The sequence below is a fragment of the Ammodytes marinus genome, assembly GCF_949987685.1.
Source record: "Ammodytes marinus genome assembly, chromosome: 11".
Classification (NCBI taxonomy): Eukaryota; Metazoa; Chordata; class Actinopteri; order Uranoscopiformes; family Ammodytidae; genus Ammodytes; species Ammodytes marinus.
In genome coordinates, this window is record NC_137215.1 from 16,861,362 (window position 1) to 16,982,961 (window position 121,600).

Here is a 121,600-nt window from a genome sequence, read left to right on the forward strand (position 1 = left end):
GTAGTTAAATACATCCAGCATAAGTACGTTATAATAAAGTGCTTATGAAATCTTGTTTATATTTCTATCTTACATTCAGTATTCTGTAGTCTGGTCTGGCTGTGCAAGACTATGGTATTCTTATCTTCCACACAAGACGATTTCCCATTATGTAAATACTTACATTATGGAAAACACTAAACATCCCTCACACAGCCTACTGGTCAGACAGCAGAGTGTGTTTTAGTGAGAGGCTCTTTTTTTTTAAAGATATTTTTTGGGCATTCTTATGCTTTATTGACAGTGCAGGGAGACAGAGGTGAAATGGGGCAGAGAGGGGAGTGACATGCAGAGAACGACCGCGAGCGGGAATCGAACCCGGTTCTGCTTTGGCTTCATTGTTTCAAGTACTGGTACAGAAAGTCATTCCTGCCAAAGGCATGAATCATCTACAATGACTGTTTTATTAATACGAATATCTATCTATCTATCTATCTATCTATCTATCTATCTATCTATCTATCTATCTATCTATCTATCTATCTATCTATCTATCTATCTATCTATCTATCTATCTATCTATCTATCTATCTATCTATGTTATTATTTAATTGTGACAGTTACAGCAATTAGCATCTGTACATTTTTACCCTGATATGAGGGTAAGTTGGCTGTGCTACATTTCTGTCTACAAAGAAAAATCTTGTTTTCATTCTGAGTAGAAGGCCTGCAGGAACACCTGACAGGTGTCACTCAGGGATTCAAAATCCCACAACTTCACATTCAGAGGCTGGTCTTAGCTGCCCGCTGATGTGGCCTGATGAAAAAGTCTGAAACTTTGCTCTGAAAGTGTCAACTCGGTTGACATTAGAGTTTATTGGTATTAAAACCTTCCAAAACATATTCTAATACTCTACAAATAGTATTTTGGTGGTATTCTTTGGTTGTGTCGGTATGTTCTCGTGACCACGTTGCGTGTACGTGTACGTAGATCTGCAGGCGTCTTCTTCGCGGACAACTCTGCCATATTGGCACCGAGTGAGATTGTTGGCACAATCAACTCGAGACCGCAGGTAAAACTTCTGAGAAACTTTGCAAACGCTATCCTCTGTTTAGAGCTGTAATGTCGCTGTTATGATGTTTTTTTTCACTGTCATTATAAAATTGCAGACTGCAAACAGTAGGGTAGATGAAGTTGCCATTGACAGATTTGAAGCCAACCGGTCAGTTTACCTGGCTGTAAAGATTACCATTTTGACAGTAGGTAAATATTGACAACAAAGTGAAATGGATTCACTTTTACTTTGCATTGCTCTGATTTGGTCACAATCACATGATGATTGATAAGGAAGACTGCTGGTCTCATGATCTGCTCTTTCTCTCCCTCTGTCTTGTCTTATTTCCACTCACAATAAAACACAGAGCACCACTAACAACAACAAACAACCTCCTCATTGTTGCAGCTGAGATGATCCACAGTCTGTTCCTCATTAATAACTCGGGAGACATCTTCCTGGAGAAACACTGGAAGAGTGTCATCGGCCGGAGTGTGTGCGATTACTTTTTTGAGGCCAAAGAGAAGGCGGTGGACCCGGAGAATGTGCCACCAGTCCTTCAGACCCCACACCACTACCTCATCACCATATACAGGGGCAAGCTCTTCTTCCTCTCCGTCGTCCAGACTGAAGTGCCTCCTCTCTTTGTCATTGAGTTCCTGCACAGAGTGGCCGACACCATTCAGGTGTGATTCACCCCCTCCGCACTCAACATAGAAATGCCAGACATGCTTGGTTCTGTTCAAACTCAGTGTCGGGAATGTAGATTGAGGCGATCGTGGTTCACATCTGACATATTGTTTCCCAAAGTGATCAGGTAAAACTGTAGATTATGTTGAGACATATATATACCTGCTTGGGATACAGCTATTTCTCATGCTCATTTGGTAGTTTTAAAAACGTTATTAGTATCTCACTATGGGCAAGTGTTGTTATGTTATAGGCTACACACTGGAGAATTTAACGAAACACGCCAAATGTGTGAACAGATCATTGTGCAGTGGTCTAATTGGACACTACATACCCACTTGTTTTGTTTTGAGTTTGTAGTGTGAGTTCATGCAAAAATGCTTAATAAAGAAATGCTTGTTTTCATTTAGTGTGCCTTTGTTGCACAGCCATAGTGCACTTAAATAACGAGGCATATTTTGATGACAAAGTGATTTTGACAACAAGCTTTCTTCTGAATCGCTGACTCCACCTTTGAAAGTGGCTGTCATTTGATTGAGGTCTGTGGGTGGGTGCAGGTATTGCATAATATATTTTAGTACAATAGTAAAGCATGTTGATTTGATTTCATTGCAGAAACAATACACTGAAACATGAAGTGAATTCATTGTACATATTGCATAAGAAGAGTGTGTAGTATGGGATGGCTGACAAATGTTTTGTTGCATGCTTTTTATTTATTTTCGCGTGTAAAGTGTTTTCTTCACTGTGACGGTAGTTTTTTGTTGTTGTGTGTGGACAGGACTATTTCGGAGATTGCTCCGAAGGCGTAATCAAGGACAACATGGTGACAGTGTACGAGCTGCTGGAGGAGATGCTGGACAATGGCTTCCCTTTAGCAACAGAGTCCAACGTCCTCAAAGAGATGATCCGGCCTCCCACCATCCTGCGAACGGTTGTCAATACGCTCACAGGTAAACAGAGGTCCAATATGGCTGTGGTGTGAACTGTACCACTCTGAACTAAAGAAAATCTGCAATATCCTCTGAGTACATTTATGTTCTTTGCTTCTTTTTTTTTTTTACTTTGTCTTTACCAGGAGGTAGTAATGTTGGAGATACGTTGCCCACGGGTCAGTTGTCCAATGTCCCGTGGAGGCGTGCCGGTGTGAAATACACCAATAACGAGGCATATTTTGATGTGATAGAGGAAATAGATGCCATTCTGGACAAATCGGGTACAAAGATGCTACATGTATTTTCCTGGAGGATCATATCATTGCACCTAATAGCTTTTGATCATGCTTACATCGCATTGAATGTTTCTTTATTCAGGTACCACGGTATGTGCAGAAATCCAGGGTGTAATAGAAGCTTCCGTGAGGCTCACTGGGATGCCTGACCTGACTCTGTCCTTTATGGTGGGTTCATTTACCGCACACATCTTGTCTTTTTCTAACATACGCATTCGTTTCACTTTTGTGCATATTTTGGTTTGAAACTAACATTGCCGTCGTTGGTTCTCGTTTTATTTTATTTTTAATAACAGAACCCTCGCCTTCTGGACGACGTTAGTTTCCACCCGTGTGTGCGGTTCAAGCGCTGGGAGTCGGAGCGTGTCCTCTCTTTCATCCCTCCAGATGGAAACTTTACACTCATGAACTATCACGTCAGTTCTCAAAAGTAAGCACAGACCCTGCTATACATCTTATAATAACTTGTAATACAAAAAGAATATGGAAAACATTTAATCTGTTTGCTTATACAATATAATAAGCAGGGATGACCTTTACATGTTGTGCAATGTTGTGAGGTGTAAATATGTGATTGATTTTCAGCTACATCCTAAAGCAACAATAACTCCAAAGATTCACAGTCTTGTTGCCTTGTTTACTTTTAATCAAAAGCTGCCTGCTTACCTGTCAAACTTTTATTTTGTATGGCGTATTCTACCGCAGTCTCGTGGCTATCCCAGTGTATGTGAAACAGAATATCAGCTTCTTTGAGACCGGACCCAGTGGACGCCTGGACATCACCATTGGACCCAAGCAGAACATGGGGAAGACGGTGGAGAGCTTGATGGTCACCATCCACATGCCCAAAGCCGTGCTCAGTGCCAACCTCACAGCCACGCAGGGAAACTACACATACGACCTCGCTACCAAGGTAACCAACCATTTGCCCTAAGGGCGATACAGCAAGGTCTGTGATACATTTTAGATATTTTTCTGAAAAAAATAAAAATAAAAATCAGAAGACAATCTTGTTTTATTGTCCTTACTCTGTGTAATTGTCTATGCCCTGGTAGGTGTTGGTTTGGGACATTGGGAAACTGAACCCCCAGAAACTTCCTAACTTGCGAGGGAGTCTGAGTACGCAGGCAGGAGCCCCAAAACCTGAAGAAAACCCCTCACTCAACATTGACCTGAAAATACAACAGCTGGCCTTATCAGGTAATCCTAGCCTTTCAAATTAGCCTTAGTTCTGGTAGCGGGAACGCAGTGCCAATTTGAAAAAAAAAAAAAAGGTTGATGTTGACATAGTTGATCGCTCACTTTGCTGCTCTTCCCACCATCTGTGCAGGTCTCAAGGTGAATCGTCTGGACATGTACGGGGAGAAGTACAAGCCGTTTAAAGGGGTCAAATATTTGACTAAGGCGGGAAAATTCCAAGTGCGGACCTGAGTGATGTTCGTGATGACACCCAAAGGCCAACGATTCCAATGTGCCAAATAGGAGATAGCCCTCCATGAGTCTTACATATCCTCCATCTCAATGGTATTAATGAACGACTTTGCATTCTAACGTTATTTATTATGTGTTTGGCATTACATACATATATATATATATATATATATATATATATAGGACCGAATGGTATTTGTCACCTGTAAAGGGAAGCCTTAATAATCAATGTTACATTGCTGAAGTGATATTAGTTTATGTCCAATTTAATTGTGCTGCCTTGTATGGACATTCTTTTTTTTTTTTTTTTTACCATTTCTAAATATGTTTTTATTAATTTTTTGATTCTGTCTAACACTTTCTGAGTGTTGCCTTATGGGAATGTTTTGGTTTGAAAAGGGACACTTGCAGCTCTCACCCCGTTGCTCCTCACTGCTTTAACACACATTTTCAATCCTTTAAAAAAAATATATAAGCTATCAAGTTTGATATATATACATTATATATATCTCTCTCAGTGATTCTTGAGAAGTGGGACAAAACAGGGTGCAATGTTGAAAAAACACAAACCCTATGTTTCGGCAAATTAAATTACATGTATGTATCCAAGTTCCAACATATACTAAGCTACTGAGCTTAGCTTTGACACAACCTCCCAGCTTTTGTTTTTTTTACCGTCATTGGCCTATCACCACCATCAGATGTCAACTCCGTCAGATTTCCTGTCTGACGGTGTTGACATATTTAACGTTTCTTAAACATAACAAATGGAATTTATCTAGTAGCCATTTGGTTTTTCTGTTGATGTTAGGTGCTAGTATGAACTTCTTCAGGAAAATAAAATGATCAAAACATGTCAAATAACTTCTTCAGAAATTGTTAGTCGGTGTTGACATATCATGGTTTTGACACAGGACTTTCAAGATTCGGAATGTAAAATATTCTAAAACTACAACACTTATCAAAGCCTGTCTGACTCTAATGTACTCTGCAGAGGTAGAATTTGACAGCTGCCCCTTATTTCGCCTGATTTTATTAAATTTTAATGAAATGTCTGACGGTGGTGACAAAGTGTCCCACCAATTAGAATCCATATAAAACATGAATGTTCGGAAGAAAAACTGTTTTTATTGATATGAGAGAATATTTAGTGTTGCTTTTGATGAGAAAAGCTATTTTTAATCATTTTTAATAGGTTTTATTGCATATAAAAGATTCAAACCTTCTCTGAGGACACACTGTTTTGGACGTTGTGAGAAGATAACAAGTGTCATATATTTGACATAATAATGATAAAATAAAATTTAAGGGGATAGTTGTGCTCCAGACATTCTATTCTTAATCCCTAATAACATCTACAATTTTAAATATTTTTAGTTTTAAACATAACAGCAGTTACATACGCAAGACGGCCTTTTGTCCCGGTTCCCAATAATCACTGATATACACATATATATATATGTATATGTGATTATTTTTGAAAAATCTTATGTTGTGTATCTACTTTCTAAGTACAGTGTGTCTTGCGACGCTGTTTTAATGAGGCCTTGTAAGTAGGTAAAGGGGATTTGCATAGCACACAACAGCACAAACTAAAGGCCCAAGGGAAGATAACTCTAGAAATATATCTTACGGTATATCTTAGTTACATAGTTTGACACGAGGGGAGGGTGTACAACTCTGTAGGGGCTGGATACGAGCTAGTTGGGAGCACTCTCGGAAATCTCCAAGATCCTCAAATATCCTCAAATGCAACTTCTTTACACTGCACAAGATTTGCACAATCAGTTGTCCGCATGGAAATACAACTCAAAGCTCTTGTATGAAGTTCAATCTGTATTCATTTAAAAAAGTCTTATAAAGCCTTTTTTTAAGAATGTGTTTGTTGTGTGTGTTCTTAAGCCATGTTGGCCTGTCGCTTCGTGGGTCCACCACTTCGGTCCAGACTGAATTGTCTCAACAACAGTTGGAAGGCTTGCCATGAACTTTGGTACAGTTATTCACTGCGCTCAGAGGGTCTCGCAGATCAACTTTGATTATCCCCCAACTCTTCCTCAAGCGCCACCATGAGGCGGACTTTTGTGGTTTTGAGGGATGCGTCCTGACCATGGTCCCGACAACTATGGACAAAAATTCACGTCCCCCCCTCAGAATACATTTTAATAACTGGTCATCTACCCCAACGTTTCATTTGGTGCTAAAATGTATGAACATTTTTGTCCAATAATTGTTTTTACAAACTAATCCCACCAGCATCAGCCTTACTGTTTATTTAGGTCTTATTAGCAAGTGTAAGCAAGCTAACACACACAAGTGAGATGGAGGTAAATAGTATGCATGTTAAACATTAGAATGTGAGCTTGTTTGTATGCTGACTTTCAGTATAGCTCTTCCTTAGTACACGCTCGTCTAGATCTGATAGCCCGACCATAAACTTATTTTATCTTGTGGGCCCAGTGATGATATGAAAAAAAAAAAAACTCCAGTCTGCATAAATATTTTTGTCTTTTATTCTTCCAAGGCACAGCAGATGTGTTGGCAGGGCTAGAAGCTATCAGAATACATTCAGGGTGAGTGAACACATCAAGAACACACAGAAACACACCCTGTTGCTCTCAGTGAGGGGTCAGTGACTGCTACATGCTCAGTAGGCCTAAAGAAAAAAATGTGTGCTGCTGTTCAGAGCTCTGTCCCTGACTATCATGGGGGACTGCTCACTCTATAATACTATTTAAGTGAAGAGGCTTCACACAGACACATACATACATATTCTCCATTTAACAGTTCAACTTGCCCAGCCATTGTTTAAAGCAAAAAGTAATTAAACTAAAATGATGTTAAAGAAATGAAAATATCCATTTACTGATGTGATTATATAATATTTAAGTTCCCATATCATGAATTATTCGACTGCCATCTAAGACACAAACACAAATTTTAAACCTAAAGGAAAGTAAACTGCTAGACTGAACTTGCATTAAAAAAAACTTTTTGTTTACAAACCGCCGGGGTTGTTTAGAAAATTTTAAATAATTTTTTGGAGCATTCAGATTTGGACAACTAAGCTCACACAGGGAGAATTGTTAAATGGCTGTCTTAAATCATTGGTTTTGATCAATTTTGAGAAATAAATCCAAACAGTTCAACTGTTACAGAGAAACAAACACAGTGATTAGTTAAGAAAGTGCAACAGAAAAAAATTGATAATGAAAAGAAAAAATAGAATAAAACAGACCCAAAGAAGTACTTCATGGTCTCCAAAATGGAAAATGGTCTGTATTCTTGTTGGTAATAACCTGAAGAGATATCTATGAATCTAACTGTATTGTTAAATAAATCCTTTGGCATTGATCACTGTGAAAGTTAAACAAAGAGCTCAAAACTCACATAAAAAAAACTAATCTCAACCCTCCTTAACTTTTACCAAACTCTGCTGACAACCGCTTGTCTGTAAAGTAACAACCTTTCTGCAATCAGCAAAAAACTTGATTGACCAACTAAAATTCCTTTTTCACATTAAACAATCAATCACGTTTGAGACTATATCAATACCTGCAAGTCTAATAACACTTTGAATCCAGCAGACTAAACATCACCACACAGTAAGCGACGATGCATCACCCTTTGAATTCTTAAGAACAGTGTTATTACTTAAAGTAAACATGAGGAGAGCTCATCGGCCCACACTTTAGTGTCAAAGCTCATAGCTGAGTGTTGTCCACAAAAGAAATAATTACCGTATGTACAATAGACAATACAAAACTATCACTGAAAGAGAAAAAATTCTAAGTAAATGTCCTGTAAGAGATATGTATCTCAATATCATAATTTGCCTTTTAAAAAATAGAAAATATTTCCATGCAAAAAAATATATATACCTGGGATTTGGATAAACTCTCGTAACACGACATACCAAAAATATATAGTAAAAGCTGTCTCCCCGGTTGGCCCTGCGTGAGTCCACAGTTACAGACAAAGAGAACTGGAGAGCAAAGCTGAACTCACTCCAATAAATGAAACCTGCTTGCTTGGCACAAAATCGAATGGTTTCCTGATGGACGTCTAATGGAGGAGGACGGATTAAAGTCACCCGCAAGTGTCCTCTTTGTAGAAAGTGCACGTGTTTACTCGGGATGAGCGCACACGGTGCCACTTTCACCTGAGGCGTTTTTGCGAAGTTGATAGTGTTACTAGTTTCAAGGATCAAGTTTGTTTTATTGGTACCAGGGCGTCTTGCGCACCCAGCGAAGGGTGCATCCTGAATCTGTGCGGATCTTGATGGAGGCTGCTTCTGCTTCTCTCACCGTCTCCTTCACCGACTGCATCAAGTTCTGGGCGTTGTGGACCAACATATCCGTGGCCTGGTTGGGGAAACAAGAAAGAGGCATAAGGGGTGGAAGAATCATGGGTTGGAGAGAGTAACTAAGTACATTTACAAGTGCTATTTGTGTTACTCCTATACTTCCTATTCTACAACAATTCAGATGGAAATACTACTGTAGCCTTTCTTTAGTTACTAGTGATTCTTTACTAGTTAATTTGCTAAATCAGGTTATTAATACACTATGTATATAACAAACAGATAAGACCTAATTGATCCTGGGGGGGAATCCACAAGCTAACCAACAGCATATACAGTAGTTCAAAGTTGCTCCACCTTCTGCGGATGCAACAATAAAATGATTGACACATTAATGTGTCAAGAATTTAATTTACTAATATAAAATGAATGATTCCCGAATAGGAAATCCTACATCATGAGCCCTTTAAGTTTAGGTAATCAAATTCAATTGATATCGATACCTTTTACTTAAGTAAAATTTGAATGCAAGACTTCCACTTGTAGTATAGAACTTTTACACCGCACTATTGCTACTTTTACACATCACTCGCATATAGTTTTACTTTACAAAGTAAAACAATATGCGAGTGCTTCTTCTACCACAGGTATTCTAATCTTTTACATAAGTGCCAATACATTGATGTAAAAATACTCCTAATGGTTTGAATGGTTTGTTAATACTGATGCAGTTTGTATGACTTTACCTGCTCCGACTCGTCTTCACTAATGTTTGTTCGTCCCAGCATGGTGGCTTTGACTGTGGAGAGGATCTTCAGCTGAGTGCTGATGGTGGGGATTCGCTCACACACCTTCGGAAGGAGGGAAAAATATGTAAATGATATCAAATTGAAAACTTTTCGGTGTTCTGGTGTCTGCCATGAGTTGTACCTGTAGCAGGTTAGTTCTAATGCGTCTGTCCGTGCACTGCTTGGCCACTTCTTTGGCCAGCCTCGTCACTTCATCGGAGGCCTTGGCGATGTCCTTGGCGCACTGGATCAGCGCACGCTTGTTGCCGCTTCCGCCGCGCACCAGCCGAGACATTTCCGCCATTAGCAGAGCCATCCTCTTGGCTGCTGCTATGATGTCATTGCCCTGAGGAGAAGGGGTGGAGGAGGGGGAGGAGGAGGAAGCAGTAAGGAGCTATGAGCAGGATACTGGTGTGGAGCATGTATTTGTATTAAAGATGAGAATGCATCAGAGATTTATTGTATATGTAAGTCATGTCCACACATTTTTTTCTGATGAGACTGATGATAATCAACATGTAGGATGCTGAAAAGAGTGTTATCAAACCACTAAGCTAGTGCTTTTGCGTGAATGAATTGTGAATTACAAAAGCAAAGCAGGCACTGAAGTTACGAGCAGAAAGCTGCATGCAGTGTCAGTGCAAGTGCAAAAACTTGTTCTTCAACCCTCATGGAAGAATTATATCATTTCGAAATTCATAGCAGTAGTTTTTTATGGAACAGTGTTGAGGTTCTCAGCATCTCCCTCACATCACAGTCAACCTGAAGTTAGTGGCTCTGAGCTGATGTTCACAGTGTATGAGCGGTCACTCAGTACACACCAGGAGACTAGGAAGCAGTAGCAGGTGGTCAAACCAGGCAAGCAGGCAGTCTAACGTCAAAACTACATCACCCAGATGTCTTTGGGAAACTGTCATCCTTGGCTTCACAGGTTGGCCGGGCAACGAGTGATTGACAACAGCGATAACAGCAAGGCAGCAAAGTGCCACTTTACCTAATCATCAACATAAGGGAGGGACGTGTGAAGCCAGTACCAGTTTATAAAACAAACAAACTTGCCATTCCAACAATCCCCAACCTTTAGTGCAACCATAGCATGGCATCAGCATAAACCGTGTGTCTTAAACATGTGATGCAACAACAGTAGTAAAACAGCAGCCACAGCTGGTTGGAAGTGTTCATGGTAGTGGCAGATGCAGAGCTCATCATTTGCACGGCCCCAGTGACTGTCAGGGGTGTTTCTTTTCTCCTTGTGTGGTGCACTTATCAATTTAAATAAAAATTAATTACTAATTTATCTGTTTGGATGGAGAGCGTGTGTGTGTGTGTGTGTGTGTGTGTGTGCCCGCCCGTGCCTGTGTGTTGGAATGTCTGTCTGTGGGTGCATTGGGTCAAACAGCTGACTGATCGTCCCAACCATACACTGGGAGCTACGTATTTACAAATACTGTGTGACCCGCGCGTCTGGTTTGTGTGTGCACTCATCATGAGCATGTACGTGCGCAGACCTTGCTGGACCACTTGCGCGCCTCCTGGTGGAGAGCCTGGGCAGCTGCCAGCATGGATTGATTGACAGGCTGGTTGGAGGGCATCATCAGCAGCTCTGGCTCATAGTCATCCTCACCATCAGTAAACTCATCTTCATCATCTACCTCCCTCTCCTCTACTGCCTCCTCATCCTCAGGCTGGGCAGGAGTGGGGCAATTGTGGGGGGGGGGGGGTGTCCAGGGATGATGAAAGGAGGAGGGTCATTTGGAATGGGTAGGAAAAAGGGAGGGAGGGAGGCAAAGGAGGAAAAAAGGAGGAATGTAGAGAGGAAATGGGGAAGCCAGCGAATGGCAGAAGGGAAGTAAGCATGGGGAAAAGGAAGCATTTAGTACAGTATGAGAGGCACTGGATGGAAGAACAGACGACAGGAGATTTACAGAAGGGAGCAGGGGGCAAATACAAGCACTGTGAAGGAGCGGGGAAAGGGGAGGTGAAACTGCACGGGGCAAGCAAAAAGATGTGGAGAGGAGAAAAAAAGAGGAAAGAGGAGCTGGTTTGGGCAGGTAGCAGGTGCAGGACATGCCTTACTCTGAGGCAATGGGCTGAGTTGTTTGTGAAGCATTTGCACAAGCAAACTAACTAATTGAAACCAACACCAGTGGTTGGCATCCTCAATAGTGTGATTCTAGCAGTGTGCCGGGAAACTGAGTGTGACCCGAGTGTTTCCTTTCTAAGAGATATTCTGTGCCTGGGTGCCAAAAGACACCTCTGACAGATCCAACAGCTGTGGAAAAACACTTATGCGCAAAAACACGTGGACGCACAAATACAGAACATTGACACTAAAAGGTATGTTAAAGCAAAGAATACAAAGCTCTCGCGCTCTACTTCTACCAATAGATGGGAGGCTGGATTGTTTCTCCACAGATGACTCTTTTTCTTGTATGTTTGTTGTGTGTACTGCATGTGTAAACTGTTAACAACCTTACATGCAGACAACTCAAACAGATGACAGTTTCCAGTTTCCCTCTGAAATTGGAATCGGCCCACTGATCTCCACATTTCAGCAAAAAAGATGATTTCAGGATATTCACAGAACATGATAAGTTTATCATCAGCCATGTGTATTATGACCACGTTGACATTTTGTCATGCCTGACATAAAAGATGTCACTAACCAGCTAGCTTATTTTAGCCAGAACTTCAGGTCTGCTACGCATTTTATGGGTTGAATAATGCAAAGTGTGTATTTCTGTCAGTGTGAACTTACCTTGCTGGACCACTTGCGTGCCTCGTCGTGCAGTTGCCTGGCAGCGACCATCATGGGCTCACTGAGCACCTCTCCGACCTTGGGCTCTGGGAACTCCTCATCCTTCTCCTCTGGAGGAGGGGGCCGAGGCGGGGGCACCTCACCCTCTGGCAGAGGGGGCTTGGGTGGCGCCTGCTCGTCACTAACCTGGAGAATAAACACATATAGATACAGTGTGTTATGTGACCTATGGATCAGGGGCAACAGGTGGATGCAAGGGGTAGATATGCAACACTTGAAAGCCGCTATGTCTAGGTCTTTTGAATCAACATCACAAAATAAGTCATATTTGGGCTTTGTGGTGGGTGTTTGTGTTCAGATTTGATTCATATACTATATATATATTTAAAACAATCAGATTCTGATTCAAATTGAGCTAAATCCTGATTGGCGCAGGGGAGGATGTTGACATAATCTTTTCCCAACCAAGTACGCTCCGCTTCAAATCAGCAAGATAAACACAGTAAAAAAAAAATTATAATAATTATTGTGAATTGACCAAAACTGTCCTACATTTGGCAGAGAACTGTTAATGTAAGAACCAGTTCCTCATATTAAGAAGACGATTGAGAAAATGCCTCAACCAGTTGGGAAGCGGTGGGTCATTTAAAGTTTTACCGTGGATATGAGGAATTGTGAGTGTTTGAATGAGCCTACATGGAGCTGGTCCAGGTCAGGAGGTGGAGGAGGGAAGTCAGGCTCCTGAGGTTGGAAGGCTTCTCTAACTTTACCGACTGCAGCCAGGATCCTCAGACACGAGTCCAAATAGGCCTTTTGCAGAGCTGCGGAGGAGAGGGTACAGCATAAAGTAAATATAACCACACGTGTCATACAGTATCTTGAAAACAAGTTTGCATAGTGTACTCCAGCACCTTTATCTTGTATGTTCCCAGCCACTGCCTTAGCATCCATCACCATGGGCGAGATGGTGTGTGAGAGGACGTCCGACGCATGTTTGACTGTGTCTCTGAAGCGTGGATCTTCAGAGTTCTCCACCTCTCTCTTGGCCACCAGCAGAACCCGATTAGCTCGTCTTGCTATGCTGGTTGCCCCGGCAACAAGCATTTGGGGCTGAACATTCGCCATGGCAACTCTGCACTTGTCGATGTCTTTCTTTATGGCCTCCTCTGAGGCATCTAACAGCGATTTGGTGTCAATGGCCTCATCCACCAGACCTGAGGCCACAAAGAGAGAGAGAGAGAGACACACACACACACACATCATACACAACCACACTTTTGTAGCATTTCAAAAGTGTTGTTCGTGTGCTGCTGTCACAATACAGTTATCTCAAAAATTGTCAATAATTTAAGTAGCAAAACAGATGTTGAGCAAATCCTCACCAGTGAGTCTCTCCACATTGTCAATCCACTGGTTCTTCATGGTGTCAAAGTGTTCGTATGCGGCGTTGCTTCCAGGATTCTTCAACAAGATCCGAGCCGCAGAGGTCACCTGGTCATTGACAAACGCGTCACACTTACACTCTGACAGCTACATGTGTCGTACGTAATAATGCAAATCAGGGACACTAAAACAAACAGAGGCACCTGTGGTGTGAGCTCCCTGGCGTGTTTCACAGCAGTATTGATGCCCTCTACTGTGCCCTTATTGGCCGATCCCACGGCAGCAGCCTTCTCTGCGGTCGCCCCCAGTCGACCTGCATGGGCCTCGAAGTTCCCTGCACGGTCGTCAAAAACCTACAACAAACATTACTATTGGTATAGTCAGGCTTTAGCATTCTCTTTTATTGGGTTCCAATCCTATGCACACACACACAACACCTATAATGCGCACAATCAGTGGCTATGAGGTTTTTCTTGCTGTCACCATATCTGTCACCAGCACGTTACTGACCTCCTCTCTGTTGGGGGCATCAGGGGGAGCAGTTGCAGCCACAGCCAGCAGCTTGACAGGGGTGGTGGTGTCACTGAACACGTCTGACACTTCCTGGGTCATCACCTCCTGCATGTGCTTCCTCAGGTCCTGGTAGAAGCAGAAGGCATCGTAATCAATCCACTAGGTGGAGCTCTGCACCAACACTCAATAATAACGAGCAAGTATGCATCAAATACACAAACAGGAGAGTCCACGATGTACTAACTGATACAATGGAAATATTCTGGATGTTATGTGCATCATTTAGCTTGAAATATTTGGTATATTTGGACACTGTTATCTCGGCTGCACGGCATACTTTTGCGTTGACAGTGACGTTTTGAACCTGAGCCTTAATTTTGTCCTATAAATTAATAATATGTGTGTTTATGAGACCGCTGGAGCTACCTTGAGGCTGTCCTGCAGCTGTGCGGCTGTAGCTCGTGCATGGGGAGTCTCAGTCTCGCCCCTGTTGGCCATGTCTGCCAAAGAGGCCGTCAGACCCTCGGTGCGGTCACAGCGTCCAGCCATATCCTGTCGATACGGTCCCAACAGGCCTCCAGCCAGCCTCCGCCCTTCACCAACCATTCCTCTGATCGCTGCCTGACCTGACGAGAGAGGGGCACGGGACATGTGTCATTCTCACATCACATGTGCTCTGTCTTGAATAAAAACCCAACGCAACAATTACAGGTCCTTATTTTAGACATGCATAGCATACACACAAAATGTATTTGTGTTGTACTCCCAGGAACTCATTATGTGATTAACGTCTATACTGTTTAGATACATCGTTTAAGAGAGCATATAGCGGAAAAGGTACCTGTATTCCACTGTAGTATCTCCCACTCTGCTCCCATAGGGAAGCATGCGAGGAAATAGGAAAGAACGAAAGGATAAAGAAAACTGGGATACAGCAACAGGGATCAGACAAAGCGTTACAAACACTGAAATGCTTCCTGATTGACTATATGTGAGTCAAGTTAGTCATTGGCTGATTCATGCATGAACCGACGCATCACTCCTTTCTTGACCATTTTCACAAATGCTAAAAATTAATTCTGGAAAGGAGACACTGACTGCGAGGCCTCCTCATGGACCACAAACATCATTATCATAACTGGCCGGCTAATTGCAAAGAGTCCCAGCTGCTGCCATGACCACTTTCACACCCTTTCCATCATCCACACAGGGCTGGAAAAAGGGGCCTTTATTTTTGAATCCCAAAAATCCTCCTACCCCCCCATCCCCCCCTTGCTCACCTACTCCTCTGTCGTCCACTGCGGGGTTGTTCACCCAGCGGAGGGCCTGCTCCATCTTGCCTTCCAGAGTGATGGCAGGTTTGGCCGGTCTCATGTTTGCCACGGCTCGGTTGGTTTTGGACTGCAGGTTCAGCAGCGCCGCCCCGATCTGCTTTGCCAGTGCACGGGCCTCCGGGGTGTCACCCTTACCCCTGAGACAGTTAGAGACCATTTTAAATTGGGGGGGGGTGGGGGGAGGGGAACAAAAAAGGCGCTAAAGCCCTGCAGTGTCCATATCAGCCATAAACATACAGACCCATCATGTTCATGTTTGGAGTCTCACCACCATACACCTGTTGTTACACCACCTCACCACCTGAGGGAAATACCACTACCAAAGGTTGATGCCACCTTTTCATCTGTTTTGGTTGACATTTGTTTTTGTTCTTGTTTGGCCAGAAATAAAGATTACTGGTTGGTTTGTTCTCGGAGCATGTGTATTTTTTCGCTTATACATGAAGGTATACTTTCTGGTGAAGTCCAATAATTCTTCTACAACAGTTCAAAGAAATCTACGAGACAAATATTGAAAAATAATTTTAAAAATAATATTACGTATACAGTTTATTAGATGGAAATGTGAAATACTTTCTACAGGTTCCATTTCTTAAGTCTGAATGAGACCATATATTGTTAGTAAATTTAAATAGTCAAATATAATAAAAATATCTTTCCTAGACAGGAAAATTGTGTGACGGTATCTAAAATCTTCCTGTTAACTAGAGCTATCACATTCTTCTCCTTCTCCTCCTTAAGTTCACATCCACAGTTGTTTTATGGATGTGGATAACAGCTGGATCATCTGTCGTGTTTGTCCCTCGTTTCCTTTTATGGTCACTACATGCAGTGGGAGCGCCGTTCAGTAAATATATTGCTTACGATGACTCATCTCGCCGTAATTCACTGAACCACAGAACCATTTAGTTCATTTATTGCTTCAGACCTAACAAACTAGCCCATCAGGCTGCATCAGAATTTAATAAAAATAAAACATTCAGTGACACGAACATTTAGTTGTGTGGTATTTCCTTTCAGGTTGCTGACCTTCACCTTAACTTCCATGACACCACCCATCACACCATATTCAAAACGGTTAGAAACCTTATAGTAGGACTGATGCCAAGGGTCGAAAGGCAACAACATAATTTCCAGGCAGGTAAAATATGCCACTTACTGGTGGCATGAGGTTGCAGTTTAAGCCTACAAAAAAAAGGTTCTCTGAATTACACAGTATTTATAAAACTTCATTCGGTTGTGCATGTGTCAAAAGGATGGGAAAGCATACTGTCTGCGCAGCTCCACGAGTCTGCCGGTGAGGCCTGCGATCTCACTTATGGAGCGCAGGATGTCATCCCTGTCTTTGGGGTCTTCACATACGTCGGCTATACGTTTGGCCTCTGCTAACAGCGCTCGGATTAGCTCCTCCCCCTCAGGGCCACCATTAGGATCAGCCAGCCAGGCCTAAGAAAAAAAAAAAGCACGTACAGTATATGGCTCAGCTCTCATCTGATGAAATGGGCAAACTTAAACATCAGTACAAAAACACCACAATATAGCTTTTTCAGCACTTAAAGCTTAAAGTTATTCAGGGAAAAATTTGAAACCACCTGCTTTGAAATCGAATTAAACAGAAGAGACATATTACGAGAAAAAATAATACAGAAGGGAGGTATCATTCACTGGGGAGGAAGAGGGTCCACTTGGGTCACGATGTTGCTGTTTTGTTTTATCTAACCTGTGCAGCATCCATCCTCCTGGCAATGGCCTGCTTGGCATTGATAAGAGCCTCCAGTCTGCGGGCAGCACCGTCCACTTTGCCGAACAGCAGGTCCAAGCCCTGAGAGCACTGGCCTGCACGCTGCACACACCCCGGGCTCGGGCCCTGGCCTCTGTCATTAAAGAAAATAAAACCCACACAGCTGACACATAAAGAAATATTGGTACAGATGACAAAAAACATTACATGAACACAGGACGACAGATTAACTCACATTATCTCATTCAAACACGTTACCTGGCTCGTAGATCTGCGACCAGGTCAGTCATTTGACCCAGAGCCTTGGCGGTAGCCAGTATATCTTTCCTCTCCCTCCCGGCACACAGCTCTCCCACCTTACCAGCTTCATCCAGTATCACGCGGAGGGCAATCTCACCGAGGTCTCCTGGGGACGACAACACAACATGCAATAACATCATAAAAGCTGACTGAGAGTTTTTAGCTAAAGGCTTAAACGATCCAGTTACCTGGCTGTCCATGGGGGTCTTTGAGCCAGCCTTTAGCTTGGGCCATCTTTGACTCAATCAGAGCCAGAGATCTCTTCAAAGCCTCCATATCCTGAGGTAAAGAGAAACAACAGCAATGTGTATAGCTTTTTTGGAAACAGCAGTCGGTAAAATATTTTAGATTGATTCATGTAAATAAAGAGGTGTCTGTAATGACATTTGTAGTTTCTGGTAAATAATTAAATATTGTTCTAACAACAATGTGCTGGGTTGTGAGCAAGTGATTCCACATTAAAGGAAGTGGGCGAGGTTCCTTTATGTTTTTTCTTACTGTCAACAAAGACAGTAAAAGTACCGAAAACAACACGTCAGTCTATCCATATTTTCAATCCCCAGTATTGCCTGTGGCACTAAGCTCTGAACTGATCCTTTCCTTCTGGATATCTTGGGTGAAAGAATGGGTCAAAAATACAGATGAAATGCTACATACATTTAATGTTTCAAAAAGAACAGCTGGACACTTTACTTGTTAGCAAAATCTACTTAAACAGGAATTAATAGTTCTTCTGTGGGGGACTATTTTCAGTCGCGGATTAATACACATTTGCTGTGCAAGTTGGTATTTGCATTAGCAGGATGGTGTATATGGGAGCGATTCATAAATGACAGTTTTGGTGTCAGCCCAAGTATTACCTGTTTTGGGCTCAATTAGGTATTGATTGTGTTGTTGGATTTCTTGATGATATATAATCAAATTTTATTTTATTTTTTTCAAGTAAAAGGATCACAAAATGTGTAATTTTATTCTTTATCAAACATTTATAGCTGCAATCCTTGTAAAGTTCACACTGTGAGTTAGTCAGCCATTCAAAAATGGTAACTGATATAACAAGCAATGCAGGCAAACATATGCACTTAATTGTGGGCTACTTACTTACCAACCCCAAAGTTACTTTTATTAAAGTCTATTATCAATTTCAAAGCCATGTGATTAGTGTGACCTATGAAATTATAATAAATACTGAAGATGAAGGTACAATTAGACATTTAAGAGAAGATAATGACCTCACATCTTAAATGCCAACAACTTTTTTATAACAGCTTGAGCTCAGCGAAGAATGAACCGCCTCAAGTGGAGCCTGTCAATACAGCCCATCTATTATAGATGTGTCTGGACGCCAACCAGCTTAATTCTATAATTCATGACCTAAGAGGCGGACAGTTACCGTGTGCCAGCAGTTCTCCCACACACTGACACTAAGTGCGTATCACAGCCTATACACAGAGTATGCAGTATATCCACAGCAAACAGACACATACACAAACACACACACACAGACAGATCATTGTCTGAGGTAGCTCTGTGCAGATAAAACATGCAGGGTTACAGGTTGGACAAGTGAAACAGATCCTAAATATATACCAGTAAATGATTCCATGGCACAGTATGTAACTGATTCGGCCCAGAACAGCATCTAATTGTGCTGCTGACGGCGCTTTCACACAGAAAACTAAAGCAGCACAACAGGGAAAATAACCATGACTGGTGATGGATTTCATTTCTTTAGTAGTTATTGTTCAAATAATATGTTATTAAGCATAACAACTGTAACAGCTGTCATCTGTTTCAAGCCATTTCACTGAAATGGACATTTAGGGACAAACAGATGTTACAATAAAGTGATGAAGTGTTTGTGCTCGACATCATCACGTCAGCTTACAGTCAGTGGACAAAAAACACATGACACGCTTACTGTTAAATACCAGCATGACAGATACAGTATGTAAGCATGAGGACATATTTTCTTTATTCTCTCTCTCTTTCTCTCTCTCTAACTCTCTCTTTCACACACACACACACACACACACACACACACACACACACACACACACACACACACACACACACACACACACACACACACACACACACACACACACACACACACACACACACACACACACACACACACACACACACACACACACACAGAGAAACACACACACCTGCATGCTGGAAACTGCAGAGGGGGAGAGAAACAGGCTTACCTTCTACAGGAAGTAAAAGAATGGAGGAGGAAGGTAAAGAAAGAAAAGAAAAAGAAAAACCAGGAGTTATACTATCGAGCAAAAAGAAAAGTGGAGACAGAAAGTAAAGAGTGATTTTTTGTTGTTGTGGATAGCGTGTGTGGCTATGTGTGCGCGAGCAGGCATTCCGAAGCAAAAGTGATTATCCTTTTCAGGTACGTGGGGGAATTTATTAGAAGGGGGTTAGTGAATGAATAAGAGTTAAGAGTTCAAATGTGTGGCACACATCGTACCTTATTGGCCCAGGCGTCCTCGTCCCATGTGGTGAGCTGTAAGACTCTTATGATCTCGATGATTTCCGCGCTCATCTTTTCAAAGGTGAACTTTCTGTTCCTCTCTGCCTCCTCCACACCGGCACCTCGACTGCTCTTGGTTGCGACGAAAATCTTAATAGCTAGGGACACAAAATATAATTTTTTAATAAATATATATAAACTGTATATGCTGTATATATATATATATATATATACAGTTGGACTTCAGTTTGCTGTTGTTGCTATAGAAGCGCAGACATGTGACAGATGTTTTGTGAGCGTTGGTGACTCTAGTCGGAGCGCTTGAGTTCCTCAAATGGTACTGAAAGATCTCTCCCTACAGTATTTTCACCAGCAGACTTGTGAACCAATGTTAGTGTAAACATATGATAGTAACCAGAATGGTGCAAAACCAAACCACTGGTGCAAGCTTTTCTTGTGTTACATCCACATTGAACACGTATGTTCAAATGCACATCTTGCAGACACAACGTACAGTGTGAGAAAGCATGCAGCTGGTGGGCGATGCGTAGTCAGTCTGACATCCCCGGCAACTAATGACTGTAATTACCAGCGCGTTGCTATGACAACTGTTGGATGCTCAGTGACCCGCTCTGTCGTTTTCACACACACAGTGTCACACACAAACACACACACACACACACACACACACCAACCTGATATAAGAACAGGCAGCAGCTCTTTGATGGTGTTCATGGCATTGACAAGCATCTGTCTGTGCTCTTGGTGCGTCAGCTCCTGCTGCCTCTCCTCAATCATCTTCGACATTTTGGTCATCCCTGGACAGGAGCAATTAAAACACAGGTGAGGATTTATTTTGCCATAGAGTTATAGATCCCCATCACAGTTGTAGTTAGCTCGAGCAACCGGAGCCATTTACATATGGAGTATTTCCAACACATCCAAACAGATTACTTCACAACATTACTTCACGAACGAACTGATCCCATACAATGACCGCATCAGTCGAGTGTGAAAAATCCTTGGCATCGTATTACCTTCAGCTCATTATGCCACTTTGCACCGACAATACAATTGACCTTTCCCTTCTGATGATAAATAGCCTGTTTATGGTCTGGCTCTCCTGCCAGTGAAAATACTTAATCGCTGCATCTTAGTGTCAGAGGAGTCAGTCAGTCATACAGCAGTTGATTTAGTTTTTCATCATGACAGAACGAGGTCTAATCCAGGTAATACAGCAAACACAGGTTGTTTGCCTAGTCCATGTTTTAGCAGTGGCTCTTGAGAAAAAAATTACTATTGATGCCAAATAGTGTGATGCATTTGGCTTAATAATTCATTCAAAATGTATTATCTAGAGATATTACTGAATGTATATGATATGGTATGTTATTGATTTGAACAAATATTAATCTTAAACAACAGTTTAATTTAGCTCCGGTGTATCTAGAGCAAAGCTGCATCTTACTATTATTTTCATCAACTGATGTGCAGACTATATGCTTGATTAATCAATGTATCATTTGGTCTATAAATTGTCCCTCTTTCACCATATTTCCACACTATGCCTCCTTTTGACTATTGAATTGGGACATAAAAATGGCTATAAAAATGAAATCATTTGTTGATTAACAAATGCCAAAAATGTATATGCACGCATGCCTTTCGGATGGTGGCCCCTTTAATAGGACTCTGTGATTCTTAAAGAGCACCTATTATGCTTTTTCAACTTTTATGACCTATACACGTTGTTTTAATGCTTTATAGTAATGTTTAACCATACTAAAGTGTCAAATAATGACTTACATGCATTTAGACTTATTCCCTGCTGACCGTCTGGGGTGGCTGTGCAGAGCGCTAAACACTAGGGACGCTGGTCGCGATTCACTTGTTCAAATTTCCGGAATTTATCTAGAACAATCTGGATTTTCCATCTATGGTAATGCTGCAACGTGCTCAGGCACACTCTTGCAATGCCCCCACCTGCCTGCTCAAATCTGCCTGTGCGCCGCTAAAAGTCTTCCGGAAGGTAACCAATCACAACGGAGTGGGGTTGGCAGGAGGGGGGCGAGGGGGCGGAGGAGGACGAAGCCGAGTGTTGACAGAGAACGCTGAAAGCGCCCAGATGAGAGGAAGAGTTTCCCGAAAATCTACATATTTTTTAGTGCTGTGATTCGTGTCAGGTTGCTCTATAGGGGTCATTTATGTATAAGAAATTAAGACCAGAAAAGTAGTATAGGAGATCTTTAACCTTAGTCAAATCGTGTGACACTGCACCCATAAAGTGACATTTGAAGAACCACATGGAGTCAGAATAGCAGCTTTACAGCAGAAGTTTATAATTATCTAATTTAAAAAAAGAAAAGAAAGCCCTGACCTGGTCCCAGGTTCTTGGTGTAAGTGATGAGGTCCTCCATTGTCTCCACCACTTCAGCTACTGTCAGATACTCAAGGATACCTTTACACACGCGGATGATTTTGCGCACCTATGACAAAACAGATGTAATCACAGGCAGATGTAGATCATGTTCACAGGAGTGTAACAAAGGCTTATAATGGCGATCAGAGACAAACTTCTTCATGATGACAACAGAATTCAATGTGTGCACAGGCTTTTTTTAGACAGCGTTGAATTTAGCCTGTTGTTTGTGTGTGGCATCTTTGTGTGCCATCATTGTGTTGGGCTGGTGTCTGTGGTGCGTGCACAGTCTTGTGATGTGCGCCTTGTGACTGGGAAAAGTTGCTCTCTCAAAAATGAGGTTAGTGATCAGACACGGGGAGCTTGATCACGTGCCCTATGTGACTCCACTTATGGATCTGCCATCAAACATTCTCACACACACACACACACACACACACACACACACACACACACACACACACACACACACCACACACACACACACACATGCACACACACATGCACACACAATGCATACATACACACAGAGCCAGCCACACACACACACACACATGGGTTATGAGAGAGGGAAGTCATTTGATCTCAGTGATTAGATCTGGCTGCATTTGAGAGTCCATTACAGACTTGCTCCAAGCTGAGTTCCTCCTTCCTCTGTACAGCTATATAAAGCTTTATTTCCCTGAAAGATGCCACACCTCTGAAGTAAGAATGATTCTCAGGACATGCAAATATAAAGACAGACAGACACATAAACACACACACACACACACACACACACACACACACCTCTGCCTCATCAAAGGTAAGGAGGAGGTCAGATGTCCCAGACAGTATCCCCCTGGATCCATCGATCAGGTAGTCTCGCGCGGGAACAGAGTATGGATCTGCTTTTAGCATCTGAGCCGCCTGGACCAGCTTAGAGCTTGAGTTCTCCACCCTGGGAAACACACAAGCAGGCTTGAGACAAGCAGTCAGGATTTCACATGGCATTTAAACGTTTACCAATAACAGGAATCTATCACCTTGTAAATCTAATCAGATCGGATTTTACGTCTACCATTAATAAAGGTCCCTGTTGTGACTTAAGAATCCCAAAGTATGAGAAAAAACAACCCTCTCTCTTTTTACCGATCTCCATCTTTTTGAAAACCTGTGTTCAAAAACCCCAGTCAGATTTCTTATGATGCCATAAAGGGAGAAGCCACTACCCCGATCTCACCAACCGAACTTAGCAAAACTTCCCCCTGTTGCTTTTGGAAGGCGGGGCTAAAACAGAGTGTTTCATAGAAAAAAAAGAGGAGATTGCAATTGCACTGTGTGAAATATAAAACATTTTTTTGGACACTTCACAATGCAAACTGTTTCCAATAGAAACCCAAATACAATTTGAACCTGAAAAGAAGCCTAATTCTCTCTCCTGGTAACAGGAGTTGGACACAAGGCTTACAACCTGCACATATGCAGGGAAGAGTGTTTTGCACCAAATTTGGAGGAATATTTATGTTTTGTTCTGCGTTTGAGAGTTTGTTTCCTCTACGTAAAGCCCTACGACAAAGCTATGAATGCCCTTTAATTACATAACGGGTTCAAAGTTAGTTGTGTTTGAATTATTGTAACCTTTGATATACGTAGCAAAACCTGCCAATTCCTCATGAACAATGCTTCAAAAATCAAATGGCGGGCTATCTTCCTTTGGAGCTGAATGATCCCTTTAACCTGAAGAAGGTGATGGACTTGAGTAGCGCTTGAATAAAGCCAAGTCCCTCCTCTTTCTGACCCCCATTGGTCAGGGTATCGATGGCTGCTGGTTCATCTATATTTAGGCTGGTTCACATTCCCACACGCCCCCTCCTAAGCCCTGTGAGTGAGATTTATGGTGTAATGCCTCGTGTATGTGCCAGCAAGCCTGAGAGAGAGAAAGAGCAGTGTGTGGATCTGCCTCGGGTCCTTTCCTCAAAGCTAAAAAAAACTAATTGGACACTCAAAGGAAATTGGGGAAACCAATGATCAAATGCACTGTAAAGTCAGTAAGACACGTACATATGCAACACATGAAGGCAAGCAAAACACAGCCCGATGTCCTATACGTTCCAGGATTGCAACCAGAGTTCATGTCTGGTCATTGGACTCAGGCCGGAAATCAGCAGCAACAACAACAACAACAAGCAGTTTTGAATGCTGGAGCCGGACAGTCACCCATGCTCAAGCTTCAGAAGTGTCTCTTTGTTGCAGCTGGGAACGCGGCCACGTTTCCCAACTCTAAATCCTTTGGAATCCTCCTTTTTTTAACAAGTGCTCTGTCTGCTGAGATAAAGTGGAACATTTCCACAATTTTGCCCTTTGGGTGTTTTCCATGAGTGATGGTGACAGTGACAGTGGGGAAACAAGGGAAACAAGAGCTTTCAGAGTTTCAGAGACAAGACTCACTTAATGAATGCAGGAGGCATGTCTCTCTTCATCACCTGGTCCTCAGTGGTTTGAACCGTCTCCTTCCCCACCTGCAAAAACACACGTCAGACGGATCATTCATTGTAATATCGTTAGCTTGCAGTAAGACAGGAGATAGTATTCAAGGGAGCCCTATTAATAGTCTGAAGGGTGAGCGGGTGCGTATCGATTCACACCCATGTCATACTTTTCAAGCTGTGAGGGGAACTTCCTCTTGCTCTGGTTTGACCGTATGTTGTTCTACACGAGGGCAGGTCATGGGGAAAGACATTTAGGCTCCTCTAATTTGACCAAACTCTTCACACCAAGTAGCCATAGTATGTGGTGATGGGCTGGAGGTCTTTAACACTGCTTTCCTCTAGTCAGTACAGCATAAACCTGTGCAATCATTTTCAGTTTTTTCAATTGACTGTGAAAATAGATTTTTTTCTATAAGAGTTGCTTGATTGTACTTCCCCCTTCCGTCTCCACCTGTCCCACAATGTTTTCATTCAGAAAATGATTCAAACTAAAAACTTGGGATGTGTTCATGCCTCTCAAATTTGTCTGTAGATTTGCTTGAACACATTTAACATTTCTCATACCACAAATATGTAAACGACATTATGAGTCAGAAGACATTACATCGTTGTTGTTTGCTGTTCTGTCTATATTTTATTTTTGTTTGTTTTTTTTCTGTTGAGGAGAGATACAGTATTTAAAATCCCTTTAACTACCAATATCTAATCTGATGCCCAGGCACTCGGAGGCGAAGAACACAGAAGACATGCAGATACACAGCAGGGTGACGTCGCTTTTAATGGAGATGTTTATTAAGTGATACAGCTGGACATATAATTTAACGTATCCAAAATACTGGCTGTCACACATCCAAAACCCATGAGAAAGCATTCACACACACACACACACACACACACACACACACACACACACACACACACACACACACACACACACACACACACACACACACACATACACTCTTGAAATGCAATTAACACAAGATGATGGCTTCAGTCTGTTGCTGCTGCGTTGTTGAAAGTCCGTTAATAGACTTTCTGGCTCCAGATACTCAGGAGGCAGCCATCACATGCCACGTTCAGAGTAGACAACAAAGATTACCATACAGGATTTTAAACATTGTTTATAAGGCTGTAGTCTCAAATCTTCTTAACATTTCTTGAACTAAACAAACTAAACGCCAGTAAACCTTTAGTCCTACTACCTACTAAGAGAAACAATATTTGACATGACACTGTGAAAGACCTAGCCTGGTCCAAAGTGAAATGAAAATTGAGCGGACGTAGGTAGGCGGGCGTAGCCAGGCTATGAAAGACCCAGGGAGATTCCAAGAATTTAAATGTGAGGAATGGACCTATACTGGTAGAAACTCCTTACGTTTCAGCAGGTGACAGATCAAAGAGCTGTGTGAGCTCCAGAATTTCCTGTAAGCAGCAACACTTGACATTGATTATTCAATACATAATTAATGAGAAAGTTAAGAGGTTTCCTGGACGTGCTGACAGTGTGGTTTGCGTGTGTGTGTGTGTGTGTGTGTGTGTGTGTGTGTGTGTGTGTGTGTGTGTAGCCTGGCTGCAGCACAAAAAGTGTGACTGCTGCAGCATGAGTCAGATAGCTGTCAATCACAGCTGACAAGGTCCAATTAGCCAGGTCTTGGATTTGAATACTTTTTCAGAGTCATGGTTAATGTCTGAAAAAACTCCAATCAAAACAACGTGAATACGTTTGGCCACAAAGTTATATACAGTAGTTACCTTTATGGAGGAAGTTCCTGTAATGGACTATTTTTTGTAGCCCACCGTAAGCAATGATAGCGTTTCTATAACAATATTTTGTTTCAATTTATTAAGTTATTTACTTAGTAGTTGTGTAATTAGAGAGCTTAGGCTGTGTAATTACACTGGATTTGTTTTAACACACACAGTATGGACAGGAAGCGGTCGCGGAGGATCATGAGGAGATATTTACCGACTTCGATAAAAATTTATTTTGACTGGGGCGCTCATGGTGTAGTGGTTAGAGCATCCCCCTAGAGGCTCAGTCCCCATTGCAGCAGACCCGGTTCGAATCCATGTCCACCCCTCTTTGCCCCATTTCAATTATGTCCCTCCAAATCTGTCTCATGAAGTGGAAAACACCAATAAATAATCCTAAAAAATATATATATAAATATTTTGACAAAAAGCGTTCTCAGGATATTTGCCTTTTCTTTAAATTCTCCTTTAAAAAAAAGACTTTACACCATGTAAGGACTTGAAAAGACAAGTTGGAAAAAGATTATTAGTATACAACATAGGCCAGGATTTGATTTAGAAGCAGAGGGAATGTGTTGTTGACACAGCCGGAAACAAATCCTGGGTCTGCCAGTGAACATGAAGAGATGGCTCATATCTACATGATGGAGCAGTGAGAGCATTTGGTGTATGTGTGTGTGTGTGTGTGTGTGTGTGTGTGTGTGTGTGTGTGTGTGTGTGTGTGTGTGTGTGTGTGTGTGTGTGTGTGTGTGTGTGTGTGTGTGTGTGTGTGTGTGTGTGTGTGCGTGTGTGTGTGTGTGTGTGCGTGTGCGTGTGCGTGTGTGTGTGTGTGTGTGTGTGTGTAAGTGGGGAAAAGGGTCCCCGACTTTGAGGCTTGGCAGAGTCCAGTCTGAAGACACTTTCCCTCCTTCACAGGGTGCCGGTCGTCCGACTGAAAGTGGCTTTTTCTTTTCCTTCCTCCATCCTGCCTCCTCTTTCCTCATCCTACATCTCCATGTTCGACAGTTTAAACCAACAGTCCACACATCCCTCCTGTCCCTCTGTTTCTCTCTCTCTCCCTCTCTCTCTCTGTCTCTCTCTCTCTCTCAATCTGCTCTGCTCCGTCAGTGTGTGGTTCCTTCACTCAGCGTTAAATCTATTTATTCCTTCCTCCCCCCCTCGCCAAGACATACCCAGGATCTATGTTGACTCCTTCAGGAGCGAGATACTTCACAAACTGAGGCAGCCTTCTCCTCGACACAACTACGGCAACACACTCACACACTTTCAACCAAATGCACCAGCTGCAGCATTTTTCAGATCTTTAGTTTGAAAAATCAACCCACGCATTAACGCCGACAGATGGAGACTGACACCATCTTAATTGTGTGTGTGTGTGTGTGTGTGTGTGTGTGTGTGTGTGTGCGTGCGCGTGGTTGTGTGTGTGTGTGTGTCTGAGAGAGTCTCAGTGACCTAGATTTTAAAGTACCCCCCACAGCCAGCCCACCCTGTATGGGGGTTAACTAACAGTGTAATTGTATCAGTGTGCAGTGTGGGACTCTTGTGTTGCTGTGTGCCGAGTTACCTCTTAGCTCAAACTGAGCAAGTGTAGAAATGAATCGACTTTCTAAAATAAAGCATGTGTGGTGCTCATAAGTGTGCGTATTTGAGCTTCAGGTGTCCTGAACACATAAAATCAAAATAATCTACCCGGCAACTAAACCGCTGCTGATGTTAGAAGCGCAGTTCTCAAGCACCCTTTGTGCTCTCTTTCAACACCCTCTTGCCACCCACTTCTTAACTCTCACTCAACTCTCTTTTTATCCACTTGCTCGACACCTTCCATTGTCCTTCCATTCTCGGCCCCTCATCTCATCCGCTCCCTGTTTAGCCTCGCATCTCGCATCATCCCAGTTCCCAGTGAGAAGCCCCAGGCAGCTATTAGCCTCCCTATATGCTCGCTGTCTGGATGGATCAACTGAATGGATCAACGAGGACAAGCAGAGAAAGGGAGAGATGGAGACTATAGAGGTGTGCCCGGCAGTGATGGGATATCAAGGACGGCTGGATTGTATCTCATGTAAAAAGGAGGGTTTTTTCCATCAAGACGTTCAAACTGAGTAGCCCTCTTGTCATTATCAGTTAATGAGAAATGTATCAAAAATGATCTTTATGCGTCCGTGCTCATGGAGGCAGTTAGCAGCAGCTTTATGCGAGAACTATCCAGAACGTTGACAGAAACATTTCACACAACAAATACTCACTCAAACTTATTTCCGTCTTTTTCCAGACTGTATTCGCATAGAATAGAATGGAATAGAGTAGATCAGAATAGACTATATCTCTGTTGTCGACCGGGACGTCTTAAAATCCCTCCAGGTAAAATCTGAATGGATTCTTGACACTGAGTAAGAGAAAAACTAACTTTGTGTGTTTGCACTCAAAGGTTTGCACTCAAATATTGGGCAGAGTGAGTTAGGTGTAAGTGTAAAGTAAGTAGACTCAGGGTGTTGATTCCCTTATATGGTTTCTCATAATCCAAATGTCTAACCTCTAAATCCTTCTGACACTTGCTCACACATACCGAGTAAAATCACATATAAGTATATAGCCAATGCTTTAGCCGCCAGTTTAGTCCTTTTAAAAGAGGGGATTATGGTCCATACTGTACATTTCATCATATATGATCATACAGCGCACAGACAGTCTGCTCCACCAAGCAGGGTCTCCCACACTTTGAGCTACATCCTGGCTCAAATTAACACTGGCTTCTCTTCTCCCAATCAGACTCAATTATTGAATTAAAGTGTAAACAAGGGAGTGTTTCCTCCTGTCTGCTGCTGATTTCTCCTGAGTGAGTGGAGTCAGGTCGCCCCCGGCATCAGTGGCAATGACCCTGGCTCTGCATTAATGATGTGGCCAGTATTGATTTTCTCAGTCAGTGGTTTGACTTCTATACAATGTGACACATTTAAGACTCAAGAAGATGAGACAGAGGAGGGGGAAATTGGACAGGGAGGAAAGTGTAGAAGCTGTAGGATGAAGGGAAGGGTTGGGAGTCTTATCGAGTGCTAGACGCTACTACTATGAATGTGTCTTATGTTCCTTGTTCTATAAACAGCTAATTATGCAACAATCTCACTAAGTTCAAAGAAGCTGAGAACATAGAAGACTACAGTAGCTGTCCCCCTAACTCAGTGACATTTATCCCTTTGATCACTGTGTGTGTGTGTGTGTGTGTGTGTGTGTGTGTGTGTGTGTGTGTGTGTGTGTGTGTGTGTGTGTGTGTGTGTGTGTGTGTGTGTGAGTGTGTGTGTGTGTGTGTGTGTGCGCGCGCGCGCATGTGTGTGTATAACAGGCATCCTGTAAATTCAATTCATGCTCGTTTCTTCCGCCCCATAAACTTCATTAAGCCGTCTCATAATCAATCGGGGCAAAGTTAAGTTTGACATATTGCCGTTTTTTAAATAGGCTACTAGGCTACACTGAATGGAGCTCGTGAAACGCGCACGAGCGTCAGCTGGGTGTGTGGCAGTTTTGTATAATTTCAATGGCGCGCAAAAGATCACGATGGCATTGCCATAAATCTATCTCGATTGGCATAATATTTTACTGTTCCATGTACCGCGCCGGACAGCTCGGCGAACAGTTATTTAATTGATTAAATCTGAGGTATACTCTATTGTCATTGGACCAGTGTGCCCCCACAGACGTCGCGATTGGAAGTTTGGCTGATTTGTAACTGGATGCAGCTCTGGTAAGAACTCGGGACTCACCCGCACAAGGTTGCTGACAGCCGCCTGCACGGCTGCCACCGGCACCGTCAGATCTGGGATGGCTTTACCGTCCACCTCCCCTTCCTCGTGCATGATGACCAGGTGGGAGATCTGCTGGGCCACCGGCTCCAGGATACTCTCGATGGTCTTGGTGTGAAACACCGGCATCGTGAATGACTTTCTACCGTAACCCCTTTAAAGAAGAAAGGCGGCTGGTAGCTCCAGCACTGAAGATCCCCCCTCTCTCCTTCCCTCTCCTCTCCTCTCCTCACCGACACCTAGACAGGAGGACAAATCCCGAGTTGTCAGTCCAGCCCCCGAGACTAAACCCTCATGCGTCCCTCTGTGCACCGTCTCCTCTGGTGAGCTCCTCGGTAAAGGCTGGACTCAGACCCTCGGTGTCCTCCGGTGGGAGCGACACAAATCGTGACAGGAGGAATCACCGCCCTCCACCCAATCACAGCAAAGGAATACAGCTGCCAAGCGGGTTGGTGTTGGTGCGCGCTGACGCTTCAGCCCCCGACGCACACGCACTTTTACGCATGCACGCACGCACGCACGCACGCACGCACACAAGAAACTCACACACACACACACACACACACACACACACACACACTCGCACACATCCTTGTATCTTTGTGAGGACACTCATTGACATAATCAATTTTTTCTAGACCCTTATCATTACCTATATCACAATTCAGTACCTAACCACAACCCTTACACCAACCCTAACCTCAACCTTATTCTGACCTGAACTTTAAAACCAAGTCATAACCCTCAAACAGCCCTTCGAAGATCAGAAGACCAGCCTAAATGTCCTCACTTTTCAAAAATGTCCTCACTCGAATGCATAAAAGCTTGGTCCACACAAAGCACACACAGACACGGACACACACACACACACACACCTACACACACACGCACTGCAAATCAGAGCGCTTCCCAAATTACGTCATGCATGCCAGTGGCTCTGAAAGGGAAAGTGTCGGGGGAAGATATTGCAATTCCAAGATATAGGAGAGGTGCTTGCAGAGGGACAGGTTGTAAACCTAATTGTGTTTGTAAGCTGCTCCATGCTGCAAAGATCAAGGTCATCATCACAGAGGACACTGGAGATGGGATGAGGAGCTGCGCCAGAACCTTATACACTGAAGAAAACTGGTGGTGCATTTTGTTTTATTTTGTATTTAATTTATGAAGCTTCCAACCTGCATTCGACACATGATCTCTGATCATTAAAAGGTGGGTCAGGAGTTCATGTGTCCAGGCCTAAATGTCCAGGTCTAAATAAAGCCTGAGGATTCAGCCTGCTGCTGGCCATAGCTGAGAGAAAGAGTCTCTCCAGGAAACTTACAGATCCTGCACCGCACCCATGCACATACTGGTTCTACAACTTCTTCAACTCAGACACAGAGGGTCCTCATTAACAGCTGTCCCACTGGATTAACACCCACCTGACCTGACAGGTTGCACTTGCATTCAAGTGAAAGCGATTCCTTTCCTATTGGAGTTAGCGATTCTGGAAAAAGCTTGTTGCCAAAATAACTTTTTGGCGAAATGAGTGAATGTCTCCCCACGATCCTCTACCTGTACGTACACTGTGTGTGCGCTGAAAAAAAAATCCAATGTTCAAACACAACCTAGGCTCTGTAAACTGGCTTGTTGCTGCCTGCGGTGGGCCCATTTGTTTACGCACCCTTTGTTTACACCAGTTTACTGAGCCTAAGCTGTGTATTAACACAATCTTCTTTTTCCAGCATGCACACAGTACAGACAGGTGATCGTGGGGAGATATTCACTGATTTTGACAAAAAGTGATTTTGACAACAAGCCTCCTCCAGAATCACTGAATCCACCGTTAAAGGGGAAGAAAGTCTCAATGTATCCTACTCTGACTTGTGGATGTTGTTTGTGTGTGTGGTTGCTTGTTAGGGTCGTCCCTGCTCCGAATCCGTTTTGGGGAAACCGGAGACCCCAGCATCTCAAACAGAGGTATTTATACCCCTGCAGCCAAGATAGCCCCCCCCCCCATGTGTGTGTGTGTGTGTGTGTGTGTGTGTGTGTGTGTGTGTGTGTGTGTGTGTGTGTGTGTGTGTGTGTGTGTGTGTGTGTGTGTGTGTGTCCTTAATGCGGCTGGTACATGTAGACAAGTGGGGCTGCAATTTAAACCTGAGCGACTGGACACTCTGGCTGGTCCACCTGGTTAGAATAGACCCTGTTCCTCTCCTCTCCTCTCCTCTCCTCTCCTCTCCTCTCCCCTCCCTTTCAGAAGGAATTGTCCTTACAGAGGGTAAGAATCACACTCGCAGCATCTCAAATCCATATATGGACTGTGGCAGAGTAGAGGAGAAGAAAAGTAAACTAGTTGCCGGTGATTGGCTGCAGTAGCATAGCTGTGGACTGTTTGTATATGTGGACATGTCCAAACAGACTTTGATAGAAAGCATGGCAGCATGTTGCTTGGAGAGGTTTCGAAGTATGCTTTCAATAATGACGTGAATACCAGTTGGTCTGTGAAGTAAACACAGATGATTACACCACAATTAATCTGTGTTGCTGATGTAAATCGGTTTGCTTTGATGGATTGCTTTTGGTTAGCGCTCCGGTGACACTTTCCTTTCTTTGGGAAGGGGAGTGGGTGAAGGTAGTACAGGGTATTAGCCTAGGCACAGAGGTGTGAGTCAGAGGACAGCTGATCATGTAGGCGCTGCTCCTGCCGAGATTTTCTTGGGAATCACGTGACGCTCGTACAGATGTGAAAGCAGGACCATGTTTAGCAGAAATGTTTTAATTTGTACGATGCTGCTTATGGATATGAACAAAGGTTTCTCGAGTCCCAAAGATGAAACGGAATAGTAAAGTATTTCATTTCTGCTGATTCTTCGAAAATAACCTAAGTTCTTCTGCAGGTGAACACACAGCTGGTGTTTGTACACCAAGAGTGTATTTTTTTTAAATGCTTTCTTTGTGACTCTACAGTCAAATTAAACAATAAACTGCCTTGTGGATTTTGAGGCTTTATGGGACAGCAATGATGGTCTCCCACTTTGGTCCAGATAGACTCCTCTTACAACTCATGTAAATTCCGTTCGGACGTTGATGGTCCTCTGAGGATGCAATACTGCAGGTCTTTGTCCCAATGTTCTTCTTTTTTTAAACTTTTGGTTATATGCCATTCTTGTTTGTTCGATTGTGTAATGAAAAACCAGACCAATCCTTCACAACAATATTAAGAAAAAAATATCTCATATTATCATGAGCTGAGCTCTGAGGAGAAAATATTTCGACAATGAAAGAGATGCACAGCAGTTTGCAGGAGCCCTGTCTGCAATGGTCCACTTTTACCTTCTCATCACATGAGACGAGAGGTGAAAATGACTTGTTTGTAGACAAGTAACCCTCACTATGCCGGCTTTGAACAATGGTGAGAATGGTTTATGTCCCATACTGTGCCCTTCTAATGCAACAATATAGGCTGGAAGTCAATTCAGGCAAGAGGAAAGAGCAGATTGCTTACAGGTCATTTAAGGTTAGAGGCCTCTGCTGTCTAAACTAAACTCTGTGTCTCTATTTCATGTTGAACACATGGAGATACATCTGCTGCCATCCATTTCTATAGACATTTAGTGGAACTACTCATTCTCATAGCGTCATTCAATAAATGAAAGAACAAAGCCATAATTTTTGGGTAAATACTTCTGAGGGATCAAAACAATAGTAGGGGTGTTAGGGTTTGGAAATAGTTTTAATATCACAGTTTTCTATGTAGGAATTTTATTGTGACTGTTGGCAGGTGGCCTCACCTAACTGCTACACATCACACTGATTCACTGTCTGTGTGGTTTCAAGTACAACTGTTTTCAGTTGTTTATAAAATACTTTATGTGGTCTTTATGTGTTTGGGGCCACTGAGCCGCTTGCATGGAATTTCTACACTGCAGCGCCCTCAAGTGTTTGACTGTAGGACACTTTCACTAAAGGACAGCGACTGTGACAACTACACAAACTGTACTGGACAGTAAAACACTCTATTGTTTTGGATTTCTTAATTTAAATAATTTAAAATTAATGTAAATCGCAGTATTTATGCAGCTAATTTTATCAGCTGTATATTTGTGTGTGTCCTGATGCTTTCTGCTGCTGATGCTGCCCTTCTATACAGCAATTAAAAAACAACAAGTGTTATTATTTTTATAATTATTATTATGATGATTATATATTTGTATGTGAAACAAAAACATTTTGAGTCTGGAAATTAATGATACACATATTTTTTTTATTGTTATTCCAAAGATTGCTTTACAGCAGGGCCAGCCTTTAAAAAAATAAATAACATTTTTTATAGCTTGTTTAAATATATATACTGTACAATGCAATTTACATACAACACATAAATTAAGTCTTACAGTAAAACTTCACACTTCAAGTCATTTGCACATTGATATGAACACCGGTCAGCCAGCTGTTGAAACAAAACCAGCAACATTTTTGCTTAGACACAAACACAAACACACACACACACACACACACACACACACACACACACACACACACACACACACACACACACACACAGCCTATACAACTGCTACAACTGCTAACGGCTTCATTTTTGGGGGTACATGGATCCAATTGTGTATTTGGAGAGCCCTGTTGTTGCTGCGATCCACTTGTTGTAGTTGGTCACCTGCGTGTAAACCCCTGGTTTGTTCTTCTGGGCGCAGCCATCGCCCCAGCTCACCACCCCGAACAGAAACATTCGGCCTGACACGTCACACACCAACGGACCACCAGAGTCACCCTGTGAGGAGAGGAGGCGGCAGTCAGTCAGTGCTCGCAGAATGAAGAAAGGTTCCAATTATATAGTTTTACAGTAAACGCTCATATGGATACTGACTGGCAATACGTAAATTAAGGAGGGAACGGAAAAAACGTGAATACTGTATTGAGTCACTAGTATCTAAAATCTTTTCATTAAAACAAATGTTTGACTGATATCTTCCAAGTGTTTATTTATCATTTAAGGGATGATTTCAACAATGCTGAAGCGTAAACCACGCGGTGTATCTGTGTTTGAGCTTATCATTTCTATTAAGTTCTGTTCTTTATTCAGACATTAAGCCAAGAATATTCACTGTTTACATCCAAGAATCCTTTTTTGATCTTTAGGTTTAGGTCCCATGTGCACACTTTAGCTCACCTTGCAGGCGTCAGCGCTCCAGTCAGGGCTCCCAGCACAGAACATGTTGTTAGTGATCAAATCTCCGTAGTAAGATTTACTTTGACAATCAGTGCGGGAGATCAGTTTGACCTGGGCCTCTTTCAGGTACTGGGAGAAATGCCACGCATCTGCAGAAAAAAAAACATTGTGAGTCCTTTTGAATCACTGAAATGGGAGAGATGCATGTTTTTTCTCTGCAGGACATACTGTATTTCTCCATCCCGAATCCTGCGATGTTGCAATGAATTCCTGGAGGAAGCTGAGTGTGTGGCGGAGGAAGGCACACCGTCCGTGCAGAGTCGGACCTCACAGCACAACCTCCACTTCTGCTTTTGATCTTCAACAGTGCTGGAATGCAAAGACAGACACAGGCTACGTGAGTCCATGCAGACGAGAGTGGCCTTGCAGCTCTTTATCTTACTCTCTCGTATTATACATGTGCCTGGTCAAACTGTGCGCCTTACTGTAATACCTATGTCATTGTTGAAATTGGAGATGTTGTATTTTTGGTGGATGATCAGTTTTTCCACAGTGAAGCGCTGCTCCCTGTCAGCATCTGTTTCATTGATGGCATTCTTCCCCAGATACACGGACAGGTGCCTGATGTTAGTCTTATCACTGAAGAAAAAAACCAACACAAATGGTTAATACGCATACTAACACACACACACACACACACACACACACACACACACACACACACACACATACTGTATATACAAACAAACACACACACACACACACACACACACACACACACACGCGCGCGCGCGCACACACACACACACACACACACTCACACCCATATGAGTCATGATGCTTTTATATTATGGTCATTGCAGTGGAGGAAATGATAGCATGCCATGTTATGTCTCACCCATCGACGAAGCAGTGTGCGGCCGTGAGAACCCAGCAGGGCGCGATGAGAGAGCCACCGCAGAGGAAGCCGCTGCGCTTATGGAAGAGAGCAGACACCCATGGGTGCGACTCCACAGGTGTGAAAGAACCACCCACAATCTTTTGCACCCTCCGCTCAGACCTCTCGCCACATGTGAGCTCTGTAAGGGACACAAGGCGGGTCAGTGATATTATAAGAAAAGGAATCGCAAGATAACAAATTTAAATAAGAACAGCAAAACTACCTGTATCCACAGCAACAGCAGGTGGAGGTGGTGGAGGTCTTACTGTTGGTGGGGTGCCTGTAAGGAAGCAGCAAAATAAAACAGAGATCAGTTTGGGAAAAAACTTAAACCAAATAATACATAATATGCCATTGATTTCTGAATTCACAATTTGCGGGTCTTACATCTGGGAATATCGCAGAACTCTCTCACAGCCCTCCTCCCTCTGCGGACATGGCACCATGGCATCAAGCTCTTGTCAGGATTCCTAGCAATCAAGTGGAACAATAATAAACTCATGACACCTTTACCAAATGTACTGTGTCTAGCTGCCCGATTGGTGACCTAAATATTACCTGCAGTAGTTATGTACACCAAGTCCTTTCGAAGGTTGCAAATGGTTTGTGTATCGGATCCAGTTGAGACATCTGTTGCCGTATGTCGACTCTGAGACGGATCCCCTGTAAGTGCTGCCATCCCCGGACCTACACATCTCTGTGCATCACGTTACAAGGACAGGTTAAGACGGTTAATGGCAGTCTCAAAATGAAACAAATGTTATAGAATATGTGATGCCTTGAAGGTCGGCTTACCCTTGGGAGTGATGTGCCGGGGTTCTGGAGACCAATTCTTTTTCGACCCTCTTCGTGAAAAAGCCTGAAGGGTCGGGAGAGATTTATATTACATCCCATGACTCATGAGCATGATGACTACTAAACAACCTACAGTTACTTCCTCTAATTGTTGCTTACCGCATCAACACTGAGTGCTGCAAGTATTGTGAGGGTAACAAGCAAGTTCATATTCAAGTCTGGTTTTCGCTTCCCCTCCTTGTGAATATTTTTGTCCCAAAGACGGTCTGAAACAAGAAGCGAAATTAGAGAAATGGAACAAAAAAATGGACAACTCCATATGAAGTTCCCCTGCCCTTACAGGGCTGTACGCTTATTTTTTCAGGTGGTAGCACTGGTGCTAGCAAGCAAAAAAATTCAGTAGCACAAAAATAAATTTGGTAGCACACAAAGTAGGCTATGATTGAAAACTTGCATAACCTTAACCCTTGCATTTTGCTCTAATTACCTTTGAGCATGTCATCCTGGTCTCATTTGAGATTCACAATTAATATGATATCCTAGTGGGTGCAGTAATAATTGTAGAAAAATTAATAGGGGTGCACTGATTGCGATTTAGAAAAAAGAATCTAACCTGCCAATTGCAATTTTTTGCTGATTCAGAATTATTATTATAATGTCCTTCTGTTAATTAAAACCAAACTTTAAAACATTAAACATAGCCTATTAAATAAATAAGTATACATATTGGTACAATTTAGGATAAATTAAATAGGTTGTTGTGAATGTGTTGGGAGTAGCTTTTCAGTGGCTTATTTAAAACTTTGTAAATAGACTAGGCTACTGTTGACTGCTCTCTGCAGCTGAATGAGTTGCCTTTCAAGCTAGAAAAAAGCGCTAACTTCCTGTTCTTACCGGCTTCAAAATAAAAGTCAACTAACGTTTGGCTAATAACAGGCTTTTAATGTGAAGGCGCACAGGAAATGTTCTGTTTGTACACGAGCTAACTTAACTGCGGTAATGTGCCGTCTCCTCCCGGTAATTGCCGTTGGTGAAGTTTTTATACCTAGAATCGCTGCACCCGCACAGATCCCGAGGACATATCTTTCACCAGCCAAAGTGGAGGGTGGATTCAATAACTTACTTGCCTAAGACTCATTTACCTGCAGTGTTAATGTAGAGTCCTCTAAGCAGTGTTGTGCATCTCTCCTCTGTGTTTCAAAGAGACAGCATCTGCTCATTATCAACCTGTCGCACGAGTGCTAATGGGTTCGTATTCATCATCGCACGTGATCAATTTCAGTAGCAAATGCGATCAAAACTGTCGCACTGTACAGCCCTGCCTTATATGGGCTTTATGTATATGACAGGACAAAAAAAACAAGTGGGACTATTGAATGGACACAGGGTTTCTTTGTAACATTCGTGTACATTTGTTGCAGAGGGAGAAACTGTGCTGTAAAGGTTTTAGACCTCTTTAGGCGCTCTGCACAATAAACATAATCTCTACTTGTAGAGTGAGTGCGATTAGGTTGGTTGATAACTTGGCACTCCATTGCATCACGTTTTAGTTTTAGAGTTCCAACATTGCATACACACCTCAAGGAAACAGTATTAACTTGATAATGACAAAACAAAATGGATGGATTGTTTTTTTTTGGCATTGTATGTGTAACTGTGGGTTTTGTGTCCTTTCTCCCTCCCAGCTTTGCGTATTGTATGTGTGTGCAGTAACACTCTTTTCTATCATTTCTAATAACTTACAACTATTGCATGTCTCTGTGTGTTCCCTGATATTTCTTCCAATCTTTTCCCTGTTAAAGGGGAGTTTTGGGGGAGTTCTTCTTCTGCCGAATCACGGTTCTAAGGACTGAGGGTTGTCATATGCTGCACAGATTGCAATGCTCCCTTGTGGGACATTTGTACATTTTTGATATTTGACGATTGAAATAAAACGGACTTGACTAGAGTAGGGAAGCTTTGATAAAGATATGTTTACCTTGCTGTCCAAACTTGCAATCCAAATGAAGCTCCTTGTGTTTTCTCTTGCTGAGATGTAGCCTATGATCTCCCCCTCTGATATGAACCTGTGTGTGGCAGGACTCTCGCTGTAAGTTGTTCTGGTGCTGCAGTGATCCTGCACTGAATCCTCCCCGCCTTTCCTTCCCATTTAAAAACACTCAGGCTACGAGTGGGAGGGCTTTGGGCGGTGCAATGTAAACATATCCCCGAACACTCAAACACTGAATTTGTCATGTCCTATTGTCATGTCCTGTGACACATTCACACTTAACCAGCCCCTCCTTCCCCTTAAACCACAGAAATACAGTTAAAAGAATCATATGTCCAAAATTGGTCATGTGTTAGATGCAGCTGTGGGTGCACATCCCATTCAAAGAAAGAATGACATGTGTGAGATTTAGAAATGAGATTAAATCTCAAAACTTAGTTCACAACATTTTAAATATGAAATTAATATGAAATTTTACTATCATATCATTGATTGCTACATTTCAAACTCGTGTTTAATTATTTGATCCCTGATGATCTTTTAAGATTTCTGCTCAAGAAGCTGTGAAATTCAAACATTTTAAACGGTGTTCTTACATATTATAGTTTATTTGCTAAATCCAGTGCTTCACTAAATGTTTTCATTAAATACTGCACTGCTGCATCGTTTCAATAAAGGGAAATGTTTTCAGTGCCTTTGCATTTAATTTCCTTGTTATTTAGAGGGGCTTAATACATGATGTGGGATTCCAGCATGCTTTAGGAATCATAGGTTGACAGTGACACATTCCCTCTGTCATGTTTATGGACGAAGTGCGGCTACCGGTAGTCACATGTTTAGACATCACATTTACAAAAATGACAGGGATTAAGCCACATCTGCAAATCACCATGTTTTTCTGCCATGGGACTTTATTGGTGCTTGTGTTACAGATACTTTCTCATGCTTTTACCTGGTTGTTGTTTTGGACGTTTAATGCGTTCATGTGCAACGCCTTGTGAGCTTGTCAATAAAGGGACTGTATACACATAATTCTCATTATTAGTAAACATTCAACTCGATCACTACGACCACAGATCAATACATTCATACATAATTAAATAAATAAGAAATAAGATAACTGGATTTTTATTTAAATGGATAGTGTAAGATAAGATAAGATAAAGTGATCCTACATCTTCCATCTAATACATGCACTGCATACTCTGACGTTTGAAACGACATGAATCATCCTCCAGTCACCACATACTGGCAAATGCATGAATAGTAAATTTCACCTAAAAAAATATTGGCATATTCCTGAAGCTTGGGAGATTTATACTTTTTCTAAATTAGTGAGTTACACCAACCCCTGTACTCCTCAATCTGATTTGGATAACAGAGCAGCTGTTACCCAATTCTTCGCACAGCTTATACTAACAGTGTAACACAGCTTCCGCTGAAACAATAGCCCTCGGCATTGGCATGGGGATTTCTAGATTTGAATCTCTGACGCCTGTCTTACTCACATTTCCTCCTCATTGATGGCAACAATAGCCAGATGTGACAACTTCGTTGAAGCGGAGGTGATGCCAAGTCAGGAAGCCTGAAGAAACAAAAAACCACAGAATCATTTATTAATTCATTGACTCCAGTGGCCTTCACTGACACACGTCTGTCTATCTCAAGCACCACACACTTGATTACCCAAAAGACTATAGGGGAGAGTGGCCTAAGTTGTGCAACTTTTCACTCAAAGTGACTTTAAAGTAAGGCCTTGACAGTAAAGTCTCCAACTCAAATATGTACATATATTTCAGGGTGTTGTGCATCCCTGGCAATAAAAACTTTGGATCTGGAATAAACTGTTGAAGAGATATAGCTTTCGGAAAAAAAGTTGTCTTGATGCACAACTTGCCCCCGGTGTGGTGTAAATTGTGCGGTTGGAGAGAATACCATGGGGTAAATTGTTCCATTGCTATATATCTCATAAACTGTAATGCAAGACAAATCCATTAGACAATCACTTATTTAAGGTGTATTTAAAGTAAATAAAGTAAATAGTTGACAAAGATTGAAGGACAATTTTCTTAAACAAGGCCTAGCAGATCTAATGGTTTTACCTGCAAAGCTCACAATGACAAAGTCACCATCATCATCTTTCTGGCCATCTGAACTCTCATCAGTGGTGTCGTTAAGTGGAATTGAGATGTCACTCTCTTCTGAGCAACTGTAGACAATCGCTTTATTTTGGTGACCAGCGTATACAGCCATGCCACTGGCACAACTCTCAGAAATGTACTTTGCACTAGTTGCTCCGTGCTTGTGGAACCAACTGCCACCTGACAAATGTGATTCCCCCTCCATTTCTGCCTTTAAATCAAGGCTCAAAACCCATATGTACACCCTGGTGTTTCCTCCCCATTAACTATCTTACCTCTGCAATACTATCTGTGTTTATGTGGATGTATGGGCTTTATGTCTTTTATTTTGGTTATTGTTATTTTACCTTCATTGTTTACCTACTGAATGCACTATGTACAGCACTTTGGACAGTGCAAACTGTCATAAATGTGCTTTTATAAATAAATTTTACTTACTTACTTACTTATAACTCACCCAGGCCCTTTGGCACAAATCACCCCAATCCCAGAAATTTGGATAATAAGCATGATGCAGCAATGTAGGGCTGACATCGTGCTAACTGTATAGACTCAAAATGTAGCATACCAAAGCACTAAAACATGTGTCAAATGTTTTCAAACTTGTCTATAATTGTTCAGACACAATAATCAAAAAACCTTGATCATGGAAATTTTACTTTGAAAGACAAAACACAGTTTTTTGAGCTTAAATGTGCTTATATCTTATTCCTTGTGTCTCCCTTCTTTACAGGATGAGTCAAATGGATGGCTCTTCTTAAATATGTGGCCACATTTCCAATTTCTTCCACGGTTTTCTAGAAACAAGGGGTGGCACAACTTCCAAAATGCACAATTTAGGCCACTCTCCCCTACGTATAACACAGGAATGAGCCAACACAGGGAAAGCACCGACATTTGTGCCCTGAAGACAGCAAAACCTCTACAGTTGCACCATGGGAGGTGGTGATGATATTGTATCAGGGGTGGAAAGTACCTGTGACTATGTTTACATGCACCACATAATTTTCTAGACAGAATATTCAGAATATGCTGATTGAAATGTTAACGGGTATATTCCCATAACTGCTGTGCATGTTAACACCTTATTTGGAATATTGTCTCAACCAGAATATAGACCTTAACCTTCAGTGCATCCTTAAAAAAAATCACACTCTGCCTCCTTCGGCGCTTAAGATGTCACTTTGGATTGATATGTAGATAAAAATAACATGAATGTATTTTTCCACCAATTTTTTTTTATAACTTTCTTTTTCAACTCGAGTCCTCACCATACAAACCATATTCATCTTTATTTTAAGGATTTTAACCCTTTAAATTCCAGTTGTTTTAGAAAAAGTCACTCGTTTTTTTTAATGGAAAAACACAAAATATCAATTAAAAGCTAAATAATTAGTCTGAATTGGATTTTTTTGAGGGGGATTATAGGAGTGTGATAGATGTAAAAGATGTGCAATGAAATTGATTTGAATGCATTTTTATATTTTTTTATATCTAAGATTTAAAAAAATACTCACACTCAGCCTCCTTCGGCGCTTAAGATGTCACTTTGGATTGATATGTAGATAAAAATAACATGAATGTATTTTTCCACCAATTTTTTTTTATACCTTTCTTTTTCAACTCGAGTCCTCACCATACAAACCATATTCATCTTTATTTTAAGGATTTTAACCCTTTAAATTCCAGTTGTTTTAGAAAAAGTCACTTGTTTTTTTAATGGAAAAACACAAAATATCAATTAAAAGCTAAATAATTAGTCTGAATTGGATTTTTTTGAGGGGGATTATAGGAGTGTGATAGATGTAAAAGATGTGCAATGAAATTGATTTGAATGCATTTTTATATTTTTTTATATCTAAGATTTAAAAAAATACTCACACTCAGCCTCCTTCGGCGCTTAAGATGTCACTTTGGATTGATATGTAGATAAAAATCACATGAATGTATTTTTCCACCAATTTTTTTTTATACCTTTCTTTTTCAACTCGAGTCCTCACCATACAAACCATATTCATCTTTATTTTAAGGATTTTAACCCTTTAAATTCCAGTTGTTTTAGAAAAAGTCACTTGTTTTTTTTAATGGAAAAACACAAAATATCAATTAAAAGCTAAATAATTAGTCTGAATTGGATTTTTTTGAGGGGGATTATAGGAGTGTGATAGATGTAAAAGATGTGCAATGAAATTGATTTGAATGCATTTTTATATTTTTTTATATCTAAGATTTAAAAAAATACTCACACTCAGCCTCCTTCGGCGCTTAAGATGTCACTTTGGATTGATATGTAGATAAAAATCACATGAATGTATTTTTCCACCAATTTTTTTTATACCTTTCTTTTTCAACTCGAGTCCTCACCATACAAACCATATTCATCTTTATTTTAAGGATTTTAACCCTTTAAATTCCAGTTGTTTTAGAAAAAGTCACTCGTTTTTTTAATGGAAAAACACAAAATATCAATTAAAAGCTAAATAATTAGTCTGAATTGGATTTTTTTGAGGGGGATTATAAGAGTGTGATAGATGTAAAAAATGTGCAATAATATTGAATTGAATGCATTTCTATTCTTTTTGCTATTTAAGATTTAAAATGTGCCCTCCATTAAGGGCCATTGTACGGCACACAGAATTCTATTAAAACCACACTTTTTGACCCTGCTGCCAAAAGATAAGAGAAACTGATTTTTTTATTATTCTTTTGGTTCCTTGTACTAATGTCTTGACATTTTCCATTTTTTGTGTTTTTTCCTAGTTGTTGCTAATTTCACACATATGCCAGTGTTTCAACTACAGGCTAAAATGTAAATTTGCATTCCCTTGCTACTTAGGCCACTGCAGGCCACATGAATAAATTATTTGAGATAACATGCCCTGTCTGGGTTCTTCATAATAGCATAGAGTAGTGTATATGTGTATTTCAACAAATATGTATTTGTGAATATGTGTGCCTGTGTGTGTATCAAATAACAGATAGTGAAATTCACATAGAAATACAGCTCAATGTAAATCCATGAAAACAGCATGTTTCGATCCCATGGTTAATTGAGGATAAGTTTGTGAATATGGTAATATTACACATTCATCCTGCTCTTATAACTTGAAATTTTATATTTTTATGATTTTTTCAGATGTTTTATGAATTAAGTCCTGCCTATAGCCTTTACAACTGATAACAATACAAAATGAATCACAGTTCCCTCGTTTCCACTAGGGGTATCTTTGCTCTTCAGGCCTATAAGGATGAAATTCACGCATCAGCTGTAAAATAGTAAAAATGTAAAATTTCAAGGTATAAGAACAGGATGAATGTTTAATATTACCAAATTCATGTATTTAACCTCAATTGACCATGGGATCAACACATGCAGTTTTTATGGATTTACACTGAACTGTTTTTCTCTATGTGAATTTGAGTGTCCGTGTTTGGATACACACACAGACACGCACACACACTTATTTGTCGAAAAACACATCTATACTATACTATGCCATCACTAAGAATACAGAGAGAGCATTTTAGCTGAAACAATTTATTCATGTGGCCTGCAGTGGCTAGTAGCAGAGGAGAGCAATATTAAATCTCAGCCTGTAATTAAAACCAATGGTATATGAGAGAAAACCGATGCAATAAAAAAAAAAACACAAAAAATCTAAATTTTCAAGACATTAGTGCAAGGAAATAAAACAAAACAAAAAAAATCTGGTTTCTATCAGCTATTGGCAGAAGGGTCAAAAAATGTCGTTTGAATGGGAGTCAATGAGGCGCTTATTTGGCCAAGGAGGCTGAGTGTGAGGAAAATTAATATACAGTGCATTATAGTGTAAATTAATGAATTGAGGATAAAATTCATAAATTGGTCAGAAAACATTAGCCTTGACCAAATATGAAGCCATTTGCATGAACACAGCCTCAGCAGTTGTGAAATGAAAAACCAAAATGTACCAAAAAGGGCCTAAGATGCACTGAAGGTTAATAGGAATATGATGTGCATGTAAACGTTGTCTTTGTTACACAACTCAAGCTTAAGTTACCTGTGAACCGAATTTATATGGGAAAAAGCAGACAGTAATTGTCAGCTCTGTATTTCTAATACAAAATCATCTTCTTTCCACTTTTAATCCAAACCTTTTATGGCTTCTTGTTCCAAATATTATTTGATATAACAAGTCTGATTGAAATAAAGTTTAAAAACATTAAATATGATTTCATTTGACCCTTTTCACATCAAAACAAGGGCCACTTCCTGCACAGTAACATGTGACAGCTTATATGTCTGTAGACTGTGGGAGTTTGCACACAATATGCACACTGACATCAACTCAGAGAAAATGAGGAAGATGAAAATAAGAACTACAATTCCACAGAAGCAGTATGTGATTCATATTCTGTATTAATCGGATCAAAAATGAAATAAGTATAGACTTCACAGAAGGGCTGCTATCATGATCAAAGTTTTACCTCCTCTTCTGTCAGCGTGAACTTTACAATTATTTTAAAGTTATTCTTCTGAATTCTGAACTTTCTGAATATAGAACTTGAAGCCACGTGCAAAACAGCTGTAACTCCACTGTTTTCTGTGAGCAGCTATAGGCAGTAAAACAGCTATAGAAAACCACTGAGAACATTTATTTTCACGTGCCAAACCACTCACACTTCTCTTTCCAATCATAAGACACCACTCTGCTTCTCCTTTCCAGCATACAGAGAAAAAGTTTTTAATTCCTTTAAATAAAACTGTAAAGTTTTCGAGAAGCGACTATTACCTTCTACTTTCAGTCTGAAGTTATAAATGATTCTCAAAGGGCCTCTTTATTTTCAGCAACCTGTTCACATTCACCTGGATGTCTTAATGGTCTGCAGACAAAACACTGAATTCACAGTGTACAGTATTTGTGCAACTTGGTATGGAATAAAATGTATACATACAAAAATATCAAGAAGGGTTGACTACTTTATAACGAAGCAAATAACCAATTTTGTTAATAGATCTTCCTTCACATTAGAAAACAAAGCAAGCAATTTGTTTCATTGTGACCAGTAACAGCTGTGGCCTTGTTGCATCAGCCCTTAATCACCGTTATAACATTTTGTCACAATTTGTGATTCATTTTACATTTCCCATGGCCTACTGTGATCTCATCTCTTGTGTAATATGAGATGAGAGAATTGTACATTTTCCAAGAAATTTAAACCAGGAAGTGGTTACATAGCCTATGTATTTGAGTCTAAAATGACATAACGTGTAACAATATAGAGCACAACATGACTTGATGAATAACACCAACAAGCACACAGCAGTGTTTAGTGATGTTGTAAAGTTCATCTTTTGACCAGCTCCCGTTGACTACCAGTGTTTGAGCTAGGCTTACTTGGATGAACAACATTTGCCCATTTATATCAAAATGCAGGCACAGTTACAGAAAGGGTTTCTTTTGTTGCCTTTTCGTGAGCCTTATTGAGTCATTAAAAACGTTGAACTATTCCTTTAACTGTGTGAGCTATGTTTTAACCATGGATATATAAAGAGGTTTTAACTGAGCTTGTGTCAGCGACAATTGCAATCATGTTCCCTTTAATCTGTGTTCTGTAATAGGCCCAATAGGCTACTGTAGCCTCTTGTAATGACTACATGTGGCACCATCTAGTGGACAAATTAAGACCTTGCAAATGTTTTGGAAAAATTCGTCCTCTGGCTGTTTGCTACTTTTTGTATATGGTACAAAGAAAGAAAAAAACAGTATGTTTATAGAACACCACACCAGTTTCGACTTTATCGGCTACGTAGGGGTTGGGTGGGATGGGAAATTCCCCCATGTGAGGGAGTAGTCCTGCACTCTGCCTCGTGCGTCCAGTCCGCTGTTGTTGATCCAGACGCGCATGCGCATATACACCGCCTGGCTGTTGGTCTCTACTTTCACTTTGCGCAATGTTGAGAAAGTCTCTCTCGCTCTAGCTTTGCTACTAAAACTATAACAAAAAAGAACCACAAAAACACATTAGCTTTAACTTTGGACCGTGAAGGGTGACGATATCATATCGGTTCATCCTTCTTTTCCTAACACTAAACAAGAAGACGACCATAGATAGTAGAAGACGACCCGTAAACTCGGTTAGCGACAATGTTGTGACACCCAAGGAAAGCTAATTGTCATCTGAGGACTCTGACCTCCTTGACAGGTGAGGTGCTGCTTTGTAGTACACTTTATTTTTTCAACGTAATCAAGCTGTCTTTTGAGTTATCCGATTCAACTGAACCACAGGCAGTTCAATAACAACAAATGGGTTTTATGGGAATGCTAATGCTACGTTTCGTGCTAAGTGAAACATCAAAAGCAGCAAGTGTATTCAATGTGAGAGAAAGCTGTCTTGTAATCCCATAAGGGAAGAAATAGGCCATAGCTCTGTAAACTTTACAAAAGTCTGTGCACCACACTAACATCTAAATGAACAGGTAGATGATAGTGTGGTAACATTAATACTGTTTCCCCTGCAGGTGCATAGAGTTAATATGTTCAAATGCTTAAATAAAATACTTCTACAGTGTATGTTTCCAGAGTCCAGACATTGGCTGATATTTTATTTTGTCTCTTTTCTGCTGAGGTCTCTAGCAGACTTTCTCAGTTGTCTGGTCGCTCTAGCAGACCTCGACACCATGGAGCGGACTGCACCCAAGCAGAGCCAGCTGTGTGGCTCCTGGGAGAATAAGGACAGACTCGGGACGGGAGGCTTCGGGCACGTCTACCTGTACCAGCACCTTGTAAGTCCAGCTACATCCACCTGAGGGGAACACAAACCCCCAGACCTGTGTGTGTGTGTGTGTGTGTGTGTGTGTGTGTGTGTGTGTGTGTGTGTGTGTGTGTGTGTGTGTGTGTGTGTGTGTGTGTGTGTGTGTGTGTGTGTGTGTGTGTGTGTGTGTGTGTGTGTGTGTGTGTGTGTGTGTGTGTGTGTCTGTGTGTGTCTGTGTGTGTCTGTGTGTCTGTGTCTGTGTGTGTTTGGCACAATTTTGATTCCACGTCTATGTTTGGAGCAGGAGTCGGGAGAGAAGGTGGCTGTCAAACTGTGCCGCCTGGAGCTGAACTCCAAGAACAAAGACCGCTGGAGCCGAGAGATTCAGATCATGAAGAAGTGAGTGGGAATCATCTGCCAGGCAGCCCCTGAACAAACTTCACTTCACTGTACTGTACTGAACATCATATTCTTTTGCCAAGCCATCGCTGAATTTTTTTTCTCTCTCTTTCTGTTACAGGCTGAACCATGTGAATGTGGTTCAGGCCAGGGAAGTGCCAGAAGAGTTGAGCTCCATCGCGTTAAATGACTTACCTCTGTTGGCCATGGAGTACTGCTCAAGAGGAGACCTACGCAAGGTACCAAGTGGGTATTTTATAAAGATACCCCAACAGTTTGTTGTCTTTTTAAACATTGCACTATTAACCCCCACACCTCTTTATTTAGGTGTTGAATAAACCAGAAAACTGTTGTGGGCTAAAGGAGAGTGAAGTCCTCTCGCTGCTCAGCGACATCGGTAATTTCAATTCGACCAAAGAAAAATCACTGTTATCTTATGTTTGTATGTACAGTATATGAAATAATTTTTTATTTATTTTTTAACAAACACAGGTTCTGGTATCCAGTATCTTCATGAAAATAAGATAATCCACAGAGACCTAAAGCCAGAGAACATAGTTTTGCAGGAAGTTGGTGGGAAGGTGAACTAATTTTACACTTGTACACGCATATGACCTGTGTAATCGCATGCATCCTAAAGTTTGTGTTTCCTTGCACTCATTCATGAAACTATGTTTTCTCTCCAGCTTGTCCATAAGATCATAGATCTGGGGTATGCAAAAGATCTGGACCAGGGTAGTCTCTGCACATCCTTTGTGGGAACCCTCCAGTATCTGGTGAGTGTTGCGTCATTAAGCTTTTTTTGTTTTTTTCAACAATCAAACCCTCTTCTATAAATCTATCTGTGTGTGTGGCAGGCTCCAGAGTTGTTTGAGAGTAAACCCTACACTGTTACTGTGGACTACTGGAGCTTTGGGACAGTGATTTCTGAATGCGCTTGTGGCTTTCGCCCTTTTCTACATCACATGCAACCTGTCCAGTGGTATGTCAATAGGTCATCAGCAATGCATTTCTTTTATGTGTCTGGCAGAAGCTGGATGTATAAATTACATTTAAAACACATCTGCTATAACTAAAATAACTAAATGTTTAATAAATAAATGTAATCTTGGGCACTACAGACGTCCAAGATGCAAACATGTACATATGACAAACACGTCATGATGATGAATACTGAATTTTGAACTGCAAAATATCTGCCTGTTAAATGTGGAGACAAAGTAACACAAGTATATACTGATTTTTTTTATTTTCAATTAGTCTGCTTTATTTTCAGCTCTCACTCTCACTACTTGCTTTTGTAGGACGAGTAAAGTCAAGAACAAAGGTCCCAAAGACATCATGGCAGTCGAGGACATGAATGGAGAAGTCAGATTCTCTGCACATCTTCCATACCCCAACAATCTCAGCAGGTAGAGAATACAAATATAGTTTTTTTTTCAAACCTACCAGTCATTCCTCATTGTTACTTGCATCTAACCTGTGTGTGTGTTTGTGTGTGTTCATAGGCCACTGCTGGAACCAATCGAGTCTCTTCTGCAGATGTTGCTACTGTGGGACCCTGTTGCACGTGGTGGAGGGCTTGATCCTGACACACAAAAGCCAGGCTGCTACACGGCGCTACAGAATATACTTAACATGAAGGTTAATAATGAAAACCTCGTCTCTATCTAGACTCCCTTCAACCAGATTTGACTGGATGCGTTCATGGTTTTTATCACAGGGTTTGAACATATCCCAGACGAGGACAGTACGCAAACAACCCCCTTGGCTTTTTTGCCTTTTCTTTGTCCAGGTGATCCACATATTGGACATGACGTCAGCCCAGCTGCACTCATTGGTTCTGGGTGCTGAGGAGAGTTTACACTCCCTGCAGCTCCGCCTGGAGACAGACACGCAGACACACATGTCCCCGCTGAGTCAGGAGCTGTTGCTGGAGACGGGAATCTCCCTTGACCCGCGCAGGCCGCCCTCCCACTGTCTGCCAGAAGGACTGGTATGTGACAAAACAAACAGGCCCAGCTCCACCACAAGTACACACAACACACACACACAGCAGAAGACCGGCTGTATTTCATCTCTAAATATGTTTTTATTTTAAAATTGTGACTGGTTCTGCATGATACAGAACTTCTTATTTTTGGTAATTGGAATGTTTTTGTGTTGTTGTTGTTATTTTGCAGTAGCTTTGTCTTCATACATAAACACATGCTATAATATTCCAAACGATATTTGTCCTCTGCTTTCAGCGAGGCTGGGACAGCTCCATTGTCTTTCTGTTCGATAAGAGCTTGACCAAGTACTCTGGGCCGCTGACCGCCAGACCTCTGCCAGATAGTGTCAACTTCATAGGTTAGATATACCATAACTGTATTCCAGGGTTGAAAACTGTAAAATATGCCTGACTAGACTTTACTCACTATTCATAATTTTTTTTAATTAGTAGGCAAGATTCTTACCTGGTGAAGGTCTTATGATAAAAGGTTGGTTGTACTTGGATTACATGAATGCAAATGATCAACATTGTTTGGGATTTTGAGTTAAGATTAAAAAAATAATAATAATTGAACGCAGCTGTCATTAAAACTATTGTGAGTGAGAGCAAGATTTCTGCTGATGTTTCTTCTTCAAAAAATAGGAAAAAATATTACTTATTTGGCACCAAATTAATGCGGAAAATCCTGTGTCTTGTGTGAACTATGTGTCTTCTCAGTCAGGGAGACTAAGACACAGCTGCCACTGTCTGCACTGAGAAAGGTGTGGGGAGAAGCGGTCAGCTACGTCTGCGGACTGAAAGAGGACTACATCCGCCTGTACCAGGGACAGAGGGCTGCCATGTAAGTTCACAAACACTCATATACATACACCCACACACTGAGATATCCTTACTTTGTGTTTATTTGTTTGTTTGTGTGTGTTTGCGTGTAGGCTGAGCCTGCTGCGTTACAACACCAACCTGACGCGGTACAAGAACCTGCTGTTCTCCCAGTCGCAGCAGCTCCGAGCCAAACTGGCTTTTTTTAAGACCAGCATCCAGCATGACCTCGAGCAATATACCAAGCAGAGAAACACCGGCATCTGTGAGTGGATGTTCATCTCCTGCTGTCATAACATGATTTAAAGTTGTTACTGGAGCCTTGAGGGAGCTATCTGCTGTTGTTTTGTGTTTTGTTACAAAAGCCTCAGAAAAAATGCTGAAGACGTGGCAGGAAAATGAAGAGAAGGCTGATGGGTTTGCGAAGGTTTGGGCAGTTATTCCATTCACAATAAATCCACACAAACACATGTGCACTTATTTGAAAACAGAACTCATTTTAAGCGATGGGGGGCGACCGTGGCTCAGGTGGTTAAGCGGGTCGGCCAATGATCCAAGGGTTGGCGGTTCGATCCCCGCTCTGCCACCTGTGTCATGGTTGTTGTGTCCTTGGGCAAGACACTTCACCCACCTTGCCTCGTGTGAATGTGTATGACTGCTGTATGTTTGAGGTGGTGGTCGGAGGGGCCGTAGGCGCTGAATGGCAGCCACGCTTCCGTCAGTCTGCCCCAGGGCAGCTGTGGCTACTATGGTAGTTTACCACCACCGGTATGACTGTGTGTGAACGAGTGGAACCTGGAACCCTGTAAAGCGTCTTTGAGTGCCTTGAAAAGCGCTATATAAATCCAATCCATTATTAAGGGTGTTTTGGGTTTTTTGGCTGCAGGTTGCAGATGTGGGCTATCTGGAAGAAGAGATCCTGGCTCTTCATTCTGAGATTGTGGAGTTGCAGAGGAGTCCATTTGCAAGGAGACAAGGGGATGTGATGGAGCAGCTGTCAGTATTCTGCTATGTTTACACTGCTATATGGCTCTCACGTTTTCAAGTTGATCTTAAATCAACCAATATTTCATTTATAAACACTTCCATATTTCTGTGATTATTTCTTCTTTTCATACTGGCAGTTAAAAAATCAATTTCTTTATAAACAACTGTAGCTGACTCTCTCTCTCTCTCTCTCTCTCTCTCTCTCTCTCTCTCTCTCTCTCTCTCTTTGCCTTTTCAGTGAAAATAAGGCTATTGAACTGTACAAGCAACTGAAAGCCAAATGCAAAAGTTAGTACAAATCATCACACATAAAATAGTAGACGTGGGTTAAAGGGCCTCCTTTTTTGTGTTCATAGCCAATCACAGAGCATGGGGATCCAATAACGCCTGTTGCTAGTACGGATAGATGTCTTACAAATAAATAGGGTTCTCTGAACAAATGTGTCACAGGGGTTCCCATTGTCAACTTGGGCTTGTAGTATGTATTTACATGACTGTGTCAGGCGATAGTACGTGGAATATCATTTCAGTGTGTGTGTTTGCACAGGTCCAGATCCTCCGCATGGCTACAGTGACAGCTCGGACATGGTGAAGACCATACTGCAAACAGTTCAGAACCAGGACAGGGTGCTGAAAGACTTGTACACTCATCTGAGGTAATTTACCCAAAAGTGAAGTCCAAACAGATTAATGCACAAACACATGCACAACCATGTAATGGGCAGCACAACTGAGGTTTCATTTTGTCAACTTTGATTTTCCCCTTTTTTCTCCCCTGTAGTACAATTCTGGTGTGTAAGCGACGCATTGTTGATCTGTTCCCGAAGTTGGAGACGGCGGTGGAGAACATAAAAACTGCAGAGGCGGCAGTGATGCAGATGCAAATGAAGAGACAGAAAGAGTTCTGGTATCTCCTCAAGATTGCCTGTGTGAGTGTATAACAATTGGTACTGCAGAAAATATGTTAAGGTCTCTGGGAAGTTTGAAGGAGCTTGATGTTTTGCAATACAATATAAAATGCATTATGGAATCAATGGCTAACCTCCTCTATTAAGATCCATATCGTCCCACTCACTCAGCTTAAAAAACATCTTATATTTTCATGAATCATCTAATCAACTCCTGTCTTCTCCATTGCCCCACATCTTTTCTCTATCCAACACTTGTATTTATCAAATCTTTTTCCATCTTATTTTGATTATTTATGTACTTTGTCTCCTTATTTTCTGTTGATTTGTTAGCCTTATAAATATGATTTGATTATGATTATTGATAGGGGTGGAACTCCTGTACAAGCCCATGTTAATGTGTGCTAAATAAATAAACTAAACTAATGTGTATGTCAAATAATACTGTAGCTGATACAGTTTGTGGTTGTGTATTCAGGCCCAGAACAATTCCCCTTCCCAGTCACTTACGCAACGGCCAACTGACAGGTAAGATCATCATACTATAAAGGACCTGTCTGTCTGTCTGTCAGTATGTCTGGCTGTCTTCTGAACATCTCACCAAATGTTCTGGCTTTCCCATTGCACACCAAGAACATATTTTAGTTTTTGTTTTATGCATGACCCCAGCGTAGGAAAACACATTCACACTGTCACTGCTGAGTCTTTTGTCTTTTTTCAGGGACACAGTTCCTCAATTACTGGAAGAGAACCAGCGTTATCTGAGTCAGCTTACTTCTCTGCTGCAAGACGCCAACCGGGAGATGGAGCACAGTGTCATGGTATGGTAATCAGGTGTGAGTGGGTGTGTGTTCATGCTCATAGTAGCATGGTTGTGTGTTCACCCCTGTGCTGCACCAGCTTCATAGGCTCCCGGTTCATTTTCATATTTAATCTAATATCCTCCTCTACACCTTCAAAGCCATCCACAACCTTGCCCCCACATACCTAACAGACCTCATTCAAATTGCCACTCCCTCCCGTGCACTCCGCTCCTCCTCCTCTGTTCACCTCACTGTCCCCTCTGCCCGTCTCACCACGATGGGGTGCAGAGCCTTCAGCCGCTCTGCTCCCCTGCTCTGGAATGCACTACCCCCCGACATCCGCAACAATGACTCCACATCCCTGTTCAAATCTAAACTCAAAACTCACCTTTTCAATTTTGCATACTCCTCCTGATCTTCCCTTCTTATTTCACCATATCACCTCCATCCATTACCCACATTTTAACAGTTTTTAATTCCATTGATTGTACTGTATATTTATCTGATTGTACATTGTCCTTGAGAGTTGTGAAAGGCATACTATTATTATTATTATTATAGACATAGACATATTCCTGAAGTAACAACTTATTGAGGATCTCACTGTTGACAGGTTTTGATTGACTTTAAAATGCATCTGTAAGAAATACTCTGATTAGTTGTAGAATAGGATTTTATACAATGGTGTAGCTGAATACTGTTTTTGTTTTTTTGGATCATGCATTGACATTTCCTTTTAAAACATTTGCATTCAGCCTTTAGAAGATTACACAGGTTTGCCTGTTTGAGGTCAAGATTCAAGATGAAACTGTGTTTTTTTTTATGTTTTAACTTGTTTGCTCTCTCTCCAGGAACAAGACTGGAGCTGGACTGAGTATGCAGCAGGGAAAGCTGAACCTCAGAAGTTGTAAGATAAAACGACCAAAGATTCAGTGTTATGATGAGTGAAATATACTGTATATATACTGTAAACAAGTGCCTTATCGGAGTTACACAATCTGAGAGCTTTATTATTCCATACTATGTCTTTAACAAACATGTAATGCTGTAGGACAATGTGTGAAACAGCATGATGTGATTTTTAACTTAAATGTATTATGTATTTTTCAAAACTATTTCAAGCTGTAACCAATACTTATTTATTTTACTGCTAATATTGATTAGAGTAAGCGCCGCTGCTGACAAAATATGCATGGTGCAATGTGAATACATCTTAGAAATGTATGGCATCAACAGTTTTGTATCTGAGGTGAATACCAGATGTACGCTGACAAAATATTAAACTACAATACTTTTATCACCATGTGTTGATGAAAGTAAATATGTGTTCAGAAGTCTACTGTTTTGTCATTAAAGGTACATGCCTGGTAATTTATTTTATCAGTGTTAAAACTGAATGATTTCAATGGATATTTTGGGGCTTTACTTCCCTCTGTTTATCTTATGGTTACATTTAATCCTTACCGACTGCCCATTTTACACAAGCAGTTCTTTGTCCGCAGCTTGTTATGCCGCTGTTTAACAGTCATTGCTGGATAACACATCTCATAACTTGACATGCAATATTTTTCTAACAATTTATTGTGTTTATTTTCTTTCTATTTGATCTCCCTCATTCAGGGCATCATTAACCGGACTGTAATTAAAGTCATTGATATATTTTTTCCTTATCTAAAATGTAAAGGTAGCTTGTCAAAGATGTGGATAAAAATTGCCTGAAAGAACATACTTTCAAATGTTTGAATGTGTGAGGGAGGGCACTTTTCACACATATATCTGGTAGGCTTTATTAAAATGATGAACATAGATAGTAACCTAGTATTATCGCTTTTCTTTTTGGACGTCAAAGTGGGCTATGTTGGACTGTGGCACTGCAAAGAATCTCCAGGAGTACCTATTTGCAGACCCATGGGGGAAACCCATGGACATATAAAGAAATGGACACCGTATTGAAAAATGGCGCTCATTCATTCCTATGAAAGCTTCTCATTGGCGCAGAGAAGCAACAAGGAAGCTGCCATATTGCTTTCATGAGAGCCCTGGCACGCCCGAGTGTATGACGTAGTGGCGCCATCGACCTATCAAGAAAGAGGGGGCGGCAACGGGCGGCAAGCGTAGCGGGCTGCCCACTCCCTCCTCCTTCCTCGAAAACAAACTGAAAGCCGTTAAAAGCCGTTGGGCTAATAAAACGCTTGATGTGGCGTTTTGAAATGAAAAAACTTCAGGTTTAATAGTATATGGTCTAAAGATAAGTTTGAGCCTATGATTGATATCCAGAAAAATTTTGCGGCGACACAATCTTGTTCGCCGCTTGTATTGGTGTGGACGGGAAAATCTGCCTTAGGGCTTTCATGGAAAATAAGCTCCCATTCACAGCATGCAGTACTAATGGGTTGGCCACTAGTCCATGCTGGTTGCTCGGAAAAGGCAGTGTCCTGGGGCCAGGGCCAGGGCCAGGGCCCCAGGACACTGCCTTTTCCGAGCAACCAGCATGGACTAGTGGCCAACCCATTAGTACTGCATGCTGTGAATGGGAGCTTATTTTCCATGAAAGCCCTAAGGCAGATTTTCCCGTCCACACCAATACAAGCGGCGAACAAGATTGTGTCGCCGCAAAATTTTTCTGGATATCAATCATAGGCTCAAACTTATCTTTAGACCATATACTATTAAACCTGAAGTTTTTTCATTTCAAAACGCCACATCAAGCGTTTTATTAGCCCAACGGCTTTTAACGGCTTTCAGTTTGTTTTCGAGGAAGGAGGAGGGAGTGGGCAGCCCGCTACGCTTGCCGCCCGTTGCCGCCCCCTCTTTCTTGATAGGTCGATGGCGCCACTACGTCATACACTCGGGCGTGCCAGGGCTCTCATGAAAGCAATATGGCAGCTTCCTTGTTGCTTCTCTGCGCCAATGAGAAGCTTTCATAGGAATGAATGAGCGCCATTTTTCAATACGGTGTCCATTTCTTTATATGTCCATGCCTGGGGCCCTGGGGAAACCATTGAAAACGGAGCTCCACCGGAAATAGGATGGGGCCACGCCCCGAACTAATTTCATTGGTCAGAATTGTACGCCCCAAACTCAGTTCATTCGTTCATTGGTCAAAAGCGTTGTCCCTCCCCGAACGTCATTTTATTGGTGGAAAACCATGAACTCTCAATTTCATTGGTTTAGAAGACGATTTGGTACGATTTGGTACATTTGACAGCTTCATTCAATGATTGTACTGTAAAGTACAAGTATCAGAATGGCTTTCTGTCCTCAGCCAGGAAAAGACACACACTCAGACCATGACTCAGACAAGCAGCTTTTGGAAGTCAGGATAATTATATATTTGTTACACAGATATGCCTAATTGTTTGTTAGACAGATAGGCCTACTAGAAATAGACCTAATTGTGATAGTTTTTGCACTTTTTAAAATGAGTTATTTATTTTAATGTGGTGGCACTTTTTGTGTTTCATTTACAAGAGTTTATATTTGTATGTGATTGACCTACTCGTGATAGCCTAATTGTGAATTAAACAGACGGATTTCGGAAGATGTACACAAAGCTTCGTTGCTTCAATCATCTTCTACCTCAACATCTACTTTTTACTACCGTCCTGGCCACTTGGGACCCTTAACAAACTGACGTATTTTACTGTGTACTAGCACCATAACCGGTGGAAACTGTGTATTATTATTCACCGCTAGGTGAACTCCGGCAGTAAAACAAAAAGAAGAAAACAAATTCAGAGTAGGTTACAATTCTGACCAATGAAATGAGTTCGGGGCGTGGCTTCCGGTGGAGCTCATGGGTCTGCAAAGCTGCAAATAGGTGCCTCTCAGAACGTTTGATAGGCTAAATATTAGGACCTGAGGAAACTGAGGCTGTGATTGGTTGGTGCTGGCCAATAGAAACAAGGCTTATTAACATAGTCGCTAAACATCATGGGAAAAAGTACTAACTGATATTGCTGTTATTGAAGGGGTGCTAATGATCTGCGTCAACTCAAAACATTGGTGTCTTAATTGCTAGCCTATATAAACTCATCAAGCAAACTGAACGTCGCGGCGAACGTTTTTAAAATGGACACCGTGATATAAAACGGTTCCGTCTGTGATTTATATAGCCCACGCCTCACGTATTCTTGATTGGATGTGAGGGCGATCTGGCTGCGACATCTGTCACCCCATTGATCGCTATGGTTGATTCGGCTGATCTGGCTGGCTAGGCGGGTGTCCCCTTCCTCCCTCCCCGCCCCATGTGTGTCCCTCCCGAAGCCCAGCGCTCTGTGGAAGAGGACGAGGTTTCCCCGGCGGACGACCATCCATCGGTGTACCAGTAGCTGCGCTCCCCTGCTAGAACCTCCAAACAAGCTCAAGGCCCATTTGTAGGAGAAACGTAGGGAAGTAAAAGCTCCAAGCGTCAGACACGTCCAAATGAGGCGCTGCACGTGGCAGTCTGCCTTCCTTTTACCAATTCAACATTATTTTTTAAATGTGTATTGCTTTATGCGTTTTATCAACTGATAAACTACTCTGTAAGATGACGCCTATTCTTTCAAAATACTTTATTTTTCAAAGACTTTTATTTTTTTAATTTACAACTAGCTCTATTTTATACATCTCTGTTTAGACCAGTTATCTAATGTCGCAACTTGGATGCCCTCTCCACCAGTTTTTTATACAATACTGATAACTAATAGGATGACATGATATATGATGTAAACCATTTAACTATTTCCAACTTTTTTTTTTTCATTTAACTTTTATCCTCGAGACCTATTGAGGGGTGACCCTCATTTACAATGACGTTGAGTTCAAAACAAATTCAAAGGAAAAACAACAATACATAAACAATATTCAATGCAAAAACATAAAATACACAACAACAGGTGAAGAGAAAAAAACAATTTAAACATTTACATAGTGGTGAAGAATGGCAGCAATTAAAATGAAATGGGTGAAAGTACAGTATAGCCTCATTAAAACAGTTACAGGTAGAGTTAGGCAGATTTAAGATAGTTTGTTTAAATTGGTTAAAGGATATGAAGGTATTTAGTTTCATTTGTTGCTGTAAGTTGTTCCAGGAGTCGGGGGCACTGTCTTTCCCAGCTCAGACTGGGCTTGTGGGACATAAAGCATAAGCATGTCAGTGGAGCGGGTCTGATAAAGCCCATCTGAAATTTGCAGCATTTCTGTTAAATAACGAGGAAGCTTCCCGGTCAAGGCTTTGTAAAAATGTGCCAATGTGCGTCACGTCTCTCTTTAAGGGAGGACCACCCAACCTTTTCATATAAAAGACAATGGTGTGTGTCATAAGCATCTCCTGTGATGAACCTTAAAGCAGAGTGAAAAACAGAGTCCAGGAGTTTAAGACATGAATGTGATGCATGCCGGTAAACCACATCACCGTAATCAAGGACAGACATGAAAACTGCCTCAATAATCCTTTTCCTACTAAATAAAGGGAAGGTGGTTTTGTTCCTATACAAATAGCCAATTTTTTGTTGTAGTCGACAAACAAGATTTTTTATATGAAAATTAAAAGTGAGTTTATCATCTAACCAGATGCCGAGATATTTGTACTCTGTGACTCTTTCAATTAAAAAACTTTCTTTGTATAGTAAATGCAACATATTCACAATAAATCATAAACACAATTTGTACCGATGCAGGTACATATACATTTCCCTACATTATGTTCCCACTCTGGTCAAATTAATTTGCGTCTGATTAGCTGTCACACCACTCAATAAAAAAATGTTCATGAAAAAGGGACACAATTGAACATATCAGTACTCAGTCAACAGTTTAATTAGCCTATTCTCACACAATTTGGCCAAGAGGATGGCATGTGTACTTCTGAAAGTAAAAACCAATATGTACAATATGGCAAACATTGAATTTCACTGAAATGAAAGCGGTTTTTAATTTCATACACGCACAAATAATAATTTCCTGATTGACAAGGCTTCCATCATAAAAAAAACAGCAGGAATGTAAAAAAAAAAACACAATGACTGTACTGTGCAGGGGCAAAGAAATGAGTTAGTCAAAAACAAGTCACAGTGAAGTTTTCATATATATAATATGCATATTAAGTATACAGGTTGGTGAACAACATTCAATGATACATTTAACACAGGACAGTAGTTTATGTGAAAGAAATACAAAATAAAACACTGCGGAGCAAAACTTGGCTCACATTTTGGCCGGTTGCATTTAGATATACACATACACTTAAGATAATTTACACCTCACAACATCAATAGCACACATAATGAAAAACTAATTGTATTGCTGTGTAAGATGCAAGTACAGACTTTTTGATTATAAAACAACTAGGCCTACTCTTTGGAGGTGAAAAGAGTTCTCCGGAGCGCTGATCACAGCTCCAGAGGGGGCACTAGCGGTGTCCATATTTGGCAGACCAGTCTGTTCGCCCGTGGATGCTCTGAACCGGGGGGCGAGGCAGCAGACCGGGGGTGCTTTTGTTGGCCAACGGCATGTTGGCAGAGGTGTTCATCGGACTCCGGCCAGACTGCCATGTTGCATAATCTAAAGTAGAATAAAATAAAAAAGCTATTAAATGTATACCAGATAAAATATAGATAGTGTACAAGAAGTTTAGTTCCTCCTCACTTGAAGCTGTTGAATCCACTGACGGAACCTGATGCCTTCTGTGACCGGCAGAACCAAGGTCTTTTTTGTAAAACGACGGCATGTATCCACCGGGGACTGTATTTGTACCTGATATTTTCAAACAAACAAAACAGTGAGAACATTGTTGCAATGATAACAGTGAAGTTAAAAGCGTGAGGTGTTCCGGGAGGTTTACCGTGAGCGCCTCTGCTCGGCAGAGTCCCTCCAAAGGGCATACTACTGTTGCCCCAAAGATGGCTTCCCGCAAAGTCTTTACTGGCATTTATGGCCACATTCTTCTTTGTGCTAATGCCTTAAGGAGACAGTAAAGGATTGTCAGATACATTCTCTGCTGAACACATGTTTTTAAGATTAAGATCAGTTCTCAAGGAAGAAAAAAATAAAATAACTCAAATATTTTTAGAAATTAAACACTTTTTATGAATTATGACGACCAGGCAGTAACAGGACAAAAAGTGTCAACTTTTACATCTCTTCAATATCACTGAAGAAAAAATATAAACTGAAACGGGTTATATGTAAAAGCACCTGTACACGTCGATACCCTTTTTTATTTTAATCCTACAAGGATGTACTCTTTATCAAGGTTGGTCTTTCAATATACATTACCAGGTAAATATCGTGACTGTCTCAAGTAATGCTGTTTAGCAGAGGCAGTTCGTGATGGCTCTTGGTAGGCGGCACTCTTGTTCAGGTTAAGAGGTACATCTTCCGCACCGTTGCGTCGACTGAAATCCAGAGCATTTTCATATCTGAAAGAGAAAGTTGAAGATGGTATGAATTACCTGCTCTGAGTAAAATCCTGAAGGGCTAAAATGCGATGACGGATCACAGCATCACCTGCCCCGTGTGTCCTCCCCCTGCCTCGACTTCTCTGTGGAGAAGTTGCTTTTCCCCAGAATACTTATGGACGTCAGATCAGTTTCTTCGTAGTCGTCCCAGTCCTCACCCTTTTGGTGGCCCCAACGCCGCCGCCCTCCTTTAGGTTTCAACTGATAGCTCAGTGAGTTAGCATTCTCTGACTCTTGTCTCGTCGGCTAAAAGAACATCAAACGCATGAGTAATATTTCCCACAATTAAGTATTTAAAGAAAGAACATTTTATGGTCTATTAAAAAAAATAAAGTGGCAGGAGTGCTTCTAATATTCTCAAACCACCGGTGCTCATGGAAGGGAATAAAGTTCAAAGGCAGAAGAGGAGGTGTTATGACCAAAGTAAAAAAATTAAAAAAGCTTTTATTAATTTGGAGAGACATTAAAAGTACAGCAACGTTTGTAGGCTTCAGCCTTCTTCATGGTCATAACTCTTACTTTTCTGAGTTTTCTCTGTCTTAATATTCTGTCCATCAGCAAATGCAAGACAAGTGATAACCTCAAGAAAGCTTACCTTGCTCTGGAGACTCTTGTCAACAATGAAGGGAAGATGGCTCTGTGGCATTCCCCCGCTCTGTTCCTGCTTCAGGATGTGCTTCTGCTGTTGCTCTCGCAGCAGCTCTGTGTGCCGTTGGTACGCAGCCGCCTGGGCCACAGGGGAGGGCTGGACCTGCTGGAGAGGCCTGGAGGGAGAGCAGTGTTGGCTGGGAGGCTGGCAGGGGGGCACAGGCTTTAGCATCAGGGGCTGCTGCTGCTGCTGCTGATGCAGGGTCTGTTGTGACTGTAACGGAGCCTGCAGTGGCACAAGGCCCGGCCGAGGTCTGCCCTGCTCCAGGATCTGTTGAGGAGTGCCCAAAGCCTGGCCCACGTGAAAGTAAGAGTACCTGAGAGCCTGAGAAGATATTAAAAGATTTGGACATCAGCCTTCGTTCTCAAGTTGCGAGGGGCTGTTGGAATATACTTGAAGGTGGTGCACTACCTGGGCAGAAGCTGGTCTCTTCTTGGGATCCCACTGGAGAAGGTCTGTCATCAGATGGATGGCTTCGGGACTGGCGTTCGGGATCAGTGTCTTCAGATTACTGGGAACACACTGAGGCCAACGGAAATTCATAGCACATGCCAGCTGGAATCCCTCCGGCCAATCATTCTAGAGGGAGAAGACACAGTCCATCGTACACAATTTGACTCTATTAACAGTAATAGTAGTAAGAGTAGTAGACCTGTGATATAGGACAAGTACTTGCTGTACTTCACAAAAATATACCGCTATAGCTCACGACAGGCCGTGATATACTCTCATCTTATCAGGGCGTTGTTCGGCCTCACGCAAAACCTGTACCCTTCTGGGTCGAGGTTCACCCAAATCCAAATATAACTGAGAAAGGCCAAATGGTCTGCCACATTGTGTTTGCTAAATAACAGTGTCTTTCGAAACATTAAGCCGTTGTGCAGACCATACTTAATTCCTTTTAGACAATGTACCTTTCAGATTTTGTGTACAACCTGTGAAAAAAATAAAGTTTACCTTCTTTGGTGTACCCAAGACTTGGCAAATCTTAAATATGGTGTCTACTTCAGAGGAGCCTGGGAAAAGAGGCCTGAGGGTGTAAAGCTCCGCCATGATGCAGCCAACCGCCCACTGGTCTATGGGTGAACTGTATGATATGGATCTGAGGAGCACCTCCGGGGCTCTGTACCTGGTCCAACCAAAGAGAGAGGGTACTTGAGAGTGCACCGAGCTATTTAAACACACTTTCATGTAGAAGCTCATTATGTTGTTGACTCCTACCGAAACTCACCATCTAGTGGAGACATAGTCTGTGTATGGTGGTCGAGATCGGATTTCTCGGGCAAGCCCAAAGTCTGCGATTTTCACCAGCTCCGGGCCCATGCACAGAAGGTTCTCTGGTTTCATGTCCCTATGAAAAAAGCCTTAAAAAAGACATGACGTACTGTATGACTATCTTTGACTCAAAATGGTACACATTGGCACATTTAACTTAGCACCCTGTAGTGGATACCAGACGTACCATGTTTATGAATGAACGTGAGCCCCTGCAGTATCTGAAACATGATATTTCTTACGGCAGATTCAGGAAACAACCGAGTCCTGCAGCGAGAAACAAGCACATCCAAAACATCACATATTTTAAGAACCGTAAGAGATACCAAATATAGTTTCCAATGTGGAATTAGTAATGCAACATGCAACAACTGCACGTACCTGTCTTTCATTAGCTGATATAAATTCTCCTTCATGTACTCAAATATAAAGTACAGGTGATCATTTTCTCGAATAACTTCCTTGAGTTTGATCACATTGGCATGGTTGAGCTTCTTTAAGGACTGAAAGAATAAAAGAAAAACTTTGAGATTATGTGGAAAATTTCACAGAAGTACAGAAAAGGTTATTCCAGTGAAGTGGCTTTTGGATTGATTTTTTTTTTCATAATTTCTTCTGTGCTATCCATATATGTTAAACTGTGTCAAAATGTTTTAGGAAAAGGTCAACTCACCTTGACTTCACGGAGGTTCATGCATTCCTCCCAAGAGTAGAATTTCCTTTTCATTCTGAAAAATATTATTTTTACTTTTAGATAATTTGTTCATAAATACATCAAAATGCTGGGTCTGGATTTCCAGGCTATCAAAATGCATAACATTCTATTTTTTTTCCTGCTGTTAAGTTTAATAAATCTCAAAACAAGGGTCAACACTTGATGATAACCTTGTAAGGTGCCCCGCACTGTTCTCTTAATCTGTACAGATATAGCAAGCGTCTAGAAAAGCGCTATAAATCTTATCTATTATTATTATTATTATTATTATTATTATTATTATTAATAATAATAATAATAATACAGACGACCACTGGTTTTCAGACACAGAACATCATCTCTTAAACTCGAGAAGGAAGAAGAATGTATTGCAGATTTCACAAAAACAAACAATTTCCAGACACTCACTTCTTTATGGCAACTAGCTCTCCGGACTCCAGACTGCGGCCGAGGATGACTGAGCCGTAGGTGCCATCCCCGAGCTGTCGGATGGTAGTGTATCTGTTCATTATGCTTGTCCTTCCATAGCATCCACAGGGGGAAGGTACAAAGTGTGTGGAAAATAAGGGATGTGTTTGCCTCCTGCTGCTGAATACAACCAGATTTTCCTGTGACAACAGCAGAAGACCGCAGGCCGAGCCGGAGGACTCATGGTGTCATGGACTTGGCTTCCTTTAGCTGAGAAGGTGAGGGATGGACATGACAAGAACTGGCATTATTTATGTAGACGTGCACTAACAGACCTTCACTCTATGGACCTCAGGATGAACTGCTGGTTACAGTAATGAATCTCTGTGTCACATACAATTTGCATGGGCCATACTAAAGCAATAATTACATCATAACATGGTCACAAACTAACTATAAACTAATACATGTTGGCTAATATCATACACAAACCATTCCAACATACACAATAAAGTTTGTATCGGGTTCCATTCATCCTCCCAATCCTAGCTACATCTTATCTGATGTAGGCCTACCTTTACTAAGAAGCACAGTGTATCTGCCTGTGGCATTAACAGACATTCATCTTCTGAAGAGGGACAGTTAAGTGGACCTACAAGATGGTTTTTGGTGACATCATGAAAGATATTTGCAATTATCCTATTTTACTGGTGCATGTCACTGTTAACTGACAAGTCAAATAGTGGTGCATACAGTATACTACGAATGGGTCCGTTAGTAAACAGTCAATAACCAGTTTCTCGATGTTAACAGTAGCTATTGGACAGTGACGGTAACCATAATATTCCCACGTTTTTCTTTCTTCCTGTTTGGTTCATAACGCAGCTAATATGAGCTAGCGGTTGTAGTCCTTGTTTAGTTCAGACTGAGAGCAATGTAGCATTAAAAAAACGTTTGGGTGATATAATTGAATTCCATAGGTTAATTCCCTTTGAATCGTTTCCATATTAAAGCTTGGCTCGTCCGTATTTTTCATTTATTTTTAACCGACTACCTTAATGGCGACATCAAACCATGGTGCAGTTGGTGTGTTAGTTGTGGCCCAGGTGCTGTCAAAACATCATACATGTAAGCGGTACAGAGGAAGAAAGATAAAAAAAAAACTGGCCTTCTTCAGTGAATAGTGTCCTAAAACATAAGAACATACAATGAGAGGCACTCACCCTCCTCGCGTCAAAACCACAGCAACACATAGCCGAGCATTCGTGGTCGCTGTTCAACAAATGTCTCAACGGGATTATCAGTTGATTGACATCTTTGGGCCACATCCAGTATGTCTAACATACAACATAAATAACATTTCATCCAGGCCCGTTCATCACAGAGCCCCTCATAACCTCGCGTCGCATTACAACAAATCACGGCTCTCCGTCTGCAAAGATACAAAAACGAGATAAATCACTCCATCCATTACTACAAAACTATGCACATTTTTAATGTCTGTGGCATAACATGTGTGTCTATTTAAAACTAAACTCTATGATTCGTGGAATTTCCTTTGTCGTTACTATTCGGGAAACACAAAAATTATAAAAAGAAAGGATGATATTAAAAAATATATTTAAAAAACGAAAATGATTTCCAGGCGCAAAACAATCCCGGAAGTGAACGAGTATTGCTGATCTTGCCTCACGTTCTTCTTCTCTGGTCAAATTTTTATTTATTGTACTACACAGTATGACCACATAGCTTAATAAAAAAAAACTCAAAGTAGTTTAAAGTAGTTACAAATATAAGTATTGGTTATTCCAAATTTAGTATTGTAATAGTGTGGGTCCCTTGTTTTAAATATAGGTTATTAACCAGGGGGCAAACCCCCCTTATTTTGGAAAACACACTAAAGATAAAACAATTACTTTTTGTAGTGAAGTTTTTTCCGTGATGTTTGAATATATATGCAAATGTGACAATATCCAACTAAATATGCATACATTTACTCTTATCTCTTAAAAAAAAATTAAATAAAAATCTAGATGTTGGAAACATTCCAACTCAATATCAAAAAAATAAATGATTATATATGTCAGCAGTGAACTGGCAAAGTTCATAATGATCTACAAGTCATTTTACCTTTGCCTACCGCTTTCCACTCTGCAGTTGACCAGGTAGTCTAGCCAGGTTGTGCTCGCTGTGATCCTTGAAGGTCCTAGTGGCATTTCTGAACAACCTTTTACAACACACCATGCCTGCAAAACCACTTTGCGCCCTGGGTAGGCCTATATTTATCATTCTCATTCAGTTATTTTAATGAAACATCAAACACTTTCGAAAATTATAAAATGCTTGTTTTCTGACATAAACAGGGCTGTTTTTTATGACTTTGCCCTTTGGAAAAACAAATTAAGTTAACTGGACTAAACTGTACCAAAAGTATGTAAAACAGACAACTAAAATATTATGAGCATAATAATATAGGCCCTACTTAAGCATAAAAAATAAAAGTAGGCCTATGATCCTTTTAAAGTGTTGTATTACCATGTTAAACTTATTTGTATAGGTCATCATCACTGTTGGATTCCAATATAAGATGAATTTTAAGATTCTAGCAGCAATGTTTACAAATGCACATTATTTTCTAACAACCAAATCTAGCTCATCATATGTTTGACATGTCTTTAAATAAACTAGTTCTATTTCTCAGATAATCCAGATTTTGGCTTTATGGGTGAACATTCCTGAAAATTGCACCCAGGGGTCTGCAGAACCAGCTGTTGAAACCAGGTACACTTAACCATTGGAGTAGCTGTTCCTTCAGATTCATGGTAAATATGTTTCAGGTGTTACACTGAATTTAGAGACCAATGATGTTCTGTGATTGTGTCTATGCTTTTGTCACATTTCGAAAGCTTTGACCAACCAGATAAGTAGACCAATTCAAATTTAGTCACGACGTTTAAAAACAGCAAGTAGGCTAGGCCTAATGTCCAGTAGTCCTAACTTAGGCCTACTGGACATTAGGCATAGACTGGCCGTCTATTCGATGATAAACGTTTTGTTCTCCCATACGCCTATTTATTTAGAGATAATCGACCTGCACAATAATAATAAGTTTTAACCCATCACTTGGTCTCTCAATGTCACTATACTATTTTTCCAAAGTATTCTCTCATGTGTGCTGTTGTGCGGACATTTGAGTTGTTTTTATCCCCAGACATGCACATTGTAAGGACTTTATAAGTGTTTTGGTTTTTGTCCTCAGACACGCAGACTCTCTGCAGCTTCCTGACTTCCTGTTGTCACTGTGGCTCGCGGCCGCTCAGCGAAATGGCTGCGTTTCTGCGAGCTCGTAAATATGTTCGTTGTGTTGTCCGTTTCTCTGACCGTGACCTGTAAACGCCCGTGTTGAACGCTTGTGAGGATTTAAACTAAACGAGAGAGACCTGCTGGCCAAGCTGTCATGGTGGGTCGTCGCGCTTTTTGACCAGTTTATTCAGAGACAAACATGTTAGCCAGCTAGCTAACTAGCTAACGTAGCCAACGTCACCTGTTTACTTCACATAGGTCCGCGCGACAAGTCGTTACATGGGTTAACTAGTTACGACCCTTAAATGACCACAAAAGGGCATGATGTTGTAAATGAACTATTTGTATTTGTCCGTTTAGGTAACTGAATGTTAGCATCAGCATACCTAATGTTTACCACATGGGGGTTGTTTTTGTGGGCTGTTCCCAGTTGCGACTTTAAATTGCCATGTGTCTATCTTGTTCAGATTGTTATTGAACTGGTTTTCGAGTTTTTGAAACTCTTTTAATAAAAGTATAATTTTTTTGAAAACCATATTAAACATGTAACGTGCAATATTAATACAACACCAACATAAAGTTGCACTCGGTACATTGTGTTCAAAAGTGGGTATGAACAGAAGGTTTACCGTTTCACGATGTGAACTTGATAAAACTGACCTGACATTTAACCTTTAACAGTCTGCAAAATGAGTTATAAATAAATCCTACATGGAAATAATGGTGCGTAGTGAAGGGAGCAGCGGAGTTCGAATAGTTTTGTCGTTGGTTTCCTTGAGAATGATTCGGGTCTCAAGCTGAGAAATTTCACGGAGGGCATAGTGACATTTCGTGGTAGAAAGAGATGGGTCATTACAGTTTGACCAAAACAAGATAATACTTCACTACCGTCCGCCACACTACACAAGTGTCCAATGTGGAAAAAGTTAAAGCACTACAGGAAATTGTCTCTTCTCTCTAGGACTGCATTTACCTTCAACCTTCTTATGGATTAGTCTTTCGGTTGTTTTTAAAGTTGATGGATCAACTGTTTAGCTGGTTAATGAAAGAGAAAGTAGTGAACAATTCCTATGAGGATTCCACAGAATCCAAACAGGTGTCTTGTTTTTCTCACCAGCAGGAAGATAAAGCCCATTTAAAAGACACAGTAGGTTTTAATGACAAACAGGTCCTGTGGTTAGTTTATGTAACACTTCACTCTCTCCTTGTACAGGCTGACGAAAATGATATCGATGCTGCGATCGAGGATGAAGATGAAAATTTAGATGACCCAAACCTTCAGGTTAGAAATCTTCTATATACACATCATGATTTATATTTTCTTTTATAGTTTTCTATAAAGGAAAAACTGCAAATGAGCCTATCAGGACATGAGAGCAATGTTGCCTACTGTTACAGTATTCCTGATATATTATCTGACTCTTCTGGTTTTCTTTTTGCTCCATTAAACAGTTAACAGAGCGCTGTCATGTCACGTGTGCTCACCCCATCTACTCTGTATAAATAAATAAAGTTTAAATAAATATTTAGTTAATGAAGACTGCATGATCAAACGACTGAACCAAAAGTATACCCATTGGTTTCCACTGTCTCCACAGGAGCTTCTGAGGACAAAACTTTAGAGTAGGGGTCTGCAACTATTTTCAATTTTCATTTTAATTTGACCTTTATTTGACCAGGCAGGTTTTGAAGAACACATTCTTATTTACAAAGAAGGCCTGGCGAAAAAAAGCATGTTGAGGGGAGGGAGCTGAAAAGAAAGGTCAAGTTAAATGTGAAAAGGACAAACAGCACACACCCATTTCATCCAGACACTGTGCACACAGTAGGAGACAAATATCAACACACACACACACACACACACACACACACACACACACACACACACACACACACACACACACACACACATTTCAGCAAAGTTAAAAGACAGCAGCGTATGACATTACCAACAGCCATCTGCTCGCAAATACTCACAGCCACAGTAAAAAAACAACACATAACACAAAAAGACCAGTCACTTGTAAGGCAATACACATGCCCTTATATACACTCCCAACAGCAGCATGACACAGAGCAGCAACTGGGGAAAATATTTTTTACCATCATCTTGACTAAAACACACACTGCTTACTCCAGGGATATTGAGGCCACACCCCGTACAGGCACTATGCATTACTCTTATCACATGCACAGATTTTTAGAACCCTGGACTATTGAGGCCACATTTTTGAGCCCATTGGGTAGGATGAGTAATATTTTACTCAACATATTTATGTTTGGATATCATACAGTTCCACAAATTACCCCCATTTCCAGTTAATTCCCAAATTCGAATATTCCCAAAATTCCCCAGCTTTACTTCCCATGGAAAGTTTCCTGAAATTTACTGGAAACTTTCCGCCGCTTTGCAACCCTAATAGCAACCCTAATAGTAACACACCTTTGGTTGTAAAACTAATCAGTTATTTTAAGAAGTCATGAAGGAGTCATGAAGTAGATACTTGACTTGATTTGAGAGGTTTTTCCAGACCTAGAGCAGTTTTTGGTACATTTGGTGTCCTTTCAGTACTGAAGTACAGTCTTAACGCAGACTGCTCTGTCACACTCTGCTTTCCAACACTGGTATCTAGTCCCTCATCAATTCATGTTTGTGCTTGTAGTTGTACCATTGTTGTAACTGTGAGCCTGTGTTTTACAGAATACTTAGCCAAGTTTTTACATATTTTTGCAGTTTTTATGGAATCATGGCACAAAAAGGAGCATCATAGGTTATATATTTTGTCATTCTTCTTGGAAAATATAAAATAAGGACATATCCATATTCTGCACTCTGTCAGCTATGTAGAGTTTTCAAGTCTATACTTATTTTGCTGCCTCAGATGTTTGCAAGAATGAAAACCATTTCAAATTGAATTGCAGGTGCAGCTCAATGTGTTCAGAGATCAGTGGATGTCTGAACTCAATCCGAGCTCTGGAGGACGTGGAATGAGTGACAGATTGCTGCGAGCTAAAAGTTTGAGAAGGGCGCAAGAGATCGCCAAGGAGGAAAAAGTAAGTTGTGAAAGCTGTTCACCAGGTTATGCATTGGCATGTATGGTGTGTGTGTATGGTGAGTGCTGTCACTCAAATTGATAGCCCCGTCGAGCAACTGACATGCTTCACCTTCCCTCAGGCCACAGAGCTGTTCCTAAGAGCTGTCCAGGAAGAGCAGAATGGAGCCGTCTATGAAGGTATGCATGTATGTTGGATCGAAATCACCACATTAAAAAATAAGAATAATTCTGTTCGGAGTCAACCGAATTAAAACTAGTGAAAATGTCTACATTATTTTTTTATTATCTTAAGTGAAATTTGAAAGATGTCATCATTGCCATCGACAGTAATTGAGCATTTTCGACACCCATATAGTTTTGTAATTTTTGTATGAGAAGCTTGACCACTTCAATTTCGTTTTCTTGGCAAAGCATATTTACTCTACCTCTTTCCTTGCAGCTATCAAGTTCTATCGCCTGTCTATGCAGCTTGTGCCTGACATTGAGTTCAAAATCAACTACAACCGTCCTCCTGATGGGGACCGAGGTGGAGGAAACTAGTGAGCAGCACTTTTTTTTTTTTGCATTTTAGATCAGTTAACTAAACCTAACTCTGAAATGTTTCAACATTCGGAGCAACGTCAAAGCAAACATTTATAAAGCGAATACGTCGTGTTTTAATTGCAGCATGGAGGACAATGATAGCAACGGGGAGATCGAGGACCTGCTGACCTACTTTGATCAGCAGCTCTCTCTGGAAACCCTCTTTCCAAAGATCTGCACCCCTCAGCTGGAACTGTCTCAGATGCACATTTCAGGTATATATATAAAATAAAACAAAATCTGTCATATCTTGTTGTGACTGTGTCTAAAGTCATTATTAACTTGCATTCATTGTCACAAATTTACTTCCTGTTTTATCTGACTGCAGCCTTGCCGCGGGAAATCCTGATGTACATATTTCGTTGGGTTGTGTCCAGTGATCTGGACATGCGAGCCCTGGAGCAGCTCTCTCTGGTTTGCCGTGGGTTTTACATTTGTGCAAGGTCAGTCCCGCCGTCATACCAGCTTAGATGTTTGAAAGCTTGTTTTTCTATAGTTTTGCCTATCAAAATTGCGGACCTTGGATCTATCAATTAGGGAGCTTTCATTGTTACTGCACAATAGTTCTTGATTAAAAGCCAATTCTATGTACATGGTTTTAGGTTCACTCAATCTTCTTTTTTGTTGTTGCCCAGGGACCCTGAGATTTGGCATTTAGCCTGTGCAAGAGTGTGGGGACGGAACTGCACCAAAGTTGTACCCTTCCAATCCTGGAGGGAGATGTTTCTGCGAAGGCCCCGTGTTCGTTTTGATGGTAATTAAATTTTTTATTGATTATACATTTGGGATGCTCCTTCACACTTAGGACTAATATTTATTTTCCCACCCATTTCAGCCAATTAAAAATGTGTACTAAAAATCATAAATCCATAACAATCAATCTACTGGAGAAATCTGAAAATGTGCCTGTTTGTTGAATGGGATACCACTTTATTTAAGCTTGCCATGTACTGGTGAATATGTATTTTATTACGACTACACTTCACATGTAGTTTTGCTAAATTGCTCATTGTCACAGGGGTCTACATCAGCAAGACAACATACATGCGTCAAGGAGAGCAATCTCTGGATGGATTTTACAGGGCTTGGCACAACGTTGAGTTCTACAGGTAGAGATCTGACTGTGATCAGTGTTGTTTGATCATGCCTTGTAAAGACATCACAGCTAAGAGTTAGCATTGCCATCACAGGTACATGCGCTTCTTCCCTGACGGCCACGTCTTCATGCAGACCACCCCCGAGGACCCTCTAATCGTTGTCCCTCGCTTGCGTAACAGAAACACCAGGTAAACTGTCTCTGCTTTTCTCACCTGGAGAGGACGTTGCAACATCCAATTAATTTTAAATGTTGAGTGCCAGCGCTTTTCTGCGATAGTCACATTTTGTTTCATTCTTCAGATCGGATTCGGTTCTGCTCGGTCATTACCGTCTGTCGCAGGAAACCGACAATCAAACCAAAGTTTTTGCTGTTGTCTGCAAGAAGAAGAAGGAGGAGGTGAGAAATTGTTTGGGGCAATTGTTGAGTGAGATAAAGATCTGTAGGAAAGACTGAAGTGGCCATTGTACATTCTTTACTGAGGGGGTTTCATCTTATTTGTTTACTCAAACTCAATCAAAAAAACATCAGCCTCTTTAATCCAACTGCAGCTATTTCTGAATGAAATAATTTGGTTTGACAAATAGTTTCGAAGCAAAGTTGGAACGTGAATGTGTTATTTAAAAAAAATTCCTTTATTATGGAAACCCATTTTAACAAGGAAAAAAAAGATTTATAGTCATTATTATTTAATAAAAAAAAAATACTTTCAATGAGTTACTATTTCATATTCAAAATTATTATTTTAAAGTTCTAATTTGAACTTAGTGTTGCCTTTTTTGGTATCATTGCATTTGTTGGCCGAAATGTGCCTTCATATTTTCAAACTCAATTCAGAGGGGGGAAAAAAAATATTGTGACCTGAAATGTGAAACTCTTCAAAACCCACATAGTTATAATTTTTTGTACTCATTGCTATTCAAAGTAATGCTTCAATTTATTACCTTGGAGCAGTACATTTCTCACACTTCTAGTTTTATTGTTTTTTTTCCTTGCAATGTTCTGTGTACATATTTGGTTATACATATAATTAAGGTTTTTTCAGGTTTATGTACAAAGCTATCAGAGAGTGATAACAGAAGAACAACAATTTAATTGTGAATTGTTATACTAACCTAACTGCTATTGTAATGGTGACACTGTATCGTCTTTAAAGTCAAACTGGTGAGTTAACGGCTCGGCTTGTAAATGAAATAATTTGTTGACAGAAAACGGCCGAGTTTCAAAGGAATCGGTTCTGCAGGCGGAACCCGCCTCCGGAGGCTGAACACAGCTTCCATGTGGGACTGCATCTGTCCTCTGGGGGGCACCAGAGTTTCAGTAAGCTGATGTGGATCCACCACTCCTGCCACACCTCATACAAGTAAGGAGATGAGTAGCTTGTACATAGTAGAGGAAAATAAACATGGGTTTCCTATTTGTTTAAAAATTCACATGAATTATTATATTTCTAGGCTCTCTGGGGAAACAGTTATCACGGAGTTCGACATGGACAGCATGTACACACCCTTCTGCTTTGCACGTGTGAAGAGCTACACCGCGGTCTCCGAGCAGCCTCTGTAAGCAGCCTGGAGACTTGCACATGACCCCAAAAAGACCACAGCAAAGGTTCTTTCACCATGTTATTAAAATGCATACTCATAGCCTGTTTAATGTGTGCTGCAGCTGGATTATGGTGTTATTAGCATGTGGCGTTTCAGGTTTACATACTAGATTACTTATTTTCTGATTTTAAGAAATTATGATTGTGATAATGATGAGCTAAAAATAATTAGCAACCTTTCTTCCCGTCTGTTCCGAGCAATGACTCTACAGATTGTTTTTGTTTCACAGTGAACTCTCCCTCAAATAAACAGTTGTGAGCAGAATGCCCTTGTATAGTTTCATTTATCTAGTTGAACTCTATAGAAAAGCTTTGTGAATGTGAAAATTTAACAATGAAACCAGTCAAGTTATGTTTACTCGATATCTCTAACTTGTTCAGTCCGAAGGACAAACGATACCACAAAGTACAATAATGTGTCTTGCTGAGGACACAAGGGTATGATCCCTGTATTACATTTTCTGGAAACGAAGCACATGCAGATAAACAGGATTTGCAGAGAAAATAAATAAATGAATGCGAAAGTTATATTGGATTAGGCTAACATGATTTGGGGCCCCTTGAATTTACTTCAGCTGCTTTTTCCAATGTCTGTGGCAAATTGTTAAAAAGAGTGAAAACGTAAAATTGACGCTGTTTTTCAGGGTTAATAGGAGATAACACTAAGTTAGAAAAAAACATGGCATCACAAAGAGGCAACAGTAAAAGTTCAAATCAGGTCCCCCCACCCCCCGTAGCTCATGGTTTATATTTTTTACATTCAGTGGGAGTATAATAATAATGAAAGGGAGCATTAGAAAACAATCTACTTAAAGTTACAGTTTATGTAACTTATCACTTTGAAAACACTCAGTCTGCCAACTTTTTATCTGATCAATGAAAGAGTTTGACATTTTAGGAAATGGATTTATTTAGTTTTCTTGCCAAGAGTTAGATAAGAAGATTTCACCTATCATATATCTATCATATTGCATAATGACTGGAAACAGAGGGGAACTGGTATCCGTGCTCTGTCCACATGACAAAATCCTCCTACAAGCTTCACTAAAGCAAATACTTGCACATTTTATCTCAAGTTCAAAACCTAATGAGTGGAAAATGTCCTAATCTTTACATTGGTGTATTGATGGGATTGGGATTATTTGTTTAGTTTATGTGCAGTCACTTTCCACAGCATTTTGCATTTCACATAGTTTTCGTACTAAAAGTTAAATTTTTTGCTTTGCTGTTGAAGCCTGATAGATGAAATCCTTCCTATATGGACCAAACATACTTATAAGAACAGTTGTAAGCCTTCACCATAGACGGTACATCGTATTGACGTTCAAATAGGGAGAGGCCTCCTCAAGAGCCACATTCTTATTCTTGCTGAAGAAGTTGTCTGATCATCACATCATTTATGTAGAAATGACTCAACACCATCACTCCGCCCTGTGTGTCTCTGAGGCCATGGCCTCTGAAAAATCAGTGAGTAAGGCATTGTTTGCACAGCGGCTGGCCAGCAGACACGCCACCAAAGCTCACAAACAGTTGCTCTGTCCTGCAAACACACACAGCATTCCAGCGCATCAAGTCTGCACACAGTGCTGGCTAGGCAGGGGAGGTCACAGTGATACTACTTAAGGTGGGAAGAGATTGAGGGAAGTGAAGGTGGGCTGCTCTTTCAAAAACAGATCACAGGAAGTACATTTGTACTTGAGAGACAGAGCGCAAGTCACTTAAGAAAGTTTCATTTGCCAACACCAAACTAAATGAATGAGGCTTAGGCCTACTTATTTGATTTTAAGTCAAGATCTGGGACATGGCAAGAATTCCTCAAGTCCTTTGTCTTATCTTACAAAAACTCAAGAGCTGATATCAAGGCAGAATAAACAGAATTGTTTCATTTGTAACTAAAAAATAAACTGTGTCTTGAGTGCGTTGTTTATAGTCAAACACATTTGTTCACAACACCCTCACTTCAACCTCAGGCCATTTCGAGCAAGCATCGATGGACCTAGAGAGGAATGTTAGCATGTTTCTTGTCTCCTTGCTAGTTTGGCTTAAACTAATTTAATTTAGACATCGACAATGCTAACATTTAGCAGATATAAAGTTAGTCTTTCCTTTTCTTTAGCAGGTATAATGTACTATGTTAATTTAGCGTTTTAGTAGGCTATTGCTAACGTATAGCTAGCTTATTAGCGGTAAACTGACCAACAAACTAACATTACCATCAAAAGAGCCTCCAGCATGACTTAAAGGTTTTCACAAAACCTTAAATAATGGAATAATTCAGAATAATTATTACGGCTCAATGAACTCTCAAATACTGTTTGTCTTCAATGATTATTTATAGCATTTTCAGCATTTTGTAAGAAGGAAAAACAACCATTTGAACACACGTACAATTACAATCTCAGTTTGTCTTTAATGTGTTACAGCAAGTAAAGCATGAGTCATAACATGTTAATCCACATGTACCCCAGATTTCAGAAAATATATATATTTATTTCAAGTTTATAAAATGTATGTAATATCTCATTACATGCCTCTAAACTTCATCGGCCTTTGTTAAATGGGGAGTGATTTAATCTAGCCTATACCCTTAAATAATGTAAACCCTGTTACCTTCAGTGCTTTGTATCAGCTTATAGCCTATACACAGGGGTAACTAGAAAAGGGATGACATGAAGCTAGAAATAATAGGCTAATTAAACAAACGAAAAATAACTAATTACATTTCTGAGTAGATATGCTTCATCATGCATGTATTGTGTTATCAGCAGATATCTGTGGACCAGACTCATGCAGAGAAAATGTGGCCTTTGTGTGTATTATTCCAATTCTGACATCATTTCTGATGCAGTGAACATGAATCTAGGTCACCTTTACATTTGACCGACATACTGTGCTCATTCAGTGGTTAAGACCATACAGTGTCTCATTAAATTGAGGCAGAGGGTGTCAGATTCACACAGTCTATTTTTCAAACAACCCTTCAGCCTACCTACATATTTACCCTGACAATGGTTTACAGAAAATTACACTTACATAAGGAACACAACAGAGGTTTAAGGAATATTTCAATGTTTTTTTTGAAAAATATACTTGTTCGCTTTTTTGCTGAGAGTTACATGAGAAGGTTGAATTGGCGATTAGGTTCAGGCATCACAGCTGGGTGGTTAGGGTAAGGGGCAAGGGAAAGGGAGAGGTTACGAGGGACACACACGCAGGCACACACCCACCCACCCACCCCCACCCTATTGTCAATGATATAGTTAGATGACTTAGAAATGTGGGAACATACAGCTGTGGGAACATAAGCACGCTCCCGAAGTTAGTTATCCTAAGATAGCATGGAGACTCTCCAAAACTGGAGATGAGGGGGAAACAGCTAGCCTGGCTCTCTCAAAAGCTTACACGATCTAAAGTGAGCTATAGAAGTGTTGAAAGATAAAACTTCAGATCATGTACACATTTGTTCGTCTTACTGGCAACAAGAAAGCGAACAAGCCTTTGCCAGCTATTCCTTTAAGATAAGATGAATTGTGTTAAGTGTGGGTCGAGTAAGGAATGGAAGTTTCGGACATTTGGTATTTTCAAAAACAGAAACAAAGTGTCAGGCACAGGATTTGAACAGGAAGTTTGACAGACAGTCTGACATGGACCAACATGAATCTGGTGATAGAATATTAAGAGAGAGGGAGAGAGAGAGAGAAAAAAAAGCTGCATTAAATACTGAATCAATTGTACCAGAAGGCACCCTAAAGGCCTATAAGGAAAGACAAAAATAAACAATATAAAGTATTTGACTAAACAATTCCAGCACATGGCCCATTTAGTGGCTGTTCTGGGGCTTTTGCTTGCATCACATGATATTACATTTTTTTTTTTTAACATTCAACACCTCCAAATGAGAAAGATCCTGCGACAATCAAAAGTTCCAGAACAGCTACTAAATAGACCTTGTGGTGAGATTTGAATGGCTGGTTCCAAGGCCAATAAGGAGCTTGAATTCTAAACTAAATAATACATTTGAACTAAATATAACATATTTGAGTAATTAACACTGAATTATAGGCTACAGTACGATATCCACTTTGATGAATTATACCTAAATATTGCCAATAAGCTGTTGCACCGCTGACCTAATGGGCATCGTCTTATCTATTTCATTCAAATTATAATAATATAAGTTAAGTTATAATTGCCTTATGTGATAAAGCTATTTTGTGCTTATAAAACAACTGCCCTCTAATATTGTGTCTTTAGCTGGTATAAATATCCTAGCATATTCACACTATGCTTTGGTTACATGGCTAAATATTCCAAGTTGGAGTCCCTGCTCTGCAAATATGCAGCAAAATGTTACAGTATAACATTGGGTGAAATGTAGCATTTTTAGCACAGACCAGAATGAGATCACGCAAAATGCTCTTGTTAACAGTACACATTTAGGACCATAGTAAGCACTGAACTGTCTCTTGGGTTGTTGAAACAGAGACATTGTTGAGTGTGAAGAAAGCTTCAGCTGCCAGTGCCAACACACTCACTGGATCTTTTGTCTCTGGACATTCTGTGGTCAAAGCATCGGCAAATGAGTCGAAATGTGTGTTGTTGTTTTTTTGCTGGTAAGAGATTTTCTTCTTAAGAGTTAATTTCCTCTAGAGGGTGAGTTGGGGAGGCAACATTGCGCATTGTCAAACATAGCCTACTACAACCATGTTCTCCGTTGACTATACATTTAATAATTCAATACCAAAGAGTAGGAACATGTGCAAATACATGGAAAGTATCCGTATGAATGTAGCTATAGCTTATTTCATCTCAAGTGAGTGCCAAACTATTCTAGTTAAGAAGATACATTTACCTTCTAGCAGCATTAGCTAACTCGCTACAGTGTGAATTGATCGACCTTTTCTCAATCGTCAATCCACCCTCAGTTTCTTGTATGTTGTGCGCTCCATAGACGGCTTCCCATTTGCATGTCCGTTTGTTGATACGGGAGAGCCGTTCTGCTGCTCCTTCTTTAGAGAACCACTTGCTTTCTTGTAAGTCTTTTGTGAGAGAAAGAGAGGCAGAGAGCATTACATATAATGTAATGGAACTGAAAATGGAACAAGGTTAACATGCTCGTTACTAAATGGAAAATAATTCATAAGCAGTGTTCTCATCAACAAGTTTATTTTATTAACTGTAAAGTATCGGTTTTAGTATAATGGTCACAATTTTGTTGATGTGTGTTAATGAAAAAATGTGTCTTGCAAATATGAATATCATATTTTTAAAAACGTTATCGGACAGACCAAAAACAAAGGCCTAAATTAAACTCAATAAGCAACATAACTAGTTCACCAAATTCACATTTTAGTTTTTTTCTAAATTAACACAATTTTACAGCACAATGTGTATAATAATGAAAGATAAGACTGGCTTTATTTTCTATTTTATTTACAGTCAACAGTCTCCTGAACGTACTGAAACCAACAATGCCAAAAAGTGTGTTGTTTACTACTGATGTTTCATGTCTTTAGAAACGGGTCACAAATATAAAGTACAAAAAAAGATTAACAGCAGCAGGATCTTGTATGTGAGATTAATTTAAAATAAATTCAAGTGGCCTTGATTGTCATGATGGAGGAACATCTTTCAAAGTGGCTCATTGATGTATATTTCCTCACAGATTTCTATGGCATCAGGCCTTTGATTCACAGATGCTACTTGTTAGTGAGATCAATTCATTGTTAGTTTTAAGTCTTTTCATGGGATTTGCTGACATTAAGAAAATATCACCAGTCGTATACTTTAGAATCATTAATTTACCATTTTGAAAATGGGAAAAAAAAACTGACCTGTATGTAGAAGTTTGAGAAAAGGACAATGAGCACGACGATGTAACTTATTTGGAAGTAACACCATCCCTTGGGAAAGCCACACGGCCACACGACTGCACAAATTGTCTGGGACATGGTTAAAAAGAACTGGATCTGTGGAGGGCAAACAACACACGCATGCAGACACACACTACAGTGAGAAGGTGACACAGAAAGGTTATATTGATCCAGAGGCTAAAAATATCTTAAATGGACGATCTGAACGGTATAAAGCTTCACAATGTAAAGTGAATATAACAATTACCAGCCACATACATTGTCAACTTTTATTACTCACATGAATTTCAAAAAGGATAGTAGTAGTACAATCATTTTATATTACTTGAGTATTTCTACTTCATGCTACTTATATATATTCAGAGACAAACATTGTACCTTTTTACGTCACTGACCTTTTAGTCTAAAGACAAAGCTGAAACATAACATAAATCAGACCCATTCCTTTGTTCGTTGTCATATCCTCACCGTCATCATTTCCTGTTAACTGCCCATACCTGCTAACTTACCAGTTACTGCCTATCTGCTATCTACCTGGACCTGTTCCTGCTTGCCTGCCTACCTGCCAGTAAGCTACGTGTGTTTTCATGGAATCACTCCAATTATACCCCATCGCCTCATCTGTCTGTGCCTGTGCTGTGAGAGCGCTAACACCACCAAATGTGACAGACATGTCTTCATGAGTTGGGGGGTTAGCATAGTCATGTTAAATAGTTCAAATTATCTTAACTTTGAACAACAACAGTGAAAGGCTACTTATGATATTGAAAAATGTACAATGTATATGTATAATACTTCTCCATCAAAGGAGCACTTTTACTTTTGATACTTTAAACTAAATTTTGCTTTAAATAAACTTTGGAAGTCAGGACATTTACTTGTGTATTGGGAGTATTCTTTTAACGCCATGCTACAGCTACTTTTACTTAAGTGAAGTATCTGGATAATTACTCTATCACCAGGACGGAACTACAGGATTCACTCACCAGCTGTAACTGTGTGATGTACCTCTTCCACCAAAGGTACGGCCGCATCGCTGGGATGGCTGAGAGGCCGTAGTAAGAATACATCACCACATGAATGAAGCTGTTTAGGGCGGCACCGAAGTATGCTGACAAGACACAGAAGAGAGACGCGGAACGTAATAACAGTGAGTGAGTGATTGACAAAACGTCTGCCATCCAGGATTGCAACGATCATACGGGGAATAACAAACGTTTCATTACTACTACTACACAAGTTCAAGTGAAATCAATAGAAGTCATTACCATTTAAGTAATACAGAAATAGTATAGTAAGCATCTGAATAACTGTTTGAGTTGGGTAAACTCATGGACTGGCGTGCTCTTTTCTGCACAACTTTAACAAATATGTCACAAAGTGCAGAAGTGTTCAGGTCAGCAGGTGCCACTTTGTGTCTTTCAAGGCTTTTGGGGGAAAACAGGCAGTTTTCAGGGCTAATGGGTTCAACATTAGAGCACTTGAATTATTTAGCTCCCTTTAGGGGCCAAACAGCAAAATGTGGTTACTAGAGAGATTTGAGTCAGTGGAGGGCAAACTTGTGTCGGAACACTCACAATGTCCGCAGGGCACCCAGTTCATAACAAACCACCAGATATTCAGCATGCTGGCGTGGTGGAAGATGTGAAGAACGCTGATCTGGTGGTTATTCTTTCGCAGTATGAAGAAAAAGGTGTCCATGAACTCGATGAGCTTGGAGAAGTAGTACCACCACAGGACATGTATGATCTGAGAGGCCACGCAAAAAAACAAGCAGAACAAAAATGGTTTAAAACTAAAGAAAACAAAACAAATACTCCCTCTATATTCCAGAAGGGAAGATTATACAGATGAAATATTACAGAAAAAAATACAAAAAAAACACACTATTTATCATAAAAGGTTGAGCGCAGACATCTGTCCCAAATGTCCCTAAAAGTCAAGGATGAATCAGAAAGCAATTTATCTGTAGCATTGACAGTTACAACACTTTGTATTTAATAGATTCAGAAGTGCAAGACTGTGCAACATTTTACTGTGTGAACCTTGTTTTCACCTCCATTGAAGAGCTCTATACAAACACTGAACAGAGTCATTATGATGACCTGACCTGAGATTAAATTTGCTCGGTCAGTGCAGCTTATAGCTGGGATTTACAGGTACTCACCCACGGAATCAGAGCAATAGAGAAATACATTTGATTGAGAAAAAACATTTAGATTAGAATTTATTGCAGCAATTCCTGTCTGTCTCTATACAGCTTTCTAGAGTTACTGCAATATACCTTTGATCTAGTGTTTATTGAATCAGGAAAGAAAATTCTAAATCATCGTGAAATGACATAATAGATGTGATTAAATGAAAGTAAAATCCCCAGCAGCAACCAACGTTAAAAAAGGTTGCACATTGTGAAAATGTGACTCACCTTATTATCCACTTCCTGTGCACTCCGAGTGTCCTGGCAGTAGAAGTTGTAATCGCCATCCCACACAGCACTAACAAGCTGGGAAAAATGCAATTTAGATGAAGGATGATTGGATAATGGACCAAATCCCTAAATACACGAGCTAAACGTACTGTAAAGTGACACCGCAGCACACACATTAAATGTAAAGCAACCTCTGAAAATGCCGTCAAATGTCAGACTTTAGCTTCCCCAGAGGTAACAGAAACGTGCATGTACAGAAAGAAAGCCAGTTAGCCACTGACAGTTCCTGCTTGCTTCCCAAACTCCAAACAACAGCAACAACAAACACAGTTTGTAACAGACTTTGACATTTAAAGTCTCCGTCCAAGTTGACAACATAAGGGTTATTTCTTCAAAATGTACAAAGCCACAAAATACTGAAAAACTGAGTGGTTCTCCCTGTGACAAGTACACAATCTGTTTTGTGTCATTCCCCCAATAAATAATCAAATGCTCGTCGCTGGCCTTTGTCGATTCGAAAAATCTATACAGATCCACTGTCTTTGCAGCTGTAAAAGGCATATTAATTGACCTCAGAACAAGAACAAGAAACTGCATCTCAGAACCAGCACAATGAAAAGAACACCAAGGATGTTAGCCCCCCCACCCCCGGTTCTACAAACTTCGGCTACAGCAGCATTGGTCATCCCATAGATGTACAAAATGAATCACAAGCAGTTAGCAATCATTATGTGATTGACCTCTGTGACCTGGAAGGTTTACAAGAACACAACTTGCACTTTGATCCACATTAAAGTACAGGGCAATTTTAATGGCATTGATTTTGGACAGCCAAAAGTTAACCCTAAGTCGATGGCATTTCCAGAGTACAGACTCACACAGCCAACAGACCACTGGGACCTTATGCAATGCAGACAGACAAGAAGCTTTATTCTGCCAGTGGGATGGGAAGAAATAGTACAGATACACATGTAAATGCTTAGTTCCTGGTGTTCACAGGTGCACAAATCACCAGATAATAACACTGTGATAAGTGAACTCTGGGCATGATTGCTGCTGCGTACAGCTAATTCAGCTCAGACTTGGGCCGCCTTGAAAAAATTTAAAAAAAATTAACAAATGTTTGTTTACATGGGTGCCTCTATCAATTTCAAATATTTAGTCAGCTGTTTTTAAAAAGCAGTTTTCCAGGAAACAATAGGGGGCTGTGCAGATGTCTGCGAGGGCATATGAGGGATTTGACTTCTGAAACAATGAGCCTGTGAGCTGTGTCCCTCTCACTCCCTGATCGCTTTGCTTTTGGTGCTAGCTTTCAGCCAGCGACGCCAGTAACCACAGGCCCGCGTGTAATCTGAGTTAAGTGTTAAAGAAATAGTTCCACATTTTTGGAAAACACTCTTTGCCCCTTCCTCAGTGAGAGTTAGATGAGGAGATTGGTACCACTCTCAAATCAGCTTACTAAATGTACCGCTATGATAGTCCAGCTTAGACAAAAGATAAATAAAAAAAACTTGAAGAAAAGTAAAACAATAAGGTTCATAATTTTTTCTAATTTACCTGCTGACACAGAAAATGAATGAGCAAATTTTCCAAAATGTCTAAGTATTCATTTTAATTCAAAATAAATAAGCATATGGGTATATTACCACCCCTAGGGGTTTTCTTTGTGGTGAGTATGCAGCTTTAGTTCAGGTCTGTTTTCTCTTTTTTCCTTTAAACAATATGCCTGTGGTGTGACGCTGCAGCGAAACCTTTGGCCTACTTGAGCGCGTCTCAATGGCGAGCAGTCTGTTTACCTCATACAACATGTAGAAGGACAAGAGAGTGAGGCCCAGATTGTAGAGCACCAGGACGCCTCTGCAGGAGTACGGCTGCCTGTGTTTCATGTACTTGGGCCCCATCCACACGATCAGCAGGTACATCACTGTGAGTGCAAGGGTTGGTGGGTAGTTGTCGAGCAGCAGCCATCCCTGCACCCGCTCATCTGAAATATTTGGGATAGAAATGGCCAGGTTTTTACTGCTAGATCGAGAGGAGGCCAATGAGGGGGCCTCATTAAAAAGGAGAAAGCAGAAGCAGTACACATGGATGGAGGAATGTTTCAACACCTCTAAATGTTGGCAGCGAATCCATGTAACATGTTGTACAGCATCAACAATTTTGGTTCATAGGTTTTTTGAGGCAGTTCACTTTCACTTTTCTTGTAACGGTAATACTCTTCATGAGCTTTTGAACTGATTACAGTACTTGCAATAGTTTGGTCATCAAACACAATAAAGACAAAAACAAGGCATTTGATATCAGCTACTAAGATGACAATTTCACACTACTTACCCCTGGGACCCATCCATGACTGTAAGTAAGTGTTGAGTTTATGATTGAAGGTCTCCATTTGTCACCTATAGAAACAGAACAATTATCAAAAGCTAACTCGCTGTGAGGAAACGGAAGATTTCAGCCCTGTGGGTGCACAGAGTCTTTCGCCTCCGTGAGAATGGTGGCTGGTTCCCTCACTGCAATCAGGTGTGTGGCACTGATTGGCTGATTGAGCCCAGGTGTGAGGAGGTTATATATGCCCTGAGACTCCAGTGCTCTGTGCTGCTCATTGTCTCACCTTAAGAGGTAGTGAGAGGTTGTCTCCGAGTGCTCTCTGTGTTCAGTGTTACAAAGTCAACTGTTTTACTTGTGTGTCTGTTCAGCTGCTTGGCAGTGGTGGTTTTGTTCTTGCTTTAGTTTGCTATATTAAAAAGGCTATATTTTGCTTTCTACCCCCCCCCCCCCTAGTCGCCTGTAAATAATTTGGAATCATGTTAGTGGTGACCTGACAAACTAAAGCCAGATATTCACTCTCCTTTTACTGTTTGAGGTGCTTTTTCATTCTCGATGTTGGCTTAGAACACAAGGTAGAAACAAGGCCTAATGCTTGTACTAGTCAGTCTGGTATTTTGTCTAGCGATTCTGCTCCAACCTGTCAACCCCGTTCTCTCTAATTTGACATCTGTTGATCACTCTTTCAAACACGCAGTTGGTGTTTCCAGTGCGGATTTATAAAACAACTTGCTGTGGAGCTGTCAGGGTAAAAGCTGAGAGGAACAGCTTTTCTGTGTACCTTCTCCATTAACAGCCTATTTATTATTTTACAATATAATATGAGATTCCACAGCTATGCTCTTGGCAGTCAGAAAAAAAACATTAACACCACTGCGTGAAATGTCTGGATGTTCACAGATAAGTTTTAGGTTAGTATTGAATAGTCTGTTCTCAGGCCTGCACAAGCCTAACTCATATACAGTTGTGTATAGTACAATTATTCACACTGTAGAGCAAAACAACTGTTCAAATCCCTGCAGCTGAAGTATTTTCACAATCCAGCAATGGCCTCAAGTGTATCACTTCAGGCTTTGCACAAAACGCCCACGCGCAGCCACAGAAGTTACTGCGTCCTTTATTTTCCTGCTGACGTGTCTTTGAGCTATATATTCACCTCAGCCCAGCGTTACGCTACACCTGCGCCAACTGGAAACACACCTTGAAACCCAAAGTGCACTGCATACGTCTTCTTTCCATCATGCCTCCTTCATTGGTGAGACATTGTGGCTCTTGTAGCCTACTAAATATGTCTGAGGGTCATGTGAACCTCTTTACATTGACTGGGCCTGTTGCTCCAATAAGATTAAAGATAATATGATAAATTAATCAGTTTTTTATTGACTCACCTTGGATATTACAGACAGAAATGTGAGTGTATCTATCACATTTAGCTAAAACATCTCAGTTTAATCTGGCTCTCATAAACATAGGTGATACGATACTGAAAAATGACTAACGGATCAGAGGGGGACACACTGGTGACTTTCTTCACATGTCCCACGCAGTCCCTAATTTTTTTTAATGTATAGGAGTATTAATACAAATTCTGTAAATAGCAGTCCTAATAATTCATTCATCCGAGTGGCACAATTGCATAGAAGGAGGAACAAATAAGTGTATCAAGGAGTCATTTCTGAAAAGCGTCCTTGTAAACCTTGTGTGATATGAATACCAGTTTACCAAAGAGTTTCTGTGCAGATGAATGCAGGTAAAAATTGAAATTAAAATTGATTAAACCTGTTGTGTCCTGGCCAGGGAACATAAAGCTCATAACTGAGACATGGATTTGTCCATCATCACTTGTCCAGAAACTCCACAGCCACGAGAAAATATTGCTTATTGAGATCAACCGCAGCGCAGTAATATCCGATTACCAGAAATGCATTAGCCTGCACCCAAACATGATAATCTGCAAGGTCTTAATCAGGGCACGATGAGCCACAACAGAAGAGCCTGTCATGAGTCAGCCAGTCAGTACTTCGCTATGGCAACATGCTTTAGTGTTGCAAAATGTTTCCAAACAAACAAAGGAGTGGCTGAAACACTAACTCACACAATGGTTTCTACAACGCAGCTGATAAGGATTCATTCAAACAGTCCAATACACAGACACATTGGTTCCTCAATACATTTTCCATGAACCTCATCAAGATATGTAGGCATACAATATTGCATCATAAATATAAAGGCTACTGTGATCTAGCATTTCATCTGTAGTGCCCGCACCACGTTATAGTTTGAAGTAAGAGTTTAGAAAGGGATAGATAGATAGATAGATAGATAGATAGATAGATAGATAGATAGATAGATAGGTGTACTAGAAATAAAGTTATAAATATACAGAAACGTGAAAAATATGATTTTGCAGCGGTATGGAAATGGTAGGCTACTTCAAATGTTTAGATTAGTATTGATAATAAAAATAGCGTATCAAAAAATAAGTAATGCAGGCTAATATAGGCTTACATGAAAGCACATTCCCAAGATCAATAGTGAGACACTGGAATAATAACCCAATAGGCTGTTAGAATATATACTGTATATAGTGTATGCATGTAGCCTAGTAGTTTTTTTTTTCATCATTCAGACATGCAAACTCGACCAATCACAGCAGGGTCTGGCACAGAAGGGAAAGCAACATTAAAACGTTTTCATCAGGAGAAAGGTTTTACCATAACACTGACAATAGCCGATATGCATAGAGTTTAATGTTTAGACTTATGCTATGCACAATAGTAATGTACTACCAACAGGCCTGCCCACACAAATGGCTGGGCCCTGAAGACCTCCAGTCAATGGGCCCACCTTATGCTTTACTGCTATCAATGTGTGTGAGTGCGCTCATTCAGCGCCGCCCATAAAGGCCAGGACACACCGGCCCGATAATCGCCGTCGTAGAGTCGGGAGGGGGCGGGGACACGAATCTGTTTGGTGTGTGCCGTGAAATCGGTCGTCGTAGATGTCGTCGGGCTTCTTTTGCTTTACTAAAATAAAGTTTAGCTTAGTTAGGTTCTTGGCTTCCAAAGACCATGGGCCCCCAAGTGGCTGGGCCCTAGAAGGCCGGGCCCAGCAGCAGACCCGGGTTCGATTCCCACCCGCGGTCGTCCTCTGCATGTCACTCCCCTCTCTGCCCCATTTCACCTCTGTCTCTCAGCACTATAAATAAAAGCATAAAAATGCCCCAAAAATATCAAAAAAAAAAAGAAGAAATGTGCTACTATTTTAGAATAATAATGAGCCCTTGCTCCCCCAACTGTCCCTGCAAGTCCCTGGTTGATAGTTAGTCTCTCTACAAATACATGTACAGTGGAGGAAATAAGTATTTGATCCCTCACTGATTTTGTAAGTTTGCCCACTTACAATGAAATGAACAGTCTATCATTTTAATGCTAGGTTTATTTTAACAGTGATAGACAGAATATCAAAAAGAAAATCCAGAAAATCACATAAATAAAATATATAAATTATGTTGCATTTCATTGAGTGAAATAAGTATTTGATCCCCTATCAAAACGTTGCTTAGTACTTGGTGGAGAAACCCTTGTTTGCAAGTACAGATGTCAGACGTCTTGTAGTTGATGACCAGGTTTGCACACAGCTCAGGAGGATATTTGGACCACTCCTCTTTGCAGATCCTCTCCTAATCTTTAAGGTTTCGAGCTTGTCGCTTGAGCTTCATCAATTCCCTCCCCAGATCTATTGGATTAAGCTGGGTGAGAAGGAGACAACTGTTGGTGCGATTATTTGAAAATGAAAGAAACACAAAATGACCAATGATCAATCTCCCTTGGTCTGGGGCTCCAAGCAAGATCTCACCTTGTGGGGTATCAATGATCAGGAGAAAGGTGAGGGAACAGCCCAGATCTACACCGGAGGAGTTTGTTTATGATCCCAAGGCAGCTGGGACCACAGTCACCAAGAAAACCATTGGTAACACACTATGCCGTAATGTATTGAAATCCTGTAGTGCCCGTAAAGTCCCCCTGCTCAAGAAGGGACATGTACAGAACCGTCTGAAGTTTGCCAATGAACACCTGAACGACTCAGAGAATGCTTGGGAGAAGGTGATGTGGTCAGATTAGAACAAAATCAAGTTCTTTAGTATCATAGTGACTTGCCATGCTTGGAGGAAGAGGAATTCTGACTATGACCCCAAGAATACCATCCCCAAAGTCAAGCATGGAGGTTGAAGCATTATGCTTTGGCGGTGTTTCTCTGCTAAGGGGACAGGTGGACTTCACTGCATCAAAGGAAATATGGATGGGGCCATGTACCATGAAATACTAGGTGACAACCTTTTTCTCTCAGCCAGGTCTGTAAAAATGGGTCATGGATGGGTCTTCCAGCACATCAATGACCCTAAAAATACAGCAAAGGCAACAAAGGAGTGGCTCAAGAAGAAGCACATTAAGGTCATGGAGTGTCCTAGCCAGTCTCCGGATCTTAATCCAATAGATCTGGGGAGGGAACTGATGAAGCTCAAGTGACAGCCTCGAAACCTTAAAGATTAGGAGAGGATCTGCAAAGAGGAGTGGTCCAAATATCCTCCTGAGCTGTGTGCAAACCTGGTCATCAACTACAAGACATGTCTGACATCTGTACTTGCAAACAAGGGTTTCTCCACCAAGTACTAAGCAATGTTTTGATAGGGGATCAAATACTTATTTCACTCAATGAAATGCAACATAATTTATATATTTTTTTATGTGATTTTCTGGATTTTCTTTTTGATATTCTGTCTATCACTGTTAAAATAAACCTAGCATTAAAATGATAGACTGTTCATTTCATTGTAAGTGGGCAAACTTACAAAATCAGTGAGGGATCAAATACTTATTTCCTCCACTGTACATGTATTTGTAGAGAGACTAACTATCAACCAGGGACTTGCAGGGACAGTTGGGGGAGCAAGGGCTCATTATTATTCTAAAATAGTAGCACATTTCTTATTTTTATTTTTTTTTAGATATTTTTGGGGCATTTTTATGCTTTTATTTATAGTGCTGAGAGACAGAGGTGAAATGGGGCAGAGAGGGGAGTGACATGCAGAGGACGACCGCGGGTGGGAATCGAACCCGGGTCTGCTGCTGGGCCCGGCCCAGGGAAGGACGCCCTACCAACTGAGCTAAGGGCGCCCCATAGTAGCACATTTCTGACTTAGCCCAGCATACCTACCAATCTATTCTGATTCCCTTACACTCACACAATTGTTTAACAGGTCAACAGATCTCTACAAAATAATCAGTTCACACAGAGACTTTGTTCTTCTTTAGTATTCACTAAAGCAAACAGTTTTCACAATTTGCACGTTTTCTATGCTACTAGTTTCTGGTATATTTACACTAATTGACTGCACCAAATATTGCACTTTTTTGTATTTCTAAACATGACACTAAATCATTTGAAATCTTTTGGTGGCATTGTTGAAATAAATAACACTTAAAAAACAATATCAACAACAAATTATTCACACACAAATGAAAAAAGGCGGTTCTCTACAAAACCAAACCAACCTACCCTCAAAACTATAAAATTGGCCTATGTTTGGTTGCAACATTTAGGCTTAGTTCATTCTGCTCTTATCACTGCAAAAGCACTGAAATCATTCCAACTTCTTTGTGCCTTTCTTTGCATTAAGAACTTTTGTAGGTCTATTTTTATTTCTTATTTTTAGAAACAATACAGAAAGCAGGACCTTGGTGGTTATGGCAATAATTAAAACAGGTCGTGTCAACCTGAAGACTTATGTCAAAGCCTTTAGAAGTTATAGTCCCCAAAGGGAAATTGTTTTTCACAAAAATGTAGGCCTACCTTATGGGGAGAGAGAATTTAAACCCGTTTGTAGACTCAGGAAAATGACAGAGTAACTATGGAATGTAGAAGAACTACAAAAGATACCCAACCTGTTTTTTCATGGGGTCCAAACACTTTTCACAACGACACCCAGACACAAGTAGCAGGAAGGCCTACATTTGTTTTCCGTGAGCAGGAACGACTCAGGAATTATAATCAAGCCAAAACTGATTAATAGCCTATCAAAACCCAATCTTGTCACCATTTGGCACACACAATTTTGAACATTTCTGCTTTTCTACTGCTTTTTAAATGGCCGTAAGCGGAGCCGCGGCTCTGTGTAAACACCCAACTTTGAATATATATTGACATAGCCTAAATATCAAAAAATCTAAAAATAAAGTTTAGCTTAGTTAGGTTATTGGCTTCCAAAGACCATGGGCCCCCCAAGTGGCTGGGCCCTAGAACGCCTTCCCACTTTCTACCCCTTATGGGCAGCGCTGTGTCTATCATACAAGAGTAAATGCATGAGGATGTTGCACCAAAAGCTGAATCCTTGCGCTCATTCGCACAAGACTATTGTGTGAAAGTAATTTTCCATCGGGGTCACACGTGAACTGTGCCGCGCGGTACAGAAGCAGCCCCAGAAAGATGAGCTGACAGGCGGCGCTCATCCCATTACATCATCCTCTAGTTTCATAGCTCAAACTTCCACGGAGGATATATGAAATTATTCTGAAAAAGAATAACAAACAAACTTAATCCTGTCGATCGCATCCATGCGACGGTTAAGGTATAACTCACACAAACTCATGGCTTATACTCACAAAGCAGACACCATGCGCGCTGCAACATAAACAAAAGAAAAAGAAAATCAAACGAAAGAGAAGAGCTCACCATAAAGTAGCCCCAGACGCCCGGTCGCGTTAACGATGTGGAGAGATGCAGCTATGCGCCGAGGACTGTCTATCCTACCTTTAGAGGCGGGGAGAGGTTGAGCGGCTGTAACCTTGCTGGCTGGCCGCTCTGTGCACAATGTGCAGCCTTGTCGCTCAGTGGAAAATAGTGGGAGGAACACGCGGATTGGCCCGCTGCCCACAGCCAGGAGGTGACCCGCAACACAAAAAGACACTGAAGATGAAAGCTACAGTAGGCTATCTCTGCCTGCCTTATTGTAATTACAGTTAAATAGGCGATGGCCCCTGTAAATGATTAAGCCGAAGCACTTGAAGAAGTCTAAATTGTGCGGTCAGTGTAAAAACAGGCATATAGCCTATTTTATTTTATCTTATTTTAATAGGTAGCCTAGGCCTAGACTTTTCTATTGACCCAAGGGGGTCACTCACTTAATGCAGGGTGGTTGGAACCATTTCTGTTTATTTATACTAATCTTTTTACATGGACAAAATGCTTTAGCATTAAAAACCGAGGTCCCGCCTCTGAGCGGATAATAACCAATCATAACGGCATTGCACATGGAGTGGTCAATCATATATCATGCCATTCCATGGTCACACCCCAGGAGTGTTTGGGGAAATATTCACACTTTTAATTAAAGTAGCCTCCCATGGCACACAGCAATAACTGCAAATGTTGTGGAAGAATAGCTTATACAAATGGCATTAGGTAGAACTATCCAAGTAAAATACAAGTAGCCTACTTCAAATATAGGTGAATGGAATAAAAAAAATGTTCCCACACTTGGCCAGACAGTTTAACCTCTTTCTCTGTCACAAAAGGTCAAGGGTCAATCCTGATCTACAATACATATTTTGTTTTACTGCTTTTATATAAATGTAATTAATTAAAAATAAATGAAGACCAATAGGATGTGTTCAAAATAGTATAAAATGCTCATCACAATTGACAACATCTTGTAAATTGTGATGAGCATTTTGTAACTATTTGCAAAACAATAAAGGGATTCATTGTAACTCAATCAAAATTGAACAGGTTGAAGTGAGCTATTTCATTGTCGTTTAGGTGTTCTCTCTCAACTATATCTTCCTAATATTTCTACTTTTGTAAGACAATATGTTTTCAGTGAATAATGTTTGTGTTGAATCCCAACGATTTAAAAACACTAATGAAATGCATTTTATCCCCCCGGGCCTGGTTGGTGCTTTAATTTATTTGGCAGCCTATAACAAGGATAGGCCTGTAGCAAAGATAATCATTATCTGGTCCAAAAGGTCAAACTGTGGCAATGTTCCAATTTATCACTGCAGCTCAGTTATTATGTAACGCTGTGGTTCAATACCACCATCTTGTGGATGGAAATGTGCAGGTCGTGATCAGATCCCCATATGGTTCCTTAACTCTCCATAAAAAAAGGTCGGAGATAGTTGAAAAAAAGTTACAAAATTACTGTTGTACAGATTTATTTTGAAGCAGCATCACATTGCAAACAGTGGTTCACCATCTATTGAATGCAACACTACCTTCAAGGTCCAACTACAAAGTCAGCAGAGGCAAAGCAAACATTTCTCTTAAAAAGAAAAAAAGAAAAGAAAAAAGAAGACAGATCTCTACCAAAGGTGAAAAAAGCTCAGAAACAACAGAAATAAAATCACAAACCCTCGTGATGTTAATCTTCAAAGAGCGGAAGTACAGTATTTACAGAAGACAGGATTAAAAGCAGACTACTGTACAACTCTTTGCTACATTTACATTCTCACACTGCTTAATTTCCAGAGAAAAATAAATACACATCTGATTTTCTAATACACAACCTTTTGCTTGTCTTAACCCTATTAATTAAAATAATTTTGCGATCATAAAAATCTGATACAGTATATATACATACATTTGATGCAGGTGTGTTTCTTACAACACACACATACCGTTTTGCATTCTCTTAAAATTGGACCGCTTTCCTTTTGAGCCAAACATTTGGTCTTTCTTTACATGCGAGTTTGAATAATGACGGTGCAGGTCTACAGCATTTCTCATTTGAACCTGTTGACTGGGTTTCCAATGAGCTCTGGACAAGGCTCTTCCCCTTTTGCGATGCTGTCGCACTTTTTGAACAGGTCATAGTTGATCTTGTCAGTCAGGACACTGTCCTGCTTATACTGAGGGTGCTTTGCAACAAATTCCCTCATCCACTTGGCCATGGTCATCAGTTCACCTGTTTCAGATCAGCAAAATAAAGAGTTACGATCAAGTTTGCATAAAGAAAAAATCTGCTTTGGGCTTATGAGAATATTTAGTTTGAAGCCAATTTACCTGAGGCACGTTTCTTGATGAGCTTCAGATAATTCAAAATGGTGCACCTGGTGTCCACATCAACTTCCATGTTTTCCAGATAGCAGTTAAGGATTGGGATAAGCCCTTGAAATACTCCATCCTGGTGATAAAAAAGGACATAACAGCAGTCATTTTAAGAGTAAGACTTAAGAAGCCATCCTAGAGACTCTGTGAGGCTGCACTTAGACACAGCTGTGTTTGAGAGAAAAAAGGCATCCGTGCAATGTCACCAAGACATGAAGAAAATGGAAAAACTGCATTATTCTACCTGGGTAACATCCCAAGCTTATTCTAAACCTCATAGTCACATTATTTGAACAGCCTGAATAAGTTCATATTTGAAGCATTTTGTTTTCATCCTCTAGTGACCATTAATGTTGAAACAGGATTTGGCGACAATCAAGAAAATAATCACCTTTCCATTGATGATTGTGTCAATGCTCATCAAAGTGTACTCTTCATTAGCACCAGCCTCCAAGCCGTTCTGAGCAGGAGCAGTACCATCCAGGCCCGGGTTGCAGCCTGTTGGTGGTACAACACAAATGTGTCAGCAACATCCTGTCTGAAGCTTTCACTATGAGCATCAATGATAAGCAGCACTTTTGGTTCTTATTTACCTTTGTAAATGTCCTTTCGGAAGTAAAACATGCCCTCTTGAACAGCATTTCTCTTCTGTGCCACCTTCATGTTCTCATCAACCTAATGAAAGAAGTGTTTTTGTCTGTGTCACACCACTGAATGGAAAGTCTACTATTAGGATCCAAATATCCACTCTATTGATAAAACGTATCTTAAAAGGGATAGTTCAGTATTTTTGAATAAGTGGGGTTGTATGAGGTACCTAGTGTGTTACCTTATGAGGATGGCGATCCGTACAGTCACTATAAAGGTTCGATTACACTGCACTCAGCTGCGCGGCGAGATTACATACTAAGTGACCGTACAAGCGCAGCGCGAATCGGCGGCGGGCATTGAGCGTTTCACGCAGCGCCCCGAGGCGCGGCGCGGCCACCGCAGAAGTTGTTAAGGTGGGAACACACTGCACTCGCGGCCAGCAGCCACCGCGTAAACGCAAGTGGCTCGCCGCTTGATCATATTGGGCCATATATGCCTGATGCCGACGCCGTTTTTGTGATCAGACCCGTCACACTTACGCTGCAACAACAACAACATGGTCCAGCTGTGCCAAAAGACAGATGTAGGTACACTGTTTAACCAGCGGCAGCAATGGCACAAATAGCATTATAACAGCATGAAGACGCACCCCGCTCGCAAATACATTAACAGCAATTCAGCAAAATACTAAACACATTAACAACAGCATTGTGTGCTCAGCGGCAAAAATAAAAGGCAGACATCAGCCTACCTGAAAGTGAAAGTGCGCCGGGTCTGGCGAAGGACAACACCGGTGCTTCGCTGTACTATATTGGATTTCCACACGGACACTGCCGTCAAGTTTGGGTTCGTATTATCCTCCGGAGCAGCACACAGCTGGGTGAGTTTCACTATGCTAACCGGCGCTACCTTGGCTAAAGTACAACCAACAGCTAAACAGATGCAAAATACAACGCAAATGACGCGCCTTCGGGCGAAACGCCGCCACCCGCTGCCGATTCGCGGGTCCACGCGCTTGTACATTGACTTTGTATGTTATCTTGACGCGAGTGCAGTGTGTTCGCACCTTAAATATTTCACTTTTTCCGCCGGCCGCGCCGTGATAGCCAATCAGCACCGAGCTCCTCCCGACGTCACTCACTTCGGGGCAACGGACAGAGGAAATTAAAGCTGGGGTGGGTAACTTATTCACTGTAATATTTGGCAAAAATATTAGCCATTCAGCTGGTCTGAGAATATCTACTCATCACTTTGCTCTCCCCTGCCTCTGTGTCTGTATTTCCTCCCAAATCATATACCCCAGCTTTAAGATGGATGAAAACATAATAGTTACTGTTGCGGGATCCCGGTGCTCTATGACATCACCAGCGTCCTCTACAAGGACCGGAAAAAGGAGCAGGCGTGGCTCAGGGTGAGCGAGGAGGTCGAGCTCCCTGCTAAGTTCTGTGAATATTTGTCTGTTGCCTGTGTACAGCTATCAGTTTTGCTTATGAACCGAGTTAGAACCGGTTAGCATTTGGGTAAAGCACCATCAGCACAGCAGACTGTCCCCCTCAGCACCGGTTAGCACCAGCATATCCCCTGAGTAGAGAATGCTACTCTCGGCGGGCGGCGGCGAAATATGATCCCAATATGATCACGCGGCGCGGAACTTGCGATTCGCGCGGCGGAGTGCAGTGTGTTCGCACCTCAAGGAGTCTGGGGGATACGTCGCTGTAGCAGAAGTCAGCCTTGTACTGGTAACAAACTAACTATGCCTACGTACCTCATACAACCCCACAAAAAAAAAAATCCTTTAATATTTTATGAAAGACTAGAACTGCGTAGGAGTTTTTACCTTTGACAAAGGAATCAGAAAGTCCAGTTTATAGGACAGGATCACTCTGGTGAGCAGGACCACGAAAACCACGTACGCAGCGTTTTCAAAGTCAGTGAGCTGCACCTGAACAACAAATGCAAGAATAAAAACTTAAACTCACTGGCAAGTATTTTCTTTATATTTGATCTAGGTCATTGTATAAAAAATAATCACAAATTACAACTGATAGTTAATAAAGTAATGGTGTCCCTGGTTTTGTACCTCCATGGGGCGGAACTCAACCCTCCAGCCGATATCAGAGTTTGGAGGTGGAGGTTTGAACCTCATGGTCTGCCAGTTGGTTGACTGCAGGTTCTGCAAGAAGAAACATTTCAAATTAAATATCAGTCGAGGCTTGGTGGTGTTTTTTAACATAGCCGGCAAGAAATGGTTTAAGGAAAATCTCACCTCAAAGTGATCAGACTCGTTTTCATCATCCAGGTGAATTTTCTCCTCAAAGACGGAGAGTGGATCTCGGATAAAGAGGTGCGCTACGTGCTGGGCCATCGGCTTATCAATACCTATAGACAGAAAGCAGATCATTCATTTTATTTCTGTACATTTTTATTTTACGTTTTTGTAGAGGTGACACTGAAAACATCTTGTATTTTAGTTTCTCCATTTTACAAATGACAGTACCTGCAGCCAGCAGCTGATTGTAGATCTCCTCGTCTATCGTCAAATCAATGTCATTGTACTTCTCGCCACAGCTGGACAGGTAGCTGTCAATTGAGTCGTATCTCGACTTGAAGATCCTGTATTTGTTGTTTTTCAACGGCTGCAAAAGGAAAAAAGGTAATTTTCATACACTACACTCAAAATGCAAACCGAAAGCATTTTACTGTGATATCTAGCCAGTGCTAATGCCTTTAGCTTGAGAAATGTTTTTTTTAAGAAAGAGCCAAGTAACACTAGATTGTGTGGTTCTGCTTTTTACTCCATCCTCAATAACAAGCTTTTAGAGGTCAATTTATAGACAACGGTAGCATTTCCTGAACTGAACAAAATAAATAACCGGAAATCAGATAAATCGACCCATGGCTGATAGCATCAACAAACAAATCTCAGGTTTAATAAATTCAGAGTTAAACATAATTAGGTGTTTGTTGTTAAAAGGAGATTCAGATCCCACGACAACAGTTGTTGTTGGAGAACCAATTATGGTCCATTGGTGGTTTAAAAAAAGAAAAGAACACGTCAGCTCCAACTGCTCACCTTGAGGCCGCGCTCCTCCTGTGTTCTGTCGTCCACAGAGGCAGAAATAACTCCCCAGCGACAGTCATTATCCGACACGAAGCCTCTGTAGAAGGGCGAGGCTGCACTCAGCGCCATCTGTGATGAGCAAAAAACGGCATTCTGTTAATCCAGTTCACATTATACATTTATAATACAAATCTATCACATAAAATTATTGTGCATACTGAAAAGGCAGAGTTTTATTTACTAGTCTTATTTTTCCACCACTTCTTGTTTCAGGACGCTACTCCTCTTGCACAATTGCACGCATAAACGCAAACCCCTTACTTTGTCGACTCTCCCTGAGATTTCTTCAACAATTTTAATCCCGGGAAAGGCTTTTTTTACTGGGAGCTAAGGGTGAAAGGGCAGGGTGTCATATTGTATCATATTGTATGGAATGTAAAGCCCAGTGAGACAAATGTCTATGTGATTTTGGGCTATACAAATAAAACTGATTTGATTTGAAAGATGCAGGGTTCGTACAGCTTTTTAAGAGTAAAATTCAAGCACTTTTCCAGCACTATCAAGATAACATGTCAACTTTTTCAAGGAAGACGAAGCTTTAAATATACAGTATATAAATAAATGCTTATGATTTCATACATTGCCTTATCTGTAAAATGGGAGTGTTCATATAATATGGACAATCACCAATTTGCAGTATGGCCCTAAGGAGACCTTTATCAGTTTAGTTCATATGCCCAAAATGACCAATCAGGTTAATAACAACATGACTATACAGGTGATACTCATATTATTAGAATATCATGGAAAATGAATTGGAATTGAGGCCAGAATTCTTTCAAAAAGGGGCCCAAACCACGTACTGAGTACATATCAATGATTATACTTTATATAGGGCCGACATTTCTGTATTTAAAATCCCTTTTTTATTGATTTTTATGTAATATTAAAATGCTCAGAGATTTTGAACTTGGGGTTTTCATAAGCTGTAAACCATAATAAATACAAGTATAACAAATGGCTTGAAATATCTCACTTTACATGTAATGAGGATATAATATTTTAGTTTCACCTTTTAAGTTGAATTACTGAAATAAATGAACTTTTGCACGATATTCAAATTTTTCGAGTTTCACCTGTAGGCCTACTTGAGCAATGAGATGGAGCATATTGTCACTATAACAGTGCTGCTGTGATTCAGTTGAAAATGCCATAATGATAATCAATAGGTCTAGATGTAGGAAATGGTTACTAATTAATAACTTATTTCACACACACACACACACACACACACACACACACACACACACACACACACACACACACACACACACACACACACACACACACACACACACACACACACACACACACACACACACACACACACACACACACACACACACACACACACACACACACACACACACACACACACACACACACACACACACACACACACACACACACACACACACACACACACACACACACACACACACACACACACACACACACACACACACAAATGGCTGGGACCCTGAAAACCTCCTGTCAATGGGCCCCCCTTACTCATACTTCACTTGTATCAATGTGTGTGTGCGCTCATCCCTAAATAAACACATACATGTATTTGTAGATAGACTAACTATCTTATCAACTAGGGACATGAAGCGAGAGTTTGGGGAACAGTAGCTCAAGTGAGAAAAAGGACTCTTTTGTGATTATTATAATCTATATGTTTTTAAAAATAGTAGCACATTTCTGACTTACTTACCAATTTATTGTAATACCCTAAAACTCACGCAATTGCTTAATATTCAACAGATTTTTACAAAATAACATTGGTTTTCTTGAGTATTCACTAGGTTTATCACAGGAGCAGGCAACAACAAAGGACACTATTACAGACATTGCCTATGCTGCGGGCCGCCCCTGAGGTGCAGTAAAGAACTGGTCAGACATCCTTATGGTGTGACACCTGGGTCTGATTGTCTATGCAGTATGTTCAGTATGTGACATGAAACTCATGGAACATTTTTCAAATTGTACCTGGCTGCTGGCGTCAACCTGAAGACATAGATCCATAGGACCTTATTGTCCCCAAAGGGAAATTCTTTAACACAAAAATGTACGTTAAGACATTTAAACCTGTTTGTAGACTCAGGAAAACAACAGAGTAATTACCTTGTCAACTTTATAAGAATGTTTTCTGTTTTACCTGAGGGGTCCAAATACTTTTCACAATTCATAGAATAACACCCAGACACAAGTAGCAGGATGACTCAGGTAAAATAATCCAGCCAAAACTGTACAACAATATATCAAAACCAAATTTTGTAACCATATGGCACAAAAAAGTAAAGGAAATGAATACATTAAAGAACTACATGTATCTGATATGGAGACACCTGAATTAATCAAGGAAATAATTTTACTGTAGCTCAAACTTAAAAAAGCTCTTATTATTTTTTGAGAGTTCAAATTAAATGAAGGCTGGGCTGAAAGATTCTAAAATTCCTGGGAGAACAAATTGATATTTATTTTTTGATTAACACATTACTACAACTAGGTGGGAAGCCAACAAGGCTTACTGTATAAGGGGTCAAATTATAAGTTATACAAGTTCCCTGGCCAGCCTCCATTCCCCCTCAGCTCAGTTTTGTGGTACCCAGTCCACCTGCCCTGGGTAAGGGTGGGGGAGTATGTTATGATGTCTAAAAGGCAAAGCTAATCTCTTGCGAACACTTGGCGAATGTTTGTTTATGTTTACTAACCACGTTAATGTGTCTCTCAGAGCCAGTGCCCCGCCTAGCCCGTTCCCCAAAATGTCAAAATCGTAAATATAAACAGCTAATGGCTCTGAGCCAGGCTTTTTAAAATTGGTGTTAGCGACTTTTTTTCAGCGTGCCGTGCACACAGGACGGACATGAAGCAGAGGGTAGCAGAGGAATATTGGCATTTTACCCAAGTTACAATATTTAAAATGTTTGTTTTGTCGTTATGGTTGTGCAAGTTTTAAATGGTTATAGTGAATATTTCTGTTAAAAATAATGTTAGGCTCAGTTAGGTTCTTGGCCTCTGAAGACCATGGGCCCCGCAAGGGCTGGGCCCTAGAAAGCTTTCCCACTTTCTACCCCTTATGGGCGGCCCTGCACACACACACACACACACACACACACACACACACACACACACACACACACACACACACACACACACACACACACACACACACACACACACACACACACACACACACACACACACACACACACACACACACACACACACACACACACACACACACACACACACACACACACACACACACACACACAACAAAGGGCAAATACAGCCTTTGCACCCCTTTTTTCCCCGGGCTGAATTATAACAATATGTATAAATGTATGCCTGGATATTATATATTTAAATACATTCTTGAGCTTGTGTATGACCAGACATTTTCAATATTGCCCGTGAGACACACGCATATCAACCAGTTCACACGCTCACACGCCACACCTCCAATTTCTCACACAGAGAAATGAATCCCCGTAATATATATATATATATATATTTTTTTGGTACTTTTACTTTGAAAGTCTTATTTTGAAAAGCTAAACGGACTGAGTTCCGTGACATCCTCTTTCTGCCATGCTTTCTGCACGCGCGGTTTCTTTATAGGTCCATGGCCGTGTGCAGCCCGTAGCCGCAGCAGTCACTTGGCAAACCACCCTGCGTTACACTACAAAACTAATAAAAGCCCACCGCCTCCCAGTCCCGCCCTTTGTTCAAATTATATGGAAAATTAATGACAACAAGGATGCCGGTATTAAATGAACAAAGAGGTAAGAACACCTTAATTCAAATCAGTCACTTCACTTGATATATTCAAGCTTGTTTTGCATTATGTTATGTTATTGGGCTGGTTGACACACCAACACATTTTTGTTCTAAAATGTTGTCAACATTAATTGAATGAATTGAGTAACTAAGCTTAGAGGTTACTGTGGGAAAATATGTTCTGAGAAGACATCAAGTGTCATGGATTTAATATAATAATGGTGAATTGAAATTGGATAATTGGATAACCCATACAATGTTGAATACATATAGAATAATTACCTTTATTACAGTTTAACCAAATGTTTTAACAATAGGCTACAGGAGATATTTGAAAGCACTACACATGCATTGTAGGCTATTCAATTAAATTTGTGTCAGCGAAACCGTGAATGTTCTCTTTTACTTTACATAAAAATGAATGCAGAAAAGGCACACATTGCTTCATAAAAATTCACCAGAATGCAGGAAATTAAGTGTTTAATGCTCAAAATTTTCTGGGGGGGAACCCCAGACCCCAACTTACAATATGTCCACACCCAATGTTTAATTAAAACCTGTCCTACGACTTTGCAATTCATGAATTTGTTTATTTTAATAAGATTTTTGATGTTTTATCACATTTTCCAATTGTCTTTTATTTCTGATTTATTATGAACAATATGTAAACTTGCAGGACACTAGCAAAAATGATTGGGTGGGAAAGAGGACGGTTTTGGGTCCCTCGGCCAAAAAATCTCACTCCAAACTTTTGGTGAAACTTGGCAGCCCTGATTGCTAGGTTTCCAGATTACAGTTTGTGTATGTTGGTGTGTTGCCAAAAAGTGATCCTCCCAAAAAGGGCTTTCAGTCAAATAAAAAAAAGGTATTTAAGCCAATATATATCCATGATTTCAGAACGTCAATGGGACTAAGTGGGCTCTGGTCCAATAAAGCATCAGTACAAATATGGCGACATAGCGTTAACATGCTGAGACAGTGGACTGAAATCACTTGACAGCAAAGACCGTTCTCGACTTCGACAACTTCACAAAATTAAAATGTTGGATCTTGGTTCTGTAACTAATCTCACTACAGTGTGACTAATGGATTAGGTTATAGGCCTACAACTTGTTATGGGAGCTGCATCGAGCTAACCCCGCTGAGTGTAACATCACGTTACAATGAAGGAACCCCCAAGCTTACGTTATCTAGCTAACAACATGGATTTGGAGCAATACACTATTGAGAACTAGCTGGTCAGCTAATTGCTAACGGTGTTGAGCATCAATTTAGCATGCTATTTATTTGTATCAACAAGTCAATAACACATACAAACTCGGGATTTGGTGCAACTTACAAAAAAGAACACGAATGAACTGTTATCCAAAGTGACATTGTCCGATAAGTTTTAACAAAAAAAATTCTAAACTGATTTACCTTTGGCATGACTTCTAAGTGCCGATTCCCCCATTGTGTAGCCTGCTACAGCTGGAGGTACTTCTTGCAGCCGTACAGTAGCCTATGCCTGCCGGTTATTAGGGCCTCGTCATAACCAAATGGAAACGGATATCTGGTATGGTAATCGGGAGCAATAGGTCCATGAGCAGCGACTCGTGGTTCTGGATAATTCCTGGAGCGATCGCCAGGTGTGGAGCGATCGCCAGGTGTGGCGCGTGCGCCAGGAAAGAAAACAAGGGGAGCATCTGCACTCGTGCATACAAGACGGTGGCGAAGAAAACATTGCGACAGATTTTTTTTAAATTTACATAATAAAAAAAAATGTTGAATTACGACACTGGTCAATAAAGAGAAAATCCAGCATTTTCCAGCACAGTGTTCAGATTTCAAGCACATTTCAAACCTTGAAAACACTCGATTGAAAATCAAGCATTTTCCAGACTTTCAAGCATCTGTACGAACCCTGAAGATGTATCAAAACATCCCCACCGGGAATGGTGTACAATTACTTTTCTCTGCCACATGGCAGCACTGCAATCCAGCTCCCTATGCTCTGCCATGTCTCATTTACCAATAGTACAATCATCACAAAACTTCTTATTGGTATTTATCTTCAGAACATACAGTATCTCACAAAAGTGAGTACACCCCTCACATTTCTTCACATTTTTCTTTATATCTTTCCATGGGACAACACTGAATAAATGACACTTTGATACAATGTAAAGTAGTCAGTGTACAGCTTGTATAACAGTGTAAATTTACTGTCCCCTCAAAATAACTCGACACACAGCCATTAATGTCTAAACTGCTGGCAACAAAAGTGAGTACACCCCTTAGAAAAAATTTACAAATTGGGCCCAAAGTGTAAATATTTTGTGTGACCACCATTATTTTCCAGCACTGCCTTAACCCTCTTGGGCATGTAGTTCACTAGAGCTTCACAGGTTGCAACTGGAACCCTCTTCCACCCATTTATGACAGCATCACAGAGCTGGTGGATATTAAAGACCTTGCGCTCCTCCACCTTCCGTTTGAGGATGCCCCAAAGATGCTCAATAGGGTTTAGGTCTGGAGACAGGCTTGGCCAGGCCATAACCTTTACCCTCAGCTTTTTTAGCAAGCCACTGGTCGTCTTGGAGGTGTGTTTGGGGTCGTTATCATGTTGCAATACCACCCTGCGGCCCAGTTTACGAAGGTTGAGTGCACGTGGTCAGCGTCGTACACAGAGGTTGGCTTTGGAAAATAGATGTATGAGTGCTGCCAGCATTGCTGAAGGGCTTGAAGGGGTGGGGGGTCAACCTGTCAGTGCTCAGACCATACGCCGCACTCTGCATCATACTGGTCTGCATGGCTGTCATCCCAGAAGGAAGCCTATTCTAAAGATGATGCACAAGAAACCCCACAAAAAGTTTGCTGAAGACAAACAGACTACGGACATGGATTACTGCAACCATGTCCTGTGGTCTGATGAGACCAAAATACATTTATTTGGTTCAGATGGTGTTAAGAGTGTGGAGCGGCAACCAGGTGAGGAGTACAAAGACAAGTGTGTCTTGCCTAGAGTCAAGCATGGTGGTTGGAGTGTCATGGTCTGGGGCTGCATGAGTGCTGCCAGCACTGGGGATCTACAGTTCATTGAATTCTAACATGTACTGTGACATACTGAAGCAGAGCATGATCCCCTCCCTTCATAAACTGGGCCGCAGGGCAGTACTGCAACATGATAACGACCCCAAACACCCCTCCAAACGACCACTGGCTTGCTAAAGAAGCTGAGGATAAAGGTTATGGACTGGCCAAGCATGTCACCAGTCTTAAACCCTATTGAGCATCTTTGGGGCATCCTCAAACGGGAGATGGAGGAGCGCAAGGACTCTAATATCCACCAGCTCCTTGATGTCGTCATGAATGGGTGGAAGAGGGTTCCAGTTGCAACCTGTGAAGCTCTAGTGAACTACATGCCCAAGAGGGTTAAGGCAGTGCTAGAAAATAATGATAGCAAAACAAAATATTGACACTTTGGGCCCAATTTGGAAATTTTTTCTTAGGGGTGTACTCACTTTTGTTGCCAACAGTTTAGACATTAATGGCTGTGTGTCGAGTTATTTTGAGGGGACAGTAAATTTACACTGTTATACAAGCTGTACACTGACTACTTGACATTGTATCAAAGTGTCATTTATTCAGTGTTGTCGCATGGAAAGATATAATGAAATATTTGAAGAAATGTTAGGGGTGTACTCACTTTTGTGAGATACTGTATGTGGCAATAGTTTTACCAAAAGGACTTAGATGCCAGCCAACAGGGGGCACCAAAAAAATGCCAAAAACATGTTTCTCAAGACCTGGTCACACTTTTATTTTATGGTAATTTACTTAAGTTTGTACAATTAAATAGTTACTATAGTTATAGTTAATAAGGGATTAATTTAAATAGATAATTAGTTATAATAATTAATTAGTAGTCCATCACGAGGAAGAGGGTAGGTAAAGGATCATAGTAAACAGAGAACAATACTTTATTGATACTATCACTACTACTCACCACTATAGGGCAGAATGTCGCTAGTTGGTCATAAAGGTACCTTGCCTCATCAATGCTACAAGCCTGGAATGTCACCTGCAAAAAAGCATCGTAAAAACACAGGCTGAAGTACATTTATAAATCACTGATTGGGATCGCAAAGTTGCGATCTCACAAAAGACAAAACAGTCCAAGTAAACCATGTTTATGACATCCCTGTTTGAAGTTTGAGCAACGGTTTGAGGTGAAAGAGACTCGGAGAGCCAGAGCTAATCAGTCAGTTGCTTCAGTACCTGCAGGCAGCAGTTGCCCATGCCAAAGCCCATGGCGTCCATGTAGATATGATCAGGCAGAGCCGCCCTCGCTGCTTCACCGTCATCCTCAGGAAATTCCTCCACAAACGGAGATGGAGTGCACTTGTCTTTGAAGACTGAAAACCAAAATGGAATGTAGTCAGACAGGCAAATGATATGCAACATAACTAGGTCCAACTGACATAACATTTTTGTAGTCAAAAATAGTCTCTGCGTGTGAACGATTTTTCGTTATTAAAAAGCTGGCTGTTTGGCGTGTTGGCGTCTGTGATTGATTGGCAACAGCTGCTCGGCTTCCAGCTGTCCCCGTAGGGGACGGGATAAATATTACAACAAGGCTCTGTAGCTTCCCTGTCATGGGCTGACAGCGAGTTGGAAGTGGTTTTGGAAGATTAACCCCTGGGACACACGTCCAGCGTCTACTCCGTGTCTGCATCTGACTTTTTTTCGGCGACCGTGTTAACACACTACAGCTGCCACACATCCAACCTCTGACACCCTGCCGATGCCCATCGGAGGCGCTTCTGCAGCGACGCACCACTTCACCTCAGGAGGCTCAGCAATTTTTTCGGAGAGACGCGCGTCTCTCGGGTTCCTCTGTTTTAACTGATAGAGAAATACTCGGTTGAGTTATACCAGCAGCATTCACTGTAATTTCACTATTTCCCGGTTTGTCTCTTTCAAAATAAAATATCCCACAAGCGAAAATGTGGAGAGAGAAAAAAGGAAGTGAGGCATATGGATTACTGTCGAAACTCAATATTAATCATATGCATCATAAACTGACATGAATCAACTTCATATTAATGGGAATTATCTATGAGAACTCTGAAGAAAGACAAGGCTTTTAGAAGCAGCGCCGCAGCAGCAGCTGAGACGTTGCATGTGTGGCCGAAAACAGCGACAGAGGTAGATGCAGGATGTGTGATCAAGGCCTAAGAATCACACCATCTAAGTTGACTGAAGTGGCATTTTCAGGTTCTTTGACGTGCCATTTAATATGCAGCAGATGAGCAGCTACGTAGCTCTCTAGCCTGCAAACTGATGTCAGCTGTTCACTTTAAGCCTGATTAATGTTTTTATGGAATCTTGTTCAAAAAGCTAAGGGACAGACCAAGACGTGCGTCCGTGTCTGGAAGTCAGAGTGGAGGAAACTGTAGCAGGAACGTTGTGTAAAGTCTGTGGCTCTCGCGTCATTCCATTTAAACTTACTTGGCACATTAATCGCGACTTTCTCTCCTCTTCTGTGACGTATGTTTCTGGTAAGGGTGCTGAAAAAGCAAGTGCACAAACGCCAGCTTTAAAACAAGTACAAGCAATAACAGGATCAAGCATGTATGCCATTGTCCAAATCCACTGGCACCTAGAGTAAAACTAAGCCCAAAAGAAAACCATGACATGAATGACTGATGCAGACTTTTGTCGTCGCTGCTTTGCTCATCACACAACCAAAGGATTCAATAATCCTGTGAGGAAACCACACATACACAATGTCACAAAAACATAACCATGGAGCTCACCTAAATCTCGGGTGTCTGTTGATTGCTTCGTCGGGGAAAAACAGTGACTTTGACACTCCTTTCTCAACAGGGGTCGGCCGGTATTCCGGTTTGGTGAAACCTGGGCAACCTAACCTAAACAAAAGAGTCAAAACATACACAGCTATTACAGGGCTTCAACTAGCCATCACCATCATTGACAATCATTATTTTTTTCCCCTCTATTAATTTAATTTTTTTTTCTCAAAGATTTTTTTTTTTTATATAAAAAAAGGAGTAATATAGAGTAAATAAAAATGAATTCCTAACATATTCAAATGTCTTGTTTTTGTCACAAAGGCCTTCCAAAGCAACCAAGCATGCAAGCATCAAATACGGGAGCGCTCGTGGTGTAGTGGTTGAAACGCCCCCACCATGAGGCTCAGTCCTCGGCGCAGCAAACCCGTGTTCGAGTATGGCCCGGGTCGCTCTCTGCATGTCATTCCCCTCTCCACCCCATTTAATTTCTGCCTCCATCAATAAAGCATGAAAAATGCCAAAAAATAATCTTAAAGAAAAGAAAAGCATCAAATACTTCCAAATAAAGAGCTAAAATTACTAACACGTCTCATCCATGATGGGATGTATTGCCAATTAATTTAGGTGGACTGATACAAAAATTAATCAACTTATGGTTGAAGCTCTAAAATATTATGACGAATAAAATAAAAAGAATTTGTGCTCATGCTGCACTATATCATTAAAGAGGGTTAAAACATGTGGTCTTTTTAATACAAAGTGAAGTACCTTGGAAATGCAGTGATGGTGCATAGGGTTTCTTTCTGGTTGAGGACCGCTGAGGCCTCTCTACGCCTCTTGCCCATGTTACCCTCCACAGTGTTGAACTCGGACATGGTCCCGCCATACGGCTGCCCGGGAGTTCCTTCAATCATGTAGCTGCCATACTCTGGTCTCCAAAGTGTGGGGTGGCTGAAAAAAAAAATGTAAAATACAAAAAAAAAGTGTTGTGAAAACATTCGACTCATCAAGAAAAGGGCCTTGTGTCAGTGTCACGGTGACCTCTGTGATTAATAAACGCAGCGCTCTCGCTTCCTCGTATGTCAGCCATGATCTTGGCAGGGGGAAAGGCAACACGACGTATTTGTGCTCCGGAGCGTGCTCTTTGGTGTGTGTGCGACAGAGGGGCAGTAATGAGGAATGCACGGGCTCTACTATTCCCACTGCCACTGGTATTTCCCCTGGGTGAAAGTTGGCTACTCAGATTTAGACCGACGTCATGGGGCAGCGAGCAAGCATAACAGTCATGGGCTTGTGCAAACAGGTCCGCACACTGCCTGCAGATAATGCCTCTTTTTTACACAAATGTTAGCAGAGTGTGGGCATACAGTTTGGAGGCCGGTAAACCCAGGAGGAGCTCTCATTGTTATCACTGACAGACAGGGCTGCCTTTACCTGCCACTAGGCCCTGGGGCTGAGAGGTTTCGTAGGCCCCCCCGGGCGGCGGTCTTACAATACAGATGCGTTAAAGCCATGTTTGTCTACACCACAATATCTCTATTGATGAAATACAAAATCACTTAAGGTAACATGTAAATAACCCCCTCCTGGTCTAATGACTTTTAATAACCAAACACACAAGTTATTGAGGAGACAGCGGTGGGGTCCCATGACCTTTTAGGGGGTTTCCGGGGGCATGCCCCCCGGAAGAAGAATTTGAACCTTTTTAAAGTAAATTGCATCAATCTGGTGCACTTTGAGAAGAAAACTAAGGCTAAATCAACTGTGTCCTATGTGAGCTATTTTCTGGAATTTTTTTTTTTTTTTTTTTTGAGAGGCCCCTAATCTTCGTAGGCCCTGGGGCTTCGGCCCAGGTAAGCCCGTGCATAAAGGCGGCCCTGCCTACCACTATTGTGTGTGTGTTAACTGTCTTTATTATGTGTTCAGGCAAAAAAAAAGTGGCAACGCCAAAAAAACAAACAAAGCCCATCCCCTCGCAAACAACTTAATCAATTGCTACAGCATCCTCGGCTTCCCAGCTCACGTAGACAACTGTTGTTGCATGTCTGTGTGGTTGATGAACTACAAAAAAAGTACCTCAACACAAAAAAACTAAAGGATAAACAGGTGCTTGCTAGAGCCACCATGGGGAGTGTACTCAAAAAATACAGGCTTCAGAGATTAAGTCAGAATACCCTGGGCTTCTCAAAGAAACGGGCACAATTGCATGGAAACCTCTGCAGCTACCAGAGAGGTAGCTGCAGGCCCTCTCCCTTTAACACCATCTCCACCTGTAACACCTTTAGGGGTGCAACCAGTGGCATGTCCCTCCAGGTTAGAAATGTAAAAACTCTTGCACAACAACACAATACAGACTTGCAACAGGACATAATTACATTTTTACCCCTCTATCTCCCCCTTCACTCTACACTACCTTTCCCTACCACCAGGGCTGCCTTTACCTGCCACTAGGCCCTGGGGCTGAGAGGTTTCGTAGGCCTCCCCGGGCGGCGGTCTTACAATACAGATTTATATACGGTTTGTCTACACCACAATATCTCTATTGATGAAATACAAAATCACTTAAGGTAACATGTAAATAACCCCCTCCTGGTCTAATGACTTTTAATAACCAAACACACAAGTTATTGAGGAGACAGCGGTGGGGTCCCAGGACCTTTTAGGGGGGTCCGGGGGCATGCCCCCCCAGAAGAAAAATTTGAACCTTTTTAAAGTAAAATGCATCAATCTGGTGCACTTTGAGAAGAAAACTAAGGCTAAATCAACTGTGTCCTATGTGAGCTATTTTCTGGAATAATTTGGAGACAGAAATACCAAAAACCAGAAACAAAAATATAAAAGGTTTAAAAAAATCCAGTCATTCAGCATTCCATTTTTTTTTTAAATAATCCCTTATCCCAAAGCTACTTCTCTCTTTGAATTATTCGTTTTGCTTTTAATGGCTCAACTCAATATAGGCCCTTGATCTGCGTTGCCCCGAACAATGTTATTTAAACAAAAATAACAAAAATGTACTGGTGAATGATAGGCTCCTTGATCTTCATAGGCCAAAAAATAATGTGATTTTTTTCCCTTTTTCTTTACTGGTTCATGATAGGCCCCTGTTCTCCGTACGCCCGCCCCCCCTACGAAGATTAGGGGCCTATCATGAGCCAGTCAATAATGTATTGTTTTAAATGACAATATTCGGGGCCTTCTTAGATCAGGGGCCTATATTGAGACAGACAAAACATTTTATTTTTATTTTTTTTTTGAGAGGCCCCTAATCTTCGTAGGCCCTGGGGCTTCAGCCCAGGTAAGCCCGTGCATAAAGGCGGCCCTGCTGACAGATGTCCGCAGTCAAAACAGCCTCTCAACACCTTATTTTTGACATTTGATAGATTTATCAGGAGAACAATAGTGAAACGTTCAAAATAAAAATAAAATAAAAATAAAATAAAAATAAAATAAAATAAAATAAAATAAAATAAAATAAAATAAAATAAAATAAAATAAAATAAAATAAAATTAAATTAAATAAAATAAAATTAAATAAAATTAAATAAAATTAAATAAAATTAAATAATGTTGCCAACAACAGGGCCATTGATTTCCTTTGTGTCTTGACTTCATTACAATGGGTTATCCTTGAATCCACAAGTTATCCAAGATATAAATCATTCTTATGCCCTTCAAACTTAATCCAGGTGCCTTTATGTGTTAATAACGTTTTATAACTAGGATCTTGGTTAAAGGAGACCAAAGACCAATGTAACATAACCTCAAAAGATTGCAGAATGTGTACGTTCTGTCATATGTGAACATGCGGCAGAGCAGGCAGAGAGACAGTCAAAACACGTAACTGTGTGGCATATTTTTGTAATTTATTAAAAACAGCAATTCTGGAAATTTATTTATCTCATGAAAAAAGGGGGGAAACATAAAGTAAAATACTGTATAACAAACTGTACTTACTTTTCTATGAAGGAATCAATGACTTTTGTACAGAAATTCAATCATGTCTGTTAAAGGTACAGTTAATAATATAGCAGAATGTTGGCATCATCTAGTAGTACAGGCATTTTGTGAGAAAATAGGGGTGGACCTTTATAGTGGTAAAAGTTCTACATTTCAAAACTCACTGGCTAAACTTTTAAGTAATGGCTCGTGTTGTTTAACAAAAGGATAAGATATGTTTTGGGCATTTGGGTCGGATAAATTATGTAAAAAGAGTGATGAATGTACTACAATTTTGAAAGTCAAAGTGGTTTATAGGCTTTAGGCAAATTCATGTTGAAAACAAGGAGATGGGGGCTACTTTGACTACAGGGCAATGCTGCGCTCCACATCCATGGCACTAAACATTTTGGACTTGGGATTCCTTCATATTAAGCCAGGGGTTGCAGAGAACAAAAATTATAAAACTTTTTTCTTATCACTTTTCCGACCACGATTGTTCCCTTGGAAACCACTACTAGAACATGATAGCATATATATTCCATTGTCCATTAAAGATCTTGCACACTGATACCTGTTTGCATTGAAGTTGGGTGGAGCTATGCTAACAAGCCAGGGTGATTTATCTTTGTGTGGGTGCCATACTTGGAGTCAGCCTTTTAAAACTCAGTGCTGCCTGCCTGGTACAGTCCCCTCCATAAGTATCGGAACAGTGAGGCCAATTCCTTTAGTTTTGCTGTAGACTGGAAACATTTGGGTTTGACACCAAAATATGAATGTGAGACAATAGATCAACATTTAAGCTAGGGCTGTCAAATTAACGCGTTAATTTCGATTAATTAATCACAGAAAAATTAACGCGATTAAAAAAAATAACGCAGATTAATCGCACTTCTATAGTGCCCTTTGACCCGGTGCATAAGAGGTGAGGCGATAGCGGCAAATAAGCATGAAGGTAGGAATACGTCTTATGTTATTCTCCGCAGTGTCTGTGCATTATTGATTTAGTGGGTGCCTAATTAACAATAGGTTCAAAACAGTATCTCTCAATAAAGTAGTAACCTGGCTGAGAGGAGGAGACAGAAGTTATATAAATAAAATAAATAAATGAGAGAGAGAGAGAGAGAGAGAGAGAGAGAGAGAGAGAGAGAGAGAGAGAGAGAGAGAGAGAGAGAGAGAGAGAGAGAGACCTATACAGTTGTTAATAAACAGGCATAGATGGAACAGATGGACTTAAAATACATTAAAGTGAATAAGAATTAATATTTTGTTGCAAATCCTTCGCTTGCAATAACTGCATCAAGCCTGTGACCCATTGACATAACAACTTTTGCATTCTTCTTTTGTGATGCTTTTCCTGGCCTTTACCGCAGCCTCATTCAGTTGCTGTTTGTTTTGGGGGGTTACACCCTTCGGTCTCCTCTTTAGCAGGTAAAATGCATGCTCTTTAAGTCTGGAGATTGACTTTTGCAGTTTTTTAGGGTCATTACCTTGCTGCATGATGAAGGATCTTCCAATCAGTTTGGTTGCATCTTTCTTTAAATTGGCAGACAGAATGTTTCTGTAGACTTCTAAGTTCATTTTTCTGCTGCCATCATGTGTTACTGTGTTGTTGTCAAGAGGAACCTTTACCAAAGTGATGGAAAGGCTAAAGTTTGGAGAAAGAAATGATCTGCTCATGAAGATCCTTCATAATGCAGCAAGATAATGACCCAAAACACACTGCAAAAATAACAAAAGGCAGGGTTCGTACAGCTTTATAAGAGTAAAATTCAAGCACTTTTCCAGCACTATCAAGATAACATGTCAACTTTTTCAAGGAAGACAAAGCTTTAAATATACAGTATATAAATAAATGCTTATGATTTCATACATTGCCTTATCTGTAAAATGGGAGTGTTCATATAATGTATATGGACAATCACCAATTTGCAGTATGGCCCTAAGGAGACCTTTATCAGTTTAGTTCATATGCCCAAAATGACCATCAATCAGGTTAATAACAACATGACTATACAGGTGATACTCATATTATTAGAATATCATGGAAAATTAATTGGAATTCATTCAAAAGGGGCCCAAACCACGTACTGAGTACATATCGATGATTATACTTTATATAGGGCCGACATTTCTGTATTTAAAATCCCTTTTTTATTGATTTTTATGTAATATTAAAATGCTCAGAGATTTTGAACTTGGGGTTTTCATAAGCTGTAAACCATAATAAATACAAGTATAACAAATGAAGGCTTGAAATATCTCACTTTACATGTAATGAGTATATAATATTTTAGTTTCACCTTTTAAGTTGAATTACTGAAATAAATGAACTTTTGCATGATATTCAAATTTTTCGAGTTTCATCTGTAGGCCTACTTGAGCAATATCACATGAGATGGAGCATATTGTCACTATATCAGTGCTGCTGTGATTCAGTTGAAAATGCCATAATGATAATCAATAGGTCTAGATGTAGGAAATGGTTACTAATTAATAACTTATTTCACACACACACACACAGGCCCGCCGACACAAATGGCTGGGCCCCTGAAAACCTCCTGTCAATGGGCCCCCCTTACTCATACTTCACTTGTATCAATGTGTGTGTGTGTGTGTGTGTGTGTGTGTGTGTGTGTGTGTGTGTGTGTGCGCTCATCCCTAAATAAACACATACATGTATTTGTAGAGAGACTAACTATCTTATCAACTAGGGACATGCAGCGAGAGTTTGGGGAACAGTAGCTCAAGTGAGAAAAAGGACTCTTTTGTGATTATTATACAGGGCTGTACAGTGCGACAGTTTTGATCGCATTTGCTACTGAAATTGATCACGTGCGATGATGAATACGAACCCATTAGCACTCGTGCGACAGGTTGATAATGAGCAGATGCTGTCTCTTTGAAACACAGAGGAGAGATGCACAACACTGCTTAGAGGACTCTACATTAACACTGCAGGTAAATGAGTCTTAGGCAAGTAAGTTATTGAATCCACCCTCCACTTTGGCTGGTGAAAGATATGTCCTCGGGATCTGTGCGGGTGCAGCGATTCTAGGTATAAAAACTTCACCAACGGCAATTACCGGGAGGAGACGGCACATTACCGCAGTTAAGTTAGCTCGTGTACAAACAGAACATTTCCTGTGCGCCTTCACATTAAAAGCCTGTTATTAGCCAAACGTTAGTTGACTTTTATTTTGAAGCCGGTAAGAACAGGAAGTTAGCGCTTTTTTCTAGCTTGAAAGGCAACTCATTCAGCTGCAGAGAGCAGTCAACAGTAGCCTAGTCTATTTACAAAGTTTTAAATAAGCCACTGAAAAGCTACTCCCAACACATTCACAACAACCTATTTAATTTATCCTAAATTGTACCAATATGTATACTTATTTATTTAATAGGCTATGTTTAATGTTTTAAAGTTTGGTTTTAATTAACAGAAGGACATTATAATAATAATTCTGAATCAGCAAAAAATTGCAATTGGCAGGTTAGATTCTTTTTTCTAAATCGCAATCAGTGCACCCCTATTAATTTTTCTACAATTATTACTGCACCCACTAGGATATCATATTAATTGTGAATCTCAAATGAGACCAGGATGACATGCTCAAAGGTAATTAGAGCAAAATGCAAGGGTTAAGGTTATGCAAGTTTTCAATCATAGCCTACTTTGTGTGCTACCAAATTTATTTTTGTGCTACTGAATTTTTTTGCTTGCTAGCACCAGTGCTACCACCTGAAAAAATAAGCGTACAGCCCTGTTATACTATATATGTTTTTAAAAATAGTAGCACATTTCTGACTTACTTACCAATTTATTGTAATACCCTAAAACTCACGCAATTGCTTAATATTCAACAGATTTTTACAAAATAACATTGGTTTTCTTGAGTATTCACTAGGTTTATCACAGGAGCAGGCAACAACAAAGGACACTATTACAGACATTGCCTATGCTGCGGGCCGCCCCTGAGGTGCAGTAAAGAACTGGTCAGACATCCTTATGGTGTGACACCTGGGTCTGGTTGTCTATGCAGTATGTTCAGTATGTGACATGAAACTCATGGAACATTTTTCAAATTGTACCTGGCTGCTGGCGTCAACCTGAAGACATAGATCAAAGACTTTGGACCTTATTGTCCCCAAAGGGAAATTCTTTGACACAAAAATGTACGTTAAGACATTTAAACCTGTTAGTAGACTCAGGAAAACAACAAAGTAATTACCTTGTCAACTTTATAAGAATGTTTTCTGTTTTACCTGAGGGGTCCAAATACTTTTCACAATTCATAGAATAACACCCAGACACAAGTAGCAGGACGACTCAGGTAAAACAATCCAGCCAAAACTGTACAACAATATATCAAAACCAAATTTTGTAACCATATGGCACAAAAAAGTAAAGGAAATGAATACATTAAAGAACTACATTTATCTGATATGGAGACACCTGAATTAATCAAGGAAATAATTTTACTGTAGCTCAAACTTAAAAAAGCTCTTCAAGACTAGATTATTTTTTGAGAGTTCAAATTAAATGGAGGCTGGGCTGAAAGATTCTAAAATTCCTGGGAGAACAAATGTATATTTATTTTGTGATTAACACATTACTACAACTAGGTGGGAAGCCAACAAGGCTTATACTGTATAAGGGGTCAAATTATAAATTATACAAGTTCCCTGGCCAGCCTCCATTCCCCCTCAGCTCAGTTTTGTGGTACCCAGCCCACCTGCCCTGGGTAAGGGTGGGGGAGTATGTTATGATGTCTAAAAGGCTAAGCTAATCTCTAGCGAACACTTGGCGAATGTTTGTTTATGTTTACTAACCACGTTAATGTGTCTCTCAGAGCCAGTGCCCCGCCTAGCCCTTTTTAAAATTGGTGTTAGCGACTTTTTTTCAGCGTGCCGTGCACACAGGACGGACATGAAGCAGAGGGTAGCAGAGGAATAGATATTGGCATTTTACCTAAGTTACAATATTTAAAATGTTTGTTCTGTCGTTATGGTTGTGCAAGTTTTAAATGGTTATAGTGAATATTTCTGTTAAAAATAATGTTAGGCTCAGTTAGGTTCTTGGCCTCTGAAGACCATGGGCCCCCCAAGGGCTGGGCCCAAGAAAGCTTTCCCACTTTCTACCCCTTATGGTCGGCCACACACACACACACACACACACACACACACACACACACACACACACACACACACACACACACACACACACACACACACACACACACACACACACACACACACACACACACACACACACACACACACACACACACACACACACACACACACACACACACACACACACACACACACACACACACACACACACACACACACACACACACACACACACACACACACACACACACACACACACACACACACACACACACACACACACACACACACACACACACACACACACACGAATAACAAAGGGCAAATACAGCCTTTGCACCCCTTTTTTCCCCGGGCTGAATTATAACAATATGTATAAATGTATGCCTGGATATTATATATTTAAATACATTCTTGAGCTTGTGTATGACCAGACATTTTCAATATTGCTAGGTTTCCAGATTACAGTTTGTGTATGTTGGTGTGTTGCCAAAAAGTGATCCTCCCAAAAAGGGCTTTCAGTCAAATAAAATAAAGGTATTTAAGCCAATATATGTCCATGATTTCAGAACGTCAATGGGACTAAGTGGGCTCTGGTCCAATAAAGCATCAGTACAAATATGGCGACATAGCGTTAACATGCTGAGACTGTGGACTGAAATCACTTGACAGCAAAGACCGTTCTCGACTTCGACAACTTCACAAAATTAAAATGTTGGATCTTGGTTCTGTAACTAATCTCACTACAGTGTGACTAATGGATTAGGTTATAGGCCTACAACTTGTTATGGGAGCTGCATCGAGCTAACCCCGCTGAGTGTAACATCACGTTACAATGAAGTAACCCCCAAGCTTACATTATCTAGCTAACAACATGGATTTGGAGCAATACACTATTGAGAACTAGCTGGTCAGCTAATTGCTAACGGTGTTGAGCATCAATTTAGCATGCTATTTATTTGTATCAACAAGTCAATAACACATACAAACTCGGGATTTGGTGCAATTTACAAAAAAGAACACGAATGAACAGTCATCCAGAGTGACATTGTCCGATAAGTTTTAACGAAAAAAAATTCTAAACTGATTTACCTTTTGCATGACTTCTAAGTGCCGATTCCCCCATTGTGTAGCCTGCTACAGCTGGAGGTACTTTTTGCAGCCGTACAGTAGCCTATGCCTGCCGGTTATTAGGGCCTCGTCATAACCAAATGGAAACAGATATCTGGTATGGTAATCGGGAGCAATAGGTCCATGAGCAGCGACTCGTGGTTCTGGATCATTCCTGGAGCGATCGCCAGGTGTGGCGCGTGCGCCAGGAAAGAAAACACGGGGAGCAACTGCACTCGTGCATACAAGACGGTGGCGAAGAAAACATTGCGACAGATTTTTTTTAAATTTACATAATAAAAAAATTTGTTGAATTACGACACTGGTCAATAAAGAGAAAATCCAGCATTTTCCAGCACAGTGTTCAGATTTCAAGCACATTTCAAACCTTGAAAACACTCGATTGAAAATCAAGCATTTTCCAGACTTTCAAGCATTTGTACGAACCCTGAAAAGGAGTTAATCACTGTCAAGAAATGGAAGCTTTTAGACTGGTCAAGTCAATCTCCAGACTTAAACCCTATAGAGCAAGCATTTTACCTGCTAAAGAGGAGACTGAAGTGTTGCTATTTCTGTGGTCCATTTCAACAGTACATTTGTGAGTGTGATTTATTCCAGAAAGACAACTTTGACTTGAGTTACAAATGTCCTTAACAACATATAAATGTGTATTGGTGCGAGGAAAGAAACAAAGCCAAATAAAAACCACATTACCTAAGCCAATTGTGGCGTTTGTGCTTTAAAACAAAACATTATATAGAAATGGGTCTTTTGATGTCTGTGATATTCAGTGGACTGTTGGCTTACTTACTTGGGGTTGATCAATTCACCCTGCTCTTGGAGAGTTTCCAAAACTTCTCCGCCGTTCAGGACGAGACGAACCTTTTCATCCTTGTCGTCCAACTCCACTAGCATGTACTCGACCTTAAAGTAAATAATTGAAAAACAAACAGGACACATTTGATCAATCCCTAGTCAAACACTGCACTATAGCCACTGCTTGATTCATTCATTCAATTTGCGCTTCTTACTTCTAAACTAGTTTTTTTTTTCAATTCGGTCTAGACTACAGCACAAAGTGGACATTTTTTAACATCAGACTTGGACGCCATCACATCAATTCCAATTCATCGGTTATGTTTCCTTCACTTTGACTCTGCTGCCCTGTAATCCCCTGTCTGAAAGAGGGATTAATCTATAACAACAGCATTCCACATTGTTCCTAATGAAAACACAGCAGCACATTGAAGTTTTGTGGACCAGTGGCGGGATAAATGACTAGAAACGCAGGTTAGAGCCAGGCCCACATAACTTAAGGTATTTTAAAGCAGGTTTTGTGATTTAACCCTTCTAGGGTTATAATTTGTAGCACTATGGTCTGAATTATTAGCACAGTTAGACAGTATTGGAAACAGAATGATTGGTTATATCCAATAGTATGCAGCTGTTGAACAAACACTAGTAAACATATTTTATCATTTTCAAAAACACAAACATCTGGTTCTATGGACTCACATTCTTGTAACCTGTGCAACAGGTTTCTCCTGTCATATCCTTAAACAATAGCCATACACAGTAACACAAATAAAAATGTATTGGTTACGTTTGAGTCAAAGGTTTTTCTCCAAAACCAATTAAGCCACTATTGCATCATGCACTGCACATCATGTCTGACAGATCGACCAAAGCAGCAGTGCAGCATGCACCACGTTTGAGTAAAACAAAATTAAAAAAGAAAAGAAAAAAAAAGACTCTTCTCTTACCTCATCGCCCCATTTCAGCACGTCCTTCTGACGCTCCTTCACCTTGTTGTAGATGTTGAGGAACTGAATGATGCCGTGCTTTCTGATGTGGTCGGCATACTTCTTGGTTTCCTCCCAGTTCAGCGGAGATCCTTGTGAGAGTAAACCCATGGCAAAGAAAAGCCTGTAGCGTTTGAGCCTTACTGCCGGTGTCTGTTGATGGTTGCTTGTATAAACTTTGCACGCCGAACGGAAGCTAGCTGGCTAGTTTGTCCAACTCACACGGCGTTTGCATGAAATCTCGGTAGCGATCCAAACAAACCAGCTAGGCCTCTAATGTAATGTGCTGTCAGAGGGTTCACGTGCAGACTGCGGAGTCTCGTGGTGCTTTTTAAGCGGCGTGCCCTGTCGGTAACCTTAGCAGGGCATCCAGAAGAAGCAGGCCCCTGTTCATCACTTTGCTAATGTCTGGTTTGGGTTAGCTCGGTAAGCACACCCCCAGAGCTGATAACGCTGCTCCCCCGGGAAAACCTACGTGTTATTCGGTTGCCCCCTGGGTTTGGTGAAGGAGCAGCTCTGTGATGGAATGACAGCGAAGTAGACCGGTAACCAGGCCGTTGTTGCCAAGCCAAGTATGCCACACGGAGTCGGTCTGTGTTGGTTGTACATGTGAACGTTACTCCTGCCTTTACATACGTGATGGCGTCAGGCGAAGCGGAGAACGTCACCATGACTCAGCATTCCTCGCCCTCTCGGCTCCTCCCACTGACCTGTCGATCAGCGCGGACTCGATGCGACATTCAGGTGTTGTGGGAGATTAATGATGGCAAGGAAAATGTGGAAGAATCCTATGAAAACACAGCGTGTCGTGATAATATTTTTAATATCAAGGTTTGCATATTTACTGAAAACCACTGTACTGCCTTCACTTTTACTTGAAAGGCCAAATTGCAAAGGAGAAATGTAAAAAGGGAAAAATAAAATATAAAACAATAAATTAATATCCTAAATAACAGATAATTTCATAATTAAATGGCAATGGTTAATTATCTCTCTTTTGTACCAAGATTTGTATTTTAACATTACATTTAAGCATTTCAAATTCAGCTTTTTTACTTTCCATTTCAGGAGGTAGCCTTCAATTTCTCTTAGAATTTTCAGATTTCCGTTTCACAGTATCCGTTTTTCATATGAATATCAATATAATATTTCCTATTTCAGTTTACATTACATTTTAATTGGCCCAATAGTTTTAACTATTCATTTCTCATTTTATTTGAATTCCCTATCCCTATGCAAATTTGTTTTTTTAAAGTCTTCAAATAGTTTTATTTTGTCCAACAACTGTCCTACACTAATAACATTGTAAGTGAAATATATCGGAGGAAAGCAGAGAATAAGCAAATTCAAGAGACTGGGACATAATATGTTCAACATTTTTGCTTGACAAAATAGGTTGCCCTTGCTCAATTATCAGACCTGTTGTGAGTATTATCGGTTCATTTACTAATTAATTAAATAACAAATTAATTAATCCTTTAATTGTTTCAGTAGTTTGTTATTAAATTCTATAAACTCCAAATCAGTGTATGAAAAAAAGCCCACAGTTATATATGTAATAATACCATGTATTTGTCTTTTTTTTCTTTTGACTTGGGTTGCTTTCTTGTCCAAGGCTAAACCTAAACGCCAAAGTGATATGATAAACAAGAATAAGATGCACAAAGTAGCCATGTGCCACCACAAATCTATTCGCCTATTTGATCCCTTGTCTTATCATTACCAAAGCCACGGCATTAAAAAAGGACAAGTCATGCTGTCGAGTAAAATAAGGAAGGACAATCATACTGGGAACACTTTAATGCAACATTATGAAGGCTGAATTATGTCCTTGTAATGATGACACAGCACTCAAATATTTTGAAAGGGTGTGTGAGCTGCACATGTACAACAGGGTTATAGGTGACTGAACTGCAGTGACAGCACTGATAGTTGTGAGAGCTGTTAAATTTGAGTAAACGAGTTCAGGCGTGCAGGTCATATGCGCCTGGAAATTCGGTTTAGGACTATACTAGTAAATATAGGTTGTGTATATCAATAATGACTACTTAAACATAATTCGAAATGAGATTAAGAAATATAATTAGGTATTATTAACTACAATATTAAAAGTAATAATAATCATCAAATTATAATTTTTCTAAATAGATTGATTAGATTTGACTCATAGCGACTGTCTTTAAATTAATTTTCAGATATTACTCTTATCGGTTCTCAAAAGTATGTGTTCACCTTTTCCTTTATAGACCCGCCCACTTCAGATCCTTGGAGACAGTCACAGAAAAGAAATAGAAATATCTCTCATGTTGAATAACCAAAATGAAAAAGTCTGTGTTCAAATAGA

At 40.7% G+C, this 121,600-nt stretch overlaps 8 protein-coding genes across 14 annotated transcripts; 3 read left to right on the plus strand and 5 right to left on the minus strand.

Annotated features, from left to right (window-relative positions):
• Positions 1–809: 809 nt before the first annotated feature.
• On the plus strand, positions 810–6,189 carry ap3m1 (adaptor related protein complex 3 subunit mu 1). 2 transcript variants are annotated; one of them, XM_080036363.1, is made up of 9 exons: positions 810–1,052; positions 1,402–1,720; positions 2,506–2,677; positions 2,803–2,940; positions 3,038–3,123; positions 3,252–3,385; positions 3,661–3,868; positions 4,011–4,155; positions 4,286–6,189. In XM_080036363.1, the coding sequence occupies exons 2-9, from the start codon at positions 1,448–1,450 to the stop codon at positions 4,384–4,386; spliced, it is 1,257 nt and encodes a 418-aa protein (XP_079892489.1). In that variant the 5' UTR covers positions 810–1,052; positions 1,402–1,447; the 3' UTR covers positions 4,387–6,189. The 2 variants fall into 2 exon arrangements, with proteins under 2 accessions (XP_079892489.1, XP_079892488.1); XM_080036362.1 differs by having other exon boundaries at positions 1,443–1,720.
• A 711-nt stretch (positions 6,190–6,900) lies between these two features.
• LOC307257252 (vinculin-like) lies at positions 6,901–30,628 on the minus strand. 2 transcript variants are annotated; one of them, XM_080036424.1, is made up of 22 exons: positions 30,395–30,628; positions 24,844–24,914; positions 23,203–23,353; positions 22,372–22,480; positions 20,690–20,812; positions 19,992–20,152; positions 17,692–17,782; positions 17,462–17,609; positions 17,183–17,336; positions 16,733–16,908; positions 15,409–15,599; positions 14,555–14,754; positions 14,126–14,254; positions 13,819–13,968; positions 13,615–13,723; positions 13,144–13,446; positions 12,929–13,053; positions 12,233–12,418; positions 10,983–11,159; positions 9,617–9,820; positions 9,433–9,537; positions 6,901–8,747 (listed from the first exon to the last, which is right to left on the minus strand). In XM_080036424.1, the coding sequence occupies exons 1-22, from the start codon at positions 30,560–30,562 to the stop codon at positions 8,601–8,603; spliced, it is 3,378 nt and encodes a 1,125-aa protein (XP_079892550.1). In that variant the 5' UTR covers positions 30,563–30,628; the 3' UTR covers positions 6,901–8,600. The 2 variants fall into 2 exon arrangements, with proteins under 2 accessions (XP_079892550.1, XP_079892551.1); XM_080036425.1 differs by lacking the exon at positions 10,983–11,159.
• A 4,038-nt stretch (positions 30,629–34,666) lies between these two features.
• Positions 34,667–39,440, minus strand: LOC307257430 (urokinase-type plasminogen activator-like). Its single transcript, XM_080036660.1, has 11 exons — positions 39,314–39,440; positions 37,495–37,601; positions 37,336–37,399; positions 37,099–37,237; positions 36,928–37,010; positions 36,764–36,820; positions 36,499–36,679; positions 36,094–36,239; positions 35,829–35,969; positions 35,601–35,749; positions 34,667–35,201 (listed from the first exon to the last, which is right to left on the minus strand). Exons 2-11 carry the CDS (start codon positions 37,543–37,545, stop codon positions 35,007–35,009), a joined length of 1,206 nt encoding a protein of 401 aa, XP_079892786.1. The 5' UTR covers positions 37,546–37,601; positions 39,314–39,440; the 3' UTR covers positions 34,667–35,006.
• Positions 39,441–47,401: 7,961 nt separating this feature from the next.
• Positions 47,402–55,569, plus strand: LOC307257126 (inhibitor of nuclear factor kappa-B kinase subunit alpha-like). 2 transcript variants are annotated; one of them, XM_080036264.1, is made up of 22 exons: positions 47,402–47,652; positions 48,076–48,232; positions 48,506–48,600; positions 48,722–48,839; positions 48,928–48,997; positions 49,093–49,181; positions 49,287–49,376; positions 49,458–49,582; positions 49,905–50,012; positions 50,109–50,244; positions 50,396–50,596; positions 50,850–50,952; positions 51,314–51,437; positions 51,529–51,680; positions 51,781–51,842; positions 52,302–52,411; positions 52,641–52,690; positions 52,950–53,058; positions 53,184–53,331; positions 53,789–53,838; positions 54,032–54,131; positions 54,965–55,569. In XM_080036264.1, the coding sequence occupies exons 2-22, from the start codon at positions 48,128–48,130 to the stop codon at positions 55,022–55,024; spliced, it is 2,205 nt and encodes a 734-aa protein (XP_079892390.1). In that variant the 5' UTR covers positions 47,402–47,652; positions 48,076–48,127; the 3' UTR covers positions 55,025–55,569. The 2 variants fall into 2 exon arrangements, with proteins under 2 accessions (XP_079892390.1, XP_079892391.1); XM_080036265.1 differs by lacking the exons at positions 47,402–47,652; positions 48,076–48,232 and having other exon boundaries at positions 48,722–48,846.
• A 4,363-nt stretch (positions 55,570–59,932) lies between these two features.
• LOC307257380 (serine/threonine-protein kinase ICK-like) lies at positions 59,933–66,009 on the minus strand. The gene is made up of 14 exons (XM_080036603.1): positions 65,826–66,009; positions 64,603–64,872; positions 64,153–64,207; positions 63,861–63,982; positions 63,667–63,746; positions 63,436–63,568; positions 63,162–63,333; positions 62,616–62,783; positions 62,151–62,528; positions 61,605–61,801; positions 61,374–61,516; positions 60,940–61,056; positions 60,744–60,851; positions 59,933–60,659 (listed from the first exon to the last, which is right to left on the minus strand). The coding sequence occupies exons 2-14, from the start codon at positions 64,701–64,703 to the stop codon at positions 60,508–60,510; spliced, it is 1,926 nt and encodes a 641-aa protein (XP_079892729.1). The 5' UTR covers positions 64,704–64,872; positions 65,826–66,009; the 3' UTR covers positions 59,933–60,507.
• Positions 66,010–67,915: 1,906 nt separating this feature from the next.
• Positions 67,916–74,507, plus strand: fbxo9 (F-box protein 9). The gene is made up of 13 exons (XM_080037365.1): positions 67,916–68,062; positions 69,119–69,187; positions 70,828–70,959; positions 71,081–71,138; positions 71,401–71,500; positions 71,628–71,758; positions 71,872–71,986; positions 72,179–72,297; positions 72,562–72,652; positions 72,734–72,829; positions 72,942–73,038; positions 73,848–74,002; positions 74,094–74,507. The coding sequence occupies exons 1-13, from the start codon at positions 68,060–68,062 to the stop codon at positions 74,200–74,202; spliced, it is 1,275 nt and encodes a 424-aa protein (XP_079893491.1). The 5' UTR covers positions 67,916–68,059; the 3' UTR covers positions 74,203–74,507.
• A 2,979-nt stretch (positions 74,508–77,486) lies between these two features.
• Positions 77,487–91,734, minus strand: elovl5 (ELOVL fatty acid elongase 5). Of its 4 annotated transcripts, none has more exons than XR_013845084.1 (9): positions 91,604–91,734; positions 84,878–84,942; positions 84,340–84,527; positions 82,541–82,618; positions 81,693–81,864; positions 81,102–81,226; positions 80,077–80,211; positions 79,095–79,281; positions 77,487–77,902 (listed from the first exon to the last, which is right to left on the minus strand). XR_013845084.1 is itself a non-coding variant. In XM_080036380.1 (9 exons), exons 2-8 carry the CDS (start codon positions 84,933–84,935, stop codon positions 79,153–79,155), a joined length of 885 nt encoding a protein of 294 aa, XP_079892506.1. In that variant the 5' UTR covers positions 84,936–84,942; positions 91,604–91,734; the 3' UTR covers positions 77,487–77,902; positions 79,140–79,152. The 4 variants fall into 4 exon arrangements, 2 of the variants coding, with proteins under 2 accessions (XP_079892506.1, XP_079892505.1); XR_013845085.1 differs by lacking the exon at positions 91,604–91,734 and adding an exon at positions 91,534–91,597; XM_080036380.1 differs by having other exon boundaries at positions 79,140–79,281.
• Positions 91,735–93,070: 1,336 nt separating this feature from the next.
• Positions 93,071–119,879, minus strand: gclc (glutamate-cysteine ligase, catalytic subunit). The gene is made up of 16 exons (XM_080037363.1): positions 119,218–119,879; positions 118,266–118,378; positions 108,044–108,226; positions 107,279–107,392; positions 106,971–107,029; positions 105,738–105,874; positions 105,466–105,540; positions 97,644–97,760; positions 97,068–97,206; positions 96,837–96,949; positions 96,651–96,743; positions 96,408–96,512; positions 94,573–94,654; positions 94,371–94,477; positions 93,935–94,055; positions 93,071–93,836 (listed from the first exon to the last, which is right to left on the minus strand). Exons 1-16 carry the CDS (start codon positions 119,365–119,367, stop codon positions 93,655–93,657), a joined length of 1,890 nt encoding a protein of 629 aa, XP_079893489.1. The 5' UTR covers positions 119,368–119,879; the 3' UTR covers positions 93,071–93,654.
• Positions 119,880–121,600: the final 1,721 nt, after the last annotated feature.

Bases quoted from the DNA above. Each gene is read 5' to 3' on its own strand.
- ap3m1 (XM_080036363.1), top strand. From the start codon at position 1,448: ATGATCCACAGTCTGTTCCTCATTAATAACTCGGGAGACATCTTCCTG. The intron at 3,386-3,660 runs GTAAGCACAGAC...ATTCTACCGCAG, and splicing joins TATCACGTCAGTTCTCAAAA to TCTCGTGGCTATCCCAGTGT. The intron at 4,156-4,285 runs GTAATCCTAGCC...CCATCTGTGCAG, and splicing joins ACAACAGCTGGCCTTATCAG to GTCTCAAGGTGAATCGTCTG.
- LOC307257252 (XM_080036424.1), bottom strand. From the start codon at position 30,562: ATGCCGGTGTTTCACACCAAGACCATCGAGAGTATCCTGGAGCCGGTG. The intron at 15,600-16,732 runs GTATGCTTTCCC...TAACTGTCTCAG, and splicing joins CTCGTGGAGCTGCGCAGACA to GGGTAAGGGTGACACCCCGG. The intron at 13,724-13,818 runs GTGCCTCTGTTT...GTCAATGACCAG, and splicing joins CCAGGGAGCTCACACCACAG to GTGACCTCTGCGGCTCGGAT.
- LOC307257430 (XM_080036660.1), bottom strand. From the start codon at position 37,545: ATGAACTTGCTTGTTACCCTCACAATACTTGCAGCACTCAGTGTTGAT. The intron at 37,400-37,494 runs GTAAGCAACAAT...CCGACCCTTCAG, and splicing joins CAGCACTCAGTGTTGATGCG to GCTTTTTCACGAAGAGGGTC. The intron at 36,240-36,498 runs GTGAGACATAAC...TTTTTTCTTCAG, and splicing joins GCACACTGCTTCGTCGATGG to TGATAAGACTAACATCAGGC.
- LOC307257126 (XM_080036264.1), top strand. From the start codon at position 48,128: ATGGAGCGGACTGCACCCAAGCAGAGCCAGCTGTGTGGCTCCTGGGAG. The intron at 50,245-50,395 runs GTTAATAATGAA...TTCTTTGTCCAG, and splicing joins AGAATATACTTAACATGAAG to GTGATCCACATATTGGACAT. The intron at 54,132-54,964 runs GTATGGTAATCA...CTCTCTCTCCAG, and splicing joins AGATGGAGCACAGTGTCATG to GAACAAGACTGGAGCTGGAC.
- LOC307257380 (XM_080036603.1), bottom strand. From the start codon at position 64,703: ATGAACAGATACACTACCATCCGACAGCTCGGGGATGGCACCTACGGC. The intron at 63,747-63,860 runs GTACGTGCAGTT...TTCTCGCTGCAG, and splicing joins TATCAGCTAATGAAAGACAG to GACTCGGTTGTTTCCTGAAT. The intron at 63,334-63,435 runs GTGAGTTTCGGT...TGGTTGGACCAG, and splicing joins GACTATGTCTCCACTAGATG to GTACAGAGCCCCGGAGGTGC.
- fbxo9 (XM_080037365.1), top strand. The intron at 71,759-71,871 runs GTATATATATAA...ATCTGACTGCAG, and splicing joins GTCTCAGATGCACATTTCAG to CCTTGCCGCGGGAAATCCTG. The intron at 73,039-73,847 runs GTGAGAAATTGT...ATTTGTTGACAG, and splicing joins GCAAGAAGAAGAAGGAGGAG to AAAACGGCCGAGTTTCAAAG.
- elovl5 (XM_080036380.1), bottom strand. From the start codon at position 84,935: ATGGAGACCTTCAATCATAAACTCAACACTTACTTACAGTCATGGATG. The intron at 84,528-84,877 runs GTAAGTAGTGTG...CAAATATTTCAG, and splicing joins GTCATGGATGGGTCCCAGGG to ATGAGCGGGTGCAGGGATGG. The intron at 82,619-84,339 runs GTAAACAGACTG...CATTTTTCCCAG, and splicing joins CCTTCTACATGTTGTATGAG to CTTGTTAGTGCTGTGTGGGA.
- gclc (XM_080037363.1), bottom strand. From the start codon at position 119,367: ATGGGTTTACTCTCACAAGGATCTCCGCTGAACTGGGAGGAAACCAAG. The intron at 105,875-106,970 runs GTAAGTTTAAAT...TTTGGTTTTCAG, and splicing joins AGTCGCGATTAATGTGCCAA to TCTTCAAAGACAAGTGCACT. The intron at 94,056-94,370 runs GTGATTATTTTC...TTTTATCACCAG, and splicing joins ACACAATCATCAATGGAAAG to GATGGAGTATTTCAAGGGCT.